Genomic DNA, 144,179 nt, shown 5'->3' on the forward strand with positions numbered 1-144,179 from the left:
ACAACACTGATTTTTAATACAAATAATAAGAAGAAAAACAGACATGTCATTTTTGTGCAAAAAAAAGCATAAAGAGACAATATTTGCCACGTGTATCGGTCCTCTCCCCAGAAGGGAGTCACCTGCAGTATTTCTTACTTGTCTCATTTTCACATCACCATTTCCCTCTGCTGTGCAGCTTTTCCCAGTGGGGGAGGAATGTTTTAGTGGATGAGATTCTTGTTTCTCCAGCCAAGTGTCCGACATCCACAGCTGTTGCAGCAGACAAATGGAGAGAGAGTCGAGTCTTCAATATAGCATTTATATTTATGCCTCTTGTTTCTCACAGTTAATCAGGTACACACTCAAATAGCCTGCCATCTTTACACAATAAATGTAACATGGGGTAAGGCAGAGTGACCCCCCCCCCCCCCCCACCTCGCTTCACACACAGAAACCCCGTGAAACTCAGGACTCTTGTTTTCTCTCCTCCTTCATGTTGCTTTGCTGAAGTGGTTTGACCTCAATGACGTTGTTTGACAGAACTGACTGTCTCTTACTTTTTTTAATGTAGAGTGCATCTTGAGATGTTTGCAAATCGAATACACAATTTCTTTCTGTCTTTCAAATTACATAATATAAATATACAATATAAACCATAAGCTTAACCAGCTGAACAGACGTCAGTAGTTAACTACTACAGATGCTGCTGGTTTTAGATGAATTAATTCATTATCTGTACCACCTATCCATACAGGGTCGCGGGGGGGGGCTGGAGCCAAGCCAAGCCGACATTGGGCGAGGGTGGGGTACACCCTGGACAGGTCGCCAGTCTATCACTGGGCCAACACATAGGCCGCGTTCAGACTGCCAGCCAAAATCCGATTTTTAGCCCATCCAGATTGCAACTGGATGGCTCCGTGACGTCACTCTATGCGACGCCAGACCCAGCTCTTCGGGTGGCACCACACCATGGATGTATGCATCCATGCACCACACTCGTCGCTGCACAGAAACTCCGGCAGTGAGTGCAGCACGAAGCATTGTTGTGTATAATCCTACCAGCCTCCTGCGGCGTTGCACATGTCTGGGGCAGGGGTGCCCAATACATTGATCGCGATCTACTGGTCGATCGCAAGAGGAGTGCAGGTAGATCGCACGGAACTCCCAATGAAGTTAAGGAAAAAATGTAGATCGCACGACATTAAAAGAAATAGATTCTACTTCTTTTAATTCCGCGATGGATGTATTGGGCTCCCCTGGTCTAATGCGTCTGAGATGTTCTGCACCTCTACTGGACAGTGATAAGGCCAATATACTGAGGTGACCTGCCTCCATCATGTTTGTTGTTGTTGTTGTTGTTGTCGCTGTCGCAATTATATGACGTCAGACGCTCCGTTACTACAGCGACCTGTCAGATCAGTCAATAATGTGGCACAGTCTGAACAGAGCCATATCCGATTTGGACACTTGCTAAAAACAGTGTGGACAGTCAGCCCTAAAAATCGGATTTGAGTAGGAATCTGATTTGAATCAGATTCGCCTGCAGTCTGAACGCGGCCATAGAGACAAACAAACAGGCACGCTCACACCTGTGGGCAATTTAGAGTCACCAATTAACCTAAGGTGCATGTCTTTGGACTGGAAGCATGCAGGAAGCCAGTGTACCCGGAGGGAACCCACACAGACATGGGGAGAACACTTAATTTAATAATGCATAGATCCCAGTGGTCAGAGGTCCTTCCAGGCCCAGCAAAGTCTCTCTGAGAAGTGAGTGATGTTCACTTTACCTCTTCGAAGGGATGGAGTCAATGAGTGGTCGGTGAAATAAAACAACATGCAGTATTTATTTCAGCACTTGAAATGACTGCTTTTTCTTTTCCTCTTGAACACTGATTTTCCCTTTAAAACTTCCCCTTAAAGCTGTACTTTTTTTTTTGTAGCAAACATAATGTCAAACCCACACATCGAACAGATATGGAGCAACGTTAGCGCTCATTTGGAGTCACGTTTCTGGCCTCCTAATCTGACTCTTAGCTGTTTTGATCTGCTCCAGCTCTTGACAAAAACATCCAGCTCTTTAGACGCTTAATTCTTCACAAAGTTGAGCAGCTGGTCACTAACTTTGTCTTTGTGCCATTTGGTGCTGTGCAGGTAGTGTGTGGTGGATTTACCAGAACTGAAAATAGGTGAAAAGTGGAAAAGTAATTGTTGAGACTCAAAACAGTAAAGTCGACGGCCATAAAGCCAAAACAATGAGCTGCAGGACGTCAGAAAGCGCTGTAGAAATGAGGGGAACTACAGAGTTGGGTGATAATTCTTGACAGGTTCATCACAAAGAGGGACTCTTTTCACATTACACATAGTCATAGTCTGATCCATTATTAATATAAAATATTGAATGGTGCAGCTTTAAATATATGGTTAACACTGATACTGACACACTGCATGGAAATATCAAATACTGCTCATGGTCTGTATGTGAATTATTTTTAATTTCTTAGAAATATGTGCATTTCATCATAAAGATCATAGATGTAGGCTTAGTTTTGAAAATATTTGGATCTACAATGCCAGATAGGTAATGTATATCTGAACAGTCTCTGATTGCTCCACATGTCCTGGTACTGATGGACCCACTGGTGAGTCTATGATGATTTATTTCTTTATGTGTATTGTAGCCGGGTCTCTGTCTCTTTCTCCAACTCTTACACTCTCCTCTTTCCAAGCATTTACTGCACTTATATGAATTTAAGGTCATTATATTTATGCAAAGCATTCGTTCCTCTGTTTTTACATGCATTCAGAGAATTTCTCCATTTCTGACTCGTTTGGCGACTATGAATAGAAGCTACAATAAAGGTTACAAATATGAAACTGAAAGTTTTGGGGTGAACGACAGGTTTTGTTTTGAGCCAGCTGACTCTTTTGCTGGAACTGAAGAGGGGAATAAGAGTTTCTAATGTTAACAGGAGTAGAGGAAGAGAAAGAAAACAAGATGGAAGGACAGAGAGATTTGATAGAAAGAGGAGAGAAGGAAAGGAGGAAGAGCAGTGAGGGAGAGGGAGCAGTGCAGAAGATGACGGAGGAGAAAATAAGAAGGGGATCATAGAGGAAAAAGAGAGAGATTGAGGAAAAGGAGGGAGGTGTCGAGTGAAAACAAGAGGGTGGGGTGCATAAAACAAGGATCATGGGGTTACAGAGAGAGAGGGAGAGAGAAAGGATGAGAGAGGTTGCGGTAACACTGCTGACGCACATGTGAAACACAGAGGGGAGGGAGAGATGGAAAGGAATCTCTGGCAGGGATCACCAAACCTCGAGACGAGGTCAGAAAGCCACTGGCGACATGACGAACGCACACACACACACACACACACACACACACACACTAGAGTCGGGGTAGTAATAATAATAGCAATAATAGTAGTTTAATAGGTGATAATCATCGATGAGGTATGATCGTGAAAACCACAAGGAGTGAGGGTGAACCCAAAACTCCTCTCTCTTTCTCTCTCACTCTCTCTCACTCTCACACACACACACACACACCTTTCTTCTTTCAAGACATTTCAGAAAGTAGAGCGGTGTTGGTCTCTCTCTCTGGGACAGCCCTCTGTCAGCAATCCTCTGTCCCTGTTACTTTCCTCTGTGTGTGTGTGTGTGTGTGTGTGTGTGTGTGTGTGTGTGTGTGTGTGCGCACGCGCGCGTGTGTGTTTATGTGTACATGCATTTTGACATTTGCCAGTGTGTTGAATGGTTTATGTTTTGGCTGTTTGTGTAGCTGTGTTTGACAGCTTCGCTGAGCGTTTCTATTGTGCAGCTTTCTACTCCTAATAAATCACACACACACACAGTTTTATGCTGTATGTATGTGCGTGCCTGTGATTTGCTTGCGTTACCAAGTGCTTTTATATTTGCATAGGTATGTGAATAAATGCATGTGTGTGTTTGTGTGTACAGTGTGCGTGCAAGTGGGACGGACAGACAGTCTCATCGGTATGTATACAGGGAACGTATGTGTGTGTGTGTGTGTGTGTGGTTGCATGCTTATGTGAACATGTGTGTTCTGGCCAGTCCGACCGTGGGAATGTGGTGAGGGATTTCTGTGGTATTTTTAATGTTTGTTATTAAATATTACCACAAGGGACCACGACCAAGCCCCAGACACTCCTCCTCTGCTTCTCCTCGTCCCTCTTTCTCTCTCCTTCTCTCTCTCTCTCCAACCCTCCTCCTCAAATAACAATGAAACCAAAAAGGCTCACCAGTTGGTTTAAATAAATCTGACACTTAAGGAACAGGCCAAACAAACTAAGTCAGAGGCAAACTATGGCAGGGCTAAAAAGTTAAAACAACCAGGGTAACACAAGAAGGCCCACCAAAAACGGAGTGACACACACAGCAGCAGCAGGTGGAGGCATTAGTGTGGGAATGATGAACAACAGGTCAACTCACTCACAAGCTATAAAGGAGAGCGAGAGAGAGAGAGAGAGAGCCACGTCATGGCAGGTGTCTTAATGCTCTAATTGAGACTGACTTGAGAATTTCAGAGGAGGAGCTAACAGGAAGTGGATACTGGATTTACATTGGCCAGGTCTAATGCGTAAATAAGCAAGTGTTTGCTAACAAGTTCGACAAATCAACTTAAATGTTGTTAAAAACTCTTTCCACTGCCCCCAAGTGGTGTTGGTGTTTCGTCACTAACCTCTGTCACAGAACAGATATGTTTCTATTGTACCTGATGTTTTAGTCCACACTGACTGTGACACCTGTGCTGATGCTCTTCACCACTGGACCACACCTGTTTTCTTGCGCTCCAAGTCTTTTAGTTTTATCCCTGGAACACTTTTCCCTTCCCAGTTTCACTACGGGTTTTCATTTCCCCATCCTTGCACGTCTTTGAGCCTCACGTCTGGACGACCAGAGTATGCATCTTCATAACGACGCCATGATGTTACCACATTGTTACCATGTTAACTGTTAGCTGCTAGCTGTCAGCTAAGCGGCACCTGAGGCTGACAAGTACAGCTCAAACGCTGGTTGCCTGGCAACCTCGTGGCGGATGACGGAAGGAAGTCCAGATAGTCATGTCACTCGTCCGAAACAACTCGTCATATTTACACACTGGTTTGTTTGGGGAGCAAATAAACTAGATACCATGTGCTAATGAGTTGCAGAGGTTCTGATAAGAGCCAGGCTAAGTCCTCCCCTGCTCCCGGTGTGTATGCAAAGTTTATCTCCTGCAGGCTCTAACTTTCAATTTAGTGAAAAAGCGTCTTTTCTTTAAAGAGAAGAATGACATGAGCTTCTTTTCTTTTAACATTCAACAGTTTTGTTTCTAGATGAGTCTCATTAAGGCCCATAAACACTTTTTATGTTAACTAACTTATTGAAACTAAAAGTTTTGTGAGGCTGACATTACACGAGTCAGTTTCATTCTTGTTATATATTTAAGTTTTTTTTTTAGAATTTTTTTTTTTACTTCAGTTTTTTTCCTTTCAATTTGATCTCATGATGATGTATTATCTTGAGTCCTATGAATCACAGAGGGAGTCAGTAAGCTGAGAATAGCAGATGGTGTGATGATGTGTTCAGTCCAGTTGTAGCCATAAAACCAGGAGTACCGAGAACAGTGAGAGCAGTGTTTATAGCTCCACGCAGAGTAAGCAGTTTGAGTGTTTATCTGATCCTCCCTCTCCACTGTTGATCTCTCTATCAGATAACCAACCAGCTTGTGAAATTAGACTGAGTCAGTCCGGCTGAGACGATCATCATCGTCACCTATCTATCCCCGACATGAACTCAGACAACCATAGGGGCCCTTAATAGTTTCCCAGAATGTCAGAAAAACCTTACAGATATTGTTTGCCTGAAAATGACGATGGCTTTTTCTTTTTTCACATCACTGATTCCTGCAGTGTGTCCCTCCTATTCTGAAGACAGGTTTCAGCTCTAATCACAAAAAAATCCTCTGCATAAGAGTCAACCTCAACTTCGGCTTTTTTACAAACTATTTTTAAGAGCTGTACAGGTTGAAACATTCATATGTAAATCTGTTTCAACATTACTTTTTTGTTCTGCTGCTCCACTATAGCGCTTCATTCCTCTGACTGCAGTTTGTGCTACACTCTGCTCTGTTGTCAGGGAAGAGAAGTTCAAGTTTTGGGTGGAGCTGACAGATGGAGGGATTCATACCATACCGTAAACCTTTTTTTTTTTTTACTTACCAAATGCAGAACTCATTATTTCTCTTTTCCTCAGTGGAGCTTTTCCATCCTTGAACTCTCACACCATCTACACTTGAAAATCGGTCTGTCTCTGTGGTCGTATCTACAATTTGAATCACAAATTCAATCCAGCTTGAGTTTTCTATTGTCTTAACTGGATGGTATTTGTGTCCGTGTAGTAAAGCATGTGGTTTATTTCCTGCCAAGGCAGATATACAGCAGAGCAGAGGTCGTATAAACAGGAATTTAGAAATAAACTGCTGGAGGGCCTATTTTTAGTTTAATATGAGGACTTCCATTTTTTCCTGTTTTCCAGACAGATAACAGATAATGAAACCTTTTCAAGGACATTAGGTAACTTTCCTTGTTAGGCTTTACGGTCTAATAGTTTATTTAGTTCACTGACCCACAGATAATATGGTGCATTGATCATTTTGCATGCAGTCTTCCAGCGTTCAAACTTTTGACAGGAGTCCTCACATTCCCCCATCAGCCCCTGTTTTCCTTTGTATGTCACCCAGTTCCATCTGTTCCCAACTTTCTTCATTCATCTGTTTGTTCCCCTCATTTCCGACTCGCTGCCTCTCAGCTATCTTTCTTCTTTTTTTCTTTTAAGAAGTATGTGAGAGCGCAATCACGGAGACTCCAAGCTTTTCCGCACAAGCAGCCAAATTTATCCTTGTGGTTTTCCACATGTTTATTTTGGGTTTTCTTGAGGGACGACATATCTGCGGGAAAACCAAACGGCCCGGAGCGGGTGCTTTTCCTCTGGGGATCATCTCGGCTCAGAGTAAAAATAGGAAAGTCTTTTTTGGGAAATGGAATTAAGGATTGGTGAGCAGCTCCCGAGGGTCCCGCTCTCTCAAAGCTGCTACAGGACGAGAGAGATCATCACTCATTTTTTCCTTTGTTTGTTTGTTTTGCTCCCCCCCCCCCCCCCCCCCTATTCCTCTCTTTCCATTCCGCAGAGCATGTGAAAACAACAATTTGGGTTGTGTTTTAGACACAATAGAGAAGCACCACAGCAGTCATTCACCATTTTTAATATCACCATAATTTCCCAGAACAATTAGCACCAGACATCACATAATTACTCTACACAGAATTACTTTAACAGGATAAACAAATCACCGTCTCCTCCTCCACTTATCTCCTCTCTCTGCATCTGTATGTAAATCTACTCCGAGGGGATTATTAATCTCTGTCATGTCATCCCTTTCAAAAACTCTTCTGCTCTTTCCCTTGTGCTTTTTTTTTTCTTCCTCCAGTTGAACTCGATGGCTGTCATTGTAGGATGTGTGTGTGGGTTGGGAGGAATTCTGGAATAGGAAAAAACCTCCTCCGCTCTGACTTCTTGGTTTGACCTGTGTTTAACATGGTGTCTGCTTTGGTAATCTACTACTACTACTACTGCTGCTGCTGCTGCCTCTGAAGACAGGGAAAGTGTTCATCTGCAGGGTGGGCGACCTGCTCAGATTGCATCAGGGGAGGAGATGGGCAAGTAGAATTGTTTTGTTCACCTGGATTTGACTGCAGCTGACCTGTGGACGCCTTTATAACTGCCAGCAATGCCTTCATCCAGCAACTGTCATTGATATGATGGAGGTTCCTCCCTGCAAAACCTTTGACCTTTGATAATTAATTCTTCGCTGAAAGGCAGGGAAGTAAGTTTTCCAGTGAAAGAGTATCATAGCTCGCCTTGCCATGAAGCTGTCAACACATGAAAAAAATAATTTTATGACTCTGAATATCATTTTTTTTCCAGGTTTTATTGTAAAAACATTTCAAAAATGCAGACACTTATTCATTCATTTTTAATATTTAAGGGCCACTTAGACTGAGCACTACTCAGTGTGTAATAGGGAGCTAATAAGGGAATAGGGAACAGGTGAGCACGTGGATGTGGGGAATCAGATGGAAGGGCTGGGGTTAGTGCAGGACATGGGGGAGTGGCTGGATCTGGACTGACAGGACAGTTAGGGCTGGCAGAAAATGAGTGAAACAAAAGCAAAAATGAATGAACTATGACAAAGATCGAAATGATCATTTCCCGTCTCATCCTGCCATGTCCCGAAATTTCTGCTCATAAATGTGTGGGCGGATGTGTGAAGTACTGAACAGAAATTTAGCTGGAAACAGAAAGGGGATGTCTGTGGTTGGCAGCGGTAGTTCTGATGGCATCAGCAGATATTAGTGTGATGCAGAGCACAATATGTCATGAACTATGGGAGAAGTGTGATGCACTGAGAACTGATGCAGGGAAAACTGCAGTTTAAATGCATGAACCCCAGGAACACAACATTACTTTTAAGGTGTGATATGATGGCCTCTCCTGCTTACTTCCAAGTTGCATGTAAGCAGCTTTATGTCCACATCAGCACTGACCACAGTTTTCATCACTCATTTGGGTGTGGCTGGGACTCAGCAGGCTGCTTTCACTGTGACTAACAAGAAACATGTGTAGGTACACAAATATAAACACATTTATACTGCATAAGAACACTTACACAAGAGTCCTTACAGAGGAGGCTGCACAGTGTTTGCAGGAGAAATTCATGTTCAAAACATAGCTTGGATTCTGTTTGATATACAACATGGTTATGTGAAGGCTGCAGAGAGGATTGGAACCAGAAACCCACAGAACATAGAATCAAAACACCCGGAATGAAGGCACAGAGTCACCAGAGCACACTGAAGTCTTGCAGTGTTGTTCGTGAAGCTTTGCATGGTATCACAGGAGCATTAAAGCACACTGTGAGTAACACATGGCTGCTAATTTAAGCTGCAACTGTGTTGTTAATGACATTTTATGATACTGAAGATCCTGTGTTTGTGCATGATTATTTTTTAGTCACGTTTCATATGTGACATTTTGGAAACAGCGCAGGGCAGTAGCTCAGCCCTCCTGTCACTACAGGAAGTCACTGTTGGCAATAAATAGTCCAACACCTCACTCTCTGTGAAACCACAACTTGTCATATGTACTCTTTGTTTTTTGAACAGTTGCAACAAACAAGATGTTTTCATCAATGAGCTTCAGACCTGATGGTTGTCATGGGTTTCACCTGGCTTTCCAGTCTCTGTGCTAAGCTAAGCTGACCAGCGCTTTAGCTACAGTTTTACTGCACAGACACGAGAGACTCTCCAAGAAGCACATTCATCAAAATGTCAAATTATGCCATTAATGCAGAAATTCAAAAAAAAAAAAAAAAAAAAAATCAACAAAAACTAGAACCTGTCACATTGTCTTTGAAATTAGCAATGACATTTAATGTGTCACAACCTCTAAGAAGTGGGAAGACCACACATTAGTTACAACTTTGAAAGGTGTATTTTCTTCAGTATATGAGAACAAAAAATTAAATGGCAAAATAATATGCAGCAAATACTCTAAAATATGACAAAAGAAAGTCAAACGGTAGAGGGGACAAAGAGGGGAACTGGCTGCCTGACACTATAACTTTGTGGGTCGGTTCAGGTGAACTGAATCTCCCTGACAACCACACTGACTCGCTGGGACTCATCGTTAATGTCATTAGTAACTCCTGTGTTTTTCCTGTCATGACAAGTCAAAGTGTTCTGCTGCTGCTGCTGCTGAATGAAAGCTCCATGGTGTAGATGAACTTAATTAAAATGCCTCTTAACACTTAATGAGGTAACGATGTTTGAGTCCTGTCATTCTTCCGAAAAATACATTGTAACATGTTGAGGTAAATTTTTCTGAGCTTACATTTGTGACTCTGTTCAGTCAAAAAAAAAAAAAAACACTTGATGCTAGAAACACTGGCTTTAGAAAACAAGTTAAATTACTCACTCAATTTTTTTTTAACCTCAAGAAATAAATATATGCAGTCACTGAATAATTTGCTTAGTTGTTTTTATCATCTGTAAGTGACTCTGGCCGTGCATTCTTGGAGTTCCTTTTCCGCAGGTCAGGACGAGGTCTCCGGCCTCTGACCTGGTCACAAGATTAATGTGTTTTTAAAAGTGTCCAATCACCTCACATCGTGAGTGTTTTGGTTAGAAGTGCTGCTGGAAAGATTTAGGGGTTTTAATTTTTGGTTTGAGAGGAAAAGTCTCCGGATCAATTGAGTTTACAACCTTTCACACAGACGATGTCGTATCAATCAATTCTACTGTCAGTTTCTTATTGATCTAACTGTATCATATCCATCATTTCCGAGGTGACGACACAGGCTGAAGTAAATATATGGTTTTGGGCCCTGCTGGTCTATAAGGGTCTGAGACTACCCAAATCCCACAGTGAGTCCTGGTCTGGAGGACTGTAATTCTGTGTGTGTGCAGCCACAGAGTGAACGTCCCCCATCAAAGAGGAAATGACTTCACGAGACTCAGAGGCCTCTGCAGTGCCTGGGGGGAGGGCTGGTATGCACTCACACACACACACACACACACACACGCTCACACACCTGCAAACCCATGCAAGCATGCACATATGTGCATAGCAGGCTGCCACACACGAATGCACAATTTCAAGCATAGACATGAACAAACACGCACGCACATACACACACACACACACACTGGAGGAGCACACATATAGGTTCTTTAAATACACACTCTGGCTTGTCACCTCCCAGGTTGGGTGCTGAGTGTGTTATTTATTTTAGCTCGCCTGTGTGAGAGTTAAAAATGGAATGTTTCAGCTACATAAAACACTTCCTGTTTTGACGACTCCCTCACTGAACCGTTCCCTCAGCTAAATAGTCCCAGAGCGCCATGTAATGACAGTCTGTCACACAAGGAAAATGTGTGTGTTTGTGTCTATATAAACTGTGTACATTCACTCTTGATTATCCTCTTCATGTATGTTGGTGTGTTGTTGGACATGTTGTTGGACATGTGTTGCATGGTTGCTTATCTACCTGCCCTTTGTCTCTCTCTCTCTCTCTCTCTCTCTCTCTCTCTGTGTGTGTGTGTGTGTGTGTGTGTGTGTGTGCATGTGTAGTACCACAACAACAGGGTGAAAGCTCTGCTTCACTTCAAGTGTACCTCTGGACAGACACTTTAATGTTACTGGACATTTCTGCCACATTTACATTCAGCAGATGCTTAAAAAAAAACACCCTCACTTTTTCCAGTATCTTTTTGGGACAGTATATTTCCTTAAACCACAGCTGAGGACCCACACTTGGGCTTCAGGTCAGACTCCTGCTTGGCACCCAAGTGGGACTCAATGGGAGTCAATAAAACACCAGTACGTGAGTCGGAAATAACAGAATAACAGAAATAACCCGATCAGACTCTATCAGGGAAAACAGTGTCCAGACTGAGCCTAATGAGCTGTGCCACTCTGCTCTTTACACAGAAAAACATTTAAACTTAAATCATTGCACAAATACACAGGCCACTGTCTGATGCACACACCTGACACTTCATACAGATAAGAAGTTGATGTTGTGTAGCTGTGATGTGCTAATCTGGAGCAAATGTGATAAAGTTGCTGCCTCTCTGCTGCATAGCCTGCATTGACACGGGCAGACATGACGGTGACATATGAAGATGAAATTGATACTCGACCTTGGACACAATCTGAATACATCACTGTGGGCTGTGGAAATAAGAGACATGTCTCACTCTGACAAAGTAATCAATCAAATAACTGAGGAAGTAGCTAGAAGATTTCAAAGTCATTTTTTTGGGGCATTTGTAAGGTGTCATTTATAGGTCAGAGGAGAGTGACGGGAAATGGGATGGAGAGTAGGGGAATGACGGAGTCAAACTGGGAACCCGCCTGCTCAGAGCATTAGTGCCCACGTGGTATGCACCCTAACCATTTGGCCACCCCAAAATAGACAAAAGATTAACTAATAGAGAAAACAATCATTAGTTACACCCCTTATCTCACCACAAAATCTATTTAGTAGCTGTTCTGTAGCTTTGAAGCATATCACACGATCTTCATCACATCTTCGACTTCATTGCTCAGCTGTCAAGGAATTGTAGATGAACAAATCCCCCCCCCCCTCCCCTCCACCAACACTTCATGCACTTCTCCTCTATGTTGGCTTGAAAGCTCAGGTTCAAAGTTCACTCTAGACCTTGGAAACTGCAGATGAAAAAACAATCAAGTCTTTCCATCATATTAAATTTTCTTGCCAAGAGCAGATGGTGGTCATTTTCATTTGAAAAGAGCCATCGTTGTGCTTACAGTACAAGAGGTTATATTACGTCCTCTGAGCAGTGCTAAAGGAATGAGCAGAGCAAGGGAATCGAGTCTGATGCTGAACTCGCAATGTTTCTCCGAGACTGGTAAGTGAACAGCTGGTAATGCTAACATTAGCTATGTAGCAATAGCAAAACTTACAAATAGCCCCTTTAATGCAACAACAAAATAATCAACAAACACAGTCAGAGGCGAGAAGTCCTCAGGTGAAAGACAGAATTTCTCTCGTGGTCAGATTTATGAACCATGCACATGTCCTTTGTCTAAGATTTGTAATCAAGCCATTATCTCCATAGTTCTGATTAAAAACAGATAATCATCGAATGGCAGAAATCCCAGGTCCAGATGTTTAATCATGTGTTTTTTGGTGTTGCTCTCTGTCCAAATCACCCACAAGTTTTTTCCCATTCTGCTGACAAACCAAAGAAAACACAAACTCCTGTAGAGAGGCGTGAGCTGCTGCAGACGAGAGCTGATTACATCTCTACGCTGTGATGCTGTCGACTCCTGGCTGAGTGAAGTTACAGGTGTTTCCAACAACAAAGTGTATGATCACACACACACACACACACACACACACACACACACACACAATCACACACTTTCCCACCCACTGCCTTTAAACCACGAGCCCACCACTGACACAAACCAGCATACACTTGCTGTGGGGTGTGTAGAGTGTGTGGTGCTGCTGCCGACAGTTCTGCACATGAGACTGCACACACACACACACACACACACACACACAACATGCAAGAAAACACACTCGAATGAACAGACATGTTTGTTTGTTCTCTTTCCATCCCTTGACACATTTGTCTATTTTCACCCACAACTCCCCTTTTTGTCTTTTCTCACACGCACAAGCAAACGCACACACCTCACATACAACATTTTTGCTCCCCCGCGTCTACAGACACACACACCCGCCCACGCACACAAACACACACACTCCCTCTTCCCGTTCCCTCCCTTGTCTCTAATCCCTGCAGCTGTTGCTCAAACTCACACTGCAGCCCCTTTCAGACAAAACCTCAAATGTGTGCGTGTGTGTGTGTGTGTTTTTGTGTGTGTGTGTGTCTGTGTGTGTGCATGTGCGTGTTGGTGATAGGAAAAGCTAGATTCTGAATGGAGGAGGGACAGAAAGAGTGAGGTTGAAATGTGAATGAGAGGATGAGAAGATGGAGAGGTGGACGAAAAATTCCCCTCCAGTTTCCCCCCTGAGAGAGCCTCCGTCTTCCCTTTCTCCCAGACCCATTGTGTTCCCTCTTCACCTCCTTCCTCCCTCCATCCATCTCCACATCCTCAGGGATCTGCGTTCGGATATCACAAATCTATCAGCCACATCTGGCCCCATCATGAATGTCAAGTGGAGAGTTGGCAGCGTGCAAATAATAGCTAAATATATAACAGGGACATTATATCTCCGAAAAGACTGCTGCGGTTTGGACAGTGTTCATTTCAGTTATGTTGTGAGTGAACAGTCTGATAAAGTAGATTTGTTTCCTAATTAAGGTCACAAGAATTTTTTTTCTGCTCCATTTGTTTTTTGGCTCAGAAACAGGAAATGAAAGTTACCATATTTATTCAATTCTGGCCAAGTTGTAGTTTTAGAAACACAGTTTGCTGTAGTTTAGCTGGTCAGCCAGTGGATAGTCCTGTTTAGGGGCACTCAGCTGATTTTATATACAGGATTACTGTCATTCAAGTCATGAGCAATATCAATTAATTTGAGGAAATAAGAATAGATGCTGTCAGAGACATTACCGGGCCAGGTGGGTCCAACAAAAGGATGCTACTTATTTATTGCATTATGAGAAGTGTGAGATCCAGAGTTTTCAGAGCTTGACCCAAACAGACTAAGGCCACGTTCTGACAGACAACAGCTTTGTTTAAAAAAATGCAGCCCCCTCATTCATTTGAGTGAGACCACTCTGTTGATGCCGCAGGGTCTTCCAGCGCAGAGCAGTCTGACAAAAACTTTGAACATGGGCCAACTTTTGCTGGAATGTAATGCGACATCATCCTGCAGGCTGCTGTGGAGGCCAATCGAATACATGCAACCCTACATTCCTGGAAAATGAGCTTGTAATGTAAACACCGATTATTTTGCTGTTTCACAATTGTCACAACAAAAGATAAAACAGTTGCCGTAATAGAGTTGTACATTATCCCTGATTCCCTTCTTGGAATATAACTAGATAGCAAAGCTACTAAAAAATTGCCTAATTCATGTAAACTGCATTGCATTTCATGCTGGTCTCGCAAGGGTATCCTGCAACTCTTCCTTTGACCTGAGACGCATGATGTTTGCTAACAAGTCTCCTGGCACCTAGCTAATTTGCATATTGAGATTCAATCAGAATCACAGGATAAAGGATAATGTTGAGAAATACCAGATGTAAATGGAGATGCTCGTGATCCAGACAATAATTACAGATACAGACTGCATGATGTTCCCAGCTGTTAATGAGGCCTAAAAGTCAGGATAGCTTAGCCTTTGCTGTTTCGACTGTGAGCATTCATTTTTGTATACTTCTCTTGTCAGTCCTCCAACTTTATAGAAGTCAGCACTAATCAGGTGAAGTTCCCCTTTAACACATGCTCACAATGTACAAATCCTCCCTTAATGTTGAAGAGTGTTGCAAGCACTGAAATCCCACATCTACATCAAATTCTGGTGATTCAGATCCCATCTGGTAAAAATGACCGAAAACTACTGTTTACCACAGTTACTAGAAAATGGTTGCCAGGCTCAGAGTGTCATTTTAAAGGACTATATCAAATGTGCACATCACATCACGATGTCTCAATTCACACCTGCTACTGCACTTTAAAAATACACACACATTCAATCAGGGGGATTTCAGATTGGTTGACATAGTGGTTATTCACTTATTAGATGTCCTAAATAGGTCATTAGTGGCTTTGTGGTGATATATATATATTACATACTATTCATGCATTCAATTTGTACTATAAAATGAACTTCCTGTTTGTTTTAAATAGTGAATAAGTTTATATGACCTTTACTACTTCTTCTAGTACTTTTCCGTGCAGAGGACTAACAGATTTTTTTATGTTCATTCAGTAATTTCCGATGCTGCTTTGTGACTCTGTGACTGTTATAAACAGTGTTAATGTGCTGGACAGGATGAGCTGTCTACGCTGCCTCCATGAAGCTTGTATACATCACTGGCAGCATCAGGTACACACTGCTGTTTAGATGAAACCAGCGTTTATTTATATTCAGGCTCGGCTGTGACAACAAGCTGTTAAACACACTGAAATATGACTGTTTACACAGGCCGTGCACTTCTAATGCTGTGCTGTTGTTAGGGGCCGATTCATATCTGTTTCTGATTGGTCATCAGATCATCACACTGTTACACAACTGTTACACAAGTGGCACGTCTGCCTCGGTGTGAGACACGTTTGAATCTAGATTTGTGAAGACACCGGCCCTTCCTCATGTCATCAAGAAATACGCCTGGATACGCCTCATTAGAAGTGTATGAAGGAGTGTATGGTTGCCACAGCAGCAGCAGCGCCTATGGCTGATTTGGACACATCCTCTGCCTCATAACTCACACTGTCAGTCAAACATTTACCATCAGTGCAGCGGCTCTTGATGATCTCAAGTGTGCTATAGGTTCAGAGCTGTGGTGTGTGTGCGTGTGTGTGTGCGTGCATATATATGTGTGTGCGCCGTATGTGGTTCACTAACAGTGGAGAGAAGACATGACCCATGTTGGAAGGCTGCTGCCTGAGAGGCCAGAACCACACCACTTAACCTCTACATGGCACACGCACATGCATACACACACGGAGTCCTCCACACATCCATTTACTGTGAAACATATGGATGCTATAAATTCAAAAAAGACCTATAAATTCTTGGGTAACACATTTCACTTTTTTAGCAGAATTGTTCTGACTCCTTTGGGTTTGACGCCGGTTTTTATAAAAAAGTCGAAACCGTAATTCCTTCCAAAAGGACAGCTGGCATGTTAAATCGACCGTGATATTGACGGGCTGTGCACTCTGACACCAGGGGTCCCAGCAGCTCTGTTACACTTTTTGATAAAGAGTGAGAGGCGTGGGCTGAGTTTTTGTGCGAGCACTTTGTTGAAGAAGAAAAATAAGCTCGTGAAATGTTCTTTTTATGAATGAGTATGTTCCTGACGCTGCATTTCGTTCTATACTAATAATGACAGTAATGAACTGCGCAGACTTTATTCCAAAAGCTCAGCTGACAAGTGTTTTGTAGGATTGCATTAAAAAATATTAGTACTGTGCAAATAAGCGGATGAAAAAAAGGTTAGAAATTCAAAACAATTCACCAAGCCAAAGTTTTTCAGGCAGGACTCCAGTTTTTCAAAAACATTTTAAGGCCCAGCTTCCTAAATTATGCGGTCTTTCAGCAACTGCTAATAAAACAAGATGACAAAACAGTGTGTGTTGCTGCGTGTCGGGTAGGAGGTGAATGAGTGAGTGCTGGGAAGCTGGGGGAGTATTGCATGTCATCTAACACTAACATTCTTTAAGTAGGTCAAGTAGAGAAGTGATTCCCAGCCTTTTCCATAAACCTACTGATGTAATGCTGACCTACAAACAACAGCAGCTGCTGGGATCAGGGGTCTGGACCCCATCTTATCCCCTCCTTCCTCCTCCTGCTCCTCCTCCTCTTTGTCCTCCTGCTCCTTTCCTTTCCGTCAGTTAGTCTCGCTCTTATGAAGTTCAAATTCACCCATGACATTACCGTAAGCCTAACCTTAACCAACTAGTTTTGGTTGCCTTATTATGTGGCCACAGTGTTTACACCTGGGTTTCACTACAGCTGCTTGTGGAGGAAGTTCTCACCTATTTATTTTATCAACAGCTGAGTCGCAGATGTTCAAGGTTACAAGACCAGCAGGCAACAGGTACAGAACCTATGAAGCTGCATTAACAGATTGTTTTCCCCACTTGAGGGTAGTAGAACATGCTGAAAGCACAATATTATTATAAACAATAATTATAATTACCTGTAGAAGACATGGATCAACATTATCGTTCATATGGAGTCATGTTTCTATCAACTGGATGAATGTAAACCCAACATCAACTCTCCTTTTAGCTCTGCTTTGGTCTCCTCCGTCTTCTTGGTGCTGGACAGGTAGTGTATAGTGGTGATGCTTTTTCATTGGAAGCTGGAAACAACATTGAAGAGCGAGCTGAGAGTGAACCAAAACAATCAAGTAAAACCAAAGCACTGAGCAAATAATGGCCTATTTATGCATGTAACAGACTCAAAGACACATTAGCATTCTTTTTGAATCGTGTTTCTGGCCATTCAATGAATGTAAGTGAATATTTGCTCTTCCTTTAACCTCTGTTTTGATAAGAGCAGCATTTGCTGACCAGAAAATGAAAAATGAAAACAGTGAGGGTGAAGAGGCTGAAATGGTTTGTACATCTTAAAGTTCCTCTCTAGACATGTTTTAAACTATATTAAAAAAAAAACTCTGCCATTATTAATATTTTGTTGAACCTGGTTTTCTCACATAAAAAGTGAAAAAATATAAATAACAAAGCTGGAATCACATCTAAAATTGAGCTTTTCTGGATAAGGCCTTGTGCCCCGCCCACCACTACTGCTTGCGCTACGTTGACAGGTGAAACGGCAGAGAGTATCAAGATGGTTCGAGGACGAAACATCAGAGAGACTCATGTTTGAGCCTCAGACAGACTCAGATTCAGGAGTTTTTGAAGAGTTTATTGTGCACTGAAATCAGCAACTAAAAGACGTATCAGGACGGTAAGCCTGGTTCATTGGCTATGTTGTTTGTTAGCTTGTTACTGGCAGTGGCTGACACAGTGTTAGTGGCGGTGCTCTCTGTACTGACAAGGTTTTGGTGACAGGTGAATGAGGAGTGTGTATCAAGATAGTGTTAGAAGAAACAGAGTCTCAGCCGCATGTTTGAGCCTCAGTCAGACAGTCTTTTGTGACCAAAATTACCAAAACGTATCAGAACAGTTAACATAGTTAGCATTTATTCATTTATGTTGTTAGCTTGTAACTTGCAGTGGCTGACACAATGTTAGCGGTTGTGCTCGCTCTCTGTACTGAAAAGAGTTGACAGGATTGGTTCCTTGGTTAAATGACGTATGAATCCCCGGCTGTCTGAATCTTTTTTTTATGAGACAGTCATTGGTTCACTGCAGTTCCAAGGTGGAAATACTCAGTCATGGTATTGACTTATTATTTTGCTCATGATATTATATAAAAAAAACATCATATGGACATGTTTTTCATTGGAGGGGGTCTAAAAAAACTGCAGAGTATTATAATGTCTGGTTTCTTTTACCTTATGAGACAAGCTGGATACATTGTACTGAGCACTAGAGCTCCTGTCAGAGTATACAGATTCTCCAAATGAACTTTCAGTAGAAATGGACATTAGCATGATTCCAGGTGATTAATATATACTGTATATAAGAGGCCAGTGAGTAACACTTCTTTTCACAGCACTGGAGACAGAGCTCATACAATTAAATTACACAACAGGCTTAAACATTACTATGCACATTCAAAGTCTGGACAATCTTTGTCATCAGAAGGATTCACGTCACTATTCATCACTACCAGTTACACATTTCACATTATGAATGTTCATTCAATCTGTATGGTTTTGGGTGACTTTAATTTGGCCTCTCAGACAGCACTTACTTTGTTCCACCCCCAACAAGATTAGCGGTTCATTTTCCTTTCAGAAATGAAAAATTGAAACGTCACAAAAATTCGAACTTGAGGCTTCATGTGCTTTCATTTAATGAAATTAGAAAATTGTGTCAAAATTAAGCCCTGACCTCGGATGCCTCTGTTCTCTTGTCCCAGTTTTGCCAAATCAAACACATCATCGTGTATGAGCCCACAGTTTTCTCCCGCAGCGTCAATTCAACATGAATGACTAACTGAACCTCATCATACATGCTCTTTTTCATGAATATCTTTACCTGCTGAGTTTGAATATTCATGTCTTACTGTATCTGATTAGATTTTTCTGAACACCCATTGTTCTCCTGTATACTGAAGAACAGCTCATCTGTGACATTGAATGGAAGGAGAAATAATCTAAAACAGTGTAAGTCTACTGCATGAAGATCATTATGGTGTGTGGGGAACTCTGAGACTGACAAGCCAGTCCATTGTTTGTGAATTGTTCTAAATGTTCAGGCCTCAGTCTTGTGTTTCTTCTCCTGACAGCAGGACTGATTAGTGAGGCTTAGCAGACAAGGCTGGTAACCAAAACAGAGGAGGGGAGGTGGAAACACACAGCACAGTGCACTCACTCGCGAATCACTGTGTACAAGAATCACACCCACATCTGGAGACATCTTTCCATATGTGTGTGAGTGAGAGACGGTGAGTGTGAACAGGAGATTAGTCAGAGAGAATGACATAAAAGGTATGTGACACTTTGTGTGTTAGGGCAAAGATTTATGTGTCTGTGTTTTGTTGAGGTTGCACAGAAGTCAGAGGGGTTGCTGGTTTAATTCTCAGTGGTGACATTGCCAAAGGTAGATGAGGGTACACAAAGTAACAGTGTGTGTGTGTGTGTGTGTGTGTGTGTGTGTGTGTGTGTTGTAAACTTGTAGCTACCCACCCCTCCAGAGGGACCTCGCCCTTGTATTCAGTCATTTTAATGACAAACACATTCTCTGCTTTTTAACACACACACACACACACACACACACACACACACTCACTCTTATTCACACACACGCACATGCACACACACTCCATATGTTGCGCATGCATTTGACAGTGATGCACAGCATTGTTTTATTTGGCCGAAATGAGACTCAGATGTGTTGAACGGGTCTGATAAACAACCTGCAGCGAGCCAGCCGCTTCATCAGGCTGCATTACACCAAACCAGTGGAAAAGCCTGCAGATCTGACCTCTTGCCTCAAATTGAAGCAAGGATTTTTATGAGAATATTTCATCCCCTGGATCCAAATGAGAATTTATTGTCTTACTGCGGGACCCAGGATTACATATTGATAGCTTGTGTTCTTATGGGTCCTGCCAGAAGCAGGCCTGCAACCTATTTTGGGTCTCTACCCCTAGTTTAAGAAATCTGGTAGGAAAACACAGGAGGCCATAGGGCATTTGAATCTTCCATGACAAAGTCAGAGCAACAACTGACTCTCATCATATAAAACTGCATTCTGCATCTCCACCCAGATTTTAGTTAGTTTGACTCATCAGGCATCATTTTGTTCAGAAGCTGTAAAAAAAAAAAAAAAAAAACTCCACAGAGAGACCACCAAACCTCCCAAATGAGGTTCATCTGTAATTAGTGTTTTGTGCTTTTACAGCTGCACTGTAAAGCTATAAATTAAGAGTGTTGATGTAATTAAATAGTTTTCCCAGCTCATAGGATTATTCCACACTTTCCATACCCAACTTATTACAGCAGAGCTTGTAGCTGGCTCAACTACAACTGTGAAAGCTCGTTCAGCTAAAAGCCTGGTGAGATGTCATAATTTCAAACATCAAACCAAAACATGCTCGATCAAAAGATGAGTAAATAAATAAATACAAAAAATATGCTTGACCAAAGAGTTGTTATAGAAATATGTATAGACTTCAAGGTTGCAGTTTGTAAGTTTTGCTGTTGCTACATGCCCAGCATTAGCATTAGCAGCGGTTTACTCACCAGTTTTGGTCAGCCTGGGTGCTAACGGCGATTCAATATTGAGAAATGACAAGATCGGTCAACCAGGCTGACCGGGGCTGGTGCTAGCTGGTTAGCATGCTAACGTCAGTGGAAGAAAAAAGCGAAAGAAACAGAAGCAAAACAAGAGGAGGCAACTCTTTGTGAGTAAAGGAATTAAGTTTGATACTGAACTCGACACGTTTTTTCTAGACTGGTAAGTAAGCAGCTGTTAATGCGAGCAATTTCTACAGCAATGAATGTACGACAACGAATCTCTGGCACACACACACACACACACACACACACACTCATTGCATTGTTCTACGACTTTTGATCATTGGATGGACTGTCATGACATTTGATATAGACATTCATGATGCCTAAAGAATTAGGTGATCCCCTGAGGATCTGAAACTTTTCATTTGTCCAGTAATTTGGTTTAAGATCAAACACTTGCCATGCTGATTCTCAGCTGTTCATTGTGTTAAGTGCGAACTAGACATAGTACAGTATGTCAAATTGAAGTGTTTAGCTCTGACTTTTATTTTGTAAACATTATCAAAATTAATCCAAAAAGGAAAAAAACTGCATTTTTTGCTTTTTTCTGATTGATAACTGATCAAGATGAAGTCAAAATAATCAGCAGATTAAGAAAAATAATTGTTAGTTAGGTAGAACCAGTAGTGTCGGTGAGTCCCCAAAAACTCTCCTCAAATAAAAATCATTGTTCTTCTTTAGTGTTCTTAAAATGTACATCACTTCCTTAGTTCTATCTATCTTGAAAATTGGCAATGTACCCAGGGCAAGACACAGCATGCAGATGTACTTTGTCTTTTTTTGTGTATATGCAACATCATTTGTTTGCATTCTTTGTTCTCAGTGAGCTGGGGCCAGTGATTTCTAGGGACAAACCTGACTCCAGGGTGTACAAAGTATGATGATCAAATCCTACTCACACAACAGTCTTAGTTACAACAAAACATTGTTTTGTTGCACATTAGGTCACATATGAAGTGATTCACTGAAAATGTTATTACAGACAAAGAACAAGTAATGTTTGATATCCACGTGATTATTCGTAATTTTCTGCTCGCACAAATCAATATGTTAGAAATATAATAATAATAATATTGTTATACAACATATATAACAATAATTGTTACATCGTCACTTATTATCACCATTTTTCTTTACCTGTTTTCTATGGAAGGACTGAGCAGACATCCCTGAGGTGTTTGGCATACCTGGCAAAAAAGGTCATCAGCACTCACAAGTAAGTATAAATCACTTTTAATGTGCACAGCAGCAAACAGAAACCAACATGTTTCAGCTCTTGGCCTGAACGCTGAAACTTGAATATTTGGGCTTTTAGCTTCACATACACTTGTTTTCCACTATGTAACCGTCTGTGTTGTTTTTGAATGTCTGTAAACTGTAGTAACTGATACACAACTACACCACCATTACCCATGAATATACAACAAATTGGGTTTTGGATAGCTGTCCACTCTAGTGACTGCTACACATAAAAGTTTGGAGGTGAGGTTGGATCTCTGAAATAAATGCCCCCTCCATCTACCACTGCACTGGGTGATGTGACATACAGGCTTCCTCTTATCCAGCCAACATGGAGCTTTTCTATATCTCATTTCACGTTTATCTTCTATTGTCATTGTGTCCATCATATCCATCTTAGTGGCCAACAGAAGCATCTAGATAAAATTTAATATAGCCCCATTTATAGAATACTTAAAAAAAATAGAACAGGCCTTAAATAACAACAAATGTAATAAACAACAACAGGTTCATCTTGTACCTCAGCTGTCATGGCTGAAATATGTTGCTACACCAGTTCATTGCTCTAAGCTGTAGCAAGCAGTTGATTTTCAGTGCCTTTGCACTTCAGGAGATGAAGTTTTACTTCCAGCACAGAGCAGTCAGAGATGTCAAGAACTGAACAACAACTATGGCATTGATCAACATCCCTATTGACCCCCCACAGATTATTACAATCAGTTTTTGTGCAAGCAGCTTGTTCTCTTCAACAACTGCTTAATCAGTTCCTCCTTAAGCACTTACAGACAAACACACACACACACACACACACACACACACACACACAGAAAGGTTGACCTGGAGGGGAGGAAATTGAATTAGCAGGGTGTAATGCAGCTCCTTGTGTGTGTAATCAGAGCAGGCTCCGAATACAGGGCCATTGTAAGTCACTGTGGTCAGAGCCCAGAGAGCCAGCGACCGCTGGGGGAAGCTGCCCTTATCACTAGATATGATTACAGCCAAGAGAATGTGTGTGTGTGTGTGTGTGTGTGTGTGTGGTGGTGAGATTTGTGTGGGAGTCATGGCTGACTGATTGCATGGGGAATGTGTGTCTACATGCTTGTGATCGTGCATGTGTATATGACAGTATGTAAAATCAATGTTTAAAATGCTGATAGGCGCAAAAAAGCTGAAAACACACTTGCTTTTCTTTCAAAACGTTTGTGGAAAAGTGCAGCATGTTAACTTCTCCCTTTAGAGACACAGCAAAGCAGTTTGAAATTTTTGCATCTAATGTTGCGGCTACAAAAATAACACCAAATTTCATCACCACTAACTCCTCAGATCTTTCTGGATTTGGGGTTTTTATATCCTGTGGTAACAAAAAAAAAAAAAAAAGCTTTTTCTGTTCAGTGCTTCCACTATCATTGTTTGGCGCAGGCTGCAGGCTGTGTTTTCCACAGTGGATGTCATTGTTTTTCACTGTCTGTTAATTATTTTTGTGCTGGTATTTTGCCTCCTCCTGATATAGTGTTTCCTGCTATTGTCTTTTTCGACCAGGCTGGCTGCCTCTGGATTCAAGCCAGCCGGTCCCTCCTACCTTAAAATACACACACACACACACACACACATACACACACACACACACACACACACACACACACACACACACACACACACAACAATACGCACATCCATGACCATGCACACACACATACTCTCTGCTCTCCCTTCCTCCTCTTGGCACTTGAGAGAAAACACAAGAAGTCAGTGATACGGCAAACCAACTGTGTGTGTGTATGTGTGTGTGTGTGTGTGAGGGAGGGAGAGTCCACCAGTCAGCTCAGAGGGGTTAATCTCTCTCTCTCCCTCTCTCTCTCTCTCTCTACCTCGATCTCTCCCTCCCTCCCTCTGTTGCCTTTTGTTGCGGCCCCTCACTTTCTCAACAGTTGGACAGAGGGAACTGATACTGCGCCTGTGTGTGTGTATATGTGTGTGTATGTGTGTGTAGTTTGGGTGTCTTCCTCATCGCTCTCGCTCTCTCTGGACTGAACTGTACGTGAACATGACTGACGGGACTTTCTAACACACTGCTCATGCTGGATGTTCACTCCACGGTCTGGTAAGGCAGCTCTCTTGTTGGGGAAAGTTGTCTAATTTCATGTGGGTTGCAGAGGGATGAGTGTGTGTGTCAAAACGCCACTTTGTGTGTCTGTGTGAGCATGTGGGAAATGCTGTCTGGAATGCAACAGGTCATTTGTAAATGTGGGTTTTGTTTCTCTGCTTCCGTGAGCTCAAATGTCATGTTTTCAAGATGAGGGGACTTGTTCGGGTTTCTCTGTCCCTTGCTTGCCTTTCTCCTTCCCTCCACTCCCCCATTCTCCTTATCCGTCTCTCTGCCCGGCCCCGAGTTACTCAAGTTACCGGCTTCCTCCTGTTGTTATGAGCCCCGTGGTTTCTCTGCAGCGCTCTGAGGGCGCTCCCACGCTCTCCCAAAGAGAAAGAAAGGAAGGAAAACAGCGATAACCATTTCAGAGCCACAAAAGAAGTGGGAGAAGCATGCCTGGTTTTGCCCCACATCTCTCCCCTCAGCATCTACATGCATGCCTTTGTCCCTTTAACACTGAGCATCTTAGAAAAATGTGTCTCCCTACTGCATGTCTGGTTGGCCACTTTTTGTTTTCTGGACAAAGGTTTTGTTTTTTTTTTTCCTCTTTTCTTCCAAGGTGGTGGGGTGGCTGAGTTGGTGAGAAAATTGGAAACAGAGCCACCCACAGTGGAAGTGAGTCAGCCCAGCATTTAGTGGTGTGTTGACTTTGGAAATGGCAGGGACTTGGGTGGGGGGGGGGGTGGGGGGGGGTGGGGGGGGGGGGGGGGGTGGGGGGGGGGGGGGGGTTTGGTGGTGGTGGTGGGGGACAGATGAAATTGTCAGAGGAAAAGAGGAAAAAACACAGAGTGTCAAATTGTTCATATTTTCTGCTGAGGGTCCCAGATTGCTGCAAATGTGGGAGCTGAGTTGTACAACAGACACTAAAGGAAAGAAGAGGAGACTGACGAAGAGGAGAGGAGAGGAGAGGAGGGGAGGGGAGAGGAGAGGAGAGGAGGGGAGAGGAGAGGAGAGGAGAGGAGAGTGAGAAGCCAGAGGCTGTTTATAAAGGGAGGGAGCGTCTTGTGTCCATCTGGGACAATCCCAAGTGCTGAAAGCTTCTCCACCCTGATCCCAAACATCTCTTTCCCCCTCTCTCTCCCTCCATTTTTCTCACGTCTTTTCTGTTTTGGTCCGTCACAATAAGGTGCAGGCAGATACACTTTGATTTGCAGCCTGCAAATTGCATCCAACTTGTTGCATTTGTTCCTTTTTACATAGATATTTCCGGCAAACTTTGATTCTGTCTGTCTTTTGTTTCTTTGTTTTCTTTGTCACTCTGTTGCTCCCCTCTTCTCTCATTGCATGCTGATCTTATCTATAGTGGCCTGGATGCTGGATGCAGTTGGTCCTAACAACATCAAAACACAAGCCGTCTTTCATACACCTCGTATTCTTTTAGTTCTACATGGCCTGCAAGTGAAATCTGCATTTTTTTTCTTTTTTTTAAACCTATAGCCTCACTTTATCAGGAAGTTTGATCTCCCACAATCCTACTGACATAAGATGATGATGTCACACATTGGGAGAATAAAGCTTTCTGTGATTTGCTACTTCTTTAGTATTTCATGGCAGAATAAGTTAATAAGAAGCTGTAGGCTTGTCAAACGCTATGTTTCCCTGCAGTTCAGTGGCTAATATTAACTAGCACGCAGTAGCCAAATGCTATTGTAATGTCCCAGAGGAGAGATGGAGGCAGCTGGTTAACAAAGAAGCCAAAGAGCTGAGATCACATAAAAAAATAACCATTAACTAGATTTAGTCTATACATCATCACCGCAAATGCACAACAAGCCTGAAAGAGGTATTTTAAACATGTTTTCTTCCTCATCATCATCATCATCATCCTTTGATGGTCATTTTCTAATTTCTTAGCATTTTCCATCCAGAAATTTAAAAAAAAAACAAAAACTTTTACACACACAGCCCAATCTGCCTCTTAAGTCCTCTCCCTTTGTCTAGCCTGCTTGGCCACCCTCCTTCTCCTCTTCCTCCTCCTCTTCCTCTTCCCTCCCTCCCTGCCTTCCTCCCTCTGCGCTGCCTGTGTATCCAGCGATAAGGGGACAGCGACGGTAGCACTTCCTTTCGCCACAGGAAGCAGGAAGTGTTGATTTCCACCGCAGACTAACTCTGCACTCGGCCCACTGGGATCACGATTGAATGCAAGCAGCACGCACTCTCACTCTGTGTGTGTGTGTGTGTTTGTGTGTGTGTGTGTGTGTGTGTCTGCATACAATGACTCCACTATATATTTGCTACCTGATGGTTTTCATGGGAAAGCACCTGGGAAGCGGCGCACTCTGTGTCTCTTTGACCTCAGGGTTGGCTCGCAGGTCAAAGGATGATTGGCTAATTACTCCTCTAATCACAGCAAATGTTTTGTTATCACCCACTTTGGCCTCACAGACCAGGGGTGGCGCTGTTGAGCTTAAAAAAACACAAACAACCATTCATCAGCTAATGGATTCCAGTTTTACTGCAGGGTGGAAGGGCTCGGTGAGAGCCAGACACAGAGAGGCTGACATGAAGAGAAAGTAGGGGAAGACAGAAAAAAAGGTCTTTGAGGGCAAGAAACAGTACCTGGAGTATTTGTTTTTTCCTATGAGAGGAACTCCTAGAAAACTCCTTATTCTAGTCAAATTAAGATATTTATGATGATGGCGGTTTCTTTGTGTGTGGTTTTCAAATTAGTACTGCCGCAGGAGTGACATCATAGCGTCTTTTATGAATTTGCTGTAATGATATCTTCAGCATCATGAAACAAGGCGAACTACCAGCAGTTCTGAGAAAATTACCCTTGATTCAGGAAAATGTAATAATCTCCAACTTAATGGCAGGTTTTTTTTCAGTGTGTGACGTGCGCGGTCAAGTTTTGGTGGATGGGTCATTTTTAAAGATAAAGGGAATTGTAAATGACAGAGTCAAAGAGGGTTCACAGAGTTATTCTACACACATTTCTTTTCCAGTCCTTTTCATGCTTGTCTAAATTTATGAAAAAGTATTTTCTCAGATGTCATTGAATGCCCCTCTGTGGTGGAAAGTGGCAGAAAGTCCTGAGAGTCTTATGTCAATGACCATCTGTACAGCACATTTAAAGTTAATAGATAATACAACCTGCCCATATCAGAGTGTGATGTTTCCAGTTGGTTAAAAAAAGTAATTTAAATCATAGTTTGTGCTTTTATTTTCTTTCGCCTCGATTATCTCACCTGCAGCAACGAGACTCTTCTGTACAGGAAGTGAAGTGTTTTTTAAGATTCCTCAGGTTACCTCTCGAACTCCATTGCAGCTTCAGACCCCTCAGAGCTGCTGACCAATCACTGCCCTCTAAATTGTGGCAAAGTTCTCCAGTAACAATTAGACCTCCTCGCTCCACTGATGTGTCAGACTAAGAGATGAGTCCAACGACGAGTTTTAAACACATCAGTCTTAAGCCTTTAAATATTCATCATGAAGTCACTGCTAATCACATTGTCTTTTAATTTATTCTCTGTGCAAAAGTGCTGTGTCTTTTTATGATTTTAACCAGAAATACTATGTTTTCATTACTTTACTTATATCCTATTAAATGATAGATATTCTTCTTAGTTGATTATTATCGAACAATCTCATAATTTCATCTCTTTGTAAAGCACTTTGCTCAATATTTGTTCTTTTGATATCATAATAATGTAATGATATATAATGTTACTAATACTAATATAGTGTTATATGATACTAATATAATAAGCTACTGGAGCAAGCCACTTTTTTTCAAGAATTTCAGTGGTTTCATGAAAATCAAATCAATTTGCACTGGAAGTCAGATTGTTTTTGATTTTCATCTCTGATTGTCTGTTTTTTCTAGTTCTTGAATCCAGTGGACACTGTGTGGCTTTCTGGCTTAGTGTGCACATAATTGACATGTGTGTTTTAACTTGTGGTTTTTCAGGGATGCCTGAGTGTCCCAGTTAATAAACTGAGCTTGTAAATTATGTTTGCTGTGACTTCAGCTATTGCTGATGGAGCTAAAGCAATCAGAAGGGGAAAAGAACGTAGAGGATAAGAGGAGGGAGAAGAAGGCGAAAACGTATTGAGTATAAAGAGGAGAAGGAAGGAGGGAAATTTATAGTGACACCTGTGAGTGTGACGGAGGAGTTCGGAAGGAGAGAGAGCAAAGAGGCCAGAGCAAAACTTAAATAATACGAAGAGATTTGGGCGAAAGATGTGAGCCTAAACTATGAGCAGGTCAGGGGTCGAGAGGGGTGAGGAGGTCAGAGTGAGCCCAGCAGCCCTACTTAGAACAGGATATCCTGCGAGGAAAAGCCATCTGTCTCTCTTTCTCGGTCTGTCTCTTAAATCCCCACAGAGGGCAGCGCGGTGAGGAGAGGTGTAACCTTTCACTGAGAACACCAGAGAAAACACAAGCTCCCGACTGAGACGCTTCATTTTCATCAATCATCGGCGACAGGGACAGATAGACAGCAGACATGATGTGGGTTTACCTGACAAACGGAGCGTGTGAAAAGTGTTTCGCAGTGTGCGACGAGAGCTGCGACATGTTTTCGTCCTGTGCTGCTGTTTGTTGCTGTTTTCATCCCCTCGCTGCAGAAGATCCACCGGCCAAGATAAATTTCCCTGCAAGGACAATGAAGTTTACCTTTCTGTATCTTATCTTAGCCAGACAGATAGTGTGTGAAAATGATGAAAAATCCCCTTTCTATTTTAATTTCACCGAAGATTAAAATTGATATCAGCCTATGAAGCCCTGCACAAACACTGACATCCAGTTTTGGCTTTAAAGCTTAGAGATACTAAATGTGAGGCTACAGCTTGTGTTATCCTAAAATGAAGTTGCATTGGGTTTGGGTTTAGTCTGCAGTGTTGCTTTAAGGTTTTGGAGCTTCTGGTGTCTGCCCCTGTCCTTCTCTACCTGCCCTGCTGAAGTGTCTCCGAGCAAGGTGCCAGCTCCAGCCTGCTGTACTGAGCCACAGCAAGGATGGACAGAATGTCACATTAAACAGACCAGTTCTGTGTTGGATGTGTTTGTGTGCTGAAGAGCAAAGCAGGTGCTTTTTGACAGGACGCCTGAGGTCACACAGACTCGCAGTGTCAAACTGAAGCACGTCATTTGGCCCTGGTGAGAACAATGGCTTACAAACTCAAATGCCACCCAGTTATTACACAGAGATGCCAGAGAGTGTGAGGCTCTTCTAGGAAAATTGTGGTCTGTGGTCTGTTGAGGCGGAGAACGATCTTATCTAATAACAGAAAATGACCTGAAACATGAGATTTTGGTTTTGTTGCTTCATCCGACAGCCAACTTCATTTTCACATGCTGGCATGAACGCCAATGAAGAGGGCCCACACTGTTCTTTAGATTAGCCTGTTCAGTCTTGTTAAGTACAAACATACAAATTTTGCCAAAAACAACCTAATCTCTTTAACCTATGACAGAAAATCAACAGATGAGCCAAAAAAACAACATCATATGATTGATTTGCTCATATGTGAGCCACTAATGGGCCAGTCCTGCGAGGATAATTCCATTTTATTACAAATAGGGTTTTGTTTTTCATAGTTTATCTTCAAATTAGTAAAGAATTAGAAAGTGGTGCGGTGAAGTTAATCTGCGTGTCTTTGCGAGAACGTATTTGGTTGTAGAAGCTTGGTGACTATAGTGACTACACTGCTTGTTGGCGAATTTGTGTTTGCTCACTGTTGGATTTTGTTCTCCATTGTACATCATTTCATTCAAATGGCTAAAAAGAAGTGAGAGAGGAGAAGGATCACAAGCAGTCAGACAATCAGACAGGTTGTAAAACACCCAGATTTGCCAAACATATTAAAAGGTGAGCAGCCATTGTTATGTTTGACCTCCAAACAAATAGGTTTTGATAATCTGGCTAAACCATGTTTTTTTTTTCATTATGTGCCTGGGCATCAGACTTTGTTGGGGGGTGGGGGGGTGGGGGGGGGGGGGGGGGGGGGGGGTTGTCAGCACATTCCCAGATCTCAGCAATTACTCTGGTGATTATAATATTATTGTAACAGAAACATGTGACGGCCAAAACTAAGAAAATTGTGATTAATCTGAATTATCCTTAAAGCGCACACTCAGTCGGCCTCGTGTAGCTCAGGATGATACTGCCAGAGAAACAAGTCCACGCCAGCGGGCTTTGCTTATTTAACAGAGACTGCAATTACATTTGTTTAAAAAATCTCCAACGTTGCAGGATGACAGGTTACTAAAACTGTCCGGTAAACACGCTACTTGTGAGTCCATGTGACTTCTGTTTACAAGCCCCGCTTCACTTGTAATTGGGTATCCTGAAGGTAAACAAACTGGCAAAGTTGCCACCACGGTTTGGAAGATATCTGTGGGTGGGGCCTGAAAATCCTGAAAATGTCCTGAAGATGCAGGAGACTACAGCCTGATGACGATCCACATGGTTAATGGTGGTCATTTTACTTCACCACAATAACTCTCTTTTTCTACCATCTTCTGGAGGAATGTCCGACTTCCCCCATCAGCTCGATGTGTCAGACAAAATTTCAACCTACTAATGTTTCCCTCTTGTGAGAAGCTTTATGTTTCCCCTTGTGCAACAGTCATGCCAAAATAGTCATTATTCCCTCCATACACTCAGTCTCATATTCTCACATTCAAGTGCACTCTTAAGTGGGTGATATTTTCCGTATGGGAACATTAAGTTATTTTCTTTCCTACCGATGGTTTATAGTGAAACAAACGAGAGACAGAGAGAGAGAGAGAGAGAGAGAAAGAGAGTGAGGGACTGAAAGCGAGAGATGGGGAACGAGTGTAGAGCTATTTTTGTCCTGTCTGGGTGTTTCCTACACACACACACATACACTCACGCTTCTCAGGCTTGTTGTTGTTCAGAATGGTGGGTGTTAGAAGGGTGAGTTTTGATTTGAATTGACTTTCGAGAGTTTGTATGTTTGTGTGTGAGTGTGTGTGTGTGTATTTGTGTATGTGTGTGTGTGTGTACTGTTGATATCTCTGGGATTTTCCTGCGGTTGCTATGGTTTCTGACTGTGTTTTGAACAACTTGCCATAAGTCCAAACATCCTCAGGGTGTAAAGGATCCTCAGCCCTTTATTTTACACTCTGCTTGTGTTGTCGCTGGAGCTGACCTCAGTTCACTTTCAACTGAACCAGATCAAACGTTCACAAGTGGCTGTAATTCACTCACATGCAACCATCTTTCAATTTGAGTATTTATCTCCGTCGGTGCTGAGGTGTGTGTGCACTACATGTCCTCAGAGATCTTCTGTCAGTTGAACAGTATTGGTGGCACAACTGAAGCTACTTCTTTTCTGTTTGGGAAGTTTCTTTTAGTATAATTTCATTTTAATATTTATAGTGTGTTCCTGATTGGTATCTGTAATATTACTCCTGATATTGCAAAATGTCAATAATGTCAATAATAATAATAATAATAATATAATAATAATAATAATAATGTAAATAATTAATTATTTTCCATGCCCCTGAAAAAAAAAAAAAAGCGGCATTACTGTTTTTATTTAACCTTTCAACACTTGTTAGCGATGACTGCACACATGACACCGTTGCTCTGTTGTGGAAAATGTCTGTCAGCGATCCGTTGTGTTTCTGTGGACTGCACATGTCACCAAGGCTTTCAGTATGGCTGGTCTTTTCAGACACAGACACACACACACGCACACACACCATGGAAACATTTTTTGACATGCGCGAGTGTCTGTGAAGAGCGTGCAGTCTGTAGGGGAATGTGTGATTGTGTCTTGTTTGGGTTTCCATTCATGTTTGCTGTATGTACAGCATCAGACTTTTTTCATCTACGTGTCAGACACTGAATCCCATTACGACCTTTATTCTAGATGCTGCATCAGAACATTAATTTAAAGATGCTAACGTTTGTCTCCGTCATATAGAAAAAGCTCAACTGATATCGATACTAGAAACATATTTTGTTTGATTAAATACGTCTCAGTGATTGCAGGCTTTTGTGTGATGGACTTGAGTTTCCAGGCTGGCCAGCAAACTGTGTAACAGACAGAAATATTATAATACCTACATTTTACACATAGGGTAATTGTTTTTGTTTATTTTCATTACTGATTAATCAATCAAAATGGTTGCAAATAAAAATTCCTTTGAATTGATGAATTGAACAGTTGTTGGTGTTCTAAAATTATGAACTCAAATTTTGCCTAAAGCAGCTATATAAGCTATATATTGATTTTTTTTTATATATCAACAATGAATTAGATGACAACCTGCATGTAAAAGAAGCAGTTTGTAGTGATGTAACCAGAGAACTGTCACTGAACTCTGCCGCTTCATGAAGCTTCACGGTGTCTCTCAGCTCATTGTTTTGGTTTGCCAGGCCAGACTCACAAGGAAATGAATGTGAATGTCTCTGCATGGTTGCTGGATTTTTAAACTGCTAACAAGTTTTCCAGATGAACTCATACGGTTGCACCATGTTAGTGATGTTTTCAGTGCTTGTGTCTGCGTCTCTCAAGTGCCCAGAAAACTTAACCAAACCAAACCAACAACTTGTGTGAATTCCACTAAAGTTAAAAGCAGAGACAGCAGCACAGCACTGCTACTCTGCCAAGTTAGGCTAGTTACATTTTGATGCAGCTATTGTTCTTCCCCATTATGCATCTCTTTAGCTACTTATTTAGTTTGGTGGCCAAAAATCAAAGGAGAAAACCATCATTTTCCCCATTACATATAAAAAATATGGCTGAGGGAATAAAGTAAAATCTGATTTACATTCAATTCAAACTGTGACATCCTCACCAACTAGTGTTAACTTGATCTATAGTATCTCTCTTGCTTTCGTCGGTGTGTTGTTTGTCTTTCTATTACAGGGAAATTGTAGTAATTGTGATAACTTTGGTTCTAAAGAACAAAGCTCTCCAAGACAATCTCCAGGCTCAGTTACTGCAAATGCTGTCGTTTTCACAGATATTATACATTTCTGTAGCATCATAATCTTTTATTTGATGAAGCAGATGCTAAAACAACAGATTCTGGTCCCGACTCTGTTTGTAGTTACTGTGTTTTGGCTTCGTAGGTCAGTCCTGCAGCTAAGTGTTCAGTGAGTTCAGTCTCTGGACGCGAACTGTGTAATTTTCTTCAGTTTCAGTATTCTGTGTTTTCAGTGCTTTAAATAACCCTGTAGCTTCCACGTTATCTTCCATGAAGCAGGAGAATCACAATTTGAGTGCGTGCGTGCTGCAAGTCTCTGTCTGTCTGTATCTCATGATTATCAACTGACCGCCACACGGCTGCAGCAGACTTTTACTGAAGAAGCCGTAAAATGTGGAGAAAGATATTTTTCTATATTGCAGGTGTGACATTTCGGGCGCTGAGATTGTTGGCGAAGAGAAACTTTGAGAGGAAAAGAAAACTCTGAATTTAGTGCCACACCCTGATACTCTCTCTCTTTCTCTCTCTCTCTCTCTCTCTCTCTCTCTGTAACACACACACACACATGCTCACAAGCACACATGAATACAAGTATGTAACCACACACAAACACATGCTTGCGTGCATACATGAATATTCACATGCACAAAAATAAAAACACATAAATATAGCGCAAGTTTTTTCCTCCCAAATATTTTCCAGCCTTATTATTTTTGTCCTCTTTGTTCTTGTGTTTACTCAGCCCACTAAAGATAATAAGTCTTTTCCTCAGTGTGCCCCCCCCTTCCATATTACTCTCTGCCTTCATCTTCCTGTCTCCCTCTTTCTATCTTCATCTCACCCTGGATTGCCTGCTTTTCTCCCTCCTCCTCCTGCTTCTCCTTCTTGGATTTTCTTTCTTTCCCATCATCCTCCTCTGTTTCTCCCCCTCTCCTCCACTCCTTCCTTTTTTCTTCTCATGCAGCATTCCTCGCATTCCTGCTGGCTTCTTAAGGGGAAGGACCCCACTGGCAGACCAAGGCCAAACATTATTACAGTGCTCTCAGCCTCTCTCTCTGTTTCTCTCATCCTGTCTCTTTTCTTCTGTTACTCTTCTACCTCTCCATTCAACTCCTCTTTCTTACATTTTCGTCTATTCTTCATCGTTCGAATTCCCTCACTTCTTCTGTCGCTCCCTATTCCTTTCCTCGAAACCTCTATCCCCACTAATTCCACCGTACAGATAGTGGCTGTATTGTGCTTTAACTGTGTTAAAACAGCTTACTGAGACCACAGTGTTTCATAATTAGTGGAAATAAGGGTCATACCCTGCTCTGTTACGTAAAATAGGCTCATTCATGTTTATACAAGCGCATGGGCTGCGTTTCTTAACAACGACACACTGTCCGCACACGAGAGATAAAGTATCAGACACACAAAAGTTCACAGAGAAGGCTCAGCGCTCAACACACACACACACACACACACACACACACACACACACACACATACACACACACACACACACACACACACACACACACACACACACACACACACACACACACACTCAAACAGCCAGGCAACTCTCTTCATTTAAGTGAGTGATATGTGTTTTTTGAGTAAATTTCAATGCATATGTCTTTGAATGCATCATAAATTAACTTAAAGGTTTTGCACATGATATATACTATATACTTCTTGTGTCAAACATTGTGTTGTAGCAGAAGCACACATCTCTGCAGGTGGGAGGCAACTATGTAGCACACAGTTGACCACATCCTGGCCCATATAGTACTGACAAAAAAGCGACATACGTCAGACTGGCTGTTTTTTAACTGTGTCATTTCAGCACAATTTGTTTTTCTTCTAAAGTATGACTGATCATGTTTCTAAAAAACTGATACTGATTCCAACTTCTTTTTTTTAAATTTTTTTGCACTGAAGCTGCTTTAAATTTTTTAGCACTGACCACACTGTCTTTATAGCTATGTTGAATAAGCAGGGATTTCCTCTGCATTTGAGGGCCACAGCGAGGACTCATCAGTAATTAATTTGTCTTAAGCCCTCATATATGTGCTAACCAATATATTTTAGAATAATCTCATTCTGCTGTCACTTCATGCAATTGCATAAGTGGAGGCTCTCAGAATATATTGAAAAGCACTCTTTTAGTTTATGGTCTCAGCAATCAGAGGGCACAGAAAACACTGAAATAGGTACCATTTTTAGATAAACTAGATGTTGTTTGTGGAAAATACCAACTGACCAGCGCTGGACTGAGTGTGTGTATGTGTGTGTACATGTGTGTATATATATGTCTATAATCCTCTCGCCCTGTGGGCGGTTGCCTGCTGCACTGCTTTTCTGTCACCCTGTGGTTTTGTTATTTTCAGCCCGAAACCGGATGTGATTCAGACTGCATGGTAGATTGTGTAATTGAATGGACTAACCACATACACACAAACACACACGTGTGCACACACACATAAACATATATATATGCTTGCACACACACACACACACACACAGTATGTCGATGAACATACACAAATGCAGTCACACACACACACACACACACACAGTTATGTAGTTTTCTACACCCACACACTGAGGGTTTCTGGGAATGGTGCTGGGTTCCCCCTGTTCACAGAAGCACCCGAGGGTGAGCGAGCGGACGATGCAGAGCCACCAGCAGTACACAGACGCACGCTTCTTGGTTTCAGTATTGGTCTGAAACATCAGTTGTTGACCTGGCTGACAGTGAGATCGGAAAAAAGGATAAAACGCACACACGCTTGTGCTCTGTGGAAACAGAGGGACGGTTGAAAGTGGGGAAAAACATTGAGAAGTGCTTGTGAAACTCATAATAAATGTCAGTTTCTACCTCAAAAAAAATTTTTTAAAGCTGTACTATGCAGATATAGTTAATTTCAGAAAAGATAAGAAAAGCAGGGAAAAGAGAGCGTGGAAAAAGACAAAAGTATCTCAGTACATTTGTCATATACACAAAAACACTATCCCATATCTGCGTTTGTGAACATTTTCATTTTGGGATAAAAATCTTGAATCATGGAATTTTGGGACGTTTACTGAGTTCTTATCATGTTAGAGAATTTTACTTTGCAGAAATGTATTAATTCATGATTAAACAGAGAAAGGAGTGAGGACTTCTATCGGGCTGACCACACTTCAGTACATGTGACGTGATGCTCTGTGATGTGTGTGAGTCAGTGTGAGTCTGTGCAAACAGCAGCAAACAGCGTCTTGATTCTGGGAAAAATTTTAGACCAGAGAAACTCAGAAAACGATGGTCTTGCGTCACATAAGTTACCACAGTAACGTATGCACTGTAGGTGTCTGTGTGTGTTTGAGCACAGACAGGATGCTCTGCTTCCTCCTACTTCCTCCTCAGGGTGCCCCGTGTTAGGTGGTCTCTGCAACAACAAGTGCAGATTTGTACCCGCTATAACAGAAAATAGTAGAGACTCAATTGGCCTTTATTCCCCTTAAACAGATGAATTACAAAATGTTTAAACTCATATGTCCTCCAAGCTGTCTCTATTACAAAAAACACCAAAATAACCAACCATCTGAGACATTTTTTCCTCTGACTTCGACAGTATAATGATGACGTCTTGATTCAACTATCATAACCAGAATGTGAACATACAGAGGTGGTGAAGGCTACTTTACCTTCCACCACATGAATAATTAATTACTGTAATTTCCACATTAATTAACTCACAGAAATTAACAATTCATTTACTGTAAAAGCATTTAGATTAATTGTAACCTTTACAAAATGAATTATAAAATGAAACAGCAATTTAATGATAACGAATTTATGATTACAGTAGGGATATTATAACTGTAAAGTGAAACACAGTAAGTTTTATGATGCTAAAACGTGATTACAGCAACAGATTTTTCTACAGTCATTCCTGTAATGCTGAAGTAAGAAATATTTATATATAACACTTTTATTTTTGAAATTTCATTTATTTACTGCAGGAAGCTAAATCTTTATTTATTGTGAATTTCTGAGTAGTAACGTGCATTCCATCTTATTGTCAGCGTGCCCAGGGCCTGTGCATAGCACTGTTCCATGGTTACAGGGATCGTAATGGCCTTTTTCCATATAGTAGGAATATCTGCCGTGAGCTGTGAGCAACCATCACCATCAGAATTTTCCACATCTAATCAGACGGTTTTCCGAGCGTTCTTAGATGAGATGTTGAAGGTGCTCAGGTTCATAAAGAGCCCTCAGCTTTTCATCTAACAGCTCTGCTCTTTTACCAATCCTCCTTTGCAATATTTCAAACTGATCTGCTGAACAAGCAGTGCTGTGCAGACCAGTCACTAACAGTATTAACCAGGACATGGGTGCGTTTTCTTTCATAATAGGCTTGTATTAGCTTTGATGCTATACGGATTTAATATTTAATCCTACAGCACATGGACAAAGTAGGTACAGTTGTAATCTTAAAGAGATTACAACTGTACCTGCTTTAGGCTATTCAGTGAATTTACAGTACAATAGCAAGTAAAACTATTTGTACAATCAGCTCAACAACATATGACAATGTTATTAGGCCCATAGTAACTATTCCAAATATTTCCCATAATGAGGGCCCTTTCAACAGGCATGTTCACGAGTCTTTTCAGAGTCGTTTCTCAGTTTACATGGTCAGTCTCCTCTGCAGATTTATCACAAAGAAATGTAGAGTTGCTGGGGATCTCACCAAATGAAAGCCTGCATGTTTTTATGTAATGAAAAATAATACTTCAGTGGTGTTAAATGCATTTGAAAGAGCTGATTCCGACATGAGATCAAACTTTAAAGCTCTCGTGAAATGACTGTTGCACACCACTTAACAAACTGTAACGTATGTTATTAGTCAACAGGGTGTGTTCTTGCAGTATTTTGCACCTACTGATCTCCTTCTCAGTGAAATCCTCATTTAATTCTCTTCAGTGATTTCATAGTTTATTTTTAAAAAAAAATCCAAACTGACATTTTGTTCAGTTTTTTGTAGTAGCCTACATTCAATTTGAGTCAGTCAAATAGGAACCAAGACAATGTTCACCGACAGGAAATCCAAATTACAAAGGAAACCAAGTGAAGTTCTAGAGAAGATTTTTGTTTCCTGAGAAAATGTTTTTGTCTTTTCTAGACATGGTTTTGTGCAGGGACACCAAATAACGCCAACACCAAAAAAATTTGCTCAATACTATCATAGTTTTATTTGACATTAACTGGACATTAGTTCAACTGGTTAATTTGGCTATTTTTTTCTTATGCCCACCTATACACAAGAGGGGAAAATACATCTGTGTGTAGTGTGTGTTACAAAAGCACAGGCAGCAATACAGGACAAATAATGGCAGTTTCTTACAAAGGAGAGCATTGCAAGTCAGTATTACATATAATCTAGATTCCTCTGATTTTAATCTAGCAGACTCATCAACACATGTTTCATGGTTACAGTCACATGTTGGTCTGAACGCTGTTTCACCCTGACAGGAATAACATGGTTCGTGGAACCCTGACTAGGCTGTTTATATTTTTGGAAACATTTACTCATGAAATTATTTAAATGTAAACCATCAACCAAAACTTGTGGAGAGTTCAGTGCATGAAAATACAGGAAGTTGAATCCAAGTGATATTGAACTGACCCCACGTTTTATTGGGGACCCTCCTGAGGCAGGGTGTCCAGGCCCCAGCATCGCACCCCCCTGCTTGGTGCTATGCAACGGCGCCGATTTGAATGGCTTTTGACAGCAGATGGTGCCACAGGGCAGGGGCCATTATTTTATTTGACACAAGTCTCCAGTCTGTGGAGACAAAGTTAAGACTGTTGTAGAAGTTATGAGGAACCAAGCGCGGATTGGCTGCAGCGTGCACCCAATGAAAGTCAGGCGGTGCAAGAAAACAATAGTCCTGAAGGTCCGTGTGAAGTCAAGGCTATTTTTGGTGGGGCCCGCCTTGCTTGCTATTTCTGTCAGCAGGAGAACGGAGGGGAGGGGGCAGGACTGGAGGGGCCGGACTTTCTTTTCTGCAACTTGCCTCCGATAAGTCTCTTTTCTTTTCCTCCTCTTCTGCGCTGTCTAGCCGACAACACCAGCGGATCTCCCCATCACCTCCCGTCAGGGTTTTCGCTCTCTGGGGTTTACACGGACTCTTTTTTTTAGCGCACCAGACTCCACTCGATATTTGCTGGATTTTATCTCAAAGTGGACTTGGACTCAGACCGCGTCAAGATTCATTAGGTGTTAACGGGTTCTGTCGTACAAGGAAGGCAACGCTGGTGGTGACAAGGTATCATGTGAGAACTGCTGGAAGTTAGATATATGTCCCTCACTTCTTAAATGTAGGGTTTTTTATATCGGAGTTTTGAATTGTGAGGGAAAGCTACGGTGCTAAGCTACCTGCGCAGGTGTTTGCTTTGTTGTAATTGCTCTCAAGCGCTCAAAAGTGCTTTAAATCTTTATCTTATAAAAAAATATTAGAATATATTATATTAAATAGACCTACCGCATATTCACTATATTTTGTGAAGGGTTATTGTAGCGTTCTTGTCTACAACTATAAAGTCACTGCTTTCTTACGGACAGAAGGTTCCTAAAAGGAAATATTATAGAAACAGGACAGCAGATAAAACTTTGATCAGGTAGGATACAGGGATAAAATCACTCAAACATAGAGTGACACTGTGGAAACATCTCATTTTTAACACAACATCAATCATGAAACTGTTTGAGTCTGTGAGCCACAAACGTTGAATTCTTCTAAGCTTATTATTCAAATGTATATATTTATACTTTTACTTTTGGCCATTGTGTGTTTGACCCCATCAGGTTTTTGCTGCTCAACAGATGTTGGCCAGCATCGGAGTTCAGCAGCACACACACACACACACACACACACACACACACACACACACACACACACACACACTCTCAAAGATTATTTTAGAGTTTTTACAGCCGCTACTTGTCTCCTTCTGTTTCATTTTAGTGTGTTTTATTTGTGCTGATACACATTTGTGTGATCTTTCTATCCAGCTCTGGGTCACAAATTAAACCTGACAGGTGTGTGTTACATCACAAGAACAGCTCAGATGGTGCCCAGCCACACCCATCAGGTGGCCACGTCCTGCTAATACAAACCTTTAAGGAGCATTAAGTCATTTCTGACTTTTATTTGCCTCTGTTGGCTGCCAGCAGGAATTGCAACAACCTCTCTGGAACAGATTATAGTGGCCTGCAACTGACATTTTTACATCTGAAATCAGAATTTTAGATAGAAATTGCCAATTTTACTCACTTTGTTCATTTATTATTGTTTTCTATGTGTTGCATTTCACTTATTTATCTTTCTCTTTGTTCCCACAGATGGAATTGGCGCCTCTGGGTACATCATAAAGACAAACAGACACGACAACATATTTAATACAGTGGCAGGTAGGATTTTTTAATCTCCTGAAGATATTTTACAACTGACTTCATAACTAGTTGTACTGTGGGTCGGTAACATTTTACACAAACTTGTTAAAGTTAGGCCACAGCCGCCCATCTGCGCTGAAACATTCATGTGGAAAAATGTTGCCAGTCTACCAACCCCCTCAGGACTACATCTTGTCCTCTTTACAACATTTTTTTTTTTACAGCATACACACACACATTACACACTTGAGGTGACAGCAGTTTTTCCAGTGCAGCTTACAGAATGATCTAAGCTGTTTGACTCTCAGAAAACTGTAGTGAAGTACAGAACAGGTGTTGGCCTAGTTCGAAAGACACACTTAGTCCGCTGTGTTTTTCATGTGTGGGTTTCGAAAACTGCTTTTTGCTGCAGGTCAAGTGTAGTTGTGTGTGTTTAAAAAAAAAAAAAAAAAAAAAATCCTATAAAAATGTTTGAAAGTTAACTTCAGTATGCCATATTAAACGTATTGTATCGCTGGGGAAAATATCTAGTTGTACATAGGTATTTAATCATCAGTTCTAATTAATGTTGCTAGAAATGTAAAAAATCTGCCAGTGGGGCCATTACACGGTACAGTTGTAGGATTCACTTCACTTTTTTCAATTTCACTTCCATGATTGTGTCATCAACATCTGAAATTATCCGAACGTATCTCCTACAAGTGATGCCGACTGATATCATGTCGTTTCTACATGTCACTGAGAGATGAAAATGTCCACAGTGACTAAATGATGCAGGATATGAATTTGAGTGAGCCCTGATACACTTATCTTGAGAAAAATTGAATTTTAGAACTAAATCTAGATCTGAATAGGATCCATTTTCTTCATAATAACCGTCAATTTTCCATCACGGCAGCAGCAGATCTGTATCTTCATCCCGTCTCCCCTCACGATTTAATGAATTACAGAAATACCACCACGGCTCAGTTTGGTCCGTGCTGACTCACAGGGGAAACACTCAACCATGTCTTCTTCAACCGGAGGTTAAATTGTATTTGATGCACTGCTCCACCCGTCAGAAACAAGTCACCCGGCTGTTTCTTTGTGTCCTGCCTTTTAGTTTAGATTAGTATTCTCCACTGTGAAGCATGCCTGTGTGATCACACTGTGTAGGATTACAATGCATGACTCTCTGAATGGAAGCTGGCTCTCGCTGTGCCAGGCTCCGCTGACTGTATGCTAACCAAGGAGCCACTATGTGCCCTGTGTACGTATGTATGTATGTGTGTGTGTGTGTGTGTGTGTGTGTGTGTGTGTGTGTGTGTCTGTGGAAAAACCCAGTGAGGTCATGGCCGTGGCTGCGGGGTCTGGTTACACGTGTGCTGTCCACACAGGACAACTGACACTGGTTCTCTCTCCTTTGTCTTCCTCTTTAATCTCTCTGTCTTTACCCACATGTAACCTCACATTAAAGCATTTTCAGTGTCGAGCATTGTGCTTTGACGCCAGGTGTCTCTGAAGCTGAAGATGTGTTAACACCAGGCTATGCCAGATGTGTAAAACATGCGAAACCACCTTTTTAAAAGCCTCTAGAGCTCAACCAGGCCTTTAAACCACACAGGACTGCTATAATAGACCTGCTGGCCACAATGATTCATTCTGCAGTAACCCTAAAACTCATTTTTTCACAAACACAAAAAAAGAAATCAACAACCAACAGCCTATCTTAGATATTTCCCATAGCAATGGCCTAAAAAGACCCTGCGTACAGGGATAATGCACCATGCAGACAACTTGTGAATCTTTTATAAACCATGAAAACTCATATCTTTGAGAATCTCCACACTTAAATCATATTCCAGCCCTTTCTCCTGCATGCAGCTGTCCTCTCCACACTCTCTACAAGTGATACTGCATACATACACACTCATGCAAGCACACACATATAAGATGATTCTATGGACAGAGATATAATGTTTTTTTTTTTTTTTTTGTTAATGTTTTTAATTTCTTGGTCAATAAGGTGGTCATTGTCAAGGAGTTAATTCTGAGGTCACATTCACAAGTCATAAGATCTAGTGTTTTTAATCTTGTTTTCCTCATAACAAGTGAAAAATTCTGCAAATAGGTTGAGAAAATGGGATTTCAGTGCTTTTATTTGAATCAGCAGATGTTACATTAAATTGATAGTCAAGCCACCTCTCTGTTATAATATTCACACAAAAAGAGACTTTCCCTCTCCTGCAGAGAAGAATAAGACTTGAACTCTTGCTTTTTTCCCATCCAGTTTGCACATGTACAGTAGACTCTCGCTTTCCGTCTGTTTTACAACTAACTCTTTCATTGTGTCCTCTTTGGCTCACTAAGCAGAGCAGGGAGAAACTTCAGGGACAGATAACAACAGGCACGATTGTAGTAGCTGCAGTGGAGATCACATATCCTCTTCCCTGTCCTGGTTTCCAAGCACTGAGGTCAGCTGATCTGGGTGCTTGGCTGGATGCTGGTGGAAGAAGAGTTCATTACAGTAGACAGAGTGGGAATGATGGGAAGGTGAAATAAGAGCGGATGTGCAGTGAAGTTCAAGTTTCAGTATCATCATTGGCATCTGTTGATTATATTCTCAGTGAATTGATTAATCATTTGTTGTATCAAAATGAAAAAAAATTTCTCAAAGCTCAAATTGACACATTGAAATGTCTTGCTTTGTTAAACCAACAGTCCCAAACCCAAAGATCTTCTGTTTAGTATCCTAGAAGATGAAGAAAACTAGCAAATATTCACATTTGAAAAGCTGGAACCAAAAAACCAAACGATTATTAAAGTTGGTGCATATTTAATTGAAATTTGATTGACTTATTGATTAAGTGATTAATTGTTTCAGCTTTACATTAAATTCCTTCTTCAAAATGTATTGTATTCAGAAGTATATATAGCCTATATTTAGATCTTTTTATGAAAATATTTGACAAAAAATCTTTATAACAAGTACATTCTGTCATTTGTTATGTATTTATGACTGTTAAGAGAATGGACACATTTTTTTCCACATCGATTTAAATGGTTCCATATATATATATATATATATATACACACACAGTACATCCATGCATTCAATATATGTATTAGATAAGGGATGATTTATAGAATGAGTGACAAATCTTTGTCCCATAGAGCTGCTGTAAAGCCTTAACTCTGGTTCAGTGATCTTTTTTTCTGCCACAAATCGTCCTCATTTCTTTAGACGTCTGAGTCACCTGACCTCACTTTAACTTTTAATCAACGGGTTTAGTCTTCATTGAGCACAGAGGTGATATATCACCAAACATTACGCTGGAGTGGGAATACTGCTGCAGCTACTACACTATTTATTCAACACTAAATTGTGCTCCAGCCTGGACGTCAGGTGTGTGTAGCGTTTTTGTTCCAAAACAGTATGAAGTCATTAAATCCCAGCAGCTGCCCAGAAAAACTGATTGACTTATTTGTTCTGATCAACAACCATATTAACCTCTGCTGATATATTAGGGTCATTTTGAACTGTGGGGCCCCTTGAAGCCCAAGTGCAGTGCAGACACAGGCTGTGCAGTAGTTGTGGTAGTAATGGTAGTAATAGTAGACAGCAATGAAGGAGGTGGCTGTTTTTTGACCTGCTGAACAAATGGCTCAATTGTCCTGCCTCTAGGTGCGTGAAATCACTTGATATGTCAGGGGTAATGTTATATAATACTCTCCTAGGGCCCCATAAGACTCTTGTGTATATATGTGTGTGTGTGTGTGTGTGTGTGTGCGCGTGCAAAATTTTCATCTCTGTTAATTGTGTGTGTGTATTTTTCTGTTTCTCTGTGACATATTAATAGTATCTTGGTGCAAATTGTCCAGAGAGACTGTATGAGTGTATGTGGTCTGGCCTGAGGTGACACTGTTCTTTACGTTTTATTAGTGTGTCAAATCAGTTCACGTTGTATTAACCTTTGAGCAAAAGGCTCCTCGCTGTGGTCAGCTGGGTAACTGCTCTGTGATTGCCCTCCAGCCGCAGTCTGCATCCCCCTTGGGACTCCTGTCTCTCCCCCTTTCTCTCTCTTTCATACAGGCACACACAAAAGACACACTTAATCCTGTTAAAATTTACTGAAGTCGATGGAATTATTTTTCTAAGGATTTATTGCTGTGGCATTTGGGGGGAAAAACCTTTAATTTTCACCTCAGTCCCACCCACTGCGCTCCAGACCAGAAGCCTTGGATCTAAAAAAGCATTTTTTTAGCCTTCGGTGATTTGTTTTCTAGCATGTACTTCCATCAAAAGCAAATTCCCTTTTGTTTAGGGTCACAGCACAAGCTCAAGGCTCATATAGACTTGTGAAAACTGATACTAAAGCCACTGATACTGAATATTTCTACCTCTATTTAATCAAACCTTGGTGTTTTTTCATTCTTTTACACTATGAAAGCTTCAAGTGAGCAGCTCATTGAGGCAAAACTTATTCCTTCACAAGAACAGTTCTTTATTTACAACAAACATTGGGCAAATTAAAACACTTATTAAAATGACTGCTTTACAGATGTGCCTGTGTCAGGAATGCTCATCATAAATGATATTACAGTCTGATATGTGATTTCCGATAAAAAGCCAGTGTTGGCCCCAGATATCAGTCTAGCCTTCAGTTTTCCAAAGCAGACTCCTGGCTGTATTTCGATATTGTCTGATCTAAAGTGCAGCAGAGAGCCATGGCTGGCTCACATTCACTCCAGATCAGCGAGGTGACTGACACCGACCTCAGATCAGATAGCCTGTTGTGAGCGCAGATGTAATAGGATCTCCTCTCATCTGGGTGGACTCCTGACGTAACATCTGACTGTGTGTGTGTGTGTGAGAGAGAGAGAGAGAGAGAGAGAGAGACGGATGGTCTGCAGTGACGTTTACAGCTCTAGGCTAATTTCAACAACTCTGTGTAGTGGAGGAGGATAGAGACACAATCCATGTTTATTTAATGTGCGTGTGTGTGTGTGTGTCTATATGTGTGTGTCTATATGTGCGCGCGCGCATATAGACACGGCTTTTGAGATGTGCACACAGACGGTGCAGAACAGTGCAGCATAGGGCAAACCTGTGAGGAGTCGGGTTGTGTTACATTCACACACTACAGGGAGAAATATGTCACAAAGAGGAAGGAAACTAGAGTGTGTACATGCAGTGATTTATCTGCATATGGGCTCTTCTTGCACACACACACCCTTCTTCAGCAGATTAACATTGAGGATTGAGTCTCTTCTAATTTTCCCCTGTAACTGAACTGAGCAATAACTTTTCTCATTAAATCCTGTGTTGACACAGTCAAAATGCGCCATAATACACTGGAGGTATCTAATATTCAACATCTGGCACATCTGCCTAAACTCTGTCTGCTGTTTTTTTCCTGGCAAACAGAGGGAAGCTCACAGTCTCTACCAGTAGCACTAAATAATTTGTGCTGCCTGTTTGTGGCCTGAGACGCTGTTAACCAGGTCGTTTCTCAGCACATGAGAATAAAGGTAGCTGTGTTGTCTGGGTTAGCGTTATTTCTGCTACTCGCTGCCAGCTGTCACATTCCTTGTGTTAAGTTAACTGCAAGCAATGTTTACTGTCGTTTACTGATTAATCTATTCTTTATTTTTATCGATTAATTGTTTTATATGTAAATAAAAATTGTGTCAGTTCAGTCTGACCAAGTTTTTTCACATAAGTATCATAAAAAACAAATAAAGTCAGCAAATATTCACATTTGAGAAGCTAGGACTGGAGAATATTTGACATTTTTCCTCAAGAAAATGACAGTAAATGGATTATTAGTGATAGTTTTAAATTAGTAATAATATAATAAAATTAATTAGCTCTATAATAAAGAGAGCTAATCAGTTGATTTCAGCTCTAAGCAATCAGCTGTTTGTCAGCTATGGCTTAATCAAAAAAACTGCATCATGATATATGCACATTGTCAAGTGTTTGCAAAAGAGAAGCCAGTCTATGTGTGCGTGTTTCAGAAAGTGTTTGTGATTGTCCATGTCTGTGTTCATGTATGGATTTTTTTTTGTCTGTGTGTGTGTGTGTGTGTGTCTGTGTGAGTGTGTGTGTGTATGTGTGTGTTCACCTCTGACCAGAGTGCAGAGCATGTGCAGGAATGTTAATGTCTTCTTCCTTTGTTGTCCGTGCAGACAGCTGAGAGTGACTGTGCATATTCATGAGGCTGCCTTCCTGGAACACGTTAACTTTTAACAAGAAAAGAATCTAGATTTTTTTTTTTTTTTAAATACGGTGAAGAAACTGAAAGGAAGCAAAAAGAGTAGACAGACAGATTCACGGCATATATAGAAATAAAGAAAGTGGGCGGTGGAAAGTTGTATGAAAATAAGAAGATGAATTAAGAGGCGGAGGCTCATGTCAGAGTCCTGTCAGCAGATCCCATTTCACACCAACACCTCATTTCATTAATGTTTTGCAATTTCTAGAGGAACTGAAGTTGTTAATTTATGTTGGTTGCTTTGGCGGTCAGCAAGCTGAATGTGTTCGGTGGTTCACTATACAAACTCTCCATGTGAAGAGGTCATGCAGTGCAGCATTGCATCTTAAAATCAGTTTTAAAACAACATAAAAAAATATTGAATATTCTTGCCCATTTTCTTATCAGGAACTTAAGGACCTGTTAAGACTCAGACAGTCGATTTTCTGGTCTCTCTCTTTATTTAGCAGGAAACAAACTTGTCTTCACCCTGAATTATGTTTTTACATAATGCTGCTGAGTTTGCTGCAGGGTGAAGTAAGGCCTGTGCAGGATAAGCTGATTTCTACACTGGTTCTTATCAGCAGAGAAGCCTCCAGCTGCAGACTGTAGGGTTTTTTTTCGTAGCTACCAATCTTGCCACCACTACCACAGGCTATCAGTTTATCAGTCACCCAGTCACCACTGTTTTCATTACTCACTGTTTTCACCACCGATAATCAGCGAGATCATGCAGTTCATTTGAAATCATTTCCCCACTGACATTGTAAAATGTGTGTGGGAAGAGATTAGTACAATGTAGCTGCCTGCCATTAGCTTGTGTTTGTCTGAAGCCCGTATTGTGTTTCTAAGTAAGAAATTTGACTGTACTGTGCGAGTTTATTGGAGCTTGTGATGATAAAGGTGGGCTGATATTTGTATGTGTGATGTGTGTCTGTGTGTTACAGAAGATAAAAGGGGGGAGGGAGGGTCCCTTTGAGTGAGCTCCTGTGTTGAGCGGCTTTATCTGTGTTTGGAAATGTGGAGAATGTGTTTGATGTTAGGGAGAGCAGGAGTGTGAGTGTGTGTGTGAGAGAGAGAGAGAGAGAGAGAGAGAGAGAGAGAGTGAGAAAGCAAGCTTGGACAGATGTACACACACATCTTGACGTTCTTCACTTTTAGTTCTCATGCACTACAGTCATTATAAGATCATTTGTTTCGAGTTGTGTGCGAGTGAAGCCCAGAAGCCTGACTGAGCAGACTAATTGAAAACAAAGATGTATGTGCTCTATAAGGAACTGCTGCACTGGTAGCTGCTGTATCAGGGCTGCTGTTGGCTGCTGAGCAGCTGTATGGCAGCAGCTGCAGGAAACAGTGCCTTGGTGAGCAACTTCAAACAGAGGACTGAGTTCATGTTTTCTCTGCTGAAATGAAGTGTCCACAGGCGAGGCAGCGAATACCTTCCAGTCTCAGGACGTGTCTTTGTAACTGATCATGATGTTTGACCTCCCTGAGGAGGGCGGCACCAGGGGGAAAAAAAAAAAGGAATTTACCCACAGGGAGAAGTAAAGTGTCAGATGTTTGCATAAGTCAGCAGCTCATTGAAAGCATGACTGTTCCATGAAAAAAAAAAAAAATAATTCTTTCAGACAAGTTTAGTGTCATGTTTCTGAAAGATTTAAAAATGATGCATTCATGCAACATAGAGAGACACTTCATCCTCACCTGTGTGATACTTAAGATGATTCAAAGTCTTTTCCTTGTCTGTTCAGTAATAATAGATGTCACTGCTCATGCTATACACTTCCTCTTCTGTTTATTCCAAACAAACCAGAGGCAAAATGTATCACTGCTCTCCATGCCAGCAGATTTTTCCCTGTAACTGGATAACTGGATATGTTGAATTACAGCTGAGTACAATCATCAGTTTATGTAAAAGCTCGTGGAGCGCCTGTAAAAGAGCCAGCGTTCTGCAGAAAGTTTTAGGGACAGGAAACAGAGGTGAGAATATCAACAAGGCTGTGAGTATTACTCTTAGCCATGTCTCTGTTGTCTGTGCTGCAGAGAGTCACTGTCATTTGTCAAACAGGACAGCACACCTGGAGTCTCCGCTCTGACAGACAGAGGCATTCGCATTCATTCCTTCATGTATGTATGTGTGTGTGTGTGTGTGTAATGACTGAGTTGTTCTAAAGTTTCCAGCTTCAGGCGATTTAAGTCAAGCACAAGATGACAGGGACCCATGGTATGATTATGAAGAGTCTGTGAGTTTGTGACCTGTGTGTGAGCTTTGTAAATGGGAGCATTACTGGCATGCTGTTGAATTCTGGATCACCTGTGTAGTTGAAGCAGGACAGGATGTAATAGCTTACTTAGATTCCTTTCTTACGAGCCCGCACGCATTCATAAATCTCTTTGAGAAGAAGAAGCAGCCAAATTCATAAACCTGTACTTTCATGAAAGCCAGGTTGTTACTTATCGTGTTGCCTAATGTTTACCTTGACCTTAAACCAAAGCTGTCTTCTCACCTGTGAAAAGAAAATACATCCTTTAACTGTGCGTTTTTTTTATATTTGTTGATGTATTTTTTTTTTTTTTATTCCCACCTTTTTATCTTGAGAATCACCAGATGTAATAACATTAAGCAGTCAAACAAGAGTGCATTATAGTCACAAGACATATTGCATGAAAAATGTGACTCTTTTTTTTCATGGTAGCAGGATCTAGGAATGGCAGAGTGGATTGGCTGACCAAACCGGCCAACCCACAACAACCATCAGCTGGACTGTCATGAAATTTAGTACAGATATAGATGGTTCCCAAAAGAAGAAAGACTGACATTTGTAGTTTGTAGTAAAATGGCTCAACTAGTGGATGGGTTGCTATGAAATTTGGTTACATTAATGTTCCCCACAGGATCAATTGTAGAGTTTCACCTGCAAAATGAAGGACATTCCCATCAGCCTCTTCTGTGTGCAAATGTTAACATGCTGACAAAGTAAGATGGAGAAAATGGTCAAAATGTCATCAACATGTTAGAATGTTGATATTAGCGGTTAGCTTGAAGAACAGCTGTGGATAAGTACACCATCTCAAAGCCAACACCTCCTTCAGAAACTCTGAAAAACCAATATAGCAATGTTGATATTGCATAAAGATGGTGATTCATTTTCAAGTAAACAATAACATATTGCTATGTTAGTTTTACTTTTTAATCACATAAACATATTATTATCGCGAATTTACCCAGTTTTGCCTGAATGCAACAAGTTCATACCTGCTGTGAAGGGGCTGTTAAAAAGTGTCCTGGGAAACTTAAAGAAGCTGATTGTACATTTAGCTACTGCTACACATCCAACATTAATATTACGGCTGTTTACTTACCAGTCAAGAAGGAACATTGTGAGTTGATTGTCTTCTTTTCTTTACTCACCAAGAGCTGTCTGCAGCAGTGGAAAGCAACACCAGCGTTAACACTTATCTCTATCACGTCTTTGCTACTGAGGTTTGCACGCTAACCAGCTAGCCCTGGCTCGTCTTGTCATTTTCTGATAGTGACTCACTGCAGCCCCCGACGTAGCCCTGAAGATGTAGCGCTGCTCAGAGGGCGTATTATAACCTTTTGTCTTGTAAACACAACGATAGCTGAGGCTCTCGCCAGGCAACAATCACCACCACCCGCTCCCGACAAGAAACCACGTTCCACAGAAGAGAAAACTTACTAACAGCTCCTTTTAAGTAATCAGCAATCGTATAAGGAAAACGGGGAGGTGCTTCTTACAGATGAGATTTAGGAGTGTGGATGAATATCTGAACCTGGATTTATTTATTTTTTTCTCTGTACATGGTGAGAACAAAAAAATCATCCGACCTTGAAAAAATGCTGACATGAAGGCCTGCAGCCAAAGACCTACAAGAGTCATGTTGATGATCTAGGTGCTGCTGGCGTCCTCACTTCACCCTCTGTAGATGTGAGTACCAGCAAAATGTTCTCACTTGAGAGGGTCATCCTCATCATGCTATGCCTTGTACTGCTCGCACACACACACACACACAAACACACACACGCACACAGCAGAGGGTCGTTCTTAAAGTTGTCGACAGCAACACACACACTACCATTTACACTTAAACACTCAAGTGTGCACCAACGGAGCAACACCATAAATATAGAAATAGTTTGGTGACAGTTGTAGGCAGGCGGGTCCACACACACACACACACACACACACACACACACACACACAAACCTCAGTCTGGCCAGCTGCTTTGGGAAGACGAGAGGTTTTGAATGGGAGTGACAGCTGTGGATTCCTCAGGATGAAGGAGGGAGAGAGAGTGATAGGAATGAGCAAAGAGGGAGATAAGTTGGAGAGGGAACGAGTGTGAGAGCCAGGATGGCAAAGAAAGACACAGACAAGGAGGAAAAGAGGTGGGACATGTCAGAGAGGAAACACTGATCATTTATTTTCCTTTTTTCCCCACAACCAGATTTAGAAACTGAAGCTCGATTGTTTTCATATGATGAAGTAGATTAGAATAAAGTTAATTAAACTGAAAAGAAAAGTGGGATCAGAGACTTGATGAAAGAGAGTAAGACTGTGTGTCATTACAAAGTTTTGAACCTGAAACCAATTTACTGACTGTATATATCAACAAATCAATACTGGATTTGAGAGAGAATCTGACTCAGCTGGTACTCTAAAAGTATTGAGGTCCAAACAGAGAGACGCAGAGTAAAGAGCATGTGATCCTAACTGTCAGTACCAGACTATTCATAGAGATCCTGTGTTGCACAAGGTGGATTTAGCAACTCTGTAGATTTTTTTTTTTTTTTTTGTGAGCTCTCACCTCCTGCACCTTTTGCTCTATGTGAGTGATGGTCTCTTCTATAATGACATATTCAAATTAATTTCACCCTAGACTAATTGTTTCTGATTGCTGCTCTCAACTATAAATAGCTGGTAGGACTTCACTGGGAAAATACTTTGGTTCACAGGAAGTGATGAGTTTTACATTTCCAGATGACCAGATCATGTTTCTAACATATAAAGGAAGAAGTGGGTATTGTCATGTGCTGCAACACTCACCATGGCTCACCAAAGAAAACATTCAGCAGCACTTACAGAAACTCAAATGTCATCAAGCTGAAAATCAAGAGAGACATACTTCACATTGCTACAACCAAGTTGACTGACAGGTAATGTATGCAGAAACACCACAGCACTGCACCTCCCCAGAACTAAAGTAAGCATATGTTGCATTGTAAAGGCAACTCCTTACATCATGTAATAGCAACTTTAATTTAGGAACATTTTCAAATTTTGAGGAAGAAAAAAAAACTTGATGAGAAGATCAATGCCACTCTCAGGTGTTTCAATAGTGGCAAAAAAAAGCAGATGACAAGAGGAAAACCAACCCACAGCATTGTGCTATTTAACTCTAATTCCTGGGGTCCAGTCGCGGGTACAGCTGAGGCAGTGAGGCCCGAGGCTGTGCCAGAGGAGCAGAGATACTCACTTCACCACCGCTTCATGCAGACTGCCCTTTCCCCTTTTAAAAATAATTTTTAAAGGAGACTTTAAGGGTTTGGTATCGGTTTATTTCAACCAATTACTTAATTAATAGCCTCTGCTTCTATGGACTAGCCTCAGTTTTCAGTGCTGATTAAGAAAAATAAATATGTGTCAGTAATTTAGCCGTAGAGGTGCTGGTTGGTGGAACATTTAAATCTGTACATGAAGCCAGGCTAGCTATTTCCCCTTGCTTCCAGTCTTTATCTTGTGCTAAGCTAACCATTTCCTGACTGAGGCTTTACCTGCAGATAAAAGTGTGGCATCAGTCTTCTCATTTAACTCTTCATAAGAATGCAAATAAGTCTACTTCTCAAAAAGTCCAAATATTTCTTTTAGTAGTGTGCACATAGAGCGGCAATGTCCTTCACCTCTCTGCAGTGCATGTTGTTTTACAGCAACACACACAATGCTGAAGTTCCTCCAGATTGGTCAAAGTTACGCAAAGTTTTATTCAAACCCATTTAGTTCCAGCAACAATTGAAACGGATAAAACACAATTTAACTGGATTGTCAATAGTTTACCAAGTAGTTTTCCATGTTCCTGTAATGGGTGTGTGTGTGTGTGTGTGTGTGTGTATTCAGCACATTAGTTTGTTGCCTTCAGGGTCATTGTTAGTCATTAATCTGAGTTGTTAATGGATGTCAAAGCACTCAGCTTTTTACTAAAGCTGTACAGTGAGAGGAGAGGGAAGAGGGGAGAGGGAGCAGTGATTTGGGAGTGTGTGTGTGTGTGTGTGTGTGTGTGTGTTTGTGTGTGTGTCTGTGTGAGATAGAGAGTGAAGGGGAGACTCGGAGAAGCCGTGGTTGTTTCAGTTCTGCTGTCTCTTAGCACTTCAGTGCTGTAGGGCTCAAGGGCACTCCGGCAGCAGCATCACAACAACAGCAGGGGAAGGAGAGGGGAGGAAATGGGAGTCTAAACTGAGCTCTTAAACAGGAAGCCACCCGGGTCTCTCATTGTTGTGTTTTTATAGACTCAACTTCCTGCAGGCCCGACCGCCCCTGTTACCATGGCTACAATCCATGTTGTTTATGGGATGGATTGTAGAGATCCCACAGTGGCAAGAGCTGATGGTCATCTCTGGCCAAAGTGTAACAGAAGCTGGAATGAAGCAACAGGATCACTAAAAAGTATTAAGTCTTAAAACGCTCAAAACTCCTGTGTTGTTATCACCTTTTCATTCATTTCAAGTCAATTTTATTTCAACTCAGTTTTATTTATATAGTGCCAATTCACAATAGAGGTTATCTCAAGGCACTTTCCAAATAGAGGAGTTCTAGACCTTCTCTCATCTTCTTAGCGTGTGCGTTTATATTTTCACATTGTCTCTTATTCTGTCTGAAATTTAATTCCTGAAAATTTAAAGGGAGTTAAAAACCCTCTGCAGATACCCTGCAAAATGCCATTTTGCTCTCAAGGTAGGTGCTAATATTGTGTGAATGAAATTATGAAATCAACAGTTTGGTGTCTGACACTGTCAACAGAGATAGCGAGAGGGAGGGAAGAGAAGAAAGAGAAGGAGTTAAAGAAAAGAGGATGTGGCCGACAGTAAAAGATGACTGGAGGGGAGTGGAGCTCTCTGTCTAATTATAGATCCTGCTGTTAGCTGGCTGATGCAGAAGTGCTACTGAGGTTTTCACATCGCCGGATATTTACAAGACAAGGGTATGTGCCTTTGACTTTATTTATCATTTACTCCATGTGTCTGCGTGTACGTGAGAAGTTTGTTGTTTCTGTGGACATTTAGATCTTATTAATCTTGTTGTATCAAACTCTTCGGGTCTTACTGGGCATTGAAAGCCTGCTGTGCTCTGTGTTTGTGAGCGTGACAAAGTGTGATGATCGAGCCTCATCAGCCCAGTGGGGAGTTGAGAGAGAGAGAGAGAGAGAGAGAGAGAGAGACAGACAGACAGACACACACACACACACACACATACCCATACCCATACACACACACACACACACACACTCTCTGTCTGTCTCATGTGTTCACTGATACACTTGTGCTGCTGTTACTACACTTGTTTTAACAACAGTAACACAATGGAAGACATATACTGTGTGTGTGTGTGTGTGTGTGTGTGTGCGTGCAGGTATCAGAGCCTGCTGACCTAACAGACAGTGGTCTTCAATGTTTATGGAAACTCACTGAGGACTTAGGAAACTGGACCCATGCTGCATTATACATCAACCTTCCTCTGTTACTGTCACACACACACACACACACACACACAAACACACACAAACACACACAAACACATAAATACAGATGTACCAATCCATGGTAACACCTCCCACACTTCTTCCACACACATTATTCGTCATAATTATTAACGACGACGACTTGAAATGCATCTTTAGTGTGGATGAGAACATCCAGTGTGGGAGCGGCTGGAGGAGGCCATTGACACTGGTCCATGTGTTATTGCCCAGAACTTGTGTATGTTTTGGGTTTGTTTAGCATCCTGCAGGTTTGTTCCTTTGGGGCAGCAGCTATACTTAAAATATAATTATTATTAAAGTGTTAATGTGGTGTTTAACTTATATTGATATGTGATTGATGTCCTAGACAAACCATCACAACACTGACCAATCATAATTTTAGCATGGACTCAAATTGCCCAGACAAATGTCCCAGAGAGGCCATATCTGTAATCGAAAAAGGTGGAAAACTAAAGAGATTTCCAGGTGTATATAGTGAACTCCAGAGATGTCTCTGTATCAGTCCTGTTCCAGGTGAACTCTCTGCACATGTTATTTCTCTGTGCCTTCTCATCAAATCTCTGTATGTCTCCTGTCAGTTTTCTAGAGGAAGGCTTAAAAATGCGCCTTCAGCATAAAGGTCAGGTTTTGGTTTGCTAAATAAGGAAGTGAGGAATAGTAAGATTTCAACAGTGTCCAACTGTATGATTTAGTACTCTCAGTTTGGCTTAGTGGATCTAAACTTGTTTAATTCCCTTATTGCAATAGTTAGTGTTGGAGTGATTCATTAATCAACTAATCAACGTTGATCATAAATAGTTTTATTCATTGGCTTTTTTATTGGTTATTTAGCATTTGCTTGTTCCAGCTTCAAAGTGAAGGATTTGCTGTTTTACTGTTACTGTTTTAAATCATCAAACATTTTATATGTTTGGGTTATAGACTTTCGGTCTGACAGAAGAAGTAGTCTGAAGACTGACCACCTTAATGTGCTCTGTCATATGGTTACAGGCATGTTTCATTATTACGAGCTGGACTGGTAATGTTTTCACCTCCTAGAGACAGCGACTGTAGCGGGAACTACCACAGAGTCATTTTTGAGAGATGTAACAGGTGTTTATATGTCTGTCTGTCTGTCTGTGAGAGATGTAACAGGTGTTTATATGTCTGTCTGTCTGTCTGTGAACAGATTTTGTCACTGCAACAGCATCATAACTTTCGAAGATGTTGGAAGATGGGTGTGGTCTAACCCATGAGTGCTGAGCCCACTCATGTAATAATGTGGTAATAACTACTGAGTACTCATAGGTCAGAACACCAGCATGCAGATGTGCTTCACGGCTGGTGTGATCCCATCACAAGATAGTCTCTAGTTTTCGACCTAAAACCTAAACTTACTAAAACCTGTTTTAGGTTTGTCTTAAAGAAAAACAATCAACAAAATCTTAGTAAAAGTCTTTACAATCATTTAATCTGAGCTTCTTTTAGGAAAAACTCTTGCAAACATCACACAAAGTGATAAAGACAGAGATCAAATCAATTACATGCTGCAATGGAAATCAGTTTATATATATATATATATATATATATATATATATATATATATGTGTTATAAAAGTTAAACCTTAATATCAGTACTCTGGTTTACTAGATTAGTATTTGACCAGAAAATGAAAATCTTATGTTCTAAAACCATTTTTTAATCCTACAAAGGAGTGAACCGCAAGAGCTGACCATTTCATATTCAGCCCTGTACTCCCTTCTGCAGTGTGTTATTAATTAGTTTATTTATTTAGCAAATTATCAGGCATCTCCACTTCCTTCAGAAAAGCCAGACTTGAACCTGTGGCTTTGACCCTGAGTGTGTTTGTTTTAGATGAAATGGGAGCAGTTTTGTTTGGCAAAGAACTGAGAAGACATACTGAAAAAGTGGATCAGTCATTCTTTGCAGCTAATACTCATGCACGCACACGCAAATACCCACACAAACACACATGCACGCACACACACACACTGATATCTGAAGTGGTCCAAGTATGTACCATCATGGATGAACTGAAATTACTACAAAATATATCACACGTGGATGGTTTTTTATTGCACAGACCAAAGAAAGAGATAAAGACCCTTTTCTATTAGCAGCCTCACAGATGCCAGAGGCGGTGACATCGATTCACTGAAGAGAGCTGTTGCCTCTAAAAGGTGTAGTGTGATTTCGACACACTCATGCATACAGTACAGTCAAAACAGAAGAAGGCTGTGTAGCTATATTTGGACGTGTAACAAGACACAAAGTGGTGGCGTCTGTTCATTTGTTGACTCAGTACAGCCTGAGTATCTATCACTTGTGGCACTGTGCTGGCTGTCAGCTCTCCCTCAGTGTGTAGAGAGTGACGAGACTTGTGTGCTTGGTTGCTGAAGACTGCTGACCAACTCGTCTTTCTTGTCTTTTGAGTTCACTTCTTCTTTTTAGTCTGTTGTGTCTTTTTTTTTCTTTTGTTTCCCTTTCATCTCTCTGTTTTTCTGTGTTTATTGTTCCTGTTCTCTGTCACTGTGCAGCTTTTAGTCTCGTCATCTTTCCCTCTGTCAACACGTCTGCTCCATGACAGGGAATAGAGGGAGAGAGGGAGGGAGAGAGAGAGAGAGAGAGAGAGAGGGAGAGACACAGAGACACAGAGAGACAGAGAGAGAGAGACAGAGACAGAGAGAGAGAGAGAGAGAGACAGAGACAGAGAGAGAGAGAGAGAGAGAGAGAGAGAGAGAGAGAGAGAGAGAGAAAGAGGGAGAGAGGGAGATCTTTGTATATCCTTGTCTTACCTGTAAAACCAGTCCTGACTGAGCAGAGCACATGTTAACAAGAAAAGAATAGAAATGGGAGGAATGAGCATGAAGGGATTAACCAAATGTCAGGTCGTGGGATTGACTCTCTCCTTCTCTCTCTCTCACACACACAAACGCACACACACACACACACACACACACGTACCTGCACAGAGTATTTTATTTTGTGGAGAGGACTGCACCTAATCTACAAGATAAATCACCACATTCCCAACGGCCTCTTTAACCAGACAGGCCGTATCATACTGCGTCGTTGGTGATTTTCATAATGACACACTGACACGCCCACATATAGTCTTGCACGCACACACACACACACACACACACACACAATGCAGTTGACTGATTTTTTTTTTTTTTCACCGTCAGACCCAACTAAAAAAAACACTTGGTTGCCCTTTTAACCCGTAGGACATAAGCCCTGGTTGATTTGGCTGTGTCTGTGGTCACTGCTAGTCTAATAGCACACACACCTTGAGCAGCTACTCAGTCAGAAATACAACAGAGGAGATGCAGCTCTCGCATAGTCCCTCTGCATCACTTTCTTTTGGTAAAGAACACTGTAGTGTCGTCCAACACCATAATACCACTCATCGTTATGCATCACATCCTGTATATATCCGCATCCTTTCAGGTTAATCCCTCATTCATGGGTACATTATTTGACTCAGCTAACCATGAGAACATTACATATATTGTGTGTATAATCATATATAATTTAAAGCCAAAAGTTCAAAGAAAGATCAACTTTGACTCCTTTAAAAAACAATCTATTGTTGTCAGATTTAGTGTGAGACTAAAACAAATATCTTTCTGCTTCTGCCAGTGATGATACTGACAATTATAGACATTTTAAAGTCTGTTTAAAATGCTGTAGATGAAAATCCAAAAATAATACTTGAGTCAGTTTTTGGGGAAAGGTTGAGTGATACATGTAGTTTGAAGGACAGTGAGGATCAGTCAGCACTGATAAAGCTGAGGTGTTGGTATTTGTGTTATTTGACTTTCTTGTAGGATTTCTCAAGGCAAGAATATTATCTCATGCTCCCACATGGACCTGCTGCTTAAATGAACAGTATGCGTACATGTGAGTGCGTGCTTTGTGTGTTATTGCAGTGCATGGCTCCTCAGATCTATTTGGCCATTTAGATTAAATCAACACCAAATCACAACCGCAGGATCAAGATTTGTTATTCTTCTCTGAGTACTACACACAGATGTAATGAGCTGTAACATAATACCACTTTTTAAGAGAACTAAAAACATTAGAGTGTCATGTTACTTGGAGAGACCCAGGAGAGAGGGACTGCGGGGGAGATTACAGTAAATGTGGTTGCAGAGGTCCAGAGACTAAACCGCAACACAGTCTGGAGACTGAAGTCACACTGGAAGTATAGGAACTGTGTCATTATCAGGTATTTTACAAGTTTGTATCCACTCACTGGGGAGCAGTGGTCAAAGAGATTATTCCTCAACTGAAGGACCTGGTTTCATAGTGCTGAGGTATCACCGCACACAGTCATTTGTGCAAACAGTACGTGCAACAAAGTGGTGTTAGTCAAACCTGCCTGTAAAGAAGTCAGGTTTTTAAAGGGTTAGGGTTAAACATGTGATGTGGACCATATAACCATGATGAAGAGTGCTGTGTACGTCAGTGTACAATGAAATATACAATGTATATGAAATATCAAACAGAGTATGGAAGCTTCCCATCGTGTCTTTTCTGGCGTAGACTCAGTGACTCAGACTCAGTCTCACTCCTATTTGAAAGCTTTACATTCTGAGTATCACCCTGTGTAGAGACGTGAGCTGTGAGCTAAACAGGGAAATGTCTTTAACAAAGTGGTCAGTGGGTGGACTGACTGTTAAATGTCAATAAAAGCTACTCACCAGTGAGAATCAACCAATTCATAGACAGATCATATGAAGCTGAACATTTAGCATCCGGCCTGTCGTTCTCTCTTCTTATCTTCAGTGTTATTCTTCATCCATTCACCTTTTCTTTTTCCTTCATTTGCATCTTTTCATTTCACTTCAGCAACAACTGGAAACTGGAGGTGACATCACTGGGATACTCTACAATAGTGTGTGTGTGTGTGGGTGTGTGTGTGTGTGTGTGTGTGTGTGTTTTTCTGTAGAAACAAAAGACCCTGTGTAGGTAAATGTTGGAGCAGTGTGTGTTTTGCTATTTATAACCCACGGGAGGCAGGGAAAGAGAGAGACACTGGTGTTCCTGACTGTGCATGAGTGTGTGTGTGTGTGTGTATGTGTGTGTGTACTGTAGCAGCCTTTGTTTCCTTGTATAAGCATGTTCTCCTCTCCTTTTCCTCAGAATAATAGCCTTGTTATTCTTTGCTGTCATTACCAAGAATATGTGTGCACATGTGTGTGTGTGTGTGTGTGTGTGTGTGTGTGTGTGTGTGTGTGTGTGTGTGTGTGTGTGTGTGTCTGTGTCTGTGTGTGTGTGTTTACCAAGGGATTTCTGTTATTCCAGCCATGGTCGGCATTCAGTCAGTCTCTCTGCATTCATACCTCCTAATATGGAGGAGTACTGACACTAGAGACACACGCACACACACACTGCTGTGTCATATTAACCCGAACAGCGATGTTAATAAGACCACTGTGAGTGTGTGTTTGTGTGTGTATACACATCCACTTGTACAAACAACACAATCATTCTGTTCTATTCTTATGCCTTTCACCCATTTCCAGTGACTTGTTGGCATCAGGCCAAACCACTGTATGAGTGACATTTACTTCACTCACTGCAGCACAACAGCACGGAGGTGATGTCACACCAAGTTATTTCAAGGCTTGCTCTGTGTGTGTGTGTGTATGCGTGTGTGTGTGTGTGTGTGTGTGTGTGGGTGTGTGTGTGTGTGTGTGTGTGTGTTTTAAAGGTTTGGTTTGAGCATCAAGGCAGGTTTGTGCAATAGGTGTTTGCTCAAGCCTGTCTTGTGTGTGCAGCTGTTTATTAGTGTGCCACAAGTGAATAAGTGTAGGTGTCTTAACAGTGTGTGAAGGTTTGTGCGTGTGGGTTTATTTAAATGTATGAATAAATGTGTGTGTATATAAATATAAATAAATATATATATCTTATATATATCTACAGATGAATGAGCATCGCTTGCTACATTTATATCCGTGTGTGTTTATTTTGTGAATGTCTTTATGTGTTTACAGCTGTGTTTTCTGTGTGAGTCAGTGTGCATTTTTGTGTGAATATGCAAGTGCATCTGTGTGTGTGTGTGTGTGTGTGTATGTGTGTGCGTGTGTGTCATAGACAGAAACCAGCCTTTTCCCAAGCTGTTCCCTTCCTGGATCCTGTTTTTAGTGCCGGATGAGGCAATCTTTCCCATTGACTCAGCCATGCAATGCAAATAGCCCCAAAACCATGCAAAGAGCATGGAAATGCTTGTGTGTCTGTGTAAGATACAGAAACACACAGACAGTGTGAGAGTGAGATAGTGTGAGTTTATGTGTAACACACAAAGAAAACCGAAAGACTGCACTTTAATCTGTGTGTGTTGTAGCCTACTAGATTAGATATTAGCTAAGGGAGACCTACAATAGTTGATATAGATGCACTCAGCATTGCATTATTTCTTTTCTATTTATTTCTTAGACATTTGCATTTTTTTCATCTCTTTTTTTTTGCAGAGAAAAAACATTTGTTAGTCTCTTTGTCAGTACTGGATTTCATTGATGTATTCACTGTCAGTTTGGAATCACTTCCACTGGTGATTCACTCATTTTCACAGTACCATGGGCCACCAGTTGCATGCTGGGTGGTTGCTGCAGAGCCTAACTCCTTTTTGCGCAACCAAATGCCCTTATTGAGGATACTCAACTTGTAATCACACATGCTTTTCACTTGTATGATAGATCACTTCATACAATAATTCTGTCATCTGGTGCAGTGAGGGTTTGAGATGTAAAGCACACATTTTTAAACATCTAAAGCTACAGGAAATGAGAGCCTCTGTTTACATGTGCCCATTGTTTGTCAGGTGGGGTTTCCCACAGAGTTTTGTGTAAACCATCTGTTCTTAGTGGGGATGAAGCAAACTGACGCCTCTGCCCTCTCCCTCCCCTCACCCCTGTCTTTTCCCAGATTCCTCGGTGGCAGTGCCGGTGTCGTGCGCAGCCTTGTTTCCCATGGACCTCAGGGTGGGAGAGCGGGGGATGCGCCCTGGTTCGGACACGGCGCTTCTCACCCCGCTGCACCCACCTTTACTCCTCACCCAGTTCTCCCCTCAGCCCTGCACCTCCTTCTCTCAACAGCAACTGCACCAACAAATCAGGGTAAAGGACATAAGACAAGGAGATGGAGGCTAATCTATGTGTAATATTCAGTACAATATCAACTGTTTGAATAAAGAACAAATAATAAAATAATTATAAAACTTGCTTTTTGAAAATATATTGCACATGATATTTTCTTACATGACCATTTGCTTTAAATATGTTGCTAAAATCCAAATGTGTATGGGGTTTTAGTTTAATGTGGAGCAGAGGAGGCGAGAGCAGGAGCACCATGAGAAACAGCAGGAGCTGCAGCAGCTAAAACACAAAGACAAGAGTCAACAAAGTGAGTCCATTCTCACACACACGCACGCACGCACGCACGCACGCACGCACGCACGCACGCAAACAAACACCAAACTTCAACTTTACTGACATGTTGCTACCAGTCTCAGTTTACATTTGAACTACACTGAGCCATTTCCATGTCTTTAAAAATAATTATGGAGCAGAGCGGTAATCATGGCCAGAGAGGAAAGTCCCTGTGAGAGATCTTATTCATCTCTATTGAACAGCGTCACTCGACTTTCAAAGCTGTTTGCTTTGAAATGAGAGCTAAATATAACCTGACAAGTGGGGCCACAACAGTGGAGTTAAATATAGCTTTGGGTCTGAGCACACAAAGTCACTGGGTCAATATTGACTCGATCACTCTTAGCACCTCCTGTCGCCTATGTGTGCACACATTTGCTCACACACAAAGACACACACACACACACACACACACACACACACACACACACACACACACACACACACACACACACACACACACACACGTACTTCCATCTTTGTGAGGACACTCATTGACATAATGCATTCCCTAGCCCCTTACCCTAACCTTAACCATCACAACTGAGTGCCTAACCCCAACTCTTACCCTAACCTTAACCTAAACCTAATTCTAACTATAACTCTAAAACCAAGTCTTAACCCTCAAAATGTGATTTTAAGGTCTCTCAAAAAGTGAGGACCGGCCAAAATGTCCTCACTTTCTCAAAATGTCCTCACTCTGTTAGTAAAATATTTTTTTGGTCCTTACTATGTAGCAAGTACAAGTACACACACACACACACACACACACACACACACACACACACACACACAGATGCATCATATCCAAATCCGTCCATACTCTCAACCCAGCATGCATGTATGGCATACATGATATCTTTGTCATAAATTTTACTGTTACTCACTGGTTACGTTTTGTTTAATTGAACATGCTGTGCTTTTGGCCGGGGCTTTCCTTGTTCCTCCTTTGGTGGGTCTTATTATTTTTTTTAAATTAGCTGTTTGTGTAATTGATTGACAGGTGCCGTGGCCAGTTCCCTGGTGAAACAGAAGCTCCAGGAGGTGATTCTTAATAAACGGAAACAGGCGGCGCAGGAAAGAACAAACTCCAACACTCTGACTGCAGCTCCTGTAACGTACAGGTGACACAAAATGCAAACACACACACACACACACACACACACACACAAACGGAACACAAAATGGAAATATCAAATTACTAAATATGCACCATGAACACATTAAATATGACTCTAAAGTAAACTTCCACCACATGTTGTATGATAATTTACCCCAGCAGTTTCATGTTTCATGTTTGTGTGTTGTGTTTCCCCAGAAAGCTGGGCCCAGACCCAAGTGTATCCTCCCAGCCTCTGGTCTCATCTCCGTCACACCCTTCCCCTGAGGGCTCAGAGGGGACGCCACTGCGCAGAGCAGGTAAAACATCTGACATCCACTACAAGTCGCATACTTTAAATGTTGAGGAATTATGAATTTAAGGTTAATTATTAATCTGAAGACAGTCATGATGATTTCTGTTTTTCATTTTCATTCAAATGACAAATCTCAGTCTTTTACCACCACAATGACGTAAGAAGTGAACAGATGTTTGACTCTTGGTGTGTCATGTGTCTGTCAATTGGCCTTTTACACACATGACAAATCACATTCAGAAAAGCACAGGTGCAAATAATACGATAAAGGATGGATTCCATTTAGTTATATTGTGTTGTGCGTGTTGGCTCACTGGGTCACTCGTATACAACAGAGCCATTGTTAATGTAATTAGTAACACCTGTAGTTTGTCTGCTCTTACCAGTAAATTTAAAACATTTCATTAACTGGAAATAAGATGAATCATTGTTGGGATGTTACAGTGAGCAGCAGAATGAAGTAAAGCATTTGGACATAATCACATTGAGTAACATTCCCCCTGTTGCTTTATTTTGTCAGCGTCTGAGCCCAACCTGAAGGTGAAACACAAGCTGAAGAAACACCTTAACACCCGCAAGAGCCCGCTCACCCGCAAAGAGAGTGCCCCACCCACTGTCAAACACAGAGTACCTGACACACTGGGTAACTTCACTCACACATACACACAAATGAAGAGTGGTTATGCGCTTGCGGTGTTTAATATGTGATCAGTTCATTAGGTCAAAGTAAGGAATTTAAGAATGGATTCACTGATGTTATCAAATGTCATGCTTTTTACACACACACACACACACACACACACACACACACACACACACACACACACACACACACACACATATATATTAAATGCATAATGATATTTAATCTCACTGTCTCTCTCCAGACTCGTCCCCCAGCAGCAGTAGCACTCCAGTCTCTGGCTGTAGTTCTCCTAACGACAGTCTGCCCAATGAGAATGGGCTACTGCCATCTGCAGGCGGCCTCTCACATGAGGTAAGCAAAGAGACACACACACACACACGTTACTTGTTGAGTCCATTCAGAATGATAACCCAATGTCATCTCAAAATTAACCTTACCTCCCTGATAGAGAACTGATATGGGAAGATAGAGTAGTTAAGAAATCATGTTAGAGTTGGATAGATAAAGAGAAAAAATATTTTTTTTTCTAGAGAGAAACTATGAGCATTTAAAACAATAAGCACACAGTTTGATTTAAAAAAAAAAAAAGTGGCTGTGTCACGTACATGAGCTGTGCCGAAACCCTGAGTAATGAAATGTTTAAAGCAACGACACAGGAGTACAGGAATAATGCGTGTGTGTCAGCTGTTTATGCATAATTCATTTAATCACAGAGAGTCAGAACAGAGCAACCTCCGTCACACCTGCCTCAGATGTCTGATTCATGATTCTCCTGTGTCCAGACAGCTCAGGACAAAACATTAGCTCAGGTTTAATTAGACTACATTGGTTTAGATTACTGTAGATGAAAACACTGCAGCAGAAAATATTAAGAGCATATACCAAAGACAATCTATGTAAGTAGAGCAGGAAAGGTCTTTATGTGATACATAACCAACACTGTCTTAAATGTAAAATGGGATTTCTCTTGTCTCTCGTAAAAAAACAGTAGATATAATGAATGTAGAGAAGTTATGAGTGTAATCTAGTTCAGATTGGAGTAAAAAGAAAAAGATGAAAAAAAGAAAATGTTTGACATTCCCAGGCTCAGAAGCTGCTGCTCAGAGATGGCACCCTAGCAAACTTCACCATCCAGAGTCCCTCCACTCTGCCCACCATCACACTGGGACTACCAGCCAACGCCAGGGTAAACACTCAGCTACTCATTTATTCTGAAATCATCTGTTTCTCCTAAAACAAGTGAGGAAAGATGCTGAGAAGTGTTTGGTTCTTGTGAAATTCTTCTGTAATCTAATGATTTTTTTCATCAAACTAACACAATGATCTGCTTCATTTAAGACGCATCTTTAAAAAGTATTACGTGTATTGATGTTTAGGTGGCTTGGGAGCTTGAGAAATTATCTACTTCTGTTAGCATACTGAGCTCACTTCATATAGGCCTGATGATTCAGCTGTGATCAAACGTAATGGCCTGTTTTCTGCTGAATTGTCTCTGTGCAGGCTGAAGGAGAGCTGTCCTCTCTGAAGGTCGGCCGGGTGCCCGTGGTTACAGCCGGGGGCTCGCCAGTCTTCCTCCCCCTGAGCAGAGATGATCAGGCTGGGCACCCTCACCTGCCTGTCATCATCCTGGAGCCCTCAGGACTTGTACACACTCCACTACTCACTGGTGAGCCACACACACACACACACATACGCTGTAGACATGTTTATACATGTGCAGGGTTAAAAGCTGCACAATTTATAGGTGTTGAAACGTAGATAAGGAAATACAATTTTTTTTTTACACTCTGTAACTGATTTCCATCTCAGACTGGGATTGTTTGCACATGCAAAAGTTCTCAAGGCTGCAAAGTACACAAATGACCACAAATGGACACATACATTTATCAGCAGTGGTTTCACAAAGGCCTTTAGGTTGTATTGTCTGAAATGTTATAGCACCACCCAGTGGTTACATTTGGAATAATCTTTTTTTTCTTTTGATGTCGTGGCAAGTGAACTGTTCAGACAGTGTTAGACTCAGACTCCTTTAATGCACATCCACCTTTGTGCTGCTTCTTTTTTTTTAATCTTTATTTACCTTCCCCAGTTACTTATCCCTCAGCCCCATTCACCCCCTACTCAGGTCATGAAACACCAAGGGAGAGAAACAAAACAAAAAAAAAAGACAGCAAATCACAAAAAAACACTAAAATAATAGTAATTAGTAAATAAGTACTGATGAATAAATAAAAAAATGAGTAGCTAACAGGATACACATAAAAATAACCCTGTCTGGTGAATTGTTAAGCAGATCAGTACATTTCAGAAAGGGCTTCAGGTTTCTTGGAATCTCTCTATCCATCCCATCAGAGAAAATCAGAGTTTCTCGAGTTTAACATAATGTAAAACTTCCTCTATCCCTCGGTTGTGTGTAGGGGGAGAAGTGTGTTTCCATTTCAGCAGGATCAAAGGCCCCGCCAGTAAAGTTGGAAAGGCTTTTACACACCGACACGCAGCATAGTAGTAGAGAGACTGCTATCAGGTGGTGCGGCACAAATGACAAGAAGATAAAGAAAATAATAACAATGACCACATTGTAAACCCGGCTGAGCTCTTCTGCTTTCGTCAGTGTAGTGGTTTTACTGTTCAAAAAAGCAGCTTTAAAAACAAAAGAAAACATCTTACATGTGTTGTGCAATTTAAAATAAAAAAAATTGAGAAATTATTTAATCAGTTTACAAGACAGCAGGGTAGTAGGTATTGTGTGTGTATTTGTGTTGACATGGTATGTGTATGTGTGTGCGTACGTGTTACTCTCTCTCTCATGAAGTAGCCTAACTACTTTTCTGCTCCTTTTTCTCTCACCAGTTCCAGGCTTAGACTCTGTCCCGCTGCAGTTTGCTTCCCAGTTAGACCACCTGTCTCCTGGAGGTTCTCAGCCTCACAAGCCCTTGAGCAGAACGCGCTCTGAACCCCTCCCCCAGAGCCCAAGGACCCTTCACACACATCTCCTCCAACAACAGCACAACACACAACTACTGGAGAGGCTCAAACAGCAGACCCACCTCGGCAAGGTGTGAAAACACTCTGATCTGCTAAAAATCATTAGTAAAGAGACACTAACTCGTGACCCTCTACCTGAATTTACTGGAGCTTCAGTTAAAACAGTGGAATCACGTTATTGCTGCCTTCTTCCACATTTTCATTGCAGCCTGTAAACCTTTTTAACTTTTACAGCCTTTTAAATTACAAACCATGGAAGCGAGTTAACACAACTGACAAACATGACAGCACATTTATTGATGTCATTTGCCTTGGCTTCTTAGGTTTTTTTAGAAGATAATGATTGAACACAGGGGTCTTTAAATGGTGAGGTTCACCTCCCTCAGGGTGTCTTTAGTTTCAGTGTGAAATACACTTCCTGAGGATATCGTTATCCCTGATGTCTATAATTCTGCAAGAGAAATCACTGAAAATAAGACTTCCTACAGTATCAAAGTAATCCAGTGATGGCTGTCTGTACACTGCAAACAGCTGGAAGTGCTAATAGCTAATATAGCATACTTCTAATGCTGCCAGTTTGCTAAAACTTTAAGACCTCCTCATTTAATGTGAAAGCACCTGCTGATATGAAGAGCTTTCTTGGGATTGTAGCAACCCTTCTCCAGGAGGCAATCTCAAGGCTGCAATCTTAGATGTGGGCACAACAGTATAAGCATTTAAACACTGCTATGTTACAGCAATGAGATGTATTCCTCCAACAGCAAGCATGACCAGGTGATGTTTAATTTTGCGATCCCAAAGGCAGATTTTTTCCAGCAGCACCTCAGAGCTACACTCATAATCCCCTCATTTGTTAGTCTGTGCATAGTTAAATGAGGGTTAAATCTTGTGTTAACCGGGACAGGCATTATGGAGAAAAAAGTTAGTCAACACAAAAAGGTGTAACTCAACATTTATACTATACTTTATATTGTCCACACATGTTTTTCATCGGGTGTTACACCTGATAAGAAACATGCAATGTCCCTCCTGCTTGTAAATCCCTCGGTTTATATTTTCCTACAGTAGTATAACCGGATCATGTCTTCATCTGAATGCCTATGTGCAAACACCTACATATTAACCTGCATGTGTATGTGCTTGCGCAGCTGATGACTAAATCCAGCGAGAAGCCCAGACTGCATCAGATCCCCTCTGAGGACATGGACTCAGAGGATGGTGGTGGGATGTCGCCCACAGAGCCGACCTATCAGAGCAGAGTGAGGGCAGAGTCACTGAGGGAGGCAGAGCCAACGGCATCCAAGAGTCACGAAGACCAAATGAACCTGCAACATGCACTCATACTCAACCAGGTTGGAAAACAGAGCACACTATGACACATGAGATAAACACACACACAGCAAGCAGGTAGACATATGGAGTAAAACCACACAGCTGTTCTTCATCCAACAGTCCTGTAGATGGCGGCCTAACACTTGCACTTGCATGGTTCTAGTTGCCGTTGCATCATTTTGTGGTTTGACAACTACTCATTACATTAAAATGGTCACTTCAGCATGATATGATGACAGAGCGCATGTAATATAAGCTGAGCTACAACTTTTTACTACATAGTTGGGAGTCTGGCTTTGGCAGAAGGAACAACAATAAGAAGACGTTTTAAGGCAGAGATCAGAGTCAGAAATGACTTCCAGATTCAAAACAGTATATTTAATATTGATACCGATTTATCTTGATGGTACAGGTCAGATCAGAGGGGCCAATTAAAGCTGATTTTATTGACAGAAGATCTAGATCTGTCAGTCATGAATACAAATAACTTTTTAGAGGGATGTACAGCTGCATGTAATTTATATAGCAATGCATCCAAATATTATGAGCAACTGTATTCACGGAGACCATGAGCTGAGTTTCTGTTCTACACTTTTCTCTCTCACACTTTGTCTTATTTTATGTTTGTGATATTTACTTTGAATTCTATCCATAACTTGACTATGCTTCATCCTCATCACCCCTCCTCCTTCTGTAGTCATTGCTGTGGGAGCAGCAGAAGCAGCTGCAGCAGCTGCATCGACAGATGGAGACCCTGGCAGTGCCCATGTTACGCGGCAGCGGCGGGGTCGGTAGTGGGTTGAGCGTCCATCGCCCCCTGTCACGTACACAGTCGTCCCCAGCCTCCACCTCTCTGACTCTGCCTGAGAAGACCCTGAGCCTGCCCCCACAGGATACCAGCAGTAAACCACGCTTCACCACTGGTGAGTCAGACATGCTTATACAGTATTATACAGTAATAGCTATGTATAATCATATGCTTTATGATGTTTTAAATACAGTATGCTCCTATTGACTATATAACCACAATCTCCTAGTTTCAGTCCAGCTGGGGACATTAATTCCATGTTGGGTTAGTTGTTTCCCTCGTTTCCCTCGACATGAAAAGTTTCTGTACCTAGTGGTCATAAGAAAAATGTGGCCAATGAATGAAGAAGAGACTGGTAAATAAAAGGCAAATTCATAATGTAATTAAAACAGCAATTAAAAGAAATAGACAGAAATAGAAAGAAATTTAAAGAAATAGTTTGACATTGTGGTAAATCTGCTTATTTGTTTTGTCGCTGAGAGTCAGATGAGAAGATAGATATCGCTCGTATGTCCAGAGTCTGTACTGGCTGCACTCCTGGAAGTCATTGGCCTTGCCAAAAAAAAAAAAAATTCAGCACAGATCTCCGTGAAACCACAAGTAGTTGTTTGTTTCTGTTAGTGTACAGATTAAACAAATGAAATAACACCAGCTAGGCTAAGTGTTTATCATGCATTTTACTTTTATGCAAAGATAAGCTTATTTCCAGCTGACTTTAGCTTCATATTTAGTACACAGAAATAAGTGTATTTCAATGAATGTCTGATTATTTCTCTAAAGGAACAATTTGGCAGGTGGTGGAAAGGCCTTTTGTGATTAGGTCATGGATCAATCACAGCTCCTCTGCCCTTGTTATCATAAGAAATTAAAGCCTCTGTAGGTGTTAGTCTTTTGTTCTTCTGGTGTGAATATCCTTTATATTGTGTCTGCAAAATTGAGATCAGTTTGTGTGTGTGTGTGTGTGTGTGTGTGTGTACGTACGTACAGGCCTGGTGTATGACTCTCAAATGCTGAAGCACCAGTGTACATGTGGAGACAACAGCAGTCACCCAGAGCATGCTGGGAGGATACAGAGCATCTGGTCTCGACTACAGGAGAGAGGCCTGAGGGGACAGTGTGAGGTACACCACAAGACACTCTCACACTCTCACACATACACACACACACACACACACACACACACACACACACACATCTCATCTCATCTCATCTCATCTCAATCTCCTATTTGAATCATCTTCGTCACGTTTGGAGCAGACTCAGTCTTTCTGTCTGTTTAACATTATCATTCATTACATATTATACATTATCCATATGCAGATGATTCTTTGGCATGTTCTTGGCCACATAGGTGTGTATTATGTTCCTACTGCATCAGTGTATTGAAGATGAGAGAGTCAAATGAAAATCTTGTGTCTGTACAGAGTATTCGTGGTCGTAAAGCCACTCTGGAGGAGCTGCAGTCAGTCCACACAGAGCGTCATGTGTTGCTCTACGGCACCAACCCACTCAACAGACTCAAACTGGATAACCGCAAACTGGCCGGTAAGATACACCTCACACTAACAAAAATATAGTCTGAGTTCTGAGAAACATCATCTTACTGAAAGCTGTTTCATGATGTATTATTTTTATCTGCAGAGTAAAAATTATCAAAGTCAAACAATGCTCCAGATCAAGTCAAGTTCTTCTCTATAACACAACTAAAGCTACATAATCAACTTTTGTTTTACAATTATGTTTGTATTTTTCTCCTTGAACTGATTTGAAATTAATTTTAAAAGTAAATTGCAAATGTGATTCAGGTACCGTACCAATAGTTTTCTCATGCCAAGGGATTATGGCAGGTCAACCTACGGTTTTTTGTTTTCAATAACCTTCACAGTATAAAATGATTATAAAATGATTATACTGAAGAGAATAAAAAACAGTAATATATATGGTAATGATTGTATACATTTCTATGTTTTTGTTTGCTCAGGAATCCTCTCTCAGAGAATGTTTGTGATGTTGCCATGTGGGGGAGTAGGGGTAAGAAAACACACACACACACACACAGAAACACACAGCTCTATTTTTGATTCTAATTCTCCAAAGCTCTTAATGGATGCTATACAATACACCACAATCACTGCATTGATGAAAGATGATCTTTTTTCAATGAAAAGCAACGAAGGCCGGCAGGAGAAAATTACAAGAAAGACAGAAAGAAAGACAGGATATTAAAGAGGAAAAGAGAGTTTGCTTGGCCCGCTGCAAACGTTTGCCTGACAGTCCGTGTCGGACCATGACAAGTCAGACTAATGAGAACAACATGTCCGTGACCAAGGATAAAAGAAATGCCTTGGATTTCATTGTCCAAGCCAGATGGACAGTAATGCCAGTTTGTGAACAAACAGCAGAGGGAAAAAAATTGAATGGAAAAGAAAATTAGTAGCAAATATGGATCTGGCCTTGAGATGAGAGAGTAAAACTGACATTTTTACTCTGCAGTCACAGCTGTGTGTTGTCTTCCATGCCCGAGGGAAAGTCTTTGGTTTTCTTTTCCTAAACCCAGAGGTCCATTTTGGACGCTCAGGCTTAATTCAACAAATATTATAAATAGTTCCACGCTTGAATGTGCATCAATATTTAATCAGCGGATTAATGAACTCCGTCCGATGTCTGTTGATTGGCAGGTTGATAATGACACGATCTGGAATGAGTCACACACCTCGACGGCGTCACGCATGGCGGCAGGCAGCGTTGTTGAGCTGGCCTTCAGAGTGGCCAAAGGAGAACTAAAGGTAAGAAAGTAAACCCTGCAGCACCATGCTCCGATTACAGACTTGACTGTATTGAAGATTTACCCCATAAGAGAATATTTTGAACAATAAGCCTCCCCATATCAGAAAATGATGGATGAAGTGCAGGCAAGGACTGTCACCATCCAATAAAAATGTAAACAGTTATAATATTATAATGCTTTACTGCCATAAGGTAAGAAACTCAAAACACACTCAAGGAGCATCCTCCCACACCAAACACAAAAAGATTAAATACACATTTATTTTGTCAGACAATGAACAGGTGATGCTTTTCTGGCAAAAACAGAAAAATGACAGTTTCAATGTTTCTCAAATATATAAAGTTACTGCTTTTCAGACACTGGATCATGGGCCAAAAACAACTTTGGTAACTCAGAGTCACTGAGAAGTAATTCTGGAGACAGTGTTTAGTTCCTGTATGACAACTGCTAGGGTCAGAGAGAAACATCCAGCAAAGGAGCATGCCTCACCCTGCCTCGAGGAGCTACTGACCCACTTCAAAAACGGCTGGGTTTCAGAATAGACTTTTCCCTGTCACATAATGGCCTAAATTTTCTTCCTTTTCCTGCTCACAATGATTAAAAGTCTGGGATGAACATGAAATTGTTGTTTTTTTTTCCATTCCGAATGGTGAAATATAAATATACCACTGGCTAACTGTATTTAGAGCTGGCAGCTTCAATCTAAACATTTATACCATACAAAAAAACAACAACAACAACAAAAAAAAGCGGATCAGGGAGAGAATATAAAACAATGGCTCGGTCTGTAGTGAGCAACAGCGGTATACAAACCACTACACCACAGCATAACCACAGGACAACCACTCCACCTTAGAAAAGCTGTTTTGAGCTATACATATTGTAGGGAATGTATACTGTACATACTTATTTACAGGACAACTTAATTACCATGAATGACCTGAAATCATGCTTTTTGATCTTGTGGATGCATGAAATGTTTGGCTTTATGCTTTGAGGTTCACTCTCTGAGAAAATATAGATGAAGTCCACTCTCAGTCACTACACCAGCTTTTGAAATAGTGAAGTGAAAAACTAAAAATTTTATAAAGTTGTCCAAAGCAGTATATACTGTTAACCTCCCAGAAATTATGAATAGCCTAAATCATGAGCCTGGAGATTGGGTTTTAAGATGATTTGGGTTTTAAATCATTTTTAAACCATTGAAATTGCAGTGATTTTCAGCTACGTAATTAAAGATTGTGATCATAAAACCTACTTTAGTGCTGCAAATACAAGTACACAATTTACACAAACCAGGAAACATTAGTTGTTGTCTCGTATTGCTCTTTGTGACAATCAGTCTCTAAATGGCATGTTATGAATTTTGGCAGTGAGACTTTGCCTTTGAAGAAGAGTTTCCTTCATGTTATTTTCCTTTTCATTATAAAAGCCTATAACAGTGAAGGATTGTAATGTAAAGTTTTTCATATCCAGTGAAACGCTGATTAATGGTGTCGCCTTCTTCTTCTGCATAGAACGGCTTTGCTGTGGTTAGACCGCCAGGGCATCATGCAGACCCCTCCAATCCAATGTAAGTGTGTGTGTGTGTGTGTGTGTGTGTGTGTGTGTGTGTGTGTGTGTGTGTGTGTGTGTGTGTGTGTGTGTGTGTGTCAGTCACATGCTGAGCCTGACCACAGTGTGTTTTCCTGTTCTTGCTGCACTGTCAGCAGCTTCTTTCTGGAGGAGAGAGAAGACAAAGGGGCAAAATTAGGAAGATAAAAACGTTTTAGTATTTGTTTGTTTTTGGGTTTTTTTTTTATGTTATGTTGTTTTGTTCTCATTTATCCCAAGCACAGTCCCATACAGTTGCTGTAGTGTTACCCAGCTCATCAACAATGAGTGCAATGTGGAGATAAGCTTCACTGGCTGACACTACAGACAGCCCAGAGGCACAAAGCCTTTCCACACTTCTTACATATGGCTGTACACCACTCATGAACCACTGAAGGAAAATAAAGAAGCTTTAGTGTTTTCTCCTCTCATATTGAGTGATTACTCTTTTCTAAATTGTCTCTACACCTCTGTCACTGTGTCTCTCTCTACAGGGGCTTTTGTTACTTCAATTCAGTGGCCATAGCAGCCAAGCAGCTCCAGCACAAGCTCAGCGTCAGCAAGATCCTGATTGTTGACTGGGTAAGATGCCTGTTAACTCGTGTGTAGTTATTTTCACTGTTGTTGTTAATACTGATGAAAACCCACTGTCACATGTCTCTGTAGTGAATTTATTTCCTGTGGTATTGCTACGTACAGTATAGTATTAATATGTCTACCTTCATCCTGTCGCTAGGATGTTCACCATGGTAATGGCACCCAGGAAGTCTTCTATAGCGATCCTAGCGTTCTCTACATCTCGCTTCATCGCTATGACGACGGGAACTTCTTCCCTGGCAGTGGGTCACCGGCTGAGGTGGGTGGGGTCCAGGGACACTTTGTCGCCCTGTTGTGAGTGAAAGCAGCACAAGAATTCATTCTTAATTCAATTTTAAACACGTGTTTGGTCTTAGGTCGGTTCTGGAGCAGGTGAGGGCTTCAACGTTAATGTCGCATGGACGGGAGGACTGGACCCACCCATGGGAGATGCTGAGTACCTCGCTGCATTCAGGTAGAACCAGCTGCTGCTCTGTTTAAACACTGCAACACAAGCTTACAAGATAAGGTGATTGACACTTGTGGGTGACAAATTAAAAATATCCTCCAAGTCTGAATCCAGAATCTCCCGTAGATGTTCAGCTGGGCAGAGATCTAACTACTGTGAGGGTTAGAGCATTCAATGACCCCTTGTGTCCTTTAATTTGTCACCCATCTGTATGTTGTGGTACTTAATGTTCTGACACCTGCTGCTTCATCAGATTCAGTACATATGAAAAGGAAGTAGTAGCTTTTTTAAACAGATTTTTATATCTTCTGATCGTGTTTGTGATTCACAACAGTAAATAAGTCAAAAATGGGTGAATCATGTTTTTTTTGTATTATTTTTTAAAAAATTTATTGCATATGCTATCCTGCTGATTATTTTTAATGTTACTACAGCTCTTTCTCAGAAAGATTGGAGCACACAAACATTCAAAGTGTAAAAACAACAAGCTGAAATTGATGTTTTTTCTGTTGTCATTGTTTCAGCATGCTCACAAAGCAAAGCCAGTACATGAGGAATGCAGATAGTTTGTCTTTCTGACTTTAATTTGAGTCTTGGATGTGAAATCTGGTAGATTAGTCAACAAACAGAAAAAGCCTTCAATTAGTTCAGTCCCCCAGTACTTCAGCCACCAGCTGTGTTCCAGTTTTTATTGATCAGAATAGAGATATTCAGTGGAGCTGTAATCAAACAATTTCTCTCATTTCCTTTACACTGAGCCACAACAAACACACTTAAGCTGATCAGAGGCTCGGCTTCACATCGCCTCTGACGTACTTCTTGCGTAATTAATAATCCCTGTCATTTGGAGAGCATGTGTCTGGTGTTCTCAGTTTCCAGTAACTTCAGATGCTTTACAGCAAATGGTGTCCAGGTCTTGTGTTTGACAGACTGCAGACTGTTACTTCCTGCTCGTGGGTTGGGATAATTGTCGTTGGTGGGTGTTTGCCACCAATAAAGTTTCAGCAGTGTGGGCCTTTTGGTTGTCTGGTGCAGCAAACCCCAAGGAAACTGTGGCAACCGCATGGTTACTGGAAAAGGGGCACAGTGGCAAAGTCACATAATGGGGGGAACCTGTGCACGTACAGACAAGCATGTATAGGTTTATATACAGCACTCGAGCACAAACACACAAGTTCAAACATGCACTCACATGCATACATCAGGTGGGTGGGCCATGATCCCGAGACTAATAAAATGACAGAATAAGCAGGCACCATCAGAAATGATCTGCCTCAGTGCACTTTAGTCCTGTCATTAGTGTGTACCTCCAAACATTAGTGTGTACCTCCAATAACACACAAGACCACTTACAATCAATGTGACATATTTTTTTAAAACGTGCTACTGCTCATCTGAAGAGTTTTAGATGTCAGAAGAGAGAGATCCTGATGCTACAGGAGGCTGTCCTTCTGTCTGAAGTGTTCCTGAGCAGAACACTGCTTCCCTGCCAGCTCCAGGACTGCCTCCGTGGAGCTTGACCCTGACATCTGACCCCTCTGTGGAGCAGAGCTACACAAAGACAGAACTTCCTGTGCAAATAATTCAAAGTAGCTGGGCCTGTGTTTTTGAGGGGGAGCAGTTCACCTTCATGGCAGTGACATGACACTCAAAATGTATCTGCAAGCTAAGTGTGGGTGTTGTAGATGTAGATTAGATTACATCTGCATAGTGAAAGCGTATGTGAAAATGTTCAGTTTGCTGTTGGAGTCAAAAGCCCAGAAGGTCCTATATATGTATATTGTCCTACTGACAGTGACTGTACCAACTGGATGGAGAAAAACATTTGACTTAGATGTCACGTTTTTCATAATGTGCCCTTCATCCAGAGTCTGAAAAAAAACCAACATTTAATGCAGCTTTGAATTGCTCAGGATTTTCAGATCCGTCTGCTCATAATTTAGATTCAGATTAGACCCTTTTTGTTCCTTAACGTCAGAACTGAAAATATTGTGAGTGCAGTGAACAAGGTAATGGTGGCTTCAGTTTCTTGTCTTCATGTGAGAAACTTAAAGTAAAGACATTTAGTCTTAGGAGTTTCTGTGTTCTCCAAGAGGAGTGTTCAGAGAGGTAGGTGTGACCTTCCACAGCTTGAGATCATGAAGAAGGGAGAAGGGAGGAAAAAGGAGTTTTTTTCACATTTAAAAGAGAAAATGTTTTGAAAAGGATGTAATGACAAAATTGGGTTGAGCCACTCTCCCATCAGATCTAAAAAGAATTAAGAGGGATGTGCCTCCTCAAGTTCAATGGGACCGACTGACTCACAGTATCATTTTTATTACATAATGCCAATCGTATGGCCCGGTCTTCAGATCTGGACCTAATAGAAGATCTAAGTAATTCTCAGTTTGTTTCAATCTGCCTGTAGCCCCAGATGATGAGAGTTCACCACATCAAAACTTCTTCGATAATTGCCCGCCGAGTTATAGAAAATAGTCCTCATTTAAAGATGTGATGTGAGTTGAGGTCACTGATTCCAGATGAAATTCAACTGAATCTTATAGAAGTTGCCATTTCTACCACAGGTCACTTTTTGCCTTCATTAGCTCGTATAGAATGAGATATATGAGAGGAAATGTCGGCAGAGAGAAAGGATGACATGCAATAAAGGTGGATTTGAACTGCTGTATATTTTCATTATACTGTGTATGTAAAAGCCCAACTAGGGACAAGAGTTTCCTGCTCTGTATTGGAACTAAACTGCATAATCCCTATCAAATAAAATAAAAAATAAAGAACAGAAGAGATGATGTGATTACATGGTCAGCATCTCAGCCACCTAGGCCACCAGAGTGCCAGATAATTAATACCATTTTTTTAAAGATGTTTTTTTGGCTTTATTGAGATAGGGACCATGAAAGAGTGACAGGAAAGTTGAGGGGGAGAGAGGGCATGGCAAGCAGCAAAGGGCCCGGGCTGGATTCCAACCCAGGCCCCTGCGGTAAGGTATGAGCCAAAGTGATTTACGCTCTACCAGGTGAGCCACCAGGGCGCCCCGAGATAAGTAATACAATTTAACTGTAACTGGTCCTCAATCAGCCTAAAAGTGCACGTCATTCCCCTACACTAGCTACAATTCATTTCGAGTCACTAATGTTTGCCTTCAGAGTAACTTCTGAGTTCTTTAACTCAGTCACACAGGTTTATGCTCCTTCTCGCCCACTGCGTTCCTCCCAGGAATGTCGTCTGCCATTGTCATCCCTGCACACAAGGCAATCACACTCCAGACTGTTCTCTTCTGTGGTTCCCTGATGGTGGAACAAGATACCGAATACTATCAGAGCAGGGTCGTGCCTGTCTATCTTCAAGAATCTCCTGAGGACTCATCTCTTCTGAGAGCACCTCCTCTCCTAACACCTCTAACACCATAACACAACTAAGTAGCACTTACTATGTATTTTCAGTGCACTTCTTGACTTGATCCCCTTGCACTTATTGAATAGGTGTAGTATTTGCAGTAGAAGTTACACCAAGGTCTCCTACTGCACTGAAGCTTTACTGATGTCCCTCACTTGTAAGTCACTTTGGATAAAAGCCAAATAAGCTTTACAGGCCCAAATGATCAAGAGCCCTCAGTCCACGCTCTAAGAAGACGAGGAGAAATCCTCAGCACACAAGCAAGGAAACAAAGTTAAAGTTATGTACCAGCTTGACATTCACTAAAATCAGTAAATGATTTATCATGTTCAGATCAGTGGCGCAGGTTAAGTTGATAACTGCAGTGTGCTAACTGAGTAGGAATAGCTGGTGATATTTTGAGCTGTTTTGAAAGAAAATTTCTCTAGAGAATCACTAAAAATGATTATGATTAGCCTGTAGAGCCACATCATCTCCTTTTAGGCCGTAATGAGAGGGCGCTTTGCCTTAATAACTCTAAAAGAGCATTTTTCCTCTAATGGAATCAGAATCTAAAAGGCCTCCACCTTCCACCCACCACTCACGCTCCATGCATCCCATTGTAATTAATGAAGTTTGCAAATGTTGAATGATCCGTGGAAAAGAGCCACTGATTGAAATACATTTAATGGGTTAAAGTTTGAGGGTTTCAACTTCAGTGGGGGAGCGTTGGTGCATTTTCACCTTATCCTTCACTCTCACCCCCCTTCTTTTCCATCACCCCAACCCCCCTCCCCACCACCACCACCACCCCACGCACGCACACACACACACGCGTGCTGCCCCTCTACGTCTCCTCCCTTGATTGATCTTTAATAAGCATCCCCTCCTCTCCTCCACCTTCCCTCCTCCCCTCCATCTTTCCATTAGTTTGTCTGTAGTTACTCTCTCTGAGGGGAGCGCGGAAGCTCTAATGGCTATACAGGGGAGGTGGGGTTGGGTTTTGCGGTTAGGTGTGTGTGTATGTGTGGGGATGAGTGAAGTGAGTGTGTGCACTCTGCTTCTCATCCACATGGCCATGATGAAGTTTAGGTCTTAGGAATTATTTATCAAACCAAAACGTAATACAACCCCAACATGCAACACACACACTGTAAAGGTTTGACACATTAAATATTACCACTTGGGTTTGTGTCTGTATGTGTGCATGATATTTCATCCGTGTCTTGTGTATGTCTTTGTGTTGTGTATTTGCATGTGTATGTTAGAATGCATTTGTGTGTTTTATCTCTGTGTGTCCTCATTTTTGTCTGTGAGCTCATGTTGTCCATCTGCATGCAGTCATGACAGCACTGTGTGTGTGTGTGTGTGTGTGTGTGTATGTGTGTGTGTGTGTGTGAAGGGGAGGGAGGGAGGTCTCTAAAGTCCCCAGGCAGAATAATGAAAGTAAATGGATCCCAGATGGACTGTTTTTCCTCTTTTCTCTGTGTTGTCAATGACGTGAGGCGAGTGACAAGCCTTTAATGGGAAACAGACTCACACACTCTGGCTTTGAACTCTGCCGACAGCGTCGAGCCGTAGAGTTGAGCTTCTTTCCACCTCAGGACAGCAACACTCTCTTCTTAACAACAATAGCATTAAGAAAATCTGCATCTGTTTGAAGTCCACACATAACACTGTGCAGCCATGAGAGCTGACAAAACAATATGACTTTGTCAAGCAGACTCGTCGTACTCGGGGCTCTGCAGCCTCTCCAGCAGAGAAACAATGGTCTTTTTTCAACTCTGTTTGGCTCACCCAAACCTTGGTTTCTCTTGTTAATGACTTTTTTAGATTTGATCATAAATATTTCTCATCTCAGGGACAAACTTCATGTGCAAATTGATCAAATGAATCCAAGTTAGGGTGACTTCTTAAGCTTTGACTCAACTGAGATGCGGGCTATAACTCAGATTGCGAAAGGACAATGTCACTGTTTGGACAGTGTGTTGAAGTGTGCCTCTGTTAGTTCCACATTTGACTCTGAATATGTGTACTTGCTCATTCCTTGTTATATTCTGTCCTATTTCTACACAAATGCGTTTTGCCATTCAAATAGTGATTGAACTCTGCTGTTTCAACACCTTGTTAGCGATTAAATGTCAAAAACAAGTGATATCTCTCTGATAATGTCACTACAGCAATGTAAACAGCACTGTTTTCAGTATTACAATAGTGAGTGTTGCTTTTTGGTAGTTGCTATAAGTGTTAACTGCAGACTTTGTACCCCTTTTTTTTAAATCCAGAGTCCAGATTTTATATGTTATTACTGCTTTTTATGTGACTCTAAAGAAAAAGAGTTTCCTTCCTTCCTTTCTTTCTATTGTTTCAGTTGTTTTATATAATTAAGGCTCAAATGTTCACATATCAGGACAAAAAAACCTACAATACATGTGTAAATTAAATCAGATACAATGTGTTTCTAACCTGTGTTATTATAAAACAATGGGATACAACAAGGGGATGACACAAACCTGTAGTATTCCAGACTTTACTTGGCAAAACACAAAAGACTTGTCATGGCATTAGTGGTGAAAAGGAAAAATAAGATTGCACACTGTACTATATAACTTGCATCAACCTCTATTGGCAGCCAGTAGCAACTGCAACAACACAAACATCTTGTCACACTCCTGTGTGTGTGTATGTGTCTCTTCAGGTCTGTGGTGATGCCCATCGCCCAGGAGTTCTCTCCGGACGTGGTTCTGGTGTCGGCTGGATTTGATGCTGCTGAGGGCAACCCAGCTCCTCTGGGAGGGTACAAGGTCTCCGCCAAATGTAAGCACAGTTCTCTACCACAGTCTGTCCTCCAGCCGTTACCTCAAGGTCTCGTTTTTAGGAAGCGGTGCCAATAAGAACTTTACTTTAAAGAGTTGAGCCTTTTACAGTAACTCACTTGATCACTGATGTGACCATAATGATAGTAATGGGTAGTTGGTATACTATGGGAGGATCCACAAGGTAAAAATATACCTTTTTTTTGTAGAATATTGGAAATTATAGCAAAACCTGTTTCTTTAAGTCTTGCAATACGTGGTCTCCTCATTGCAGCTCTCATGCCAACCTTCAATGTTATTGGCCTTTGCCTGGTTCAGACTTCTTGTGAACATTTGTCTGTGTTTGTCTACTATAGGTTTCAGCTTCCTGACCCGCCAGCTGATGTCTCTAGCAGGGGGTCGTCTGGTTTTGGCCCTTGAGGGGGGTCACGACCTTACAGCTATCTGCGATGCATCTGAAGCCTGTGTCAGTGCACTCCTGGGCATACAGGTAAGGCATGCTGGGTAATGGAATTGGTTTTAAATTCTGCACCAGGATTATCCGTGTAACCGACACATGAGGGAAGCATGAAAATGAAGTACTTTTCAGGGTGTGTGGAGGTTGAAGTTGTGGAATATCAGGGGGGTTTCAAAGGTCAGGCACGACAGGAAGGGAAGTTTCAAACTTCAAACCAAATTTCAGATATTTTTCTCCTTCATATGGACTTAACATCAGAGTGAGCATGGGCTGTTTACCCCTTTGTTACCTTTCCCAGCACAAAATTAAGAAAGGTGCCCTATGTAGACATATTCATGGAGCCCATAGTATGATGTGGTACAGCGTGCTGTATAAAATGTGTATTTTTTTCTGTGTTCAGTAAATGTGTTTTTAGATATGTTTTTCAGTCACCTCTTCATCAGCCATTCAACCTCTGTCAAGATTCAGAGACTAAATTTCATTTGATTGTATCTTCATGTCTGCCTCTGTCCTGTAGGATCCACTGCCAGAAGAAGTCCTGCTTCAGAAGCCCAATGCTAACGCAGTCCGCTCCCTGCAGACCGTCATACAGATACAAAGTGAGCAGCACCAAAACTTTATTCAGTTACTCTTTTGTTTAGTTTTTTACTTGATCCTGTCCACTGAGTGCCATGTTTATTCTCTTCCCTCTCTTCCTTCTTGTTACTGTTGTAATCAACATGTTTGGTTGGTTGGTTGGTTGGTTGGTTGGTTGTTTGTATTCCAGTTAGCTTTTAATAGCAGCAGCTATTCTTTCTGGGGTCCATACAGTTTAGATGTTGACAGTACAACCATACACATTCACAATACTCCTCACAATACACAACATAACACATAATCATAACAATAACAACTGACTCAATTACATAACACAAACACAAAGAAAATAACAAAAACATAAACAAGCTCCGACTGAATCGATCATTATTAAACAGATAAACATCATCCTTTAACACGGCATGTCCATGCAACTACACATACAAAAGTAGATTTATTAATTACTATAATTTCTTCTTCATTAGTGTTTTTTTAAAACCATACACATTATTTTGCTGTATAATAGATTTGAAGGTGACATGTGACCTCTGGAAATGATCCTGAAATCAGAACAGACTCCACATCATTGTGGTGTTTGCATGATAACACCAGTAACCTGTCTGTGTGTGGATGTTGCAGGTCAGTACTGGCAGAGTGTGAAGGCTCACAGTGGCTCAGTGGGTCTGTCCTACCTGGCTGCTCAGACGAGAGAGTGTGAGGAAACAGACGCTGTCAATGCTTTGGCCTCGCTCTCTGTGGGAGTCCTCTCCAACAAGAGGTAGAGCGCACGCATGCTCACACACACACACACACACACACACACACACACACACACACACACACAAACACACACACAAACACACGTGGTCATGCAACCAAGTAAAGACAAACCACACTTTCTCCACTCACGTCTGTTTTTCACCTTTTTTCTCCAGCCTCCCTGATGAGCCAATGGAGCATGACAGTGACTCCATGTAGAGGAATCTGACCAATCACCTCACAGAACTCACCTTCAGGAGTCGGGCCCAGCCTGTAGTCTCGCATCTCTTGCGCTGTCACATTACCATGAAGGGGATGCATTTGTCATGCCACTGAGCCCCACCCCTCTGCCTTATTTGCCACACATGCACATCCACCAACCCACAATGCTGAAACCTCTATAGACCTGCCATACGAGCACCTCAATGCTGGTAACCAGTCAGCTGAAGCCAGCAGCACTACCTGCAGCTGGGAAACCTTCTGAAACCTCACCAAAGAGCAATACAAGATGAGTTTAATAGACGTTTCATGTCTCCTGACTGACAGTGGATTGTGTGTATGTTCAGAGGTCCAGACCCACAGCTCTGTGACCACAAACCTTTATAGGAACAGACACTGATTCTTCTTGAAGCACTATGTACCAGCAGCTGTTTTGATGCCTTAATTTTGCCTTAAAGAAAAGACCAACATCTGGTTTCAGAAGGAGCCGAATTTGGATTATAAATTCTTCTCTCTTGTGCCACATTGCTTCTCACATCTGAGTTGAAGCAACTGTCGACCAAATGTCTTGCAGAGTGGCTGACGCAGAACAGTCCTACTGTATGACATCAGGTGAAAGCATGTACAGTAAACATGTACCTGAGGGTTAAGATGCAAAAAAAACAACAAAGAATGAGGTGGCCACATCAAAAAGAAAGAACATGGAAAAGAAGACACAGAGATTGTCTGTTTTAATGATGTCATTACATGCAGTTTAACCACTAAAAGAAGACAACAAAGAACTCAAGGGAAAGAGAGAAAATGAAGACACAAAAAGGACAACTGTGGTTTTTGTAGAAAAAAAGAAAGGGCGAATGTCCTTGTTGTTTAATTGCACTGTTCATTCCATAATGTGAACCATAAGAAATTCCAAAGCTCTGGGAAAAAAAACAACTCCTCTCTTTAGGTTATTTAATAGTTTGTTTTTTTTTTGAAGATTTGGATGAAATGGTGTTTGCTATATTTTTTCCCACTCTTCATGAGATGTCTTATGAAGTCTCTGACTCAGTCCAAGGACATGTTTTGCCCGAAATACTGTACAGTTGTAATTCCTCTGAAGTTAATCTGAAAAGTAGGCAAGATTTTAAGAGCAGGATTATTTTTTACTCCTGTTCAGTGTCTTAGATATACACACACACACACACACACACACACACGTACAAAACGATGACGATCTATTAATGTACCACTAGTATTGAATACTGTATATTATTGTTTATATTTGAGACTAAAGGAGCATTCATTCCACCATGGCACCACTGAGGACCATAGTATTGTTCGATAGTGGCAATAATGTTAATGCACTTAATGGACATCACCCAAAGAAAACTGCCCACTCAGCAACGGGACTGTATGCAAGCAACACGAGGGACCAGCATGGACACTGCTCTTACTCTACTTTTAAAAAGACGACATTCGAACCTGTGGATTTAGGTGAACATCGTATATGCAGACTTTTGTGTTCTTGTTTGATGATGAGTAAAGTGACCCGGCCTGGTTTGAATGTTTTGTTCATTATCTAAATCATTTTAGAGTCCAGGCTTCATCACAGTTTGATTAAGGAAACTAATGCATTGTGTGTGTGTTTGTACGCGAACTTGAGTGTTTTTCCATACAAGACTCTTCTCTGAAACTGTGCTTAGTAGCTGCTCTTCTCATCACGTTACAGTCAACCTAGACACTCCATCATCTTTGTAGTAGAGGTCATGTTGATCACTCTGACCACCCTGCTACAGGGGCGTGTAAGGGCTCTGTATTCCAAAAGTACAAATAACATGATCATGATTTTTAGTTTTGCAGCTTGTTGTGTAGCAAAATAAAGCTTGTTGAAGTCAATTTTTCATGCACACTAGGTTTGACCAGTTTAGGCTTTTAATGAGCAATGCTAATGTTTTTTAGAGCTGCAGAAAGATAAATCTAAATAATTACATTTGACAAAATTTGCCTTTTTTATTTATAATTTTAGGGTGTTAAACCATCTGACACATCTAGACACTAACAGTCTCTAATGAAACTGAGACTAATGAAATTAATATTTGACTAATACTCCTTACATGGCTTTGTCTCAAGAATTATTGCTTTAGAGCTTTCCTTTGAGTTTTTACATCCATAATTGGATTTAAAGTAGCACAAGGATAAAAGGAGATTTGATTTGGCGTTTGTGTGTAAATACAGTTGTTGAAGTTAGCACAATCTCCACAGCAAGCTCATTTGACTGGCTGAAGTGTGAACTGTTGTCAGTTTAGCATCCAGGTAGGGAACTGTATGAGAGTTAAGTGCTTAAGTCAGACCCTGGGCATCATCTGCCCAACAGAAGTGCTCAGAGCTTTTATATTAGACAACAGGACAGTTGGTGCTTCTGAGGTCCCTCTGCTGTTGCACTACTGCTCCATCCCAGTAGGAATTATTAAGGAAATGTTGCACGGAGGAGTTTTATTCTGAAATGAGTGCAACTAAAAAGTGTGTCATTCTTTTAGTGTTGTTCATAGTATTTTAAACAACAAGTGGCAGCATTTAAACAATATGCTGTGCCTGTCTTATACAGCGGTGCACGTGGTGTCTATGAAGTAAATGTTTTCTGTGTGTGTGTGTGTGTGTGTGTGTGTGTGTGTGTGTGTGTGAGAAAGCGTCTGTGATTGCATGTGCATTAGTACATATGTAAACTTCTGTCATGTGTTTTGTGTATGGATTTGCAAGTGTTAGAATGTGTGTGTTTATGTATGTGGCCTGTGTAATACTGTAAGTGACCTCTCCTGTATTATATTCCCAGTGGCTGTTTTTTTTGTCTTATGTAGAGGCCAGTATTGCCTCAACTCTTAATTCCCTTTATTACTGATGTCATTTGTACCTTCTTCTTAAAGAAAGACACTGTAAATAGAAACTTAAAGACCAAAATACACATGTCACACATGTGCCTTGATGCATTCAGTAGTATGTGTATTGGTAACGCTTAACTAACTGGACTTACAGTAACTCTGTATCTAAAAACATGACATTGAAATCTTTGTTTCATTGCTATTCTTTATTATTTACCTGTATGTGTTATTTCCCTTTACATTTCCTACCATGTGTATGTATAGAAAGATTGTCTATTTTGTACTGTTATTTTTGTCTTTTCCTCTTGATTAAAAAAATAACTTTCAGTGTAATCCCATTTTTATATTTTCCTTTTTGTCGAAACATCATAAAAAGCATTTGCATATAAATGATAAACTGATAATCTTCACAATTTCATGATTCTGTTTCCTTCTAAATTACTAATGGAGACATGTTTAATGGAAAAAAGGAAAAAATATTTTTCACAGCTCTGTTTCTGAAAGGTTATGTGATCAAATTGAATACAATCACTGAATATTTGCAGTCACTACATAAAACAGAATATGATCAGATGGGATTTATGGATATTTGAGTGAGCACTGAGCATTAACATGTTAGTATTGTATGGAAACAGATCTGAAGTTAGTTGTGAAAAAGAAGGTTCTTGGCCTTAAGGGATTTTTTAGAGGAAATAAATGGGGGATATTTCTTCCAATAAAGGAAGCTGTCTTAGTTTAAAGAATATTAGCTGTTACCGTAATTAATTTCCATCTTATTTACCATACATCCTAGAGCTAAAGTAAGTAACTGGCTGAAACTCTGAAAATTAAAGAACTTATAGCCTTCCTTTAAGACTTTAATGCAGAAATGCTTTTAAAAAACATGAAGTGAAAAAGTAAAAAATTGAAAAAGTCAATCTCAGTTCAGTGAGACTAAACCCAAATGTGCTGTATAAAAAACATGTAGCATTCTTTAATCCGTAGAGAACCAACTTTAATAATACAAGCATCTCATTTATAAATCTTCCATTTTTGTACTGCATAGTCATGATAACACTGAACTTATGGCTATTTGAGCACTTGGATACATTTCTGTTTGAATCGCTCGGTCTATCTTGAGATGACATGAATGCTTGGATATCGACAACATGTTTCCCATTCGTTCCACAGGTCTGTGAATGTGGCATTGATCCCAGCTGTGAAGTCTCCACCTGATCAGCACAACTAGTCATCCTCCCTAAGCAGTCACCTGCTAAAAACCAGGATTCACGGAACAAGAAAACTTCTCATGTCACATGATTCTGTCCAACTCATCCAAGATAAAACTGAGGGTTGACAGAGGTTTTATCAGCAAGGAGGCAGAGAGAAAAGCTGATTGCACCTTCTTGTCACTGAAAATTTGAGCCATGTTCAGCACTTTTGATTGACCGTTTGATTGACATCCGTCTCACTCTCCTGTTAGTCGGCGAAGGCGGGACGACTTGTGAAGTTCTCTCCAGCTCCTCCCAACCTGAAGCCGAGCAGAGGTCTAATCAGAACAACTGGAAACACCTGTGAGCGTGTGCGGAGTCTTTAAGTGGCTGCACCAGAGTTTCTGCCCACTCAAAGCTCACATGCACGTCACATTGTTACTGCAGGGCATTTTTCAAAACATGCTGCAGGGAGGGAAGAGCGGAGCCCCACATAAACTTGATGTGAAGTACAGCAAAGTGTTGCTTGTAACAATATTCATTTCCAAGCCATGTCATTGGTAAAACATGCCGTTTTTCTTTGTTTCCAGGTCTCTGCCTTCAAGCGGGATTAATTAGCCTCTAATTAACTCACAATGCGGATTAAATAAACAGCAGGAAGCTGTGTCAGAACAAATCAGTAGACTGAAGAGACTAGTGTGTAATGTTAATTTCTAGGGGCATTTATTTTTAATCTTTTTAAATTTGGTGGCATTTGGTGATATTAAGTTACAAAAGCAAGTCACTGTAACAGTGATCAGCTTTACTCAGTTTACTCCTTTTTTTTCCCTTTTTCAAAAAAAAAACAACAACTTGTGAACGTTTTAATGATGTAATTCTTTCTCAAGCATGAAAATGCACAACTGAAAAGATAAAGCTGCAACTAAGAGTTTTTAGTCCACACAGGCTATAAGTATCCCCTGAGCCCTTAATTGCACATTAACGTGTTCTTTTTCAAGGAATTAACTGTTCCTGACTGACCAGGCAAAGGCACACAGACCTCATTAAAAAAGAGAGCGGGGGAAGGAGGAAGGAAGGGAAAACAAGGGAGACAGTTTAACAAGAGAGACAGGAGACAAAGAGGGTGTGGTGCCAGCGTAAATCTTTGCACTGTTCATCATACAGTTTTAGCCAAACAACAGGAACCTTTTTGAAGACAGTTTTATTTTTCAAACAAATAATGATACACGTGCAGTGTGTATCACTAAATCTAATTCTGCAGGGATTTTTCTGCTTATAATGTTTGTAATCAGTCATACTGTGTCAGTGTCATTTTTCATAAAGCACCACACTGTATATACTTCAAGTAAATGCTCTTACAAAAAAGCAAAGCCTCACACTCTGGCTGTAAACACATGTACAAGAGATGAACGCACTATTATCTGAGATTGAAGTCTGCAGTCTTTTTCCAGTGACAGCTATTATATAAGTTTCCTTAGAATAATATCTAGGGTATAGTATGGAACAAAAAAACTGAACACAAATACTACACGACAACTTGAAACAACAATTTGACCTGTTTTGTCAATTTCCTCTCAATAAATGACAGCGTTTTGTTAGTTTAGCTGGTCCAAAGAGACGTCCCCTTTCCCCACTGTGGATTGGGATCTTGATCGGGAGCTTTTTATTATTTCCAAATAGTCTTTTATATCCAAAAGTGAGGTACCGAAAGGTTTCCGTTTGCATCAAAGTCCATATGATTGTAATGGTAGAAATGATGGCAATGGAAATGTACAACGAAGATCACAGTCACTTTATTCAGCAGCTGGGAAGACAAAAATGCAGACATGTCACTGACACCTATATTCATATAAGAGTTAGTAGTGATCACATTTTAATGAATTGATTATTGAATGTTGGACATAGGAATATGATTATTCCAAATTACTGCTGCTGAAGGACACTTCATATTTCCAAAAAGCCACAGAAGGAAGATAAAAGTCATCCCCTAATTCATTTCATCGTTGGAAAACAAAAACAGAAATACATGTTATGTTTTTTAACCTAAACATCTTCAATATGTCAAGTCAGAAAGCTTAATTCAATTCAGATAATACAGGTTGACGCATGGGCATTAAACTGAGACATATATGGGAGTTAGAAAAATGAACTCTGGATCATTGCAAAATTTCACATATCATTAATCACGACACCAAGCAAAGTTCTAGAGTAAACTTGCAGTTGCCATCCTGTCTCAGTACATAGATGAATGCTGTCTGGAATTAATATACACTCAAAATTCATCTGCCTGACTCTTAAGGCTGCTCTCATTTTATAAACAAAATGCACAGTGGCTGCTTTTTTTTCTCCCCCAGAACTGAATTCCTTTTAAATGTCAAGTGTCTTGGAACATGTCAGCGAAGGTTAGTCCTCTGAGACCACACTGTGCTGACTGTGGGGCTCAGTAAAAGACTTCATAGGAGCTGGAAACATTAGCTACCTCCCTGCGACAGTCTAATGATAGGTTGCTGGGCTTCATGCATATTGGCAATGAAGGAAGAAGTGGTTTGTCATGGATATGTGTTGAATACAAACACCATGTCAACTCTCATTTCCTTTGTTTGGTTGTTTATATGAAATAAAAGCTAAATGTTGCAGGTTATGTTTGCTTGGCGTTAGGTCTCTTTCATGTGAGGCCAAAATCAGAGGCACAATAATGTAAAAACTGGCTTTTGTTGCTCTAGTGCATGTGTATAATTTGGTAATTATGGATGTGGACTCTTAAAGACAAGGGCACTCGGGTTCTTTTTAAAACTCAAGACGTGGGGGCATGTGTGTGTTTTTGTGCCTGGGTGCGTGCGCACAACTACACCTATGCATGATAGCTCATTTGTGTGTGTATAAATCAGCTCTCACCTCCTCCATCACTCCCAGTGGTTTATGGGAGCCCAGCAGGGAGGCACATCAGCCTCCCCCTTTGATGGTGACACACATGATTCATGGCCTTTAGAGACCGTTTGTTTTCATTACGCCTCCTCGTCAGCTCGCTGTAGCTGTATCACGGTTTCATGCAACGCAAGCAAATTTGGGCCAAAATGAGAGGAAAGAATTTCAAGAGGAGAGTTTTTTTTGGCTGTGGAAGAAACAAAGGGGCTTGGTTTGGGTATAAAGAGAAGAAACTTAAGTCAGGATGACGGCTGCCCGCGGCTACTTTTTCCACTGTCGTTTGGGTTCAGAGGTGGTCAGGGATTCATAATATGTCAGACTCTCGGAAAAAGTAGGAGTTGAAAGGGTATGGGAAAGTCAAAGGTCCAATCTGTCTTAAAACATCCAATTTCATCCATTTTCTTAGTTCTGACCTTGGTCTAATCTCCTGGTTGCTGCTCTTTATGTATTATACAAAACTTGCTCACACTTGCTGTTTCAAGGCAGAAATTTAGTTAAATAAAAACATAAAATAAGGATGCAGTGTGGCTCATAGTATGCATACCTATGATGAAGACCATGGTGATGATGATGATGATGATGATGATGATGATGATGATGATGATGATGATGATGATGATGATGACACTGATGGCAGTTATGGTGATAAAATCAAGAGTGATGATGAGGACGAAACCAGAGGTCAGGCTTTGGAAACCCAAGAAAGCCGAGGGGTCAGGGAGGCTCCAGCAGAATAAACCATGTGGAGGCAACATTTAGGGCATCGCATCCTTAACCTCCAGGTTGTTGAACTGAATAAATGTTGAACGAAGTCTGGCTGTTTTGTCTCTCGCCTGTCCTGCCCTCCACTGATCTATGTAAACAGAGTACAAATGTAGTAAAAAAAATCCTTTTAAGAGCCAGGAATCATTCACTGAGTACAACGTCCCTGTTGTGGTACATTTCTCCAAACCTATTACTGGCACACGTGGGCAGTAATAGCTGCTTGTGCCAAGCAAAACAATAGAATCACCAGAATCCATATTTACATCTGATAAGTAGGCTGACAACGATGTCAGCTACTGTTATTTAATGAAAGCGTAGTGGCTTAAATGCTCACATAGAACTGTCATGTGTCAGATAGTCTTTCCATTGAGGCAAGCTACATTGAGGTGTTAAATAGTGAGTCCACTAGTCAGCTGTCTGTGTCAAGTAAGAATTTCCATCATGAGGAATTTATCGTATGTTTTAGGGCAGCAGTCAAAAGACAAGTCTTGCTTTCAGGCAGGGTTAATGACCTGCAGACATGGTTGACCAGGCCCCCTCCATCCTCCAGACAGAGAAGGCGTAGCTCAGTCTTTCATGGGCCAGGTAGTTACATCCAGCCAGCTTAGTGTCCATCTCATCACTCTGCAGTACCTGGTACAGGAAGTCAATGTAGCGTGATGCCAACTTAAGGGTCTGGATCTTGCTCAGTTTGTCCGAGGGGAGTGTAGGGATTATTTTACGCAATGAGGCAAAGGCTTCGTTCAAAGACTGTGTCCGCTGGCGCTCCCGGATGTTGGCAATCACCCGCTGGGCGTGTGGGTCCTCAAGAGCTGAGAGACCTCCAGGACTAGGACCAAGGACAGGAGAAAGCGATGGGCCTGAGGAAGGTGGCCGATGTTGAGGACTCCTCTTGAGTTTTTTGGGTCCAGTCGGGGTGTAGATCTGGATGTCGTCCCCTGGCTTGACCTTGCCATAGTTTGCTGATGTAGTAGGAGTAACTGTGGTAATGTGATCCTCTGTATGTGAGCCTGTGGGCCGTTTACGCCCGGTGACCCCTGGTGTTGCTACAACAACAGGACATGCATTAGAAGGTGGTCTCCCCATGTTCTCCTTGCTGGAAACCACCCCTCCCTCAGGGTGGTCATCATTTGACTGCTCCTCCTCTCTCATGCTTGGCAACGTTTTTCTTCTGTCTTCTCTCCTCTTTATAAGACTCGTTATCCTTCACTGCTTCTCTGAATATCTCCAGCGTTTCTCTCTTTCCTTTGGTGTGTTTCTCTCCACTCCCCCTCTGCTTCTTTTAAACTGTTCAGTTCGTCTTCAGGAACTCCCTCTGTTACGTTGTGTGTCTTTTCTTCTGCTGTGTCGCTCCTTCTTCTCCAACAGTTATCAGTTTTAAACTTAGTTACATTCCAAACGTCCCCAACCAAAATGGGAGAGTAATCAGCACTCAGTTTTTGGACTACAGTGCTTCTTCATCCACACACATAGAAACCAATGATATCTTCCCAGTCTCTGTAAGTGTACACTGCATCGGCAAACTGGGCTTTTCTCATGCCTCGCTCCTGTGGCTGCATGTGAGACAACAGCAACCTGAATCTGACTTTTTAAAGGGAGGGGACCATGAAACTTTCAGCTACCCACCCATCTGACTCACTGATTGGACCAGAGGACTTTTTTGGACAGCTGAGCTTAAGACAACAGGAAGAATGAATCTTAAGCGATTGGTCCGATCAAAGGGACGAGGCGGAGACAAAGGTGTGCCGTACAGCCAACCAAATCAACCGTTGTGACGTTTGCTTCTTGTCATAGAAGTTGCCCAAGTTTATAGGTTCCAGATTTCCTCCAAAGTAAGTTGCTACCATCCCCCCTCTCACTGCCTGGTTCTCTGTCCTCTCCTGTCTCCCTTCTCCACAGCTCAGCACCAGCATCAGTTGCTTTTTATGTAGTTCAGAGAAAAGAAAAAAGAAGCCCCACAAATGTTTTTGTTTTTGGTTTGAAAGTCAGACAAAGTTCACCTACATTTTCCTGCCACGTGGTTGATCTTTCTGCTTTAGAAACAGTGATGATATTCTTAGGACATTACATTCCAGCCAGATGCAGTAATGGACTTAGGTAATATGTCTTTCATTGTTTATTTTCTGTTGGGTAAACAAAATTAAATTGTTGCAGTTGCCAGGTCTGCCATCATTAGTGATTGAAGATGAATAGAGATGACAGTATACAATCCTTTAGAAAATATTATAAAAATAAATACAGAAGTACAATAATAAATCCTTTTACCTTAAACTACGACCTCATGTCAGACGCCATCAATTCATCAAAACAAAAATAACTTTTTGTATTCTCTGCAGAGGTAGACTAAGTACACAACTCTATTACATGAGTCAAAATAGAGATACTCCTGGTCAAATATTACTCCAATACAAGTTAAAGTAGTTCAGTCAAATTTTTACTTGACTTAAAGTACCATGGTACTTGCTTTTAAAAATGCTTAATATTAAAAAGTACATTTTTTTTTCATGTCAACACATTGTTGAATTGTTCCACGGAGCATTTACACAACCTAAACAACCTACTGAATGACTGACTAATTGGAAAACCTGTAGAGTAAAAAGCTTCGAGCTTAGAATATGCTACAAAGCTGAAAACACAATTGAATCCCCCAAAAGGAAAGACAACTTCTACAAGTTGTCAGTTTAAAAGTTTATCTGCAATTAAATAAACACTACATACCTAGACATGCTTTCTCAAGTTGGATGGCTAATTTTTGTAGGCAGTGATGATGTTTGTTCGTGATAAATACAACAAACATTTAAAACGAAAGAAATCTTTCTTAATATTTAAATGTCAACCATGGCTTTAATATATGGTTGTTGTATGGTTGTGGCAATCTTTTTTTCTCATCTTTATCTAACGTAGCCTTTGTTAGGCTACTGCCAAGTTCAGCTTGAGCTGTTGAGCTTGTTTTTTCTTCTGCGACAAACACAGCCTATGACCTATCACATTTTAGAAAATAAAATAAAATGTATTCTGCTGACTAAAAGCTCTGCTTCAGTGTAACAAGTATTTAATAGAAATGTTGTGAAGTCAAAAGTACAATACTTGTCTTTTAGGTGCATTGAAGTCATATGTTTCCAAAAAAATTATACCCAAGTAAAGCACTGACTCTTAAGTACAGTACTGAAGTGAATCCCTGGTTCTGTGTTAACGTAAATGCATTGTTTGGCAAATTAGCTAAAACTATCTAAAGCAGTGACACAGAAAGTTGTTCTTGTTTGTGAAACAACAGAAGGAGTGTGCTTTATTGCACTGGCAGTGACTTGGCTGTAGTTTCTCAGCACAGACCTGGAGGGAGGGAAGGGCTGGCATTCAGTCAGCACCGCCGCACTGAGGTCTAATCACAGCATTAAGGAAGGAATGAGTTCTGTGATTCAGAGCGAGGCCTGTGGGACATTTTGTTTCTTTCATCCACTGAACCACGTCTAGAACAAGCCTCAGTCCAGCTCCAGCGTGGACTTTGCTCTCCAAAGCTGTGGGTGAGTTTCCAGCATGGCCCAGAGCCACACCCCCACAAGAGAAGAGTCCATTGTTTGCATGATGCTTTTCAGAGACAAGATGCTTCCCTCTGATGAAGACGCTGGAAAATGGTTTTGCACATGACACAGAACTGAAAAAGTCTCTCCACTGAGTCAACTCAGCGATGGCTCAAGTCCACAACAAGAAGAGAAACCTCCATTGTCTGATGATACCATTTCTCTTGTGCGCACAGGACTGTGCACACACAATTATGCCACAATATCTGAAGTAGTATATGTAATATGCAGACCCACATCTCTAAAAAAGCTGCTGGAGGTTTCTGACCAAGCTTTTTGACCAAGGCTGTGTTCGGAGCCGCCTACTAACGTATTGCCTACTACATACTCATTGAGTATATACTGTTTATTACCTACTAAATTAACAAATCAGTGTGCCATTACCAAGCTGTGTTCACAATGACGTATGCAGCCAGTATCCAGTGACAGCGACAACTGGCGGGGATTTTAGAGAAGACTGAAAGCTGTTACACTATTCGCTAATAACACTGTTAATGTTAACATTTTTCAGGTGAGAATATAACTGTATAGACCTACAATTTTGGTCCTTATCTATAAGTAACGTCTATTTGTAAATCTGCTCCAACAATTTCAGAGATTTGGGGAGGGCAGCTGGCCAGTGTAGTTTACCGTAACATCCTGGGTCCAGAGGAGCGTTTGAGTGTTGATTTGTTGCTGGCTTGTGCCAGGAGCCTCCGCCTCGTTGCCTGCCATCCTGGTTTGAAGAGCCGCAATGCATCATGGGGCACTTGAGTGTGTCCAGTATGCTCATGGCGCATACTGAGAAACTCTTGCTAATCTAGTATACATCTGGGTATTTCTCGTGTACACAAAACTCACATACTGAACACACAGCTGGAACACACTACATACTCATTTTGACATCACACTTAGTATGAGTAGTACGTTAGTAGGTGGTTCCGAACACAGCACAAGTCTTATTTTTATTTTCTTCTTCTACTTCTTCTTCTACGCCCTGTACAAGTTCAATGACACAAACCTCCACACAGTGCCCAGATGTGCCTATAATAGACTGTAAACCGGTTGTATGCCCCTATCAGGGGGCTTTTATTGTAGCAACACTGGATATCAAAAGATGTCCATGGGGTTTTCTGTGTGGTGTGTTAAAGAGAGGGTGATGACCAAAAGAGAGATTTGCATTTATTTAAATAACAACCTCCACATTTGTCGAGAAATTCGAACTTTCTGGGACTTAAATGTGGGAGTCAACAGTACAAATGTCTATTGGTGTTAGGTTTTCAAAAAGGTAAAGGTTTAGACATTGTGACTTGTCAAATGGATGAATGAAGGATATGGCTGAAGTTAATGTGACCATGCAGTTATATGGCGCTGCTCATAGAGCCCACCATGTGTGATTGTGATTAGCTGGTATGCTCTAAGCCTGGTGACAAACCTACAATCTAACCAGTGTGTTTTTATCACAGCCTCTGGTCATCAAGGTATGAGCTGCTCCTAACAATTTCCTTCTTACTGTCCCTCTGGCATCATGGCTCAGTAAGGTTGTTGAATGTACATAACATCTGTTGCCCCAGCTAAGGTCAGGGCAGCGTAGGTAATGTAACATGTAGTTTGAACAGCAAAGAAGAGAATAGCTAAGTCAATTACACAAGGAGTTAGCAAAGTGAAAGAATTTTGATAACAGTAGCAATGTGTGGCTGGTATTATGTCACAATCCCCTCCTTGTGAGCGTGTGTGTGTGTGTGTGTGTGTGTGTGTGTGTGTGTGTGTGTGTGTGTCATCATGGCAAAATGTGGTCTTGCAGCTGGTGCAAAATAGCTCAAATGTGTAAAATACACCATATGAATTTTCCCTTGGGGAGAAATAATGTTGTTTTTTTTAGGGACAAAACACACCCCATGGAGACCCTGTGGGATGGGAATTCAAACAGTTCCAAACTGTCCACATGGACAAGGAAGAAGATAGTCCGGTGTAAATATGGAGTGTTTTTAAATTTGGTTTCGCAAATTTGGTAGGATACACACAAATCTTTTTCTTGAGAATCATTGAATGATAATTTTGATACTTAGCTCATAGCTAGGTTAGCTAGTTTATTGATGCCTTTGGTCAGGGGCAGGGGAATGAGCTAAAAACACCACATCTACCACATCACTGCCTTGCTAGAAGTTGATGATGGTGAATCTCTAAGCAGACAACCACAGACCAACAATTAGCACTGATTTGGAGAGAAGTCTGTGGCCTGATCAAGTCTGCGGCCTGGTCAGTGTAAGTCCAGTATTCGATCTCATTTTGGCTCTGTTTTAGTTTCCTCATATTCAAAGGAAAAATGTTGTCTTTCAGCTGCTGGATGCTTGATTACTTTCATCCCTAACTTTTGCTTGTAGTGTGTAATGTGTTTATGAGATAAAACAGCTGCCTGCTGTGATTGAAAACAGGGCTGATGTGAGTGGAGTTGTCAGATGAAAAAAACACAACAATAAGCTGAAAGTGGGTAGAAGCAACATTTCAGTGGGGTTTCACATCGTCATTTGATCCATTATCAAAATAAAACAGTATTTAGCACAGGTTGAACGATTTTGAAAAAAGGTTTGAGGAGAGTATGAGTAACATATTCTTAAACTTTATATGACAAAACTGGGCATGCAGTCACACAATGATCAAATTAGTATTAACACAATCAGTCTGGTGTTGAGTGACAAAAAATATTTACATATGAAAGCTTGGGTTACTGTAACAATCCTGCTCTACAATGCTTCAAATTGTTGTTGTGGAAATGAGTGTGGATATATACTCTGTGCACAGACCGCTGCCAAAGTGACGGACTCCTTTTCATCTTCTTCTCTTTAAACATCATCAGACTGTGCGTCCTCTCTGTGGGCAATGGGACACCTGTGACGGATCACAACTATTTACATATCACAGCTCCCTTGAAACAGTTCCTTGCTTGCTAAAAATAAATACCTCCAAGCTAGAGGAGTGATGGAAAATGGATATCAGGTTTTGATATAAACACATATACTGGGGCAGGGGAGAGCAGCGAGTCAGGTCACGCTCACAATGCTTCATCTTTGTATGGGAATGCCTCCCGGAGGCTGACTGCGTCTGGAAAAAGGGGAAAGAACACTGGACCCTGTCTGTTTGAACTGCACGCTCAAATGAGGACTTAGCATAAATATTTCCACCATGAGAAATGGGAGAATGTTATCACATGTGGAGCTTATATATACACACACATGGCACACACACATGTTTGAAACTCCATGGGTTTACAATGCGGAATGCACTGAACACAGACACACAAATAAAGAGGGTCCACAATATAAGCAAGTTAGTAAAGGATGTTCGTTAGAGTACGGGGAGAAATTTAGTTCGTCATTTTATATGAGTGAAACTAATTTTCCATACAACATCTATGACTGTCCTCCATTTAAACACTATTTTTAGATTATTTATTTCGTATCTACAATCTAGCTACATTTCACAATGTTGGTATTTGTTACAAGGCTTAGTTAGCATTCAGTACACAGTATTTAGTTTTTCTAATGGGGTAGCATTATATTGTATAATCCTGTGTTGTAACCCATCTTGAAATATGGTGGGTGGCATACTGGACCTTCATTGCCATGGTTACAAATAATAAACACAGGATTAATCTTAAGGAACAGTCACAGTTTGCTTAATTGTAGTCACAAAAACTATCTGGTGAGGTTTATGAAGACATTATAGTTTGGGATTAAATTAGTACTTTTTAGAGGGCCTTTGTTGTTCTGGTATAAGACAATAATAAGACCCATAAGAGCATACCAGCAACAGGCGTACTGGCCATTCGTCATCATAATAAACATGTGTCACTCCATCCATCCCAACTTCCTCCTCCTTGTCTCTCTATACAGCATCACCTGGCATAAAATCTGCCCCTGCTAGAGATCGACAAATGTGGGTCATAATCAGCTGCTTGCCCATACAACTCTTTACCTGTTCGACTCCTATTTTAATTTCAGTCACTTTTTCTTTTTAAATCCAATATTCAATTTTAGTGATATATTAACTTTATTCCTGTCAACTGTATTTCCACTGGAAGTGGAGATGGATTGCGTACAGCTGGAGTAGAAAGAGATGGCTAGAGTACGGTGGAGTTACAGAAAAATCTCTGATAAACCAATTATACTCTAGCTGCCTATAGCACCAAACAGCAGACAAGGTTAGGAAGAACTGTGTGACTTTCTGCTCCATAGTGATCAAAATCAATTAATAAGTGGACTAATTTTGTCTTGGGAAAGATAATTTTGTTGTTTATCCATCCTCGAGATGCCAAAGTCAGATGGAATTTAATCCATAAATTTGGATGTCCATTTTAAAAGAAGCCTGTCTGATGTGCAGATCAGTTTAAAACAAAATACGGACATCCTTCCATCCACAAATCCAATATCTGGGATATGAGTAACATCACCCAACACTGAATACTTGACATTGTGAATATTTTACATGCCAAGAAGGTGTGGGCATGAGACATTTGGAAGACGTTGGATTTTGGTTACTTAACAACTGAATTTATAACAAACAAATTATCAACATCAGCTGTCATCAGTATTCTTCATCAAGTTAATGTTGGCATTAGACGTTGCCCTGACACTTAATTGTGACACTTAATGCAGTGTTGGATTCTGGCAGAATTTCACTTGTAAAAAGTCAAAATAGGATTTAGTCATAAATACGCAGTAAAAATGTTTTTCTTCCTCATCAGTTTCTATACGACACTATCCTGCACCTTATTAAAAAGCGAGTGCTTTTCTGTGATATCCTTTCCTGTGATATAGAGAATTTTCCATCCATTATGTGGCTATGGAGAGATCCCTTCTGTATGTGATTCCAGTGTAACAAAAAATATCCACAGTATTTGAAAATGTACTCAAAATGTAGGCCACATGTGAGGTGACACAGGATTTAAAGAGGGAGGCGACACAGTATTTAAAGTAATTTAAAATGTATTTTATTTCAAACTAAGACAAAAGCAAGTGAAAAACAGTGGCAGTGTGGGATGTATTTGTGGTGTTAAGGCAGAACAAATCAGAAAACTGCTTTAGGTTTCATTACAGTAGATAAATGCTCTGCTTATCTCTGTGCACTACATTGAAAAGTAAAATGGTCCTCACTTTCAACAAGAGGACATTCTATATTTTTCATTGTATAAACTTCTCCTGCCTCTAGGGTATCACTACTCTTCTCAAATTTAAAACCACTGATTCACTGATTAAATTTTGAGCGAATGAAATTAAAAGCCCGGATGCAACCAAAGAAAATTATAAGTAGTAAAAGAAGAATTATGGAAACTGAAAAACTTACAGCCGAGCCAAGAGTGGCAGTAAAACATAACCATATTAAAACAATTACAGTTATTATTATACATATACAAAATTTAAACTTCTGCCACAGGAACAAAAATAGTGGCATAAAATACAGTCCAGCAGGAATTGTAGCTGCACACAGACCCATGAACATCCCTGACAGCCCACTGTGGGCACATGAGGACAGAAAAGCTCCTACAGCTGCCCCCACTGTCACCCCCAACCTTCCCCACAATCCATAGTGATCTGCTGCTGCTGCTGCCCCCGCTGCAAGAGACACCCCTACTGCCCCTGCCAGCCCCATCAGAGCTCCTATAGTGGGACCTGGACCCAGCACAGGTAGAGCTGCCTTTATAGCTCCTAAAACTGCTGCACCCGAACCTGCAGCACTAGCACAGATTGTACGTGCTCCACCCTTTTGCCAAGACACAAATAATGACGTCCCTATAGCAGCTGTCCACAACTGAGGAGTTAAAACTCCAACAAACATGCCCTCTAGTACAGCACTGCTTGTGTTTGTGGATGCTGGTGACTGTAAGGAGACTATTGGCTGCCTTGCAATATTAAATACATCAGTTATGAACAACATCAATGGGACAGATGCAGTAGTTAGTTTGAAATCATATGTGTTTCCAAGTAGAATTACACCCCAAATTGTTGGAAATAATGCAACCATAAGAATCAGCTTTGTTGTCAAGTATAAATGAATTAACGCTATAGTCATTACAGTTGCTGGTGTAAGAAGCCAAACTGTAAATGGAGTAATATAATTGTAGTCAAAGCAAGCAAGGATGGGTACAAGACAAAAAACGAATAAGAAAAATAATAAATAATTAATAAGGAACCACATGAAAAGTTTTAAACTGAAAGTAATAGATAGAAAACTTCCTAAAGCTGAACCCAGAATGTATCCAGTTGCAGTGACACCCATGAGACACACTGGTCCAGCCAGAACAAGGGCCTTTCCCATTGCTGCCTCACCATATTTTTTAGTCACCAGTGCATATGTTGATAATCCACAACAGATGCCTGCAGCAAGTGACAAGGTTGAGGAAAACACACCAAACTCCTCGACCAATAAGGATATGTAAGTGTTTAACATATGATCATTACTTGTCCTTTGTAAAATACCTACATTTTCTTTAAGAGGGTAGTCCCTGATGTAGTTTTCTAACTGGTCCACGAGCAGCCTGTTGTCAGCCAGAAGCTCCAGGGACTGAAGCACGACGACTGCTGTCCCTCCCAGCAGCAGACCTCCTGCAGCTCCTGACAGCAGCCCGATGCAAAAGGCGCCAATGGCTGATGCCAACCCTGAGGATAAATGGACAAGTCTTAATGGTCACAGTGCATATGTGTGTGTCTGTGTGTGTGTGTGTGTGTGTGTCTGTTTGTGTCTGTGTGTCTGTGTGTGATTGTATGGCTATGAAGTGTGGGGAAGTGAGGACATTGAGGGTTAAGTGTTGGATTTTGGGATCAGGTTAAGATTAGGTTTTGGTTCAAGGTCTGGGGAATGCATTATCTTATTGTGAGTGTGTGTGTGCGCGTGTATAGTACCCTACATTTCACTGCATTTGTTTATATGAGAAACACACACAAACTCACGTATACAGTGAACTTACCAGAGTGGAAAAAGGAGGGTAATCGCAGACCTCTGTCAAACACACACAATGTCTCTAAATATGATGTAATCACATGAACTCAAAAAAAACTGAATTGATAAACTGTGTTTTCAGTTTACCTGTTGATCTCGTTGTGTACGACTGTAGCATTGGGACTGTGAAGGTTCATCTCACCTGACAAGAAAGATGAAGAGTCATAATGACAGAGTGACATTTGCACATGAGTTATCAACCTCTAATGCCATAATCAATCCACACAAATATCCTCACAGGTGACGATGCCAAATTCATAGCTGACAGCAGTTGAGAAATCAAGCTACACTGTTTGCAGCACTATTCACACTTTCATCCATATAAAATGATCTTACATCAGTACACATTAAGAATAGTTCAGTAGAGGATAGACATAAATTCATCATTCATCATTCCCTCAAATCTCTGCAACAGAGATGATGAGTGCAAAGTCAGCATGACTCATAGAGCCACAATTGTCACATTTAAATGAATATATACCAGGCTGAAACCAGGCAGAGACTCAAATCTCAGCAATGCATTAAGACTTGAAGAAGCTCACCAGTGTCAGATCTGTCCATGGCTTGTGAAACAGCTCACAGATAACAGCAAAAGATCAGCAAAGTCTTCAACTCCTTTTCTTCTCAGATGTTTCCACCTTTTATTCCCTGGTCCTTAAACTCTGTGAAATCATTCAAATGTGGGCAGCTACAGTGAGAATCCCTCAGTTGACACTGTTTTTGACTCCTACAGCATGGTCTGAAACAAGCTTGACACTGTGGGGTAGTTTTTGATGAGCCTGATGCAAAACTGGAGCTTCAACATTCTTTAACAGGAACATTCTTCAGCTAACAGTCAAAACCATTTAACTCTTCATGGTTTCAGCTGTGCACAAAAAGATTCTGAGGTATTAAGTTGAACTAATACACTGACATGACTGAAACAGCTCACTGAATCTCCCAACTGACTCCACTTTCAAGACATTATCTGGTCATGTGAACGCGCAGGTCAAGCGAGAAAAAGACACAACATCGAAGAGGTTCTTTACATACTGTAATGTTGCTGAGCCTTAGATCAAGTACAAAAATAAAACAGGTATAAATGAAGAGAGTGAGTTGAATTCCTAATTATTGAATAACCAAAGCTGTCATAGATTCCCTGTCTGACCAATAATTATGTCCAGTGCTGCTGTATTTATAGTGGACTAACATTACATAAAAGATGAACTCTACCAATTCTACACATTAAAGTCTGCTTCCACATCTGGGGGGCACTGCTGCATAAGTGAAAGAGTTGTATAAAGCCTGTTGTGGCTCCAGAGGGAGCTGGTCTAGTTGCATTGTGGGTAATATGGGCACAAGGTTTTGAGAAGGAAGAAGAATGCATGGGGGAAAGACAGTGTCTCTGGTTCTGCTGCATTTATTTCAATCTTTTTAAAAGAAATGTGTCCATTGTGAGTCCAAGAAAGTTAGATGAGTGCAGGCTGGTGAATTTGTCGCTCACTAAAATCGTGACTGGAACATTTACTGATATCCACAATTTAAACAAAAAAATTGAACTGTTCTCATTCTGTAGTACTTTCCCACCAGGACACAACCCTTTTTTCTGTGATGAAGTTCAGGTGAACATGTTTACATTGACAGACCATGGTGCACAAAGGAGCTCACACATAAGCTTTTATCACTAGCTTTATGATAAGATATATTCTAGAAGGAGGTGCTCTGTGTTCTCTAAACACTTTGTCAGAAAGTGAGCTGAAGATGTATACCCTGGTGAAATTAAACTGGCACAGGACACAGGAATATCTTTTAGGCTCTTTATTCTGAACAATTACATTTTGTGTTCAGTTGACTAATAAAAAGGTAAAACATTTCAAATCAAAAGATGCAAGATGTTTGTGTGCTGTTTACAGAGCACTAGTTGATAAACAGAATCCATCCATAAAAATAAAAAAAATGAAAAAAGAACATTGACATTACTTTAGCTGCAGTTTAAGTTGAAGAACAGGTGTTATCCAAAACAAAATCTTGTGGTCTCTTAAACCACATTGCCATGTCCTCAGAATCTCTTAACCCACTTTCTATGTTGTGTAGAAATCATTCAAGTGCCACTAGATATCATTTTCTTTGAGGATTGACTTACACCTTCTGCAAATATGGTTGAAGAAAGGTTTGTAAGGGAAGGTTTGTAATGCTCTGATCTGAACTTGTGCTCATTTTGTCAGGTCCAGTTAAACCCCTGCAAGTTCTACTCAGCTGGACCCGATCTAAAATGCAGCAACAGTCTCCATCTGTCCGCATATGATTATCTTTTTGTTTGTCTTCTATGCAATTGTGGCACAAATAATGTGTCTATCTACCCCTCAAATTGGAAGAAACATAGGGAACATTGATAGATATATTATTACTAGATAAAACATACATATAACATGAAATTTCATTACATTATTATATATACACACATTACATGAAACAAAAGGGTGTAGGTAAATAATATAAGGACTATGGGTATATGCAGGAATATACCAAAACATGCTTTGAGCGACCATTATGGAAAATGGGAATGCAGCAGGATAAGATAAGATCCAGCAGGAATTGTAGCTGCACACAGACCCATTAACATCCCTGACAGCCCGCTGTGGGCACATGAGGACAGAAAAGCTCCTACAGCTGCCCCCACTGTCACCCCCAACCTTCCCCACAATCCATAGTTATCTGCTGCTGCTGCCCCCGCTGCAAGAGACACCCCTACTGCCCCTGCCACTCCCGTCAGAGCTCCTATAGTGGGACCTGGACCCAGCACAGGTAGAGCTGCCTTTATAGCAGCTAAAACTGCTCCACCCGAACCTGCAGCACCAGCACAGATTTTATGTGCCCCACCCCTTTGCCAAGACACAAATAATAACATTCCTATAGCAGCTGTCCACATCTGAGTAGTTAAAACTCCAACAAACATGCCCTCTAGTACAGCACTGCTGGTGTTTGTGTTTGTGGAAACAGATGCAAAACATGTTATAAATGCTATTAATAAAGCAACTGGTATCAAAGACATAAATAGCAATAAATCCTCATAAATCCTCAAATGTAAGTTGAACAGGCACTGAATGGCAAGAAACACAAATGTTACCACTACTGAAATAATAAGCCACATTAAAACACTAATGTTTAAAGTAATAGACAGAAAACTTTCTAAAGCTAGACCCAGAAAGCATCCAGTTGCAGTGAAACCCATGAGACACACTGGTCCAGCCAGAGAAAAGGCCTTCCCCATTGCTGCTTCAACGGCTTCACCGTGTTTTTTAATCGCCACAGCATATGTTGATAATCCAAAAAAGATACCTACAAGTAATGACAAGAAAGAGGAAAACACACCAAACGTCTGTACAAATATGGATATGGGAATGCCATGCACTTGATTATCAGTTTCCCGTTGGACAATTTCCTTTGCTGTCTTTTTCAAATCATAATTGATTTCTAACTGGTCCATGAGCAGCCTGTTGTCAGCCAGAAGCTCCAGGGACTGAAGCACGACGACTGCTGTCCCTCCCAGCAGCAGACCTCCTACAGCTCCTGACAGCAGCCCGATGCAAAAGGCGCCAATGGCTGATGCCAACCCTGAGGATAAATGGATGCTTAATATGGAGGATTATAAGGGCAGTAGATGACCTGCCAGTGTGTGTGTGTGTGCGTGTGGCATTCTCCTGAACAGTACCAACACAGGTGTGTACTCCAGTCACATGACTTTACTAAACCCAAAGACTTGCAACTCAACTTTTACTTTTACATCAATGACTGTTCACTTCACTTGGACTTGGATTAAAGATAAAGATTACAAAAAAATGTTACATAAAACAACTCTTCATTTTTTTGTTGACAGATAAACAGTGACGTCAAGTCAATCACGCTACACAAGCAGGAGGGAAAGATGTATGGCAGCGCATGCAGACACCAGATGATACGTCAGATTTTCATGCTGAGATGTGACAACCCTGTGTCCTAGAAATCATCTTGATACACTCAGTTGCTAGTTTATTAGGTTCACGAAGATAAAACTTTTTCTACTCTCTTCTACTGTAATGGACAAAGAGCCAGGCTGCCCATCAGGAGCTGAATGTGGTTTAATGTCTTGCCCAAGGACGCTTAGACATGAAGACAGGAGGAGTTAGGAGGAGACAGGAGGATTTTATAACTGCTGGGGTCAATAAAAAATCAGTGTGTCAAACATTTGGCTCGGAAGTTACATATTGTAACTGTTTCACAGGGATGATCAAGACACAGCTGATAATTTAGCGTTTAAATGTTCTAAAGTTTAAAAATTCTAAACAATAATAAGGAAACAATAAGAAAAAACACTCTTGTCCTTAAAACTACCACACTGTTACTGTTAAATATAAATAGCTGTAAATTTGGTAAAGATTTGAGACTTGTTAGTCTTGACATTGGACTTTAAAATGGGACTTCCTGGCCAAAACCTGAAACTTATCATGACTTGCAGAGCAGTGACTTCACACCACATTCTGAATATCATCACTTTATGTAAGAATATACACTCCACTTACCAGATGTAACACAGGAAGGTAGTCTGATACTTCTGAAATAAACAATGAACGTTTAGGTTAAAAAAATATGTAAATAAAAATGTGACTTATGCAAAGAAAAATATGACTGCCACCATCTGTAAATTGCAAGGTTTCATTAATCAATATTATCACTGTCATGTGTGGGGGAAAATCCATTATCTGGTCTGCTAATGTACCCATAAGAACTAAAATGATTTCTGTTGTATTGACTTTGTTAAAGTAAAACATAAAACACTATTGTTAAGACTAAGATGAATGGCATATATAATATTGAAGGATTAACTATTTTACTTTGTACTGACTTGAAATAAGCCTTTAATTGTTTAATTCACCTGTTGACTCTGCTGCAGTCCTCTGTAACACGAGGCATCTGCTGGTTCGGCTGATCTGAAGGAGAGAAATGTACATTTATCAACATCTTTATACATCAGTATAAAAGATAAGGTCACAGTCTTTCAGGTCTTTAAAATACTCATGAAGACTGCAGTGAGCTGTGTTTGCTAATCAGACTTTTCTAATGAGCTTCCAGTGTAAGTGATGAGGGCCAGTGTGATCAAGAGAAAAAATGTTGCAATGTTTATTTAGACCATGTAAATAGAGTTACATATAAACAGACTTCAAAAATCGTGAGCTTACAGTATCATTTAAACCAAAGACCCAAATCTCCATAGTGTGGTCAGACTAAAAGGAAGCTCACCAGTGTCGGATTGGTCCATCGTTAAACAGATGCCAGCAAACGTCTCAGCTTCTTCTATTCTCAGATCTTTCCACCTTTCAGGTCTTGAAATTTTCTGATATTATTCAAAGTTAGTCAGTTGCAATGAAAAACTGTCACTTTACTTCTCAGTTCAGACACAAAACACAGGAGATACTGTCCTTCTGTTCTCTGTGCCAGCCTGGTGCGTTGCTTTTAAGGCCCCTGGTGCACAAACTGGAAGTTCAACATTTGTTACCTTAAAAAGGTCACGATGATGATGAACAAAGGAAAACATCAATCAAATTTAAGTTGAACACAATAAAAGATCATGTCACCTACCCTGCACAGGGGCCCACACCCACACACACATGCATGCATATACACACACACACACACACACACACACACACACACACACACACACATAAACTTGCATACGTAAATTAAATATATATTGGCAAGGCAGGGCAAATTTATTTGTATAGTAATACAGTATGAATGTTGCTCATCAGGTTTTGTGTTCAGTGATCAAGATCTGGGTTGTCATGAAAGATCCAACTTCCAGTAACCAGGACGCAGTGGCTGAGAAAAAAGAGACAAAAGACAAAGGATGCCAACAAAGGAGTGCGTTTACAAAGCGTGTGGTTCTTGGGCTGTTGCTGTCAAACCAAAAACAACAAAATATTTTGCAGGTGATAACATAACAGCATGATTAACAGGAAACATCATACTCCACTGACTGTACAGTAGAGTTTGGGATTAAATTAGTACTTTTTAGAGGGCCTTCGTTGTTCTAGTATAAGACAATAATAAGACCCATAAGAGCATACCAGCAACAGGCGTACTGGCCATTCGTCATCATAATAAACATGTGTCACTCCATCCATCCCAACTTCCTCCTCCTTGTCTCTCTATACAGCATCACCTGGCATAAAATCTGCCCCTGCTAGAGATCGACAAATGTGGGTCATAATCAGCTGCTTGCCCATACAACTCTTTACCTGTTCGACTCCTATTTTAATTTCAGTCACTTTTTCTTTTTAAATCCAATATTCAATTTTAGTGATATATTAACTTTATTCCTGTCAACTGTATTTCCACTGGAAGTGCAGATGGATTGTGTACAGCTGGAGTAGAAAGAGATGGCTAGAGTACGGTGGAGTTACAGAAAAATCTCTGATAAACCAATTATACTCTAGCTGCCTATAGCACCAAACAGCAGACAAGGTTAGGAAGAACTGTGTGACTTTCTGCTCCATAGTGATCAAAATCAATTAATAAGTGGACTAATTTTGTCTTGGGAAAGATAATTTTGTTGTTTATCCATCCTCGAGATGCCAAAGTCAGATGGAATTTAATCCATAAATTTGGATGTCCATTTTAAAAGAAGCCTGTCTGATGTGCAGATCAGTTTAAAACAAAATACGGACATCCTTCCATCCACAAATCCAATATCTGGGATATGAGTAACATCACCCAACACTGAATACTTGACATTGTGAATATTTTACATGCCAAGAAGGTGTGGGCATGAGACATTTGGAAGACGTTGGATTTTGGTTACTTAACAACTGAATTTATAACAAACAAATTATCAACATCAGCTGTCATCAGTATTCTTCATCAAGTTAATGTTGGCATTAGACGTTGCCCTGACACTTAATTGTGACACTTAATGCAGTGTTGGATTCTGGCAGAATTTCACTTGTAAAAAGTCAAAATAGGATTTAGTCATAAATACGCAGTAAAAATGTTTTTCTTCCTCATCAGTTTCTATACGACACTATCCTGCACCTTATTAAAAAGCGAGTGCTTTTCTGTGATATCCTTTCCTGTGATATAGAGAATTTTCCATCCATTATGTGGCTATGGAGAGATCCCTTCTGTATGTGATTCCAGTGTAACAAAAAATATCCACAGTATTTGAAAATGTACTCAAAATGTAGGCCACATGTGAGGTGACACAGGATTTAAAGAGGGAGGCGACACAGTATTTAAAGTAATTTAAAATGTATTTTATTTCAAACTAAGACAAAAGCAAGTGAAAAACAGTGGCAGTGTGGGATGTATTTGTGGTGTTAAGGCAGAACAAATCAGAAAACTGCTTTAGGTTTCATTACAGTAGATAAATGCTCTGCTTATCTCTGTGCACTACATTGAAAAGTAAAATGGTCCTCACTTTCAACAAGAGGACATTCTATATTTTTCATTGTATAAACTTCTCCTGCCTCTAGGGTATCACTACTCTTCTCAAATTTAAAACCACTGATTCACTGATTAAATTTTGAGCGAATGAAATTAAAAGCCCGGATGCAACCAAAGAAAATTATAAGTAGTAAAAGAAGAATTATGGAAACTGAAAAACTTACAGCCGAGCCAAGAGTGGCAGTAAAACATAACCATATTAAAACAATTACAGTTATTATTATACATATACAAAATTTAAACTTCTGCCACAGGAACAAAAATAGTGGCATAAAATACAGTCCAGCAGGAATTGTAGCTGCACACAGACCCATGAACATCCCTGACAGCCCACTGTGGGCACATGAGGACAGAAAAGCTCCTACAGCTGCCCCCACTGTCACCCCCAACCTTCCCCACAATCCATAGTGATCTGCTGCTGCTGCTGCCCCCGCTGCAAGAGACACCCCTACTGCCCCTGCCAGCCCTATCAGAGATCCTATAGTGGGACCTGGACCCAGCACAGGTAGAGCTGCTTTTATAGCTCCTAAAACTGCTGCACCCGAACCTGCAGCACTAGCACAGATTGTACGTGCTCCACCCTTTTGCCAAGACACAAATAATGACGTCCCTATAGCAGCTGTCCACAACTGAGGAGTTAAAACTCCAACAAACATGCCCTCTAGTACAGCACTGCTTGTGTTTGTGGATGTTGGTGACTGTAAGGAGACTATTGGCTGCCTTGCAATATTAAATACATCAGTTATGAACAACATCAATGGGACAGATGCAGTAGTTAGTTTGAAATCATATGTGTTTCCAAGTAGAATTACACCCCAAATTGTTGGAAATAATGCAACCATAAGAATCAGCTTTGTTGTCAAGTATAAATGAATTAACGCTATAGTCATTACAGTTGCTGGTGTAAGAAGCCAAACTGTAAATGGAGTAATATAATTGTAGTCAAAGCAAGCAAGGATGGGTACAAGACAAAAAACGAATAAGAAAAATAATAAATAATTAATAAGGAACCACATGAAAAGTTTTAAACTGAAAGTAATAGATAGAAAACTTCCTAAAGCTGAACCCAGAATGTATCCAGTTGCAGTGACACCCATGAGACACACTGGTCCAGCCAGAACAAGGGCCTTTCCCATTGCTGCCTCACCATATTTTTTAGTCACCAGTGCATATGTTGATAATCCACAACAGATGCCTGCAGCAAGTGACAAGGTTGAGGAAAACACACCAAACTCCTCGACCAATAAGGATATGTAAGTGTTTAACATATGATCATTACTTGTCCTTTGTAAAATACCTACATTTTCTTTAAGAGGGTAGTCCCTGATGTAGTTTTCTAACTGGTCCACGAGCAGCCTGTTGTCAGCCAGAAGCTCCAGGGACTGAAGCACGACGACTGCTGTCCCTCCCAGCAGCAGACCTCCTGCAGCTCCTGACAGCAGCGCGATGCAAAAGGCGCCAATGGCTGATGCCAACCCTGAGGATAAATGGACAAGTCTTAATGGTCACAGTGCATATGTGTGTGTCTGTGTGTGTGTGTGTGTGTGTCTGTTTGTGTCTGTGTGTCTGTGTGTGATTGTATGGCTATGAAGTGTGGGGAAGTGAGGACATTGAGGGTTAAGTGTTGGATTTTGGGATCAGGTTAAGATTAGGTTTTGGTTCAAGGTCTGGGGAATGCATTATCTTATTGTGAGTGTGTGTATGCGCGTGTATAGTACCCTACATTTCACTGCATTTGTTTATATGAGAAACACACACAAACTCACGTATACAGTGAACTTACCAGAGTGGAAAAAGGAGGGTAATCGCAGACCTCTGTCAAACACACACAATGTCTCTAAATATGATGTAATCACATGAACTCAAAAAAAACTGAATTGATAAACTGTGTTTTCAGTTTACCTGTTGATCTCGCTGTGTACGACTGTAGCATTGGGACTGTGAAGGTTCATCTCACCTGACAAGAAAGATGAAGAGTCATAATGACAGAGTGACATTTGCACATGAGTTATCAACCTCTAATGCCATAATCAATCCACACAAATATCCTCACAGGTGACGATGCCAAATTCATAGCTGACAGCAGTTGAGAAATCAAGCTACACTGTTTGCAGCACTATTCACACTTTCATCCATATAAAATGATCTTACATCAGTACATATTAAGAATAGTTCAGTAGAGGATAGACATAAATTCATCATTCATCATTCCCTCAAATCTCTGCAACAGAGATGGTGAGTGCAAAGTCAGCATGACTCATAGAGCCACAATTGTCACATTTAAATGAATATATACCAGGCTGAAACCAGGCAGAGACTCAAATCTCAGCAATGCATTAAGACTTGAAGAAGCTCACCAGTGTCAGATCTGTCCATGGCTTGTGAAGCAGCTCACAGATAACAGCAAAAGATCAGCAAAGTCTTCAACTCCTTTTCTTCTCAGATGTTTCCACCTTTTATTCCCTGGTCCTTAAACTCTGTGAAATCATTCAAATGTGGGCAGCTACAGTGAGAATCCCTCAGTTGACACTGTTTTTGACTCCTACAGCATGGTCTGAAACAAGCTTGACACTGTGGGGTAGTTTTTGATGAGCCTGATGCAAAACTGGAGCTTCAACATTCTTTAACAGGAACATTCTTCAGCTAACAGTCAAAACCATTTAACTCTTCATGGTTTCAGCTGTGCACAAAAAGATTCTGAGGTATTAAGTTGAACTAATATACTGACATGACTGAAACAGCTCACTGAATCTCCCAACTGACTCCACTTTCAAGACATTATCTGGTCATGTGAACGCGCAGGTCAAGCGAGAAAAAGACACAACATTGAAGAGGTTCTTTACATACTGTAATGTTGCTGAGCCTTAGATCAAGTACAAAAATAAAACAGGTACAAATGAAGAGAGTGAGTTGAATTACTAATTATTGAATAACCAAAGCTGTCATAGATTCCCTGTCTGACCAATAATTATGTCCAGTGCTGCTGTATTTATAGTGGACTAACATTACATAAAAGATGAACTCTACTAATTCTACACAGTAAAGTCTGCTTCCACATCTGGGGGGCACTGCTGCATAAGTGAAAGAGTTGTATAAAGCCTGTTGTGGCTCCAGAGGGAGCTGGTCTAGTTGCATTGTGGGTAATATGGGCACGAGGTTTTGAGAGGAAGGAAGAATGCATGGGGAAAAGACAGTGTCTCTGGTTCTGCTGCATTTATTTCGATCTTTTTAAAAGAAATGTGTCCATTGTGAGTCCAAGAAAGTTAGATGAGTGCAGGCTGGTGAATTTGTCGCTCACTAAAATCGTTACTGGAACATTTACTGATATCCACAATGTGAAAAGGTGGTTCTATTCCCTTTTCACTGTGCCCTAATCCCCCACATTATCATGGTTATTATTATTGTTGGAGTTGATTGGCTGCTCCATCAGGGAGAGAGGAAACAGGTGTGGGCTGGCAGATCCAGTTAGATTTTAGTGTGGGGTGGGGTGCTTGGAATGGGGAGCATTTTAGCTCACCCCCACACTTACCTGGGAAGATGGTATGCACCACTTAGGGGAAGATTAAGTGCAGGCTATTGAGAGGCAGAGAGAGGGGGAAAAGACGTAGAGCAGGTGGCAGCTTGGAGTGAGGCTGCAATTTTAATATTTGTTTGATATGGTTTAAGTTCTGTTTCATTGAATTGCCCGGGATTCATTTGTGTTTTTTTTGTTTGTAGTACTTGGTTAATAAAAAAATTCACTTTTGAGCACAGACTCTCGCCTGCTGACAACGTTTTTTTCAACATCTTTTTAAACCATCCGGTGCTTACATCATCCTCTGCCCTTTGCGGAGAGAGGCAACACCACATTTGGTGGCAGTGGTGGGATCTTTTGCCTTCATAGACACTGGAGAGCAGGAAGCAAGCGAGGCACTACAACACCAGGAGTGTGCAGAAGGCCATGCAGAGTGATCAGGCCCGGATTGTACATCATGACCCAGGTCCTCCTCCAGGTGGCCAGGAGGCCCGGTTGGACCAGGCGACAGGTGTAGCAGCTGATGACGGACTTCAGAGTCTTGACCAGGGAGGGTTTGAGCAACTGTATGCCCTAATACAGAAGCAGATGAAAATCCAGGAGAAGGAGGCCTTCAAACAGGAGCAACGATGGAGAAGTGTGCAGGTTCGGCTAAATATGTTTCAGGAGGAGATGGATGCAGGCAGACGGGAAGCTGATAGGAGGTTGGAACAAGGCCGTCCAGAGGAAAGGGATCTCCTGGGAGAGCCTTTACCACAGAGGGAGTCATCAACCCCGAATAGTAGCCTGCATGCTCCATCCCAGACCAGAGCTTGGAGTGGAGGTACAATTCCAAGGTTTGAGGATGGAGATGACATTGAGCAGTACTTAACGACTTTCGAACGACTAGCCACTGCTTATAGGTGGCCCAAAGAAGAGTGGGCTGTGTATCTTGTCCCTCACCTGTCTGGTAAGGCACGGGGTGCATATGTGGCTATGGACATGGGGGATTCAATGGACTATGATAATGTTAAAGAGGCCATTTTGGCTAAATATGAAATTAATGAAGAAATGTATCGGCAAAGGTTCAGAGAGCCAGATATTCGTCCTGGAGAGACTCCTCGTGAACTTTATAATCGTTTGAAAGATCTGTACAGGAAATGGGTCAAGCCATCCAGGAAGACAGTGGAGGAAATTGAAGAAATACTGATTCTGGAGCAGTACCTCCGTACACTATCCCCTGAAGTGAGAGTGTGGGTGAAAGAGCATAACCCTAAGACGGGCCAGAAAGCGGCGGAACTGGTGGAGGCCTTTATCGCTGCTCGGCGAGGGCCCGAGGTCTTCCGATATGACAAGAGCCACCGCCAGCCCACAACAAGGGGTAAGTCTGTTGGGTTTGGTGGGGGTGGCCTGATTGATAGAGAAGGTGGGGGAGGTGTAGAGGAGAGAACTGTTACAGGGAAAGCTACTGAAAGTTCTATAAGGAGAAAGGATAAAGTCCCAATGGTTTGCTATTTTTGTGGGAAGGAGGGCCATATTAAGCCTCACTGCCCAGCTATGAGAGTTAGGGGTGCGAATACTATGTGTTGTGTTCCTAGACCAAAAGCAGATATTCAAGATATTCAGGGGAAAATGCAGACAGCCAGGATATCAGTAAATGGTATCCCAGCTACGGCCCTGCTAGATTCAGCTAGCACTCAAACGCTAGTCGTGCCTGATTTGGTTCAGTCACAGCAGTTGGGGAATGGGGTGGTGGATGTGTGGTGTGTCCATGGGGACAAAAGACCATATCCAACAGCCTATGTCTATCTGGAGGTTCAAGGCCAGACTTATTTGTTGGAGGTGGGGGTTGTACCAGGCTTGAGTCATCCAGTACTATTAGGTCAGGATGTGCCAGTGCTGTCGAAATTGCTTCAGAACAGTAAACCAGTTAACATGGTAATTACTCGGTCAAGGGCAGAGAAGGAGGTAGATCAGCCCCCTGGTGATAGTACCCACTCACACTGGTTAGAGCAGCTGCCTTTTAGCCATTCTGAGTTTCCTGTGGAGAATAATGGCAAGGTTAAGAAGAGCAGAAAACAAAGAAGGAGGGAGAAGATAATGGGGACATGCAGGAAAGAGCAGCCGCAGTTACCCCAGTCAACACAGTCAGTGGAAGGTGGCTGGTGGGAGGTGCCAAGTGGCCTAGAACAGTTGCAGAAGGAGGATGCAACCCTGAAGGCACCTTTCAGTAAAGCGGTGGAGGTAGATGGAGTACAGATAGGGACAGCTACATCCTTAACAGGGGAAAGTTATTTCCTTCGAGGAGGATTATTATACCATAGGCCAGAAGGGGGTGCTATTGAGCAGTTGGTAGTGCCACTTAGTTTAAGAGAGAGGGTTTTGACCCTAGGCCATAGTATACCCTGGGCAGGACATCTGGGAAGTGTAAAAACTCTAGAACGTATTGCAAATAAATTCTATTGGCCAGGCTTATATACTGATGTTCAAAAGTTTTGTGCTGCCTGTCCTGATTGTCAGTTAGCCAGCCATAAGAAGGTCAGGCAATTTCCATTACAGCCCATGCCAATCATTGATGTGCCATTTTCCAGGATAGCAATGGATATTGTTGGGCCATTGGAGAAGACACATTCCGGGTTTAGGTACATACTAGTAGTTTGTGATTATGCCACACGGTACCCAGAGGCTTTCCCACTGAGGCGAGTCACTGCTCAGTCAGTTGCCCAAGCCCTGTTGCAGCTCTTTTCCAGAGTAGGTATCCCTAAAGAAATAGTGACAGATCAAGGTACAGCCTTTTTATCCAGGACTTTATGTCAGGTGTACAGCTTGCTAGGGATTAAAGGGATCAGGACCACTCCTTACCACCCACAGACTGATGGTTTGGTAGAAAGATATAACCAAACATTAAAGTCAATGCTGAGAAAATTTGTGGCTGAAGATGGGAAAGATTGGGATCGTTGGCTGCCCTACTTGATGTTTGCTTACAGAGAGGTACCCCAGGCCTCCACAGGATATTCTCCATTTGAGTTGCTGTATGGGAGGCAAGTAAGAGGACCTCTGGATGTGCTCAGAGATGCCTGGGAGAAGGGCAGTGATCCCCAGCCCATTCCTGTCCTCCAGTATGTCCTGGAAATGAGGGAGAAGATGGAGGAAATGGCAAAATTGGTGCATGACAATATGGAGAAAGCGCAGGTGAGACAGAAACTCTGTTATAAGAATACAAAAGTGAGAGTCTTCCAACCAGGACAAAAGGTTCTGCTTCTTCTGCCTACTTCGGAAAACAAGTTGCTAGCTCGGTGGCAGGGGCCCTTTGAAATCTTGAGGAAGATGGGTCCTGCCACATATGAGGTTAGCATGCCTCAGCATAGGAGGAAAAAACAGACTTTTCATGTGAACCTCCTTAAAGAGTGGCACTCTGAAGCAGACCATGCCAGTCAACAGCTCTTGGTGAGGGCTGTAAAGAAGGAGGAGGATCAGACTGACCAGTTTCTTCCTCAAATTATAGAAGACACTCAAATTAACTTGGACTTGTCTCATTTGTCTCCCGAGATGCAGAAGCAGCTGTTGGCAATTGTCCCTCCAGATGTGTTTCTGGACAAACCAGGTTACACTTCCTTGGTGGAACACAACATCGTCCTTAAAGATCCTACACCGGTACGTCAGAGAATGTATAGAGTCCCAGAGAAGCTGCTTACAGCTCTGAAGGCGGAACTGGAGGTGATGAAGTCACTGGGGGTCATCGAAAGGTCACAGAGTGAGTGGAGCAGCCCAATAGTTCTGGTGCTGAAGAAGGATGGCTCTATCAGATTCTGTATTGATTTTCGAAAAGTGAATTCCCAGTCAAATTTTGATGCATATCCAACCCCCAGATTAGATGACCTCATTGAACGCATTGGTCAGGCCCAGTACATCAGCACATTGGATTTGTGTAGGGGTTATTGGCAGGTGCCCTTAGCTCCTGAGGCCAGGCAGTATACTGCTTTCAGAACACCCCAGGGCTTGTTTCAATTCACTGTCATGCCATTTGGCTTACACGGTGCACCTGCAACATTTCAGAGGCTTATGGATCAAGTGTTAGCAGGCGCAGAGGCCTTTGCAGCAGCTTATCTAGATGACATTGTTGTCTATAGCATGACATGGGAGGATCATCTGCAGCATCTGAGAGAGATACTGCAGCGGCTCCACCAAGCTGGTTTGACCGCACAGCCCAAGAAGTGTTCGATTGCTCAAACAGAGGCTAAGTATTTGGGCTACCTGCTGGGCCATGGGGAGATACGGCCCCAACAGGACAAGGTCCAGGCAGTGAAGAACTGCCCTCGTCCCTGCACAAAGACACAGCTCAAGTCCTTTCTCGGATTGGCTGGGTGGTATCGGCGGTTTGTACCACATTTTGCAACACGAGCAGCCTCTTTAACTGATCTGACTCGTAAATCAAGTCCTAATCAGTTGCCTTGGGAGGAGAGGCATGAGAAGGCTTTCATGGATTTAAAGGAGGCACTTTGTAATGATCCAGTGTTGCAGAGTCCAGACTTCAATCGGCCCTTCACTGTGCAGACGGACGCCTCAGGAGTGGGGCTTGGGGCTGTCCTGCTTCAAGGTGAAGGGGATGACCAGAAACCAGTGGCTTATGTTAGCCGCAAGCTGTGGCCACGTGAAACCCGGTATTCAGCCGTTGAGCTGGAATGCCTGGCAATAAAGTGGGCTTTAGAGACTTTTAAGTATTATCTGCTGGGAAGAGATTTCATTCTGCAAACTGACCATAGGGGTCTGCAGTGGCTCCATAAAATGAAGGACTCGAACAACCGCATTTCCAGATGGGTGCTGGAAATGCAGCCCTACCGGTTTCAGGTGGAGTACCGGCCCGGGAAATCCAATGTGGTGGCTGATTTTCTATCTCGCCATCCTGATGGCGAGCTTCCAGGGGAGAGGGAAATGTGAAAAGGTGGTTCTATTCCCTTTTCACTGTGCCCTAATCCCCCACATTATCATGGTTATTATTATTGTTGGAGTTGATTGGCTGCTCCATCAGGGAGAGAGGAAACAGGTGTGGGCTGGCAGATCCAGTTAGATTTTAGTGTGGGGTGGGGTGCTTGGAATGGGGAGCATTTTAGCTCACCCCCACACTTACCTGGGAAGATGGTATGCACCACTTAGGGGAAGATTAAGTGCAGGCTATTGAGGGGCAGAGAGAGGGGGGAAAAGACGTAGAGCAGGTGGCAGCTTGGAGTGAGGCTGCAATTTTAATATTTGTTTGATATGGTTTAAGTTCTGTTTCATTGAATTGCCCGGGATTCATTTGTGTTTTTTTTGTTTGTAGTACTTGGTTAATAAAAAAATTCACTTTTGAGCACAGACTCTCGCCTGCTGACAACGTTTTTTTCAACATCTTTTTAAACCATCCGGTGCTTACATCATCCTCTGCCCTTTGCGGAGAGAGGCAACACCATACACAATTTAAACAAAAAATGTAAACTGTTCTCATTCTGTAGTACTTTCCCACCAGGACACAACCCTTTTTTCTGTGATGAAGTTCAGGTGAACATGTTTACATTGACAGACCATGGTGCACAAAGGAGCTCACACATAAGCTTTTATCACTAGCTTTATGATAAGATATATTCTAGAAGGAGGTGCTCTGTGTTCTCTAAACACTTTGTCAGAAAGTGAGCTGAAGATGTATACCCTGGTGAAATTAAACTGGCACAGGACACAGGAATATCTTTTAGGCTCTTTATTCTGAACAATTACATTTTGTGTTCAGTTGACTGATAAAAAAGTAAAAGATTTAAAATCAAAAAAATGCAAGAAGTTTGTGTGCTGTTTACAGAGCACTAGTTGATAAACAGAATCCATCCATAAAAATAAAAAAAATGAAAAAAGAACATTGACATTACTTTAGCTGCAGTTTAAGTTGAAGAACAGGTGTTATCCAAAACAAAATCTTGTGGTCTCTTAAACCACATTGCCATGTCCTCAGAATCTCTTAACCCACTTTCTATGTTGTGTAGAAATCATTTAAGTGCCACTACAGGTCATTTTCTTTTTAGGATTGACTTACACCTTCTGCAAATATGGTTGAAGAAAGGTTTGTAAGGGAAGGTTTGTAATACTCTGATCTGAACTTGTGCTCATTTTGTCAGGTCCAGTTAAACCCCTGCAAGTTCTACTCAGCTGGATCCGTTCTAAAATGCAGCAACAGTCTCCATCTGTCCATATGTGCATATGATTATGTTTTTGTTTGTCTTCTATGCAATTGTGGCACAAATAATGTGTCTATCTACCCCTCAAATTGGAAGAAACATAGGGAACATTGATAGATATATTATTACTAGATAAAACATACATATAACATGAAATTTCATTACATTATTATATATACACACATTACATGAAACAAAAGGGTGTAGGTAAATAATATAAGGACTATGGGCATATGCAGGAATATACCAAAACATGCTTTGAGCGACCATTATGGAAAATGGGAACACAGCAGCATTAGATAAGATACAGTAGGAATCGTAGCTGCACACAGACCCATTAACATCCCTGACAGCCCGCTGTGGGCACATGAGGACAGAAAAGCTCCTACAGCTGCCCCCACTGTCACCCCCAACCTTCCCCACAATCCATAGTGATCTGCTGCTGCTGCCCCCGCTGCAAGAGATACCCCTACTGCCCCTGCCACTCCCGTCAGAGCTCCTATAGAGGGACCTGGACCCAGCACAGGTAGAGCTGCCTTTATAGCAGCTAAAACTGCTCCACCAGAAGCTGCAGCACTAACACAGATTTTATCTGCTCCACCCCTTTGCCAAAACACAAATAATAACATTCCTACACAGGCTGTCCACAGCTGAGTAGTTAAAACTCCAACAAACATGCCCTCTAGCACAGCACTGCTGGTGTTTGTGTTTGTGGAAACAGATGCAAAACATGTTATAAATGCTATTAATAAAGCAACTGGTATAAAAGGCATAAGTAGCAATAAATCCTCATAAAGCCTCAAATGTAAGTTGAACAGGCACTGAATGGCTAGAAACACAAATGTTACCACTACTGAAATAATAAGCCACATTACAACACTAACGTTCGAAATAATAGACAGAAAACTTTCTAAAGCTAAACCCAGAAAGCATCCAGTTGCAGTGACACCCATGAGACACACTGGTCCAGCCAGAGAAAAGGCCTTCCCCATTGCTGCTTCACCAGCTTCACCGTGTTTTTTAATCGCCACAGCATATGTTGATAATCCAAAAAAGATACTTACAAGTAATGACAAGAAAGAGGAAAACACACCAAACGTTTCTGCAAATATGGTTATGTGAATGTCATGCACTTGATTATCAGTTTCCCATTGGACAATTTCCTTTGCATAATTGATTTCTAGCTGGTCCATGAGCAGCCTGTTGTCAGCCAGAAGCTCCAGGGACCGAAGCACGACGACTGCTGTCCCTCCCAGCAGCAGACCTCCTGCAGCTCCTGACAGCAGCCCGATGCAAAAGGCGCCAATGGCTGATGCCAACCCTGAGGATAAATGGATGCTTAATATAGAGGATTATAAGGGCAGTAGATGACCCGCCAGTGTGTGTGTGTGTGTGTCTGTGTGTGTGTATGTGTGTGTGTGTGTGGCATTCTCCTATACGGTACCATCGCAGGTGTGTACTCCAGTCACATGACTTTACTAAACCCAAAGACTTGCAACTCAACTTTTACTTTTACATCAATGACTGTTCACTTCACTTGGACTTGGATTAAAGATAAAGATTACAAAATGTTACATAAAATAACTCTTCATTTTTTTGTTGACAGATAAACAGTGACGTCAAGTCAATCACGCTACACAAGCAGGAGGGAAAGATGTATGGCAGCGCATGCAGACACCAGATGATACGTCAGATTTTCATGCTGAGATGTGACAACCCTGTGTCCTAGAAATCATCTTGATACACTCAGTTGCTAGTTTATTAGGTTCACGAAGATAAAACATTTTCTACTCTCTTCTACTGTAATGGACAAAGAGCCAGGCTGCCCATCAGGAGCTGAATGTGGTTTAAGGTCTTGCCCAAGGACACTTAGACATGAAGACAGGAGGAGTTAGGAGGAGACAGGAGGATTTTATAACTGCTGGGGTCAATAAAAAATCAGTGTGTCAAACATTTGGCTCGGAAGTTACATATTGTGACTGTTTCACAGGGATGATCAAGACACAGCTGATTATTTAGCGTTTAAATGTTCTCAAGTTTAAAAATTCTAAACAATAATAAGGAAACAATAAGAAAAAACAATCTTGTCCTTAAAACTACCACACTGTTACTGTTAAATATAAATAGCTGTAAATTTGGTAAAGACTTGAGACTTGTTAGTCTTGACATTGGACTTTAAAATGGGACTTCCTGGCCAAAACCTGAAACTTATCATGACTTGCAGAGCAGTGACTTCACACCACATTCTGAATACCATCACTTTATGTAAGAATATACACTCCACTTACCAGATGTAACACAGGAAGGTAGTCTGATACTTCTGAAATAAACGATGAACATTTAGGTTAAAAAAAAATGTAAATAAAAATGTGACTTATGCAAAGAAAAATATGACTGCCACCATCTGTAAATTGCAAGGTTTCATTAATCAATATTATCACTGTTATGTGTGGGGGAAAATCCATTATCTGGTCTGCTAATGTACCCATAAGAACTAAAATGATTTCTGTTGTATTGACTTTGTTAAAGTAAAACATAAAACACTATTGTTAAGACTAAGATGAATGGCATATATAATATTGAAGGATTAACTATTTTACTTTGTACTGATTTGAAATAAGCCTTTAATTGTTTAATTCACCTGTTGACTCTGCTGCAGTCCTCTGTAACACGAGGCATCTGCTGGTTCGGCTGATCTGAAGGAGAGAAATGTACATTTATCAACATCTTTATACATCAGTATAAAAGATAAGGTCACAGTCTTTCAGGTCTTTAAAATACTCATGAAGACTGCAGTGAGCTGTGTTTGCTAATCAGACTTTTCTAATGAGCTTCCAGTGTAAGTGATGAGGGCCAGTGTGATTAAGAGAAAAAATGTTGCAATGTTTATTTAGACCATGTAAATAGAGTTACATATAAACAGACTTCAAAAATCGTGAGCTTACAGTATCATTTAAACCAAAGACCCAAATCTCCATAGTGTGGTCAGACTAAAAGGAAGCTCACCAGTGTCGGATTGGTCCATCGTTAAACAGATGCCAGCAAACGTCTCAGCTTCTTCTATTCTCAGATCTTCCCACCTTTCAGGTCTTGAAATTTTCTGATATTATTCAAAGTTAGTCAGTTGCAATGAAAAACACAGGGGATACTGTCCTTCTGTTCTCTGTGCCAGCCTGGTGCGTTGCTTTTAAGGCCCCTGGTGCACAAACTGGAAATTCAACATTTGTTACCTTAAAAAGGTCACACACACACACACACACACACACACACATAAACTTGCATACGTAAATTAAATATATATTGGCAAGGCAGGGCAAATTTATTTGTATAGTAATACAGTATGAATGTTGCTCATCAGGTTTTGTGTTCAGTGATCAAGATCTGGGTTGTCATGAAAGATCCAACTTCCAGTAACCAGGATGCAGTGGCTGAGAAAAAAGAGACAAAAGACAAAGGATGCCAACAAAGGAGTGCATTTACAAAGCGTGTGGTTCTTGGGCTGTTGCTGTCAAACCAAAAACAACAAAATATTTTGCAGTTGATAACATAACAGCATGATTAACAGGAAACATCATACTCCACTGACTGTACAGTAGAATATGAGTATCTTTGAAACAACACATTCACCAGCATCTTGGTCTCTGTTACTGCATCAGTAGCTAAATACTTTCATTGCAGCTGTGCCAGAGCACAACCATCTTTTTTTTCAATTAAGCTACTAAATTACAGGCCCATTTTATTTCCAGATATTACAAACATTTACTCTATTTCCCACCCTTAGTGAGCTCAGTGAGGCTAATTTGTTACGAATTACTAAATATATTACTTTAAACAGATTGAAACACTGTCCTGGATCTCATAAGATTAGTATACAATATAAAGAGAGTTGTTACTCTGTCAGTCTGGTCTTCAACCTCACTACACTCAATGACACTCAATGAATTATCTGGTTATTTGGAATATTTAAGAATAAATATACACTACCAGTCAAAAGTTTTAGAACACCCTAATTTTTCCAGTTATTTATTGCAATTCAAGCCATGGTAGTCCAATGAATAGCTTGAAATGGTACAAAGGTAAATACTGAACAGCCAGAGGTTAAAAAAAAGGTTTGGTTACCCAAAACTGAAAAATAATCTACTTTTCAGAATGAAACAAAAAGGCCTTTTTCAGGGAACACGAAGTGGGTTAAAAATTTAAAGCTGTTCTGCAGCAATGAAGGTTGAATCAGCCTTGAAAGCTGGTGCTACTAATTGCTACAGGTGTTCCAACTTTTCTTGAGTACATACAACCCCCTCTGTCTGCATAAAAGCAGTGTTGGAACACACTGTGGTATCAGACCCTCATGAGCATCAGGTGAACAGTATTGTACTGCAGAAAGTAGTGTGTTGCTACAAAAATGGCGAGAAAAAGGCAATTAACAATAGAAGAGAGACAGACCATCATAACACTAAAAAATGTAGGTCTTTCCTACAGGGAAATTGCAAAGAAAGTCAAGGTGTCAGTGAGTACAGTTTTCTTCACCATCAAAAGGCACTCAGAAACTGGGGGAAACTCTGACAGGAAGCGGTCTGGCAGACCCAAAGCCACAACTGAATCAGAAACTCACAGGACAACAGCTTCAAGCACAGCTTAATAGTGGTCGTAGTAAGCAAGGCTCAGTTTCAACTGTGAAGAGAAGACTTCAAGCTGCAGGTTTGACAGGACGAGTTGCAGCAAGAAAGCCATTGCTAAGATGTCAGAATGAGACAAAGAGGCTCTCCTGGGCCACGAAACACCGCCACTGGACTACTGAAGACTGGAAGAAGGTATTATGGACTGATGAATCAAAATTGTCATCTAATTGTGTATTTTGTTTTACAGAATTAGTGGAATTATTCATGAAGCAGTCTAGTGATTGCATCGCTCATTAAATGCATTACTGGCAGAAATACTAAGACTTACTACAGCGTAAGAGGCAGTTACTACAGCACCTTGATCCTCAGCATTACTTTTGTTTAAAACTGTAAATATTACTTAATTAAATGATAATGAAGCCCAAAGGTAAAAGTCAGTGAACTTCGCCCAATATAAGTCAGCTGAGGTGCCGGTTGGAGATTCCAGGCACCTTTACATTTGAAATATTTCGGGTGAATGTTTGTATGCTGACACAGTATGAATGTTGCTCATCAGGTTTTGTGTTCAGTGATCAAGATCTGGGTTGTCATGAAAGATCCAAATTCCAGTAACCAGGATGCAGTGGCTGAGAAAAAAGAGACAGAAGACAAAGGACAGCGACAGAGGAGTGCAATTACAAAGGGTGTGGTTCTTGGGCTCTAGCTGTCAATCCAAAAACAACAAAATATTTTGGAGATGATCACACAACAGCATGAATACAGAAAACACCATACTCCACTGGCTGTACAGTAGAATATGAGTTCTTTGAAACAACACATTGACCAGCATCTTGGTCTCTGTTACTGCAACAGCATCTAAATCCTTTCATTGCCAGAACACAACCATCTTTTGACAGCCACATTACATTTCCAAATGTTACAAATATTTGCTCTGTTTCCCACCCACTTCTGTGGAAACCTAAACAACAAATAAATTCAGCCAGGCACTTTCTGTTTTGCTGTTACACATTGTCCATTGAAAGAGTAGCATACTTTCATTCTTTCATGATTTTATTTATTATATGTATATAGTTTACTTATTAGGCTACCAGCAAAAAAATGTGAAATTACACTTTTTTTGAGGCTGGGAACAAGTAAATTTCCTTGGATGGAAACATAATGTGATCACGCCTTTAAGCCTCGTTTTGTAGCCAACATTAAATACAGAGTGATTCTGATGGTGCTGTCAGACTGAAAAACCTATGTGGAATGGGTTGAGACACCTTTGCTTCAAGTCACAAATTGACTCAGGGGGGGGGGCTGATAACTTATTCAGGAAATATTGTTTGTTTATGTTTTATAACTGTATGGCTGTATGACAAGCAGCAATGAAAGGTAGTGAGTATGAGGTTAGTAAAAGAGGTAAATGACAGTACAATGGTTGCTGTATAGTTTTTGAGGAGTTTATTGTGACAAAACCAGTGAATATAAGACGTATCAGAATAGTTAGCATAGTTAATTGGTTCTGTTTGTTAGTACTGGCAGTGGCTGACAGTGGCTGTGTTAGTAGCTGTGCTAATGCAAATTCTCGCTCTCTGTACTGACAAGGTTTGGGTAACTGGTGAAAGGGCAGAGCATATCAAGATGGTTAGTGTTAGAGGAAACATCAGAGAGACAGCCAAATGTTCGAGCCTCAGTCAGGCCCAGACCCAGATAAGTAATCTGCAGTTATGGTCAGTCAGTAACTGCCAGACTTCAAGACTCATTACTGAGCACTGCATAAGTTCACTATACGAGCAACATTCACTGTTTTATATTATGTAAAACAAAAGCCATAAAATCTAATAATACATAAACCCATGATATATTCAATTTTAGGGATGCAGTGGCATGCACTCACTTTTACAGGCAACACCATCAGCTGTTTACTACATTAAACACACAAACCACAAAACTATGGACCATACTAAAGCATACCTTTTGATGACACAGGTAGTAGTAAAGTTTCTTGCTGGGAGCGGGTGGTGGTGATGACCACCTGACAAGACCATTGGCGCTGCTGTCCACATCTGGAGTCAGTTCTCGGTGAGTAAAGGAAAGAAGTTTGATTCTGAACTCACACGTCTTCTAGACTGGTAAGTAAACAGCTGTTAATGCTAACGCTGGCTATGTAGCAATAGCAAAACGTATAAATAGCTAATTTAAGTGGAATTTGCTTTCAACAATGCAAATAAGATCCTGTTTCACCCTATCAGATGTGCTTATGACTAACATTAGCATAATGCTAGCTGGAACCTTCTAGCGACAAATACAACCTCATAACAATAGTTAGTTTAGCCAACCATTTACAAGATAATGGCACTAGTTTGTGTTTAAACAAACTAAACTAAATAAAAAACAAAGATTAAAACTTCCCTCATTCTGCACATGGGAGCCGATGAGAACATTTGGCAGTTGGAACAGTTGAATACCGGAGTTTTCATCTAGGGAGAACGCCTCCCCCCTCTTTGCAGTTTCCCTCCAAAAGCAACTTTTAGCTGTTTTTCTCATGACACAAAAATCTGGGTTCCCCTTTTCATCGAAATCCAAAGAATGTAAATTTATCACAGGAGAAAAGTGTCTTATGTAAAATACATGCGTCCAACATACCCCCCAAAATGGTTGTTCCCAAATCCTCATTTATTTATGTATTAGGGGGGAAAGCTGTCAGTTGGCACGTTGAGACAATATTGATTAAATGTTCGTATTTAAGAGTTCTTTTTTTGAACGTATAAAGTGACTGCTGTTGAAATGTTGAATTTTATAGCAACATTTCTGACCATGATAGCTAAAGTTAATTAATAACTTTAGCTATCTTTTGAAGTGGCACATTTTATTGTAATTACACATTTATATGAGCTTGACACTTCATTATTGTGTTCTTTTCAAATAAAAATAAAATAAATTAATCTAATAAATAATCTGAGCTCTTCCTTATGCTGAACATTAGTTGAACCAGGTTTGTAGCAGGTTTAAGTTAAACTTAAGTTACAGTGACCTCTGCAGGAGTTGTGATGATCTCCACAGGATGCAGCAGGTGTTTCAGAATAAACCACAAGGTGCCGTTTAAACTGCAGCTTCAGAGGACACAGCAGTGGGGGTCAAGTGATCATGTGACTTTGACCTAAACACCACAGGATCAAACTCATCTTGAACCTTAAATTGCAGCTAAGCTAATTACAGAGCAACACCCCCTGAGGTGCAGTTATATTATTCATAAAATGTTGACATCACTTCCTCTTTAGAGATTTTGCCTACCAAATAAAAGTGCAAGAAATTTTATTTATTTTTTATTTTATTGCAGAAATGCTTTATTTCAAGCTATTGTGAGCTTTCATTGTCAAAAGTTCTGACAGGATGTTCTGTTGCTTGCCTGACAAACCTCTGAAATAGCAGACATATAATGTGTGATATATGTGATATATACTGTATGTATAAGCCCAAGTTCCATAAATCACAGTCAAATGTATAATATGTGACATATAATATGTGAGATGGACGATCCTCCTTTGGCATATGATCTACTAATGATCATATCATTAAAAGGTCGTATATGCTGGTTAAATTGACATTTAATTAAGTTAATTCACTGCTAACCAGCCCATTGTTAACTGAATAGCTTACTAAGTGCAGTTGATGATGGCAGCTCAGCTGCAGTCCAACACTCTAAAAAGAAATGTTTAGGCTCAACAAAAAAATAAACGCAACAGTTTGCATTAGTCTTTTTGAGTTATGACAACTTCGTTTGAAATTACATTGAACCAACAAACTTCATTACTTTGGGGGAATTAGCTTTTCCCTTTCAGTCAAAGATTATTTTGATTACTCTTTACTTAATAGCTGTTAGACTAAAGGCAAGTTTTTAAGTTGATAACTCATAAAAATTATGTTACTAAAACTAGCTTTACCACATTATTTTAAAGTAATTTTACCTGTTGTCTAGTTAATAACTAAATTAATGTACAAAACTTTTTAAGTAGCAACCATTTAAAAAAAATTAGTTGTTCCAATTAGAATTTTCTTCAGTTTTTAGTAGGTTTTTCTTGCTTGTGTTCATGTTGTAGCTTTTAAGAAAGACACGTTCAACCATTGATTTTGTACAATCATTTTTTTATTATGACCTGTAGCTGAGTATTTAGAGACATTATAATTATGCCAAAACAAAAAGCAACTCAACTCAAAAACTCTAATTCCGACTGCTTCTCAAGTTGCAAATAAACTGGCCATACTCCCTTAAGAAATGAAGCGTAATAATAAAAAAAACTAAATAAATTGTGCCATTACAGCCAAGTCTGGCAGGCCTTTAAAAAACAGTGACAAATGTATGATATATGTAAGACTTTTGCAAACATTCCTTATGTGTATCGAAAAGTGCAATACAACAGATTTTGAAGACCCGCAAATGCATCTTGAAGAAGTGTGACCACCTCAAAATCTAAATCTCAATAGACATAATGGCGAAAGCCATGGAACTTTGTAATATACTAAGCTGCATGAGTAAGCCCACAGTATTCATTTCCAAAACATAAAAAATACATTCTCTTTGGGCTAAAATATGTATTTGTTTAAACAATATCTTTGTTTGGTTAACTGTCAAGACAAGATTTGTTGGACATAAAGAATAACAAAATTAACCTGAAAGAGAAACATTCACAACTGTTTTCATTGTCTCTTCAGTTGTCTTCCAAATACAAAACAATGTGACCTGAGGAAAATGGAACAGTGTTCTGAAACAGGTGGAATCTTTAGAAAATACTGTTCTTGAGTCATCACTTTTGCACTGGTTTTCTGTCCATCAAGATCGAGGAACAACCTCTGAAAAACTTCAAAAGTGTATTTAAGTTTCTTGCTGTAGCTCAGGTTGAGCGCATATATAATGCCCATCAGCAAAGCACAGCACCTTGGGATGTCCTTTTCCTCCAGGGCTTTTGTTCCCTCCACCACGATGGTTGCCATCCAGTTGTCAGATGCAGAATGGTCACCAATGGTGGCAATTTTTATAACCTGACTTTCCAGGCTGGCCTCGAACTCTTCATTGTCCTTGTAAAAAAAAAAAAAAAAACAAATAATATGTGAGAAATCAAGATAAGATACATACACACATGTTTCTCTTTTATCACACAACTAAACATGTTCAATGACCAACTTGGCCTGTCTTTAGTAAATTTCTGTTAGGGTTTTCAATTGCTCAGCATGAGGTTTATTGTTTCAAATAGAGATTCTTGTTTGTATTCAAGGAATACAGTAGTACAGTAGCAGGCTTCTGCCGTTGCATTTACACTATGCTTAGTAAGTATTTAATTTTCTTTCAAGATATTAAAGTACTTACCTCAAACTCCTTGAACAGGTCATCTTCCTTCTCTCCAAGGTATACAACAAGGCAGCGGATGGCTACTTCTCTGCGCATTTCAATTGTATTGTTCTATGGGGAAAAGGGGTGGAGGGTTCAGCATGAAGTATCTAAAGTATAATCTATATGGGTGACTGTCTATATAGAGTGCATTTCAAATATACGCAAAGTCTAAATAATTAACTTACCACAAGAAGCATGTCCTTCAGCTGCCTGAGTCTTAATCCTGAAGCTCCTCCTCTTGATGACACCATATCCATCACTTTCTGGGTGCAATGGTCAAGTTTGGCCATGAATGTAGGTTCAAGGTTTACAGTTGTTGTTCTCTTGAACTCGTTGTTTATCTGTGGACCACACAAACATAAAAATCAAATCTTGCACACATTTATACAGTATGGGCTATAGCATTCAGAGAGAGAGAGAGAGAGAGAGAAAACATAAGCGTAAATATAACAGAAAACTTTTTTTACCTGTGTGACATCAAATAACGCAGGCCAGCGCTGCATGAAGTCCCTGATTGCAGGTGCCTTATATATGATTTCTTGCCTCTGAAGAGAGAATGTCTTGGCCATTTTCTCTGCAACCACCTGGCAGTTATCCCTTTTCATGACTTCACACAAGAGCTCCATTCTCTCCTTCTCCAAACTTTCACTGGTTTCACCTTGTGGATGAGGAGGTAGGTAATTTACCTCAGCCTTTTTTGGCTTTTTAACATTTTTAGCAGGAGTCTGCTCATGTGACGGTTTTCTCTTGAGTGAGTTCACCACAATTTCTGGGCAGCCAATCCCACGAAGTTTGGATCTGAAGTTGTTCATTTTATATTTGATCCATCCATAACACCCATTGAAGGACCTGGGTTCTTTGAGGCAGGGATGTTTTTTGACCAAGGCCTCTGCTACTTGACTTAGTTGGGCACTTGATGGATAAGCAGTGTACTCAAAAATGGTCTCAGCTAAATTTCCAAGAGTGTCTGGAAGTAACGAGATGAGCTCTTTGGTACCAAACAGAGTCCCAGAACAATGAAACGTTCCATTGCCTGACTGAAGCAGAATTTCTGTACTGACAGAGAAACGAGGGATCGGAAATTCCGCAGGCCATCCCTATGACCGCTGGGTAGGACTTTCAGTGATTGATCTCGGTGAAACAGGTAAAGTGTCATGGGGGGATGCAGATGAGCAGACATCATCAGAAGACAGAGGTAAACTATCAGTAACATCTGTAAAGGTGAGAGTTACTGTTGGAGATTCCTCAACATACACAACTTTGATAGTGCCCTTGTCCATGATGTCAGTTGTTGAAAGCAAGGAGAATAAATCAGCATCCTTGAAATGCAAACAGAAATTCCTAGAAATCCCAAATGTATCTTGAACAAGTGAATGAAGCTCTCTGACTGATTCTGGGATTCCAGATGGTAATGTCAGTTTCTTGATATCATGGTCTGAAAGTATCACTCGGAGATGGGCTGGTTGTGACATCGCCTGTAACACACAAAATGTTTGAAATGTTTCAGTAAGTACAATAACAACAAAGCTCAATAAAAAATAAGCAAAATACAAATGCCACATACCCATTAATGGAGGGATCAACACTCTCCCTGGATTAGAGAGGAAAAGAAATCAGGCTGACAGGATCAATACTCATCATCAAAAGGTGATAGTTATTAGTTATTAGAGAACCCTGTAAATATAGCTCAAAAGCTGTTGCTGTCTTTTTGTTTCAGCTATGACTTCTGTATTTGACAAGCAAGGGACATGTTAGGAATCTATGGAACATAAATGTACCGTTTCAGGGTTACCATGCTTTTCCCACCAAGCACTGACCAAGCCTTCAAGCATTTCACAATGAATAGAAGTGTGCCCTTCACAACAACTATTTGAATCAACTCTGCAAAATCTGTGAGTCCACCTGTTGAGCCATTAGCCAGAATCATTCCAACTGCATACTTTGTGCCACTGTACAACACACTGTTGGCTATCTGGATACGTATCTCACTGGGGAATTTGACTTGTAGAGCTTTCTGGATGTCTTCTCTTAGCACAGTGACATCTACAGTTGACAGTTGTGTGGCCTGCAACACAGGTCTCACAACACTGGGATCATGTTGGTTGTATGCAATCATCAGCTGATGCTTCATAGCCAGTGAGAGCAGAATATTTCCAAAGCTATGAGTTTGCCTTACAATACGCTTAAAAAATAAGATAAAATCCTGGATCTGTTTCTGGGTCAAAACCTGAAGCAATGACTTGAGAATAGGGACATACTGGAAGCTCCTGTTTTCTTCCTTACTGAGTACATACTCCACTGGTTCAACCACACTGAACTGCTCCTTAAAAAATACCCTTCTCTTGTAGGCAGAAGAAAGTGGACCACCACTACTCAGGGTAGAGGTAAAGGGGTTGGCATCACAAAGCTCTGTGACCACGTCTGACACAACAGCATCATCAATCTCACAACTGTGTTTCCTCAAACAGGACTGCAAAATGTCTTTGATGATGGGACCTGATGCTGAATGGGAGATGAAGTGTAACTCTTCAATAACTTGATCAATACACCTGTTTGATACATTAATTATGCTCTCCAGTTTTAGAAACAACAATGCTAACCTTCTTTCAATGAGGTTTGGTAGATCTCTCACATCCTCATCATCATTACCATCATCAGTAATTGAAAATTCAACATCTTGAACACCCATATCACTGCAGTCATCTGCATTTGCATACCTCTTTAGCAGGTCTTCTTTATAGTCTTGCAGTGTGTGTGTGGTGTATGCTTCCGGCTTCTGTGGGAGGCAAATGTACCATAAATATTAGTGCTGAAATTGCAGTTCTTAAAAACACATGTCACAGTCTCGTGTTTTTTCAAATGTCGACCAAGGTGTTCAAAAAACTCTCTCTCTGAGGATATTGCACTATTGCAACACTGGCAAGTGAACGAGAGACTTTCCGCAGATCTGACTTTTTCCTGAGTTTCATGAGAGTGCTTTCTTGACAGATGTGATCTTAGGCTACCCCATGTTTTAAAGGAACAAAAACAGTCTTGGTGAATACATGGCAGACGTTCCCCACCATGACCATGGTGTAACCTGTAATGTTTTAACAACACTGTTTGTGTAGAGGATTCAAATTTACACAGTTTGCACTCACAGCCCATCTTTAAAACAATATCGGCAAACTTAAAACAAAAACATGAATCTGTTTTTTTTGTCAGTATCTATGTAATAACTATAGATGCAAAATCTTAAGTATGTATAAGTCACGTATGCATGTGTGATACTGTCAGAATGATATTAGCAACAGTTTACACAAAAAAACCCCCAAGCCTTCTATGTGAATGAACAAATATATTTAAAAATTGTGGCTGCGACATAATTTAGGTAGAATTTTAGAACGGTCACACGGTGATACAAGCTAAATGTGAATAATGCTTTTCCCAGCAGTTCTCTCTTGCTGAGCACATATCTCAGTGAAACTCAATGAAACAACAGTAAATTCTTTACCGTAGTAGAGCTAGTAGATGTAAATTAAATGTTACTCACCATGAAATGTTGTAAATGTGGAGTTTGCTGAGAATGACTCTGCAAAAGCGGTCTTGGCATCGGAACATGTCCAGGAGTGAATGTGGGCGGGAGAGGTAATTTGAAATCCGGAGGAAAATAAAGTTATCATGCCAACTTTGTCAAGTTATGACAACTTAAATTTTGTTTTACACCCATTAACAATGACATTTGAATTTAAATAACATGCAAAATTAAGTTGATGTAATTACCAACGTTATTATTTCATCACAACTCATAAAAATAAAGTTTGAAACTTGGAAGGTTTATCTAAATGAATTAATTAGAATTTTTAACCTGAATCCATATATTAAATCAAGTGGTGGTGACAGATCCTCTGAGTTACTTTTTAGAGTGAAGATGGTAGAGTTACAGTAGGAAGGAATCACAAAATAAAATTTCAAAATAAAATCAGAGCAGAAACAGACTGCAGATCATAATTCAGATCATGGATTGTGATTCCTCCTAAAAAGATTGTAAAATAATCTTTTTGCCAGATCGCCTCACATGTTCACATGTGTGGGTCACAGCAACATGTGAACAGTAACAAAGTAAATTCCAGCTGCATTTTTCAGGTGATTTTTTTAAATTAGCCTTTTCTTATGTTTTGACCTGCCTTATAATGGATCAGAAAAAAATTGGACCAAGGCCAAACTTACTTGCCAAGCCCTGTGCTAGTGGCTCTGGATTTGTTCTATAGATCCACAGACTTGCTACAGAGGCAGAATTTCAGGTTTTGGCCAAATAAGTCTTTAGGTTTCACCCATGAGCCCTCTCATATGCTGTGAGACAGGTTGCATGTTCAACAGCAAAATTTTTATCAAAACAAAGTGTGTCATTCATGCAAAAATGAAGGACACTGAAGAATGGAATGTCCTATCAGTAAGGCTGTCCAAAAACCAACTGATTGAAGTCAGCTGGCCTAGTGTCCTCTGCACTAAGCATTAATATGTCAGTGTCTGATGTCCTTCCCCTAAAGGTATATTATACAGGATTTGTCAGTTGCTGTTTGGAAACACACCATTCAACAGGTTGTTGGTAAAAATCTGCATGAAAAATAATTTGTATATTTTGCAACAAATATAAGTCACAAATTCAGACTTTTTGACAACATAGTACTAGCTTTGACACTGCGGTGATATTTTGGAGCAATAGTTCCGCAAACCCACCAACACCAGTGGATTAATAATAAATCATCAGTTCCACTCTGAGCCGCAGCAGGTGCGTCATTAGTCATCTGGCAGCAGAATAAATAGCATTTGGCTCCCCTTCTGTCTGTGGTGCAGGCCTGAGGTTTCTCTTTGTTTTTGGATGAAAAGTCACTGCTGCATAGTTCAGGTCATCTGAGCCCTGACTCTGTGAACAAAAGGATTCTCAGTCACTCTTGATCTCATACAGATCTGACTGTGAGAAAAAGACAACATCTTTCATTGACGAATGACTTGCTGCTGAAATACAAAAATGCAAAATCTTAACAAACGTCACCTGTGTCTGTTGTGCCTTCTGTTCCTCAGTCTGAGCTACACAACAGAAACAGCATGTCTGGTTAATTGACTACCACTGTTTAGAATAAAATCTGTTTTAAACAGGAATTTGAGGATTTGACTATCATGTAGTTGGTGCAACTTAAAAGCAAGATGTGAAAATACAATAACACTTAGTAGAAGTACCTTTCTGAAGCTTTTTTAGTTTGACAACCAAACCAATGGTGACCATGGTAAAGAAAACAGTCAGACCACCCAGGATCATACTCATCGTCTTTGCAATTCCACCGAACACTTCTACAACAAAGACAGTTAAATCAGACGTAAATTTATTCCCCTACCTGCTTGATATGTGACCAAGCTGAGGGACACACAGTGCACAACAGAAATGTTAATGGGAGGCAGGAAGAATTTAATTTCTAAAGAGTCTACATGTTATGTTGACAGTATTCCATCAGAAATCTCATTTTGTCACGCGAAGAATTGGCCACATCAACCAAAACACTTACCAACAATCTTACCCTCAACCTCTAAATATGTTGCACCAACAATAACCGGGTTTTTGTTTGATATGTAATATCCACAGAAATACAGTCCAGAGTCAGATACATCCACTTGCTTGATTTTGATAAAGACAGCGGACATGTTGGACGCCACTTCGAATCTTCCATTTTTAAATCCATCACAGTATGAAGCAGACTCAGAAGCCTTGTGTATATGAGAAATACAGCGGAGATTCAACAGCTTGACCGATCTGAACCAGCTTATCACAGTAGGAGAATTGGTGTAGTTGGTACACAGCAGAGTGACCTCTTTGCCAGGCTGAACCTCCACAGTGTAAAACTCCGAATCTGCAACAGAAATCCGGCCTGACAGAAACACACGGCTGATTAAGCTGCAGGAACCCAAACAGCAACCTTTACATGAATTCAGTTGTAATTGCAGTTAATGTTTTTCAGTTCCAATACTTACAGAGGCTGCAGAGAAGTAAAACTTTTATGAAGGTATAGCTCCTCATTGTGTGCATGATCGGGTCACGTTATTGGCAGTTTGCAATACTAAACCCCTCCAAGGCAGTCTGAAGAGGCAGGTTGGTTGGGGAGGGCGGGGGTGTGTGTGTGTGTGTGCAAGTGTCACGGTACACTGTTTTTCACACTTTTAGATGAGATGGTTTAGGAAATGACAAGAAGTTTGCTTAAGATAGACTTTTAGAAGTCAACGATCGATTGTGAAACTAACACTTTGGAAAAAAAATAGCATGCACCTGTCTTCCTGTGGTTCATGTGTTACATAGCGCCTCACAGCCAGCGCTGAAAGCCTAAAGCCAGTTATGTGACATATGATACATGAAACTTCCCAGAATGGATGTCTTCTCATCCAGCTAAAATACGAAAATGATCCAATAACATATCATCCAGTCATCCAATAATATAACACATCTAACACTGCCAGGGGGCATTCTGCTTTCGTCATCCTAAAGACACAACTTCAAAGATTACATGAAATAACAATGAACCAAATGTAAAAATAGACACAGTAGGCCTCCACACGCCTGCTATGTGAAGAAAAAACTCAACTCTGCAGCTGTTACCTACAAAGCAAAGGAGTCATTAGATTTAGATTAGATTTGGCTGTTAAATAGAAAAAGTAAGTTTCATACCTCTTTCCGAAGCTCAGCTTTTTTTCTTTAAATGTGTAGGCTGTGCTTGTTGACTTATTTGGTAGACTTTATTGTCCGCCTCAGTAGATTTGTGTTTGCGTTAAGCCACATAAAACAGTACACCATTAAAAACATACAACATGTACAACATATAATAGTACAAATGAGCAGGTAGCAGCAGATATTAGATATCATTGATAAACTTCTCGACATTAAGAGGAGGACTGATTTTCTCATTACTTTGACTTCCACATAATATCATCCTGCCCCAGTCCTGTTAATTCTGTATCTGTCTCCTGCCAGTTTTCCATTCGCCCACCGGATGTCCCCAGGCTTTCCCTCCCGTCACCTGACTCCCCACAGCCACCTGCGCACCTGTTCACCATTCCCAGTCACCAGACCTGCCTCATCCACCAACACACCTGTTGCCATTTGCCTCCTCAGCTCCTCTACATATAAACCAGCCCAGATATCCCACTCAATTTGAGACCTATTAATGGGTCCAGGAAAATGACAGGCGATGCCAAATTTGTTTTAAGTGGAAACATTTTGTTTTTGTAGTTTTCACTTTCACACTTACGTTTAATTTATTTTTAGTTTCATTTTCATCATGGAAAAAAGGTTGTCAATAAACAATTTTCATTCCCCGCGCTCACACACCTTACATGGTTACCAAATTACCTTTCCTTATTAATACACAGTAGGTAACTTATATTGATCGCTGTAGTGGTTTTGATGGACACAATCCACAATGGTTTGCACAGCAGAAATAGAAGAGCTGGAGCTATACATTACTCCATAGTACTCTCACTTTAATTTTTGTTTTTGTTTTCCATGATTTGTTTTTTTTGGTCATAACCCTTTATTTCAAAACCAGCTCATCCTGTGGGGTTGAAACAAGTCCACAGAAGCCACTGACACTGGCCGAGGAGGAGAAATTTAGCATGGCTAACATCAAACCGCTAGAGAAAAGAAAGAGGATGTATGCTGCAATCTTGCAGACATGCAAAGGAAGCCTGGAGAGCGCTTCCCCTGAGAGGAAGAGGAGGAAAATCTGTAGGGGAAGATCTCTCCTGAAAAGGCCCTTTGGCAACATTTGTGGTAAAATCCCATCTCCAGCAAGGAAGAGGATGAGGATGGCCACAAATGAAGAAGAGCAAGACACAGAGCTACCAAGCCACTATAAAGAGGCTCCTTCGCCTGTGATCTTGCAGGTAAACAAAAGAGATCCAGGTAGCACCTCCCCAGAGAGGCGGAGGACGACAAACTGTAGAGGAAGATCTCTGGTGAAAAGGCCCTACAGTGACATTTGTGGTGAGACCCCCTCTCCAGAAAGGAAGAGGATGAGGATGACCACAAATGTCGAAGAGAAAGAGCTACCAACTACCACGAAAGAGGATCCATCCCCTGTGAACCAAGTCCAGCTGCTTGGGACGAAAGAGGAGGCCTCAACGTCGCAGAGTGACACCAGAAACTCTGATGGCACGTCAGGGAAGAAGACGAGGAACGAGGACAGCAAAGATGAGACTAAAGTGACAACGATCTGGATCATCAGGTCTAGAAATTGTGGGAAGAAAGCAGCGAGTCAGCAGTTTGGGGAGAATTTCAGACTTCATGCCAAAGTTGAGTGGTTTGGTAAAGAAGCCATGCGCTGGAGTGGTGTCCTTCCCCGTTTTCACAGAGAGCTGTCCACACAGAGTCCCCCTGACATTTTGGTTGTCCACGCTGGTGGACTAACGCCTGCCAAGGAACTTGCATGTCAAATGCAGAGGGAATTGATGCAGCTCCATGCAGAGTTTCCCTCAATGATAATTGCATATTCCTGCATCAATGAGGAGCAAGTGTGGAGAAATGGACGTCCGGGGAGGATCAATAAAGAAAGGAAGACTGTCAACACACTGAGGAGGAAGGCTGTTGGCAACTTCAGCGGTGGGGTCATTGAACATCCCCTCCTGAGGTTTTACAACGACAGTCTGTTTCTGCCAGATGGAGTGCACTTCAGCAAGGAAGGAAACAGAACCTTTGTTTCCAGGCTTTGTTACTGGTAAGTACAGTTACAAATTACACTAACAACTGGTATCTGTATCTCACTCAACACGAGGGCAGTGTGCAGTTTTTCCAGAGCCAATGCTGTTAGAGTTCCATCACGTTGGCGCATGTGAAAGGTGTTGCTTCATGTTTATCTGTTTCATTACATCCAAAGGGAAACAAACCTCACTGTGGTGAAGGCTTATCTCAGTTTTTGATATCATAATGTGGCCTGAGTGCTTCAAAGAGAAACTAAACCCCAAATGCCACTGCATCCCATAATACAAATAATGTAAATATGAATGTAACACCCAATAACAAAAAATAAAAAGAACTTCCAGTGTCACAATGAAATACACTTAACAAAATAAAAGCTCCACAAATAAAAGATCACATAGAAATGGACATATTCAACGAAAATATTACAAAGTGTAAACAGAAATGGATTTTGCCAGAATGTATGAATGTAATTGTGGCCCTGACATACTAAATGACAAAACATTACTACTGTGAAAAGGCAGTGGGCAGTGATGACAGAAGCAGTTAATCTGAGGAGTTTCAAACTAACCTGAAAACTGTGTTACAGACAGACAGGTTTTTAGAAATGCTTTGATTCAATAAACTTAAAAGAATGCAGCCACTGAACTCTGCTTTGGATAATCTTTAGGAAACACATTATGTCCCATTAAAATGTTCAGCCTTTTGAGCCCTTTTGTCTATTTTAACTATGTTGATGCCCACAGCTAGTTTCCTCATCGTGGTCCACTGGATGAAGAAGAGCTGCACTGAAGTAGCTACCAGGCAAACCTGCTTTATTAGTAAATCTGAAGTTTGACCTCTTTAGACCTAATGTTATGCAACAGAACACTTACTTTAAATGTGTTCAGGTCACATTGGTCCAGACCAGCACAATGCCTGTCAGTTAGAGCAGGGGAAAGAGACTGTCTCTAACATATTTGAGCTTAAAACTGTCGGGTCTTTGCAATACAATAGTTTTAATAAAGAAATGAAATTGCACAATATTTCATTGTGTCATGATTAATACAGTTTTCTAATCAGTGCGTGGTGCTGATGTATGAAGCTGGTTGCTCTGGAGAGCTCATATATCCAGGAATCTCATTCTAAAAAGCATCATTTCACTCACAAATTTCTGGAAAACCGAGCAAGTAATCGTGGAAATAAGGACCTCCATTGACTTCAGTTCAGCTGTCACTGTTTCCTCGTGGGAAATGTGAGAATATAAGGAGTTATGGGTCATTTAAAGAACTTTTTTCAAGCCTCAAAGCCTGGCATCCAAAATCGATCCCTCTCTCCGGCTGGGAGCACTGTGAGAATCACAGAGGGACAAGTTGGAGTGCACAGAAGTGGTCCACCACCTCACTGCATGAATCCTCAACCGCCTCACCAACCGATCACAGTATGTGAGGATCCAGAACTGTGGCAGGGTTGTCTGCAGTAAGGGATCCCCACAGGGAACAGTTCTGGCTCCGTTCCACTTCACCCTCTACACTGCAGACTTCTCCTACAATTGTACAAACTTCCATCTGCGAAAGTTCTCTGACAACTCTGCCATTGTCTCCACCTTCAGTGAATTGCTTATTTTAAGGATTTAATAGTTTCCACTTTGAGCCTGGCATTTTTCTGAATTTTTTTTTTTTTTTTACTTCAGTGCTGTCAAGTTTAATGTCATATTACAGCAGTGAATAAATGAATAAATAAGTAGATAAATTAAAACTGACACACAGTCAGAAGCTTACATACAGAGAAGGAAGGTCTAATGAAAGGAAAGAAAAGGAAAGGTTGAGGAAAATTTAACCGTTCATTCAATGTTCAATCAATGGTAGTGTTTAGTGTGTTGAATTAAGCACAGTCCCATTTTAAACTGCATGGTTAGAGATGTGTGATGCATCTCACCTCCATGACCACAACTAGTGGAGGACAGAGCCCAGCAGGAGCCAGAGCAGGACCAATATTACATATAATTTAGGTAGTAGTTTATTATTACTATATTTATTATGTTTAAACGGTAAGGAGGTATCTTATTTCCTTTAGTACTGGAAACACTGGACCTTCCTTTATGAAAGGAGGGTCTGTCATTTTCTACCAGAGTAAGAGAGGCAGCAGTATCTGTGATTTATTTCTTCTGTTGTTGTTTGTTTGCTTGACAAGGATAAATAACACTTGAAGAAAACACAAAGACCTTGGAGGGACACCTGACAGTGTGCAGTACATTCCTGTGGGGCATCAGTGGCCTTTTGATTTCCACTATTGATCACCATTAATAATCAGGGGAAGATGATAAGGGACCATCCTGTATGTAATCCCTTGGCCCATGCAGTACACGGGACAAGACATCTGTCCACGGGAGATTCCGCTGTTTTCCCTCGTCAGTTTGCCTGTCAGTTTAACATCCTCTGGTCCAATGTCCAGTCACATCACATCCCCAAGCTGTTGAGATGTGGTTTTGCCTGTAAAGCCTCATGTTGGCCTCTGTCCCTCTGACTGGAGCAGCGGTAACATCTGTCTTCGGTTTTTCTGGTTCTGTGGGTCACAGACAGCTGATCCACTGATTGTTTGTTTGTCCTCCTTCAGGTCCTCATGTGCTGCAGCTGACTGTGCCTTGGTCCGTTGGCTACATTGTGTGTCCGTGGCGGCTGCTGTCGCTGAACCGCTGCAGAGAAGCACGCGTGTGTGTGTTCACAGTGGCTGGGTGTCTGCCGCGTTGCTGCTCCTGCCAGCTCTGTCTTTCGACATAAAGTTTGGAGGTTACTCAAATGTCACATTTCTTTTCAAAATTAACTAATTTCAGATTCCGATTACTGATTTTTGACAGAAAATGTCACTGAAATGCCACTGTCTCCACACGCACCTGAAATAAAAAAACAATCATTCTTATGTTGTAGTAGCATCTCTGCTCTTTTCCCTCAGAGCTTCATGATTCAATTCTTATAAGTATTTTCTATCTTAAGATGTGCCAGAGGCAGTCCTTGATTTCCCACCTCCAAGAAACACTGTGGGAAACCCTGTAGCTCTTGAATGTCCACCAGGTGGCACTCATTAGTTAATTACATAGACTGTATATAAAGATGGACGTGGCCTCCATGATGTCACACAGGTTTCTGAAGGGCGGTTTTGAAGCTCAGAGTGGGCCGAACTCCCAGCTAATCCAAAAATGAGCAAAGAGCAGGGTTGTGTGTGGACTTAGGTGCAAGTGTACACTGCAGTAAAGTTTCCTGTTTTCTTTCGTTTTTCTTCTTCCTTTCTTCACTTACCCTAAATCCTTTCCTCATCACTGACTGGCTCTTGATTTCATCCTTACCGCCCCTCATTTACCTGATTGAGTTCACCTGGTCACCACAGAGTTCACTCACATTCATCCATCCTCTTTTCATGGGGCGGTCTTTAGTTTTTATGCTCTGTCCATGTCAGTCTCTGAGAACATTTTTTTTTCTTTTCTCTAAGGAAGATGTATGAGACTTTGATTTATTGTCTTTAATCTTTAATCTCTAATCTCTATTTGCTTCGCATTTCAGATTCTGCATCCTGTGTGTTCTTCCCCCTTCATATTTAAATGCAATTCCTTGATATATGAGAATAAACCTTTCTGGGAGAATAGAAGTTTAATGGTTATATTTTCATGGTTATATCATCCTGAGCTGATGCCCATGATGATAGTTTGCCTTACACACTGAAACTTTTACTACTTAACAGTATACCATGCCATAAAATTGGCACTGCCTGTAATGCATTGTCTTCTGTCTTGAGTATCTTTGACTGTGGTTCTTGCAAGCAAGATGGTCCATTAAAAATGACATCAGTCATAGCAACCTCTTGACACCCACCTCTTTTAATATAATTCTTGCCTATTTGGCATAGCCAAGTGCCAAAGCTTATAACAGAAGAACTGTAAGGCATAACTGCATATATGAAACATAATTTATAAGGTGACATCTGGATCTTTTACCATTAGACCAAATCCTAATCTAAACTGCATCAGTTCAAACATGCCTGAAAAATAATTTTCATCCTCGCCTAGAAAAAAAGTTCTATTTGAATAACAGTGAGTTGGTCATACATTATGCAAGAACAATGAAATTCACTAAATCTCTTCTACATCCTGTCAACCACATTTCAGGCCTCTAGGTCTACCTTATGTGAGATATTCACTTTTTAGTTCTTGGTGTCACTGGTGTCCCCGAACCTCTACAAATGTGCCAAATTCTTTTACTCACTTCTAAAACACTGGAAAAGCATTTTGATTATAAAACCTCTTTCCATCATCCAAAACAATACTGGTCATTTTTCTCTCACAACTCACTTGATGAGTCACTTGGGTTATGGGGGGCATAGTGACTTAGCTGTTGTATGTGACAAAACCCTATGCATGTAAGCACTTGACACAAAAATAACAATGTTCAACTGAATTCAAAACAATGATTTTTATTCCAGACAAAAGGTGCAAAAACAATAAGTGCACTTGTTTGAAATGTACATGAAATAAAAAGGTGCCAAAACACTTGCATTTGGTGCATTAAAATGGACAAATATATTATTAACTATATACAAAATGAAAACAGATCTGATATTGTCCGCAGTTCTTTTTCTGTCCTTCCTGATTGTGCCAGGCATTATAACGGTCTCTAGTTGCGACAAAGCACAAAGCCACATTGCAACTCTTGCAGCCAACTGGTCTTGTTGTGGCAAAGCACACACTTCCTTCCGCCTACAGTGCCAGCATGGCTCTTTTCCATGTACTGTCCCTCTGGGAAGTAGTGTGTGTGTGTGTGAAGCTGCTGGGGCAGGGGATGTGATGCGTCTTGGTGATGAAGGCTAGGATGTAGACACAGAGCCCTGGTCTGCCAGCTTTTCAGCCAGTGCCTGTCGGAACTCCTCCTACGTCGTTGAAGGACCCCTCTGGCACTGCTGATGCAGAGTATAGGCATTCACTACAGCGATATCCACAAAGTGCTAAAAGAAAGTCTGATACCACTTCCTCATTTTGTAGATAACGCTGTAGTAGCCTATTAGAGTATCCGACAGCTCCACACCACCCATATGCTGGTTGTAGTCCCTAATGGTATCTGGAATAGGGACATCAGCCTGCATCCACTGACCAGCCATCTTTGCCCTTCCAGCTATGTCTCCACTGAATGCCTTGTTCAGTGGAGACCTCCCCCCAGGTGTCCATCCACTACACGAAGAGATTGGCATCTCTGATCCACCTGATGGCCCCCCCTAGAGTACCCCTGGTGAAGTCTTTGGCCTGGGTTCTCAGGAAACCAGCTTGATTACTCTGGATGGTCTCACAGGCCCCAATCTGCCTTGCCAGCAGGTCCTGAAACAGCTGGGAACTGGTGTAAAATTTATCAGCATAGAGGTGATAACCAGTTGCCAGGCTGTCAAAGTCCATGAGGGCCATCATAGAGTCGTAGCTGAGGCCCTTCCCAGAACCAGCTGACTTCCCTGGTAGACAGAAAAGTTCCACGTGTAGCCAGAAATGTAATTGGCAAGTACAAAGAATGTGTAATCCCACTTTGTGTGCTTGTTTCGAATGTGCTGCTCCAGTCCATACCTTTGATGCCTCATCGATGGAGATGCTCCAGATGGGCTGGAAGTGGGCCCCGCACACGTTTATAATGCTCTGGCTTGCACAGCTGACTGTAATCAGGTCTCCACCTCTTGGCATCATTTTCAGCTGTGAGGCTGCTTATGTGAAGTACTCTGATGTCAAGGAACTTATTGCAGGAGATAGCAGATGCTGGGAACAGCAGGCCATACAAACGGTACCCTTTCCAATAATCCACAAGTACCATGCACTTCACAAGTTGCATGTAGATAACCATGCTTTAAAGGGACATAAAGTCCACAATGGTGATGTCCCTCCATGCGTCTCTTTTCCCCTGCTGTATGACATCCAAATGTGTTGGTGTTTGCCACCAAACACCCCAGCACCGCATCTGTGAAGAACAATTTAAGAGTTTTGCATTTTGTTAGTAAAAGTTAGTCTCAGCTGGTTCACACTAAACTGCACCTCTTTGATCATTAGCAAATCTGATCATGTTTCCGTTTTTCCTTTTGTAATAAATTTGCAAAAAAATGTATAAAACTCTCTTTTTGCTTTGTTATTATGAACTATTGTGTTTAGATTGATGAGGGAAAGCTTCAGACTGCAACATAAAAAATGTGAAAACAGCGATGTTGTCTGACTACTTTCTGAATGCACTATACATCTTTTGCAAATTTTTTTCATATTTTTCATTTTGTTGCTTGTTAATCAATTTTTTATGGAATTTCCTTTTGTGATTGATTGATTGATTGATTGATTGATTGATTGATTTAAATCCAATTTCTTGTCACTCCCCTTTTCATCAATCAATTGACAGTTTCTAATTTGACAAAACTAATTTTGATTCAAGGTCCACTTACTTGCTTTTGCTCGAGGTTTCAAGCAATCAACTAGCAAAGACTAAACATAATTTAGGACTCAGAGTGGTCAGATTTCCATGGTGAAAAAAAATGAACTCTCAAATTCAGTTTTATAATGTGTTTGATTTATTTTTGATGTCTTCTGTTACATGCTGTTAATCCCAAGCTCTGTGTTTGCCCTACCTGCCCAGCAGATGTCCTTCCTGATGCCCTTGTCTCTAAATATGTTTGTTGTTCAAAACAGTACTCACAGACATGCAGACAAACATGTCAGTGGAATGTAGTGAGACAGAGCAATGGACAACAATCTTAGTGTTGGCCAATGTACAGTAATGATAGAAAACTGTAAAGCCTCTCAGCACTAACACAAGCATTATATGAATTGAATTCAGTGCATTAATATACTTATGAACCCCTGTGTGTTATGTCAAACAAGGTCTTAGGACAGGGGACCTGCA

At 41.0% G+C, this 144,179-nt stretch overlaps 5 protein-coding genes and 1 long non-coding RNA gene across 26 annotated transcripts in view; 2 read left to right on the forward strand and 4 right to left on the reverse strand.

Moving 5' to 3' along the window:
• Positions 1-20,581: 20,581 nt before the first annotated feature.
• On the forward strand, positions 20,582-86,332 carry hdac7a (histone deacetylase 7a). 6 transcript variants are annotated; one of them, XM_071475490.1, is made up of 28 exons: positions 20,582-21,312; positions 21,979-22,030; positions 22,309-22,371; positions 40,828-40,896; positions 61,828-62,018; positions 62,214-62,304; positions 63,334-63,454; positions 63,649-63,749; positions 64,266-64,388; positions 64,633-64,742; positions 65,476-65,577; positions 65,892-66,057; positions 67,242-67,447; positions 68,525-68,728; positions 69,406-69,631; positions 70,504-70,637; positions 70,941-71,061; positions 71,498-71,547; positions 72,195-72,302; positions 73,822-73,877; positions 74,392-74,479; positions 74,634-74,753; positions 74,851-74,948; positions 81,016-81,134; positions 81,490-81,623; positions 82,108-82,189; positions 82,806-82,944; positions 83,102-86,332. In XM_071475490.1, exons 5-28 carry the CDS (start codon positions 61,872-61,874, stop codon positions 83,142-83,144), a joined length of 2,889 nt encoding a protein of 962 aa, XP_071331591.1. In that variant the 5' UTR covers positions 20,582-21,312; positions 21,979-22,030; positions 22,309-22,371; positions 40,828-40,896; positions 61,828-61,871; the 3' UTR covers positions 83,145-86,332. The 6 variants fall into 6 exon arrangements, with proteins under 6 accessions (XP_071331591.1, XP_071331592.1, XP_071331589.1 ...); XM_071475491.1 differs by having other exon boundaries at positions 21,223-21,259; XM_071475492.1 differs by lacking the exons at positions 20,582-21,312; positions 21,979-22,030; positions 22,309-22,371 and adding exons at positions 38,940-39,751; positions 50,946-51,064.
• A 2,039-nt stretch (positions 86,333-88,371) lies between these two features.
• Positions 88,372-111,556, reverse strand: LOC139620190 (uncharacterized). 12 transcript variants are annotated; one of them, XR_011690754.1, is made up of 10 exons: positions 111,251-111,556; positions 110,796-110,850; positions 110,677-110,708; positions 110,195-110,370; positions 106,689-106,782; positions 106,324-106,378; positions 105,971-106,002; positions 100,917-101,092; positions 90,659-90,967; positions 88,855-88,993 (listed from the first exon to the last, which is right to left on the reverse strand). XR_011690754.1 is itself a non-coding variant. In XM_071475499.1 (9 exons), the coding sequence occupies exons 1-9, from the start codon at positions 111,267-111,269 to the stop codon at positions 88,874-88,876; spliced, it is 759 nt and encodes a 252-aa protein (XP_071331600.1). In that variant the 5' UTR covers positions 111,270-111,555; the 3' UTR covers positions 88,372-88,873. The 12 variants fall into 12 exon arrangements, 6 of the variants coding, with proteins under 6 accessions (XP_071331600.1, XP_071331601.1, XP_071331595.1 ...); XM_071475499.1 differs by lacking the exon at positions 90,659-90,967 and having other exon boundaries at positions 88,372-88,993; positions 111,251-111,555; XM_071475500.1 differs by lacking the exons at positions 88,855-88,993; positions 90,659-90,967 and adding an exon at positions 96,283-97,325 and having other exon boundaries at positions 111,251-111,553.
• A 6,845-nt stretch (positions 111,557-118,401) lies between these two features.
• LOC139620191 (uncharacterized) lies at positions 118,402-121,724 on the reverse strand. Its single transcript, XM_071475501.1, has 4 exons — positions 121,593-121,724; positions 121,228-121,282; positions 120,875-120,906; positions 118,402-119,907 (listed from the first exon to the last, which is right to left on the reverse strand). The coding sequence occupies exons 1-4, from the start codon at positions 121,609-121,611 to the stop codon at positions 118,856-118,858; spliced, it is 1,158 nt and encodes a 385-aa protein (XP_071331602.1). The 5' UTR covers positions 121,612-121,724; the 3' UTR covers positions 118,402-118,855.
• An 8,240-nt stretch (positions 121,725-129,964) lies between these two features.
• On the reverse strand, positions 129,965-134,959 carry LOC139620192 (uncharacterized). 4 transcript variants are annotated; one of them, XR_011690762.1, is made up of 8 exons: positions 134,580-134,959; positions 134,129-134,476; positions 133,794-133,904; positions 133,609-133,643; positions 132,106-133,479; positions 131,291-131,349; positions 130,138-130,164; positions 129,986-130,048 (listed from the first exon to the last, which is right to left on the reverse strand). XR_011690762.1 is itself a non-coding variant. In XM_071475502.1 (5 exons), exons 1-5 carry the CDS (start codon positions 134,632-134,634, stop codon positions 133,357-133,359), a joined length of 672 nt encoding a protein of 223 aa, XP_071331603.1. In that variant the 5' UTR covers positions 134,635-134,959; the 3' UTR covers positions 132,085-133,356. The 4 variants fall into 4 exon arrangements, 1 of the variants encoding a protein (XP_071331603.1); XR_011690761.1 differs by having other exon boundaries at positions 129,965-130,048; positions 130,138-131,349; XM_071475502.1 differs by lacking the exons at positions 129,986-130,048; positions 130,138-130,164; positions 131,291-131,349 and having other exon boundaries at positions 132,085-133,479.
• Positions 134,960-135,066: 107 nt separating this feature from the next.
• On the forward strand, positions 135,067-140,907 carry LOC139620194 (uncharacterized). Of its 2 annotated transcripts, XM_071475505.1 has the most exons (3): positions 135,067-137,311; positions 139,888-140,060; positions 140,829-140,907. In XM_071475505.1, the coding sequence occupies exons 1-3, from the start codon at positions 136,212-136,214 to the stop codon at positions 140,864-140,866; spliced, it is 1,311 nt and encodes a 436-aa protein (XP_071331606.1). In that variant the 5' UTR covers positions 135,067-136,211; the 3' UTR covers positions 140,867-140,907. The 2 variants fall into 2 exon arrangements, with proteins under 2 accessions (XP_071331606.1, XP_071331607.1); XM_071475506.1 differs by lacking the exons at positions 139,888-140,060; positions 140,829-140,907 and adding an exon at positions 138,039-138,267.
• LOC139620196 (uncharacterized) overlaps positions 140,524-144,179 on the reverse strand; it is a 4,204-nt gene continuing 548 nt past the window's right edge. The window contains exons 1-2 of the long non-coding RNA XR_011690763.1: positions 142,868-144,179; positions 140,524-142,758 (exon numbers count right to left, since the gene is read on the reverse strand). The exon at positions 142,868-144,179 is cut by the window's right edge and continues 548 nt beyond it. This is a non-coding gene — a long non-coding RNA (uncharacterized lncRNA). The remainder of the gene's footprint in view (positions 142,759-142,867) is intronic.

This window comes from Trachinotus anak, unplaced genomic scaffold, assembly GCF_046630095.1.
Source record: "Trachinotus anak isolate AG129_WGS33_773 ecotype Australia unplaced genomic scaffold, CSIRO_AGI_Tana_v1 ptg000004l, whole genome shotgun sequence".
NCBI classification, from domain to species: domain Eukaryota; kingdom Metazoa; phylum Chordata; class Actinopteri; order Carangiformes; family Carangidae; genus Trachinotus; species Trachinotus anak.

Bases quoted from the DNA above. Each gene is read 5' to 3' on its own strand.
- LOC139620192 (XM_071475502.1), bottom strand. From the start codon at position 134,634: ATGCACACAATGAGGAGCTATACCTTCATAAAAGTTTTACTTCTCTGC. The intron at 133,905-134,128 runs GTAAGATTGTTG...TCTTTGTTGTAG, and splicing joins AACATATTTAGAGGTTGAGG to AAGTGTTCGGTGGAATTGCA. The intron at 133,480-133,608 runs GTGACGTTTGTT...TTTTGTTCACAG, and splicing joins AGAAGGCACAACAGACACAG to AGTCAGGGCTCAGATGACCT.
- LOC139620191 (XM_071475501.1), bottom strand. The intron at 120,907-121,227 runs GTGAATTAAACA...CGTTTATTTCAG, and splicing joins GACTGCAGCAGAGTCAACAG to AAGTATCAGACTACCTTCCT. The intron at 119,908-120,874 runs GTAAGTGGAGTG...ATTTATCCTCAG, and splicing joins ACCTTCCTGTGTTACATCTG to GGTTGGCATCAGCCATTGGC.
- LOC139620190 (XM_071475494.1), bottom strand. The intron at 106,379-106,688 runs GTGAGCTTCCTT...TCTCTCCTTCAG, and splicing joins GATGGACCAATCCGACACTG to ATCAGCCGAACCAGCAGATG. The intron at 101,093-105,970 runs GTAAGTGGAGTG...ATTTATCCTCAG, and splicing joins ACCTTCCTGTGTTACATCTG to GGTTGGCATCAGCCATTGGC.
- hdac7a (XM_071475488.1), top strand. The intron at 63,750-64,265 runs GTAAAACATCTG...TTATTTTGTCAG, and splicing joins GACGCCACTGCGCAGAGCAG to CGTCTGAGCCCAACCTGAAG. The intron at 82,190-82,805 runs GTGAGCAGCACC...TGGATGTTGCAG, and splicing joins GACCGTCATACAGATACAAA to GTCAGTACTGGCAGAGTGTG.
- LOC139620194 (XM_071475505.1), top strand. From the start codon at position 136,212: ATGGCTAACATCAAACCGCTAGAGAAAAGAAAGAGGATGTATGCTGCA. The intron at 137,312-139,887 runs GTAAGTACAGTT...GTCCTCCTTCAG, and splicing joins GTTTCCAGGCTTTGTTACTG to GTCCTCATGTGCTGCAGCTG. The intron at 140,061-140,828 runs GTTACTCAAATG...TTCGCATTTCAG, and splicing joins TTTCGACATAAAGTTTGGAG to ATTCTGCATCCTGTGTGTTC.